This window comes from Lycium barbarum, chromosome 2 (assembly GCF_019175385.1).
Source record: "Lycium barbarum isolate Lr01 chromosome 2, ASM1917538v2, whole genome shotgun sequence".
Lineage (NCBI taxonomy): Eukaryota > Viridiplantae > Streptophyta > Magnoliopsida > Solanales > Solanaceae > Lycium > Lycium barbarum.
In genome coordinates this window covers 114,628,567-114,772,745 of record NC_083338.1, presented here as the reverse complement: position 1 = coordinate 114,772,745, position 144,179 = coordinate 114,628,567, and the positions used below count along the sequence as shown (strand labels likewise).

The window sequence follows — 144,179 nt, the reverse complement described above, 5'->3', positions numbered from 1 at the left end:
CATAACACCTTTCATCGGTGACACTTTCAGGAATACCCAATCGCCAATCTGAAACTCTAACATTCGACGTCGCTTATCGGCATAAGATTTCTGTCGGCTCTGGGCTGCCAACAATCTTTCTCGAATAAGTTTCACCTTATCCACGGCCTGCTGGACCACATCTGGGCCAATCAACTCAGTCTCCCCAACATCAAACCAACCGATCGGTGATCTACACTTCCTAACATACAAAGCCTCATATGGTGCCATCTGAATACTGGAGTGGTAGCTGTTATTATACGCAAACTCAACAAGCGGTAAATGGTCGTCCCAGCTACCCCTGAAATCAATAACACAGGCACGCAACATATCTTCCAATGTTTGAATAGTGCGCTCGGCCTGTCCGTCGGACTGGGGATGGAAGGCTGTACTCAGGCTCACCTGGGTCCCCAATCCCTCCTGAAACGATCTCCAGAACTTAGCTGTAAACTGGGCACCTCTATCGGAAATAACAGACACAGGAACTCCATGAAGTCGTACAATCTCCCTGACATAAAGCCTGGCATAATCCTCAGCTGAATAGGTGGTCCGAACCGGAAGAAAATGGGCTGATTTCGTCAACCGATCAACAATAACCCAAATAGAATCATACCTCCGTGGAGTGCGAGGTAGACCTGTAATAAAGTCCATATTAATGATCTCCCACTTCCACGTCGGTATCTCTATCTCCTGCAATAGCCCACCGGGCTTCTGGTGCTCAATCTTAACCTGCTGGCAATTTGGACACTGAGCAACGAACTCTGCTATATCTCTTTTCATACCGTCCCACCAATATAGGCATCTGATATCATGGTACATCTTCGTCGACCCTGGGTGAACAGAATATCGGGCGTAATGTGCCTCGCCCATAACCTGTCGCCGCAACCCTGCAACGTCAGGTACACACAATCTGCCTCTGTGAAACAACACTCCATCAGGTGAAATCTCAAACGGAGTCTTCTCCTGTGCCAGAGCTGCGTCTCTGTACTGTGCCAGAATAGGATCCTCATACTGATGCCGCTTAATATCTTCTGTAATAGAGGACTCAGCCATACCTCGAACAGAAACTCCAACATCTCCAGAATCAGCCAAGCGAACTCCAAGACTAGCCAACTGATGAATATCGCGAACCATTTCTTTACTCTCTGATGGCACATCTGCTAGGCTGCCCATAGACTTGCGGCTGAGTGCATCCGCCACAACATTAGCTTTCCCAGGATGGTAGAGAATGTCAACATCATAATCTTTCAGCAACTCTAACCACCTCCGCTGCCGCAAGTTCAGCTCCTTTTGCCTAAAGATGTACTGAAGGCTCTTATGATCTGTATAAATGTCAACGTGAACCCCATATAAATAATTTCTCCACATCTTCAAAGCATGAATGACCGCGGCCAGCTCCAAATCGTGAGTAGGATAATTCTTTTCATGTTTTCTGAGCTGCCGGGAAGCATAAGCTATCACCCTGCCGTGTTGCATCAACACACATCCCAAACCAATACCAGAGGCATCACAATAAATCACATACCCATCTGGACCCTCCGGAAGAGTCAGGACTGGAGTCGTAGTCAACTTCTCTTTCAGCAACTGGAAGCTACGCTCGCAAGCATCTGACCACTGAAACTTAGCTCCCTTCCGAGTCAGCCTTGTCAAAGGCACTGAAATGGAAGCAAACTTCTCCACGAATCTCTGATAATAACCAGCCAATCCCAGAAAGCTACGCACCTCTGTCGGCGTCGTAGGTCTAGGCCAATTCTTTACGGCCTCGATCTTCTGGGTATCTACCCGGACGCCATCAGCCCCAATAATATGTCCCAGAAATGCCACTGAAGATAACCAGAATTCACACTTAGAAAATTTAACATATAATTCCTGGTGCCGAAGTGTGCCAAGTACCGTCCTCAAATGGTCCGCATGCTCTGCCTCTGACCGAGAATAAACCAGAATATCATCGATAAATACGATCACAAACATATCCAAGAACGGTCTGAATACCCGATTCATCAGGTCCATAAATACTGCTGGGGCATTTGTCAGCCCAAAAGACATAACTCTGAACTTATAGTGCCCATATCGGGTCCTGAATGCTGTCTTGGGAATATCAGCCTCTCGTACCCGTACCTGATGGTAACCCGATCGCAGGTCTATCTTCGAGAAGTACCTGGCACCCTGCAGCTGATCAAACAAATCATCAATCCTGGGGAGGGGATATTTATTCTTGATGGTTACCTTATTCAACTGTCGATAATCAATGCACATCCGCAGCGAGCCGTCTTTCTTCCTCACAAATAATACCGGAGCTCCCCAGGGTGACGCACTAGGCCGAATGAAACCCTTCTCCAATAAATCTCTCAACTGCTCTTTCAATTCTTTCAATTCTGCAGGTGTCATTCTGTACGGAGGAATAGAGATAGGCTGAGTGTCTGGCAACAGATCAATAGCAAACTCTATCTCCCGTTCGGGAGGAAGACCCGGAAGCTCATCTGGGAATACATCTACAAATTCATTAACCACTGGGACTGACTGAAGAGTCGGTGCCTCTGCCTCTAAATCATGAACACGGACCAGATGATAAATATACCCCTTTCTGATCATTTTCTCAGCCTTGAGGTATGAAATAAACTTACCCCTCGACGATACTGTATTACCTGCCCACTCTATAACTGGCTCCCCTGGGAATTGGAATCGGACTATCTTCTTTTGACAATCAACATTAGCATAGCAAGAAGCTAGCCAATCCATACCCATAATCACGTCAAACTCGATCATATCTAACTCTACCAAATCCATCTTAGTGCAGTGGCCACAGATAATCACGGAACAATCTCTATAAATCTGACTGGCTATAACAGAATCCCCTACTGGTGTAGCTACCTCAAAAGGCTCTATCGGTTCGGATTATATCCCAATTTTATCAGCAACGAGTGGAGATATAAATGATAATGTAGAACCAGGATCAATCAATGCATACACATCACGAGAGAAAACCAGTAATATACTTGTGACGACATTAGGCGAAGCCTCCTGATCCTGTCTGCTGGCTAAGGCATAAATGCGGTTCGAAGGACCGCTAGAACCCGAAGCTCCGCCACGACCCCTGCCGCGGCCTGCTGGTGCTGGAGTACCTCGCCCCGCAGGGCGCATCGCCACCGAGGCTGAAGATGAACCACCGGCTGACCCAGTAGACTGAGCTGAACTGCCTGTACCACCTCTAGCCGGACAGTCACTCATCTGATGGCCCTGACGGCCGCAAACAAAGCATGCACCCGTAGCTCGTAAACACTCTCCCGGGTGCTGTCTCCCACAGTAGGAACACAACGGTCTGGGTGGCCTCATCTGACTGCTGGAACCTCTGTCCAACTGTGAACCTGAAGCCCTGGAGCTCGGGCCTGCCCCTGAATATCCGGCACCCTCAGATCTCCTACCGGTAAACTGTAGGGGTGTACCCCGTGATGACTGAGAAGGATATCTGCTCTGCTGCTGCTGCTGAGGCTGTCTGCCTCGGAAATCTCCAGAATATCCTGCGGATCTGGCCCTCTTGGGCGGCCTCCTGTCCCGATCTCTGCTGGAATAATCAGCTCTATGTCGGTCCTCCATACCCAGAGCATAAGCCTGGAGTCGGGCAATATCCATGTCTGTCTGCAATGCCACCGCCATACAGCCATCAATCAAGTAGCGGTCTAACCCCATCACGTATCTGTGCATCCGATCGGCCATATCTGCTACTATGGCAGGTGCGTACCGGGCCAGAGAATCAAACTCCATATTATACTCACGAACACTCCGACCCCTCTGCTGCAGATGTAAAAATCGGTCAACCCGCGCCTGCCGTAACTCTGGGGGCAAAAAGTGGCGGGTAAAAGCAGCCACGAACTCGTCCCAAGTAGCTGGGGAAGCACCCTCACCCCTAGATAGCTCCCAGGACTCATACCAGTGAGCAGCGACATCCCGTAGTCTATGCGAAGCCAACTCAACAGACTCAGTCTCTGAAGCCCTGACCAAATCTAGTGAGCGCCGCATCCCCCGAATAAAGTCATGGGGGTCCTCGTCGGGCTTAGACCCGTAAAATTCTGGAGGGCCACATAATAGAAACTCTCGAACCCTCAGGCTGTCACGCCTATCGTCATCATCATCATCATCTCTCCGCCCGCGTCTACGAGCCTGTCCCGCTACCAGAGTGGTCAATAACTACACAGCCTCTCCCAGTGTCCTGTCCTCCGCCCCTGGCTGAGGAGCTAGAGGCGCGGGAGCTGGAGCCCCTGGAGCTAATGATGAAGCTGCTCCAGACTCCTCTGACGATGAAGACGTAGCAGAGTCGGCTGGCCGGGACGTAATATCATGCATCATCTGAGCAAGGGTCCGAGTACCCTTCTGAGCCCGGCTGGTCTCTCCTACTACGCCCTTTTTCTTCTGGGCGGCCGCCGCCTTTTTCGGAGGCATCACTGAAAGAAAAACAACAACAGATCAAAACAGAATCATCCTAATAGCACAGTTCTATCGCACGATCTAAGATCAGAAGAAAAGACAACATCCTAAATGTCCCGTAGCCTCCTATTTATAGATGTGGTGCACAACACACCGATAAACAAGACTCTACTAGACACAATCTGTGGACACTCCGAGGACAAACCGCTCTGATACCACTTCTGTCACGACCCAACCCCGTAGGCCGTGACTAGTACCCGATCTGGGCACCCGAACCCATCTATCAAATATTATCTCAAATTCTATCAACTCATTCTAGTATATGGCGGAAGCCGACAAGGCTTTATTTCAAATTTAGGTAATTTCCAGAAAAATTTCGGCAGAGTTTCCTTTGTTTCACGGACTATCCAATATCCCCTGCACGCAGAAAATACCAACAAAAGCCACACAGGGCTAACCAAGCAATATATAAACCTATGCGGACCGGCCGCCTCGGCGTATAGGATCGCCCAAACAACATATGCGGACCGGCCGCCTCGGCGTATGGGATCGCCCAAACGACATGTACATACATCCATACAGAAAGACCCTAACCCACAAACATGTCCACAGACCTCTAAACAGACCGACAGAATCATATGACAGGACAGGGCCCCGCCGTACCCATGAACGAATATATACAAATGCACTAATAAAAATATATACACCAAAAGTATAAGCTCCGGAAAGAGAGGAGCACTCTGAATAGCAGAAAGGGTGTCCTAAACAGGTGGATCACCAGGCTGTGCGTCCGTACCTGCGGGCATGAAACGCAGCCCCCGGAGAAGGGGGTCAGTACGAAATATGTACTGAGTATGCAAAGCAGAAGGTACAGAAATAAATCTGAACAATAATCGAATCAGATATATAGAAAATAATACATATAAAAAAAATATCAAAATGTTTATTTCCAAAGTATAAATTATGCATAGGGCACAGGAAAATGTGGTCGCCCGCCTGTCGATGGCGCCAAAACACAACATAACACCAGAAAGTTTCAAATCTCTGAATCCCCGTCACATATCACAACGCAGCATAACGCCAAACATAAGTGGAACCCGGCCCTCGAGCGAGGAGCACGGTGAACCATAATCACAGCATAACACCGGAATGTATCACAAAGCGCACGACAACAGAACCGGCCCGGGAACCGGCGAACGATATCATAGGGCACGAGCGGAGTAGTGAGGAATCATATGCATAAAATCATCATCATAAATCCAAAAGATAAGTAAAATAGTCATATTTGAAATCGGAACAATAATTACAACATTTTTTTTCCCAAAGTTACCGAAATTACCAAAAGGGCGTCGCGGGACCCACGGACGAGTATAGGCCCGAACTGAGCCCGCCTATGAAAAACATACTCATTTTATATCATACAAACTCCTACGAAAATTTCAAAGCAATCCGAGCTTTTCTGAGGAAATTATGAGCGTTTGAAGTTTTGGAATCGCTAAAGAATGAACTTTAAAACAAAAATCAGCTTTCATGTAATCTTTACAAGTTATGGATTCCAAGAACATAAGGATCAATGTTTTGCCATGACAAGGCAAGGATGCCAAAGAACAAATGTGATTCATAAACATGCTCGGATTGTGAGAATAGAGTTTCCTCGAGGCTTATATCATAGCCTATTTTAACTAAGGCATGCCGAAGAAGGAAGATTACTTTACATACCTCAAACGCTCTCCAATACGATCCAAACTCAAGCTAAATCCAACCTATGATTCGGGCTGCCCACGATCTATAAACAAGCCATAAAATGCCAAACATTAGCTAAAGACTTTTTGGGCATTAAATTCCAATTTCGCCCTTAATTCTACAGAAATTTGGGCAGCATTTCCCCTGTAAATAGGCTACCCCGAGAATTTAACTCGGCCGTATGAATCAACAACAACAACAACCAACCAACCTAACAACATTAATAATCAATCCGAAAGGTAATACAACAATAATAGCTGTCTTTTCCATCATTCATCAACTTTCATAAATTCAATTCGAAGACTTACCTTCAAGCCAAAATCGACGCTTATACGCTCACATACTAACCCGAACCCATACCAAAAACATTTCAGGACATTCTAAGCAATTTATACAATTTTTCCAACAATCCATAAATTTTCCCAAGCTACCCGAAACAGCCCCTAACCGAGACAGCCCCCCTAACTTTTTCTTCATTTCCAAATCATGGTTCGTATCTACAATTTACATTCTAACAATGCTATTTTCATCAATACACAATTTACATTAAATGTACAACAACTTCCAAATCAGTCCGCAATATTTACAACATCAATTTGAGTCAATAAACTTTCATTTCCAACATAGAATTCATGGCGATGACGGCTAAACAATAAGCGATACTAATTCAATTCTTGGCACATAAGGTGACCCATTTTCGGCTAACACTACACATATACATATATGGATGATTCTCAATTGTTCTTCACCTTACAATGATCATAATCAACTAACGAGGCATTAATTCATAATTTCAATCACAACACAACAACACCCATTTACACGGCTCAAGCTCCACATACACAACTCACCTCCAACATTTCATATTTCATGATTTTCCTCCATTATAACATACTACAACATGGATATAACCTTCATAACACAAAAACAAAATCAAATCTTACCTTTTCTTCTTCAACCTTACAATAGCCTAGGGTTTGCAATTGGATACAATGAATGGTTAGATGACCCAAACAACTCTTCCACGCTACTTAGGGACTTCAATATAGTGGGTTAACACCAAGAAATTAATTTTTGAAGGCAAAGAAATGGGGGTTGGTTTTCTTGCTCCTAGCCGTGAGCTCCCTCTTGGTTCTTCCACTTTTGTTTTGTTTTTTTGTTTTTTTGCTAAGTATAGAATGGTGAGGAGATGACTTAAGGTCATCTTTTTAAGTCCCCATAATATCTCTTATTGTTTGTGGCCCACACAATGTGGTGGACCAATTAAAATTGAACACCATTTGTGTGGGCCAACCATGGAAATTGTGGATAATTTTTATCTTCCAATTTTTATCACTTTTGGTCCCAAATTTTCCTAATTGTTCCATACCAATAAATTCATGCACCACATATATCTCAAAATAAAATCGAAGGTCAAGAATCCCGACTTTGTATCCCGAAATAATTTTTTTGTCCTTAACTTATCATAATTAAATCCGGATTATTCCACTGTACAAAAATACGGGTTCTAACATGTTGTTGACAATCATGATCAATTTGAAAGGCATAGTTGAAAGTTATAAATTGAAAAAAAGGCTTTGTAATCGATTTTTACAATTCTTATTGAGATACATATGCTGAATACCTATTTTTATATCGATTAATGGCTCTGTAAACTGTTTAGCAAATGATATTAAGAATCACAAAGTGGAATGACTGTTTTTATACTATCCTTTCAGAACTGATTTCTTTATGTATTATTATATTTTATTTTTATAATAATTTTTGTCCCCGAGGCACTCACTGAGCACGAAAGTACTGAGGAATACCATTGTTGTTTTTGATGGTATGTTAGGTAACGAAGAAGAGCAGATTCGTGATACTTTCGACGCTTAAGAGAACTTGTTGCTGCTGCTGATTTGGTGAGCCCACATCCTTGTTCATGGGACACTTCCTGATTCATTTATTATTCTAGATGTCCGGGCTGCGTCCCGAAGTTTGACGATCGTTATGTCTCTTAGAAGCTCCATAGATAGTTGTCAGAATTGAGGGTAGATTGTCAAAGTCTCGTACGACTTAATGGGTGTTTGCAACATTTATGACTATTTACTTATAAAGACTTCCGCTGATTTAATTCATGTATTCATGAGGTATTACATTTAATTTATAAATTATTGGAGGCGAATGTTGAACCTGGCGGGTTCAAGTATTATTATTATGTTGTTTAGGTTCTTCCGATGTTGTTCATGACGTCGGATGCCGGTCACGTCTAGGGTGGGTTTTGGGGCGTGACAAGGAGCACTTTGACGAAACACTTTCGGCTATTTTGGTGAACTTCGAGGTGGATGACATGAAGGAGTATATTGAGACCGTTAATTCTCTCATTGGTCGGGGTTCGTACTCTTATGAGCCGAAGAAATTATCTCTTGATCTTGATAAAAGAACCACTCCTCCGGCTAAGCCTTCGATTATTGAGCCTCCAAAACTTGAGCTCAAGCTACTTCCCTCTCATTTGAAGTATGCTTTTCTCAGCCTAGATAATACTTTACCGGTTATTCTCTTATCTTTGTTAAGTGAGGAACAAACTCAAAAGGTGCTTGAAGTTTTGCGGGCGTATCGAAGATCTATTAGGTGGACTATTGCGGATATTAGGGGAATTCCCTTCGGTATTTGTGAACATAGAATCGAACTTGAGAAGGATAGTTCATCAAGTGTAGAGCATCAAAGGAGGCTAAACCCTCCTATGCAAGAAATGGTCAAGAAAGAGATAATCAAATTGTTGGATGCGGGTGTTGTATACCAAATTGCAAATAGTCCATGGGTTAGTCCGGTGCAATGTGTGCTAAAGAAGGGGGGCATCACTATTGTCCCTAACTCCAAGAATGAGTTGATTCCTACAAGGACAGTCACCGGATGGAGAGTGTGTATGGACTATCGAAAGCTAAACACCGCGACTTGTAAAGACCACTTCCCTATGCCTTTTATTGATCAAATGCTTGATCGGCTAGTCGGAAGAGCTTATTATTTCTTTTTGGATGGGTACTCGGGGTACAACCAAATTAACATTGCATTAGAGGACCAGGAGAAAACCACTTTCACTTGTCCTTATGGCACTTTTGCTTTCAGTCGCATGCCTTTTGGCTTGTGCAATTCCCCAGCTACTTTCCAACGGTGTATGATGTCTATTTTCTCGGATATGGTGGAAGATTTCTTGGAAGTCTTCATGGATGATTTTTCTGTTGTTGGTGACTCTTTTGACGAATGTCTTGCCAATCTCGGTAAGGTATTGAAGCGGTGTGAAGAAACCAACCTTGTACTTAATTGGGAAAAATGTCATTTGGCAGAAGGGATTGTCCTTGGCCATAGGATTTCCGAGAAGGGTATCGTGGTAGACCGAGAAAAAGTTGATGTTATAGCCAAGCTCCCTCCACCAATCTCTGTCAAAAGGGTTCGTAGCTTCTTGGGACATGTCGGTTTCTATCGGCGGTTCATCAAAGATTTCTCCAAGATCGCCAACCCGATGTGTAAGCTTCTTGAAAAAGAAGCTAAGTTTGCATTTGATGAGAAGTTCCTTAAGGCATTTAATGAGTTGAAGGAAATGCTCACCTCTACTCCAATTATTGTATCTCCGGATTGGTCAATGCCATTTGAGCTCATGTGTGATGCAAACGGATTTGCTATTGGTGCGGTGCTTGGGCAAAGGCACAACAAAATCATGTACCCAATTTATTATGCTAGCAAGACCCTCAATGGAGCTCAAATGAATTATACCGTCACCGAGCAAGAGCTTCTAGCCATTGTCTAAGCGTTTGAGAAGTTTCGGGCTATCTACTTGGATCCAAAATGGTTGTTCATACGGATCATGCGGCCTTGAGATATTTGATGACAAAGAAAGATGCAAAGCCACGGTTGATTCGTTGGGTATTTTTGTTGCAAGAGTCTGACTTTGAGGTCAAAGATCGAAAAGGTTGTGAAAACCAAGTTGCGGATCATCTATCTAGACTTGAAAAAGCTGGGAGACCAAGTGGAAATCTTGAGTTAAATGATGTTTTCCCCGATGAGAGGCTCTTGGATGTATCTTGTGAGGTTGCCCCTTGGTATGCAGATATCGCCAACTTCTTGGTAACGGGTCTTATCCCCGACGATATCAAGGCTTATCAAAAGAAGAAATTCTTGAGAGATAGTCGTCAATACTATTGGGATGAACCCTATTTATTCCGAACTTGTGCCGATAACATCATTCGGCGATGTGTGGCTGAATCCGATGCCATGGAAATCTTGAAAGCTTGCCACGACTCTCCTGTAGGGGTTCATCACAGTGGGAACCGCACTGCAGCTAAAGTGCTTGAATGTGGCTATTATTGGCCCACCCTTTATCATGATGCAAATTTGATGGTGAAATCTTGTGACCAATGTCAACGCCAAGGGTCAATTGGGAGGAAGCACGAAATGCCAATGAATTTTGTCATGGAGGTTGAGCTATTTGATGTGTGGGGCATCGACTTCATGGGCCCATTTGTGAGTTCTCGTGGTATGCGATACATCCTTGTTGCGGTTGACTATGTGTCCAAGTGGGTTGAAGTTGTAGCATTGCCCAACAATGATGGCAAGAGTGTCACCAAATTTCTCAAAAGAAACATATTCACAAGGTTTGGCACTCCAAGGGCAATCATTAGTGATGGTGGCACTCACTTTTGCAACAAGCAATTCGTTAATCTCTTGGAGAAATATGGAGTGCAGCACAGGGTGGCAACTCCTTACCACCCCCAAACTAGTGGGCAAGTCGAAGTCTCCAATCGGGAGATAAAGAGCATTTTAGCCAAGACGGTTAATGCAAACCGAGCTGATTGGTCATCTAAGCTTGATGATGATCTTTGGGCTTATAGAGCAGCGTTCAAGACACCCATTAGTACTTCTCCTTATCGGTTGTTTTTCGGTAAAGCTTGTCATCTACCTGTTGAACTTGAACACAAGGCTTTGTGGGCATTAAAAAAATTGAACATGAATTGGGACGAAGCAACCAAGCTGCGGTTGTTTCAAATGAATGAAATGGATGAGTTTCGGTATCATGCCTATGAGAGTGCGATTTTGTACAAAGAAATGATGAAGCACTATCATGATGTCAAACTTCTGAAGCGAGATTTTCAACCGGGTGATTCGGTGTTGCTGTTCAATTCAAGGTTGAAGCTCTTTCCGGGCAAGCTGAAATCCAAGTGGTCCGGCCCTTTTACTTTAGTGAGTGTGTCACCCAATGGGTCAATGGAGTTAAAGTCCGACGATGGGACGCGTACTTTCAGGGTAAATATCCATCGGGTAAAGCACTACCATTGGATAGTTGATGGAGACAAGATTGTTGATGCTCACCAGTTGAAACATGGCACCGGATCTTAGCATCAAAAGAGGTATTACGTCGTGCCGCGACGTTAAATTGTGCACTTCTTGGGAGGCAACCCATGTGCATTTTCGTAATTTTTTTTTATTCATTCCGTTGCTTTTTGTTGTTGTGCTGTTTTAATGTTTGTTGATCTGTTGATGTGTTGAGGAACCTAAGTGTTGAACCCAGAAATTGCCAGGACAGCAGTTACACGACACATTCGTCGGACCGTCGATCTGATCGACGAAACATCGAATGCACCGTCTAGTGGATCGCCTGAAATATTGGTCACTGGAAATAATGGCAATTCGCCAACAGGTTTGACGCTCCGTCAAACTGATCGACGGTCAGTTCGACGGGCGTTCTTCTCTCTTTTTCATTTATATAAAAAAAAAATCGACGGAGCTGGGTGTTCACACAACGGAACGTCGAATTAATCGACGCTCCGTCTTTTTACCGCGACGATTCAGAAACGTCCGTTCCACTGCTTCTCATATTTTTTTATATACAGTCTCTCTCTCTCTCTCTCTCCCTCTCCACCTCTCCCCCTTTTAAAAATCGTTACCCCACCCACTTCTCCCCTTCCTTCACCACCCCACAACCGCCACTTCCCCCCCCCCCCCCCCCCCCCCCCCCCGCCTTACTACTTTGTCCCTCTGTGTGTGTGCTTCTTCGGGTGTTTTTCCATTCTAGAAAGTTGAAATCATATTCATTCTATTTCAAGGTATGTGACTTACTGGATTGTGTGCTCCCTTGTGTTGTTCGTTTTTGCATTCCATGGCTTGTTTTGCTTATTTTTTATTGTTTTCCTTGTTTTTGCATCATTTTATTTTCGCCTGGTATGCTCATATTTTTTGCTGGGGGTGGTTTGTTGGTTTGTTTATGGTTGATTGGGTCATTGATCTTTAGCCGAGTCGAAGGGCATTACGACAAACACACCTCATTCATGAGGTTGTTGTTGTTTTGCCCACCAACTGTTCGATGAAATGCCAAAGTATGGCATTGTGTGTCACGATGGCTTGGAGGGAATTCCGACCTTCGTGTTGTTTTTCCCGCCAAGTGTTTTCCCTAGTCTAACCCAAGCCAACATGGGGTGAAGTCTTAGTAACCCCAAAATACGTGACGATTGGCACATCGGCCAAAGAAGTGTATGGGATCTGTAGTTTTAGCATGCGAAAACATTCGACGCTCAGTTGACAGCCAGTCAATTCAATCGACGGACCGTCCTACTCAACGTCGAATGAGCCTTATCAAAAGTTCTTAACCAAAACAACATCGACGGTGGATTCGACGACCCGTCGAATCGATTGACGGGGCGTCTTTCCCACCGTCTTTCAGTTGAAATTTCCAGTGGCTAACAAGAGATCGACGGCCCGTCGAATCGATCGACGGGGCGTCTTTCTCACCGTCGTTTAGTCGAAATTTCTAGTGGCTAACAAGAGATCGACGATGAAATCGATGGCTCGTCGATCAATTCGACGGGAACTTCGACGCTCCGTAGATCTGTTCGACGACTCTTGTAGCACATCGACGGACCACTGGCAACTTTAACATTTCGCATGTCTTGGACTTTTGTCTGATTCTGTTATGTTTATATGGTTGTCTTAACAATGAAGTGTGTTCTTTTCTCAGGTATGCCTCCAAAGAATCCAGTCAAGCGGGGTGGTGGTCCCAGAAAAGGCCGAGGTCGGGGTCAAACAACCCTTACTCTTAGGGATGAACCCTCTAACTCTGACCATCAAGCGGTAGTCCCAACGACTAGATCGAGGAAACAGACCACCACGCCCCAAGCAGAATCACCCACTTTACTTTCCTCTCAGTCTACAGAGGGGACTTCATTCTCCACATCCGCTGATTCTAGTGATGCAGCAACAGAACAAACAGCCGCTCCTGAGCGAAATTCGAATGAGAAGCAAGAGCGGTTGCGGTTGCAAAAGATGTAGATAGCTGCAATCCGCTTCCCCTATGAAGGGTGCCGCAAGTACTATATAAAAAGGGCCACTACAGTCAGCGGGGGAAATTCGAGGAGAAATATTCAAGAAGAAGAAGAACAAATCAGTATGAGCGGCTTAGAAAGCTACCCTCGGATAACCGATCTCATCCAGCACTATTATCTTGAGTCATTCACACAGCCTCCAGGGGATTATTGCCCGACCATGGTTCGGGAATTCTACGCTACTTACAGAGTAATTCTCGAGCAGCTTCACAAGAACAAGAGAGCTTTGAAAGCCGCCCCTCCATTAGACACAGTGTATGTTCGGGGTGTCCATGTTGACATCTCCGCCCGCATAATCAACTGATTTTATTTTGGTGATGACTTTGTGGCACCGACCACAGTGGAATATGATGATAAATTTGAAAGAAGGGCTGAGCAATCTGTACCGGAATGGTTTACGACGGTGATGGCTAGAGGGCCGGCGGACCAGGCCCCATGGGTGAGAAACTTTGCTGCCAAAATCCATAAGGCAGATATCAACTTGGAAGCTAAATTTTGGTGGAATTTCGTCATATATCTGGTTCTGCCCACGGGAGCAGATAACATAGTCACGCCGGATAGAGCAGTGGTTGTGGCTGCTATGCTATCCAGGTACCCAATGAACTTGGGTGATCTGATCAGTAGAGCCATTCGGGCACGCGTACCACAGGAGGCGACAGCCTTGATATTCCCGTGCCTTATCACGCAGTTATGTAGGTTGGCCCAGGTGAGGCACATTGATATATTTGCAGCTACTCTTCCCGCAACAAAGGTGTGCGACATCACACGGAGTAGGGATGAGACCCTCCGTACATCTCAGGCCACCAGTACTTCATTGCTAGATCTCATGGGTGAGCAGGCTGAGCATGTCATTGACTCAGTCCCTCGGGGCACAGTTGATATAGGCACGGAAGGACTGTCTACAACAGAGGCCTCCACACCATCTGTAGCTGACGCTACCCCTTCTTCTGAGGCACCACCTCGGCCTGCTGTTCTATCTGCATCTCCTATTCCTCTGTCAGCCGCAGCATCAGCTTCAGAGGATCTCTTTGTCCTCAACAGAGCCAACTTTAGAGAGTTTGCAATCAAGGCAGAGCGTGCTGATCAGCAGGTGACCCGGATATTACAGCAGTTGGTAGGTTTGTCTGAAAAGAGATTGCACCGGAGTTGAAGCCTCTTTAGGAGGCTATGGAGAGGCATCATGCTAGGGTCAATGCACGACTTGACAGCTTAGAGATGCAGATACTCACTATTGAGAAGAAGAGTGAGTCTGGTACTTCGGGAGATTTGAAGACCGAGCTTGATCAGCTCCGAGTTGAGATTGCGGCCCTTCGGACGAGAGAGCAGGTTATTGTGGATGACCCGACACCACCTGCACCAGTCGCCAGCATTTTCGATTTGATCCGAGTAGTTGACTTGGTGACTGAGGATGAGCCTAAGGAGAGTCACAAAAGAAAGAGGCCTGTCACTTTGGCTGATGATGAGGATGAGGAGGAGGACAATGAGGATGACGACCTCGAGCTTCAGGAGGGTATTCGGCGGTCGCGACTGGACATGAGGTTCACCGGCGCATCTTCCAGCACTAGTGCTATCCCAGCACCAGTCAGGCCGATCACGATAGCTCCTCAGGACCTGTAGCCACAGAGCCAGTCAGCTCCACCGTTTCAGTCCACTGAGCCAGCAGTAGAGAGGGCCCCCATTCGCACTGCTGCGGAGGAGACACCTCAGCAGCAACAGCAGGATTAGAGCATTTCAGGTCGGCCCCACCACCATAGGGTGATGGTGTGATTTTTTGATGCATTGGGGACAATGCATCCTCTTTCTGCTGGGGGTAGGGTAACCTGATGTACTTTGCAGTATACATTTGTTAAATTTTATTTAAAGTAATTGTGACTTTCATGGTTGTTGCATTGTGAACTTTTGGCATGAATTTTGAACGAAAAAGGATATTTGTGAACTTGAAAATGGAATGATTTGAAATTGACCCCTCCGTAAGTTTATTGAGTATCTCAGGTTGTAATGAATTGACATGTATGGTTCTTTTTGTGACATCATAGATATTAGAGTGTGGATGAATTGAGTGTTCAAATCCTTATGCCATTGTGAGTGTGAGAACTTCTTGTGTTCATTGTTAGCATATGTGGATCCAGAACTTGCCTGGTAGGTCGTGCTATATTGCTTAGGATAGTTGGTTGTGAAGTGATCATAGGCTTTCCTTCTAAATAGTCACGCCAGCCTTAAAAAGCCCAAAACTTGTTCTATATGAATATCACTAGTTCCCACGTTGAGCCTTTGACTTTTTCTCTTGATTAGCTGTAACAAACCTTTTCCCCACTTCATGAATTCATTCCATCTTTGCACCCATTCCCTCCTTGACACTATTAGAGAAAAGAGGCAAATCGCCTAAGCTGGGGGTGGTATATGTGTAAAGTAAAGGCCAAGAGCCTAAAGCTGGGGGTGTGTGAGTTGCATAGTCGAGAACTGGATGTGATAGCGGATTAAATTTGAGAAAATTTTATTTAAAAAAAATCATGTATATATATAGTTTTATAATAATAATAATAATATTGTCTCATAAAAAAATTGTAAATTCTAGTAAGAGTAAAATCACATCTTAGTCATGAGTTGAAGAATGAATAGATTGGGCATGAGAAGAACGGCCAAAATCTGTAGTGTCGAGGAGGATGAGTCACTAATTCTCAAATGGGTATCCTACCCGTCCCCGGGCCTACATTACAACCTAAGAACAAGTCCTATAGTGATCACAACTGAACCATCCGAAAGTGTTAGGCATTGAAATTAAAGGCAAGCATATGGTATCTGCACTTGTAAATCATGAACTTCTTTGTGAGCGCGAGTGCTTTCTATTCTCAACCATCCTTGTCCCAATTCTTATTGTAAAATTGTGTGTGGTACATTCTCTAATCTAAGTGAGGGAATAATGGTGAATACTCGCACGCATAAATGCTTCTAATAATGTGATGTCATCGATTGAAGCATCATGGTCAATTCTAATAAGTTTGTTTTGAAAGAACCCTGTTTGGGAATGAGGAAAGAGGGAGTTGATTTGAAAAATGTACATGCCGGTAGCGATGAGCAAGCACCATTGTAGTCACTTTTACTTTATTTTTAGCATAGTTGTAATTTTATTTTGTGGTTGTTTTGTCTGACTTGCTTGAGGACAAGCAAAGATCCTAAGTTGGGGGTATTGATGTGCCGCGGAATTGTGGCACATTCGACGCCTTTTTACTATGAATTTTGGTTGTTTTCAAGTAAGTCTGGTTCTCGTTAATATGTTTTGTTGTGTTTTAGGAAAACAATGGCCCAAAAGCAAAAAGCAAAGAACAAAAGAAAAATTGGCCAGAAATGAAGAATCGACGTTCTGTCGATCAGCCAACGAACCGTCCTTTGAAGCGTCGATAAGCTCGATTTTCCAGTGATGACAAAGTTGAAGACGACGAAGGATGGAGGCATCGACGAAGCGTCGAACTGATCGACGATTCGTCATTTGTGTCGTAAAGCAGGATCTCTCAACAAGAGGAGAGAAAGATGGAATACTCGACGGAGCGTCGAACTGGTTGACGGCACCGTCGAATGGAACACATGGCTGAAGGAACAAAGGACGGAGAAATCGACGGATCGTCGAACGATCGACGGTCCGTCGATCTTGCTATCGGGGGCAATTTTGTCAGTTGCTGTTGTGCGTTTTTTGGAGCCTATTTAAAGAACATTTTAGGTTATTTGTGGCAGCAGATTTTTATTATAACCACGTGAACAAAGTTCCATTGGTGGGTGAGCATTGAATACTCCCCTTTTGGAGCTTAGTGAAGACAACAAGATTCTATTATCCATCATCTTTATTACACTTTGTAAGCTTTATGTTTCATTTATTGCTTACTACTTTTGAGACCATAATGTGTGAGTAGTTTCTTTAATCAAAGTTGTGGACCCAAAATGATGGGTGCTATGTAATGGGTGTCTAACATTGTATATATATATATTGGGTTGTGATGTGTTTTATTATTTCTCATATTCATTGTTCATTAGTGGTTGCAAACACTTGTTCATGCACAAACCCTAGTTTATTTGGAAAGATGAACTAGGGTGTGATTCGAAATAATATAACAAGGACTCGAGGCGCTAACCCTCATTTAATGGACTCGCTTAGGGATAAGATGAGTTCTACTTGGCATATTTAATCAATCTTATTTACAACTTTTCTGCATTTGGGAAAATCATGAAAAGAAATACTTTCTAACTATTGGAAAATATTAGAAAGTGCATTAGAGATTAAGTGCATACATAACTCCGACCCATTAGAAATATATCATATTGACACCCATAACATAACATCTAATCATCGCGGGGACACAACTTTGGTTCTTCAAATTCCAAACACTTCAAAATAGCGAATACAAACCAAATCTCTTTTCAAAACATTCGGAATTGGATTAAAGCCTTTAAAGACTAGTGTCGCATACAATTAGTACCCTTTTCTCTCCATATTCCCTATGGGATTCGACCCCAACCTTGTTTGGGTTACTATATTTGTCAACGTCCGCTTTACGCCATTAATAGGTGTAATTTGAGCGTATCAATTGTCAACTTCTCAATTTCAGGTATTATGCTCTAATCTTCACATTATACCTCATGCTCAAATTGAGGCGGTGATAGAGAATAATGTTAGTAATGATAGATGGGATTTTATTCTACAGAAAATATTTGTATACTGGGAGGATTACATTTGATTCTACGGGATAATTTTTCACAGTGATAGAATTAATATTATTTATGATTTATCGTTGTATCTCTCGTAAATATGTACAGACAGATGTTAGAAATGCAAAATAACACAACTCACTCAAATCATCTCGCGTATAATAATATAGTCATGCTAATTTTGCTTTAAGTCCACGCCTTAATTAATTGGTTGAGCATTCTCTTCCTCTCTCGCCCCACCTACTTGGAGCTCACGTTCAACCTATTGAGTTTGATCTCTATACATATATCACGACCCAAAACCTCTTAAGCCGCGACGACACCTACATCCAATTCAGTAGGCGAATCATTACCATATTTCAATCCATTTTCATTATTAACATACATGAAATAGGCATAAACCAATGGCGGAGCCACAGCCCGGCAAGGGTGTTCAACCGAATACCCTTCGCCGAAAAATTATACCGTGTAGACATGTGAATTATTACGTATTACAAACATTTATTACATATTGAACACCCTTAATATATCGATTATATGTGTTATCCCCATTTTAATCGGGTCAAAGCGGAGTACAACATATTGGTGATTCCTAATTATTTAATTTAAGGAGTCGCCACCTAATTCTTTTTAAAGGTGAATTAGGACACCTCTTTTACCTAAGTAAACGCCTAAAAATAAACTCTAATTTTAAAGGTCTTACTAACCTAATAAATTCTAGGTAAGGGTTCTAAATATCCTAATGGGAAGGTATTAGGCATCCATTAGAATCCGTTAATTACGGTTACCGATCAAACTTAGGTTAATATTGGAAAATATAACAAATAAGATCTTATAAGTAATTTAAGAAAAAAGTATTTCATAAACGCATATACGTAATTAAAAGAGAGAACTTTGCAAATAAACAACATAATGCATTTCTAAACTTCAATAAAGAAATAACTATTTTCAAAAGGACCGAAAATCATTTTTATAAATCATACATCTTAGTGTCATTTATTTTTTAAATAAAAGTACTTCCACAACACCTTGTGTGAATTCAAATAAAGAGTTGCACATAAAATAATAGTTTTAAAGGACAATTTAACAGATTTGGGCTTTAAGTGAGAATTACGTTATATGAATCTGTTTATGTTGAGAAGCTGGATTTATTCTAAAAATATGATATACCAAAGGGGCGTAAGTTTTTTTTTTTTTTTATCTATGCTCAATTATAAAAACATGCATAATTGGATCAAACTTGAAGAATTGATTATGAAAAATATACTCGAATCCACATTTGCATATCAGTGACTCTTTAAACTTCTAAGATAATAAAGAACAAAAACTTGATCCTCTTAATTCAAAGATATATGCTCATGCCCCTGAAAATCAATTATTCTAGTAAAAATTATATCACATCCTCTTCTTTGCAAAGCTTATACTAACAAGAAGAGAAAGTCACAAGTATAGACTTGAAATGTTTCAAAGAAAACGTTATAGGTACTATAAGCAACTCTAAAATAAGAAGAAGAGAAAGAAACCAACGAAATTAACTACTAATTTCTCCCTTAGGTCAACTACCCCATCTACTCTAAATGTTCTAAGGTCAATGATCTTAAGGCAACCAAATAAACGTACATAAAGAGACAAGAATTAATTAATCCTGAGGCAAGCTAAAATTGACAATAGCCCCTCTCTTTGTTTTTGTTGGAAAGTTTTTCACGAGGAGGGAATTGAGTGCAAAGTAGACACGGATGCGAAATTGAGCTGCGTGTTGAGTCTCAAAACGAGACTTCTTGTGGCAATGAAAGTCTTTTACGAAGACCCCAATTTGCTCCCAAGAGGGTACATGTAACAAAAGGAAAGATAAAGAGGATTAGAAACATGCATAACTATTAAATAAGGCCAAAACACATATGATGTTAAATTTCCAAGTAGACACATCAACAGTAGGCAGAAAGTTGTAACAAATCTTAAAAAATCAGTCGGACACCTAACTACTATATTCTGCTATAACTTGTACGTCAACAACAGATTTTGATTTCATTTGGAATACAATTGTCATGACATAGCACCAACAGAAACAGAGTGAAGGCTACACCAACACACAGTTAATGTATATTTGGGCAGAGAACTCCTTAAACAGATTTGACTTTACCAAACAAGCTAACCTTTTCACATCCACATTTTGTCTATTCTCAAGGGTTCAAACAAACAATTGGAGGCAGCTTATGGGAAAAGATGTAAATTCAAAACAGATCAGTGACTTGTATATATATTATGTATATTTGAGTATACTTCATGTATACATATTCATAAGGATGCTTAAAGGGTTAATATTGGAAAGCTTTTGCCCCCGTCTTCCCGATGTTGCACAAGTTCCAAGGAATTTCCATGAATCCCAGGCATGCCTAACATCGGGGAGGGTTCAAGCTTAATCCATAATGACCAACTAATCTCCCCATAAATGTACTAACTAAAGCATACTCTAGATATACACACATAAACATAATCAAAACACGGTATACTTGCAATACACAAACATGTAGGAAACAGGCACAGAATCGCAACACAACATTCATGAAATTTCCTATGGTATGTTAATCGAGTGAAAATAGATTTCAGTTTATAAACTTTAAGCCATGTACGTCAACCAAACATAAAACAGTTTGAATTGTCTCGCAAATATATCTAGGCAGTCACTTACTTTTTAGCCAGAAGTTTTAGGATTAAAGATCAGTCACACAGAATAGAAACAATAAGAAAACACATCAAGACCTTTAACCTTTGGAATTCCATTTGACTCAGTCGAACAGAACCAAAGAGGAAGAGCAATATACAAGGGAAAACCAGACAGCATGCATGACATACACAGGTTTCTGCTTGTTTGTTAACACTTAAAGGGTTCTAGGCAATTCAGCACATAATTTAAGCTCAGCAAGACAAGCAGTAGGACCTAAATGTACTGGACACTCGATATCAGCACATTTCATATGTACAGAGCTTCAAACACAGTATTAAAGGAGCAGAACTGAGTTTAAATACTTTTACCCATTTAAAGAAACATATTCTAAGATCCTTAGATACTAAAACCAATAGCAAATTAACAACACAAGCCATGTGGTTTAGACAGAGTCATTAAAAAGGCATACAAAGGTTTTGGTCAGTTTGATAACTCAAGTTACGTGTCCTTTGGTCTTTATGAACATAGTTCTAGATCCAAGAAGACTTATACAAACTGGTATGCAACTTATCATAAGGGTTTAACATACAACAAAATTTAAACTTCCTAAGGCCAAACATCATCTTGAGATAATAACTCTATTGACTAACAACCAGACATATACATGCTTAAAGATGATTTTATGCTACCAAATACCAAACAGCCACTTACAAGTCACATAGGGATCTGGTAAACCATCAAACATGCTATATAAGCATTTTTTTAGCAATTCTGACTAAACAAGATATCCCAGCTAGCACAATATAGTCAAACTAATCATTTACACAAGTAAACAAATGTCTAATGGATAGTATGCTACTGAGAGAATAGAGATGACATGCTCTTTTGCACCTTCCATGAGCTTACACAAATCCAAAAAGGGCCATACACATGTTGATTTTAACTCATTATACTCACCAAATTAACTAAACATGTGGCCAGATTTAGGTGATTTAAGTAATTGGATCATGAATCATGCATAAGTGACTACCACAGACTGTACCTTAATACCATTAACTATACAGCAGGTCTTTTGAACTTAACAAGACTAAGCATGACATATAATGCTAAACTAAACATATAACATATACCAAAATTAAGACATGCTAATCACACGGTTGGCCAACTAAACCCATAATCAAGCCTTAAGAGTGGACTACTCAGCAAGACCATAAACCAAATTTGATCACCTTATGCACTCAACTTGAGGCTATTAGCATTAACACAACCACCTACCATCACATATCACAGACAAACATGGTATTGATCCTTGTTAGATTTAAAACAAATGAGATTCAGACCAAACACATAAAACACTATGACACAGAGGGGGTAAGCATTTGGACATGATCAAACCATCAAGACAAATGGCATGATTCAAGGCAGTTTAACACATTTAACTCTACTACATTTAAACCATTTATAACACCAATTTACAATACTATAACAAATATGCTACCAGGATCATAGTAGGAATACAGCAAATGTCTAAGAAAGCAATAGGCAGAAATATAACCAAACATGCACTTAAGAAAATTTAAGACTAATAACATCTAAATCATGACACCTAGTAACTAAACCAAACAACACATAAAACATGCTTAATCATAAAAAACATGCTAACCTAACACACAATCCACCACAGATAACTAAAGGAACAGAACAAAAATGCACAAAAATAAAAGAAATGGGAATTACTGACCTTCTTCAGGTGCAGCGAAGTGGGGCTTTAAGTCTCCGATATACACTAGAACACTACAAACTCTGAGCTTGCATGCGCTCAGATTCGAAATAGTAGCAGGGGCAAAAGAGAATAAAATGATTTAGTATTTCGAATGAATACCAAGAGGTATTGGGACTGAAGAAGATTAATATTTTCAAGGGGAATAGAGGCGGCTCAAAAAAAACTCTCCCTTTTAAGGTTCCAAATGTATTTATAGATCCAGATTAGGGTTTGCTAGGATTCGAAGTTTTTGGGCGGGATTTCCATCATCTAGGGTTTTTTAAAACGAGTCAAAAATGGAACCGTTTAAATCTGAGTATTGAAGGTGTTTTCGAACAGATTTTCACGTGGTTTGACTTGGATATTACCTGAAAATGTCTCGACCACTTATGGTCTTTGAAGATCATCGCGCGTCTTGAAGCAAGAATGGGAAAGTCTTCTCTTTAATCAACAGAGCGCATAAGTAGGCAGATGTAGAGACAAATTTTGTACAAAAATGGGATAGGCAGGCTCTGTTTATGGCTGAACCGCGGCTGACAACAGGCCGGAAATGGGAAGGTGACAAAACGGAGCAGGCGGCTGAATCGTTTTTGTATCAAGTATTAGGTTTGGGGAGGATGAATAGGAAGGACATGGGCCGGGTTGTTTGAAACGGGTAGTGGGTTGTTTTCAACGAATTAGGCCTTAGCCCAAGTAGTTATTAATTATGGGCTGAATTAACATAATCATGTGGGGAATGTGATATAATAATTTAGCCATTAGCATTAATAAGGTGTAATTTAATGAAATATAACTAACATGATAAGGAAGTAAGAATATTATTTAGGTTATAGCGTATTATGTAAATGAGTAAGTAGCAATATACGGTGTATTAATAAAGCGACAATTCTTAATAATAATGTATTTAGTTTATTAATTATTATTAGAAGCTCAAAAGAATAAATTGGAATAAAGGAGGGACAAAATCGGGTGTCAACAATATGAATTCGAACACCCTTGACAAAATTCCTAGCTCCGCCGCTGGCATAAACAGTGATAAGTCGTAAAACATATTTCGAAATAACATAAGTGCGGAAGACGATACAACTGAAATACCCAAAAACCTGGTGATACGAGTCAAGAGCACCTAAACTAAAAATAGATACAAGAGCTTGACACCACACTATATCTAGAAATAAAAAGACAATTAAATAAAGAAATAGAATCGGGGTCCGGTGCTACAGATCGGTCAGTAGCTCACCCCAAAACTCCAAATAGCAGAACTCGAATCGTCTTGTCATAACAGCTAGTACTCACGTATAGACTTGCATATAAAAATACAGCAAGCTGGAAGGACGTGTAATCAACAGTATCGTTGACCGACCCTAAACTGAAGTAGTTGGAAGGGTTTGGTCTGAAAACACTTGCTTAAACAAATATAATTATCAACAGATAAGAGATGAATTACCACCATAAACCAAATAAAGTCTCATATTTGATCAAGTAAAGCAAAATATTAAGTCCAAGACAAGAGTGGGTTGCTCAGATGGTAAGCACCCTCCACTTTCAGTCTGAAGGTGTTCGAGTCACCAAGGGAGTTAAAAAGGGAAAGCTCATGAGGGGGTGGGGTGAAAAAACAAATAAAGCCGATAATTTCCAACAATCCAGCAGAATCAACCCATAGAGCAGTACAACACGATTTTTCCCAAAAATCTAGTAATAAGTTCAAACATCACAATAAGATCAGATAGAGTAAAAATCCACGCAATATAACGCAACATGTTGTAGGCGTGCAACCTGATTTTGCGCCCCTTTAGCTATTGCTTAAGGTTTTGATTGAGTGCTCAAAATCTTTCAAGCAAAAACAAGAGACTAAAATGGAAAAGAGAGTGAATATGGCGGGTTTGAGTGGGAGAAAGATTTCATAACTTTAATTAGGAATTTATAAAAGATAGGATTTTGGCGGAGAGGTAAGGCTTATAGAATTTGAGGTTCGTGTTACTATGTATATGTGCGTGAATGTTCTTGAAACATTGTTCTTTTATTTTTTTCAAGCTGAGGAAACAGATCAAAGATTACATTTTATATATTCTCAGATATTATTGCTCAACATTTTGCTTCTCTTTTAATATTCGTAACTTTGATATTTTGTTACCTGCCGGTTCAGTAAATAAAATAGTAGGAAATCTACTCGTCAGTGAAAGTTTCTTTTATAATAAATCCATATCAATTTGTGGAACTAAAAGCCAAGATCTTAGAAAAAAGTTTCTTTCATTCAACTATGATCTTAAATACTAGAATTTAAGATACGGAGAGAACTTCAATTTAACTTATGTTGTAGTGATAAATCTAAAATTTAGACGTTATGAATTTTCAGTTGAAAGTTTAAGTTTTGAAATTGATATCTACCTCTATTTATACTTGTGTTTCACACACACATATATATATATACTAGATGGCCTATGCCCATGCTGCGCATGGGCCCAACACTTCGGATATGTTCTTTAATATCTTTACTAAACACTAGTATATCATCTACATATACTAATACAAACCTTTTGTATTCTCCAAATATACTATTCATTTTTCTTTGAAAAATTAGCGGAGCTGTCTTTAATCCAAATGGCATTACTAACCATTCGAAATGTCCTTCAGGACAGGTGAATGCAGTCCACTCTATACTTTCTTCATGCATTAGTACCTGCCAATATCCTGATTTACAATCAAATTTGCTAAATATTTTCTTTCCTTGGATTCTATTTATTAATTTTGTTTTGTCTGGGAACTTATATCCATCTGTTCTAGTATTATCATTAAGTCTTTTATAGTTTATTACCATTCTTGCTTTTCCTCTTACTATTTCGCTATGATTTCTTATCATAAATGCTAGAGGTCTATGTTTAGAAGTAGATTTTCGTATTACTCCTAAGTCCAATAATTCTTTTATTTGTACTTTAAAATCTTCTACATCTTGATTTGTTGCTTCAATCGAAGCTGTTTTAAATATATAGTCTGGATTTATTATATCTAATTTACATACAATCTTATTATTTTTCCAATGTTTTAATGGTTTTTCTCCTATAATTTTTATTTCATCTAGTATTTTTATTATATTATCTAGGTCTTTTTGATTTTTTATTATTCCTATTCTTTCTATTCCTGTTTTAAAATTATATAACTCTGTCTCTATGTCTATTAAAGTATAATATTTTTCTAACGAATCCTCCGCTCCTAGAATTTCTTCTTCTTCTAGAGTTAAATTTTTTATTTCTGGCGTATCTTTACAACATGTATTATTTTCTTGACACTCTTTACAACAACTATCTTCTTTCTTTTGCAGGTTGCGTTGATCTGGTGTAGGGATCTTCGTATGACGGATTCTAGTTTTAGTCTTAAGAACTTGTACCGGTGTATGAGTAATATTTTTTAGGAAAATTACTCCATCTCTTGTAATCATACAACTACCATTATTATGTAACATAAAGTCTAATCCTATGACAAAATCTACATTTATATTAAGGTCTCTTATCCATATCTTATCCATTTTATAGCTTGGTTTGTAAAATTCTGAACATGTATTTATAAAGCTAATGTAGGCTTTATGAACATAATGTCTATATATGTTATGTGTTCCATCCATTTGCATGGCTGCAACTGGTTTTTCTAGAATTTTTATTAAATTGAATGGAACTATTCTTTTGTTTATTATGCACTTTGTGCATCCTGAATCTACTAATGCTAACGTTTTTATCTCATAATCATCTATTTTAATTCTTGCAAGTATTTTTATTGTTCCTAATTTTTTATCTTCATTATATACTAATGCTTCATGGTCTTCTATACTCATTAATTCTGCTTGAGAACCTTCTGGTATTGTTCTTAATGGTTTCATTATTGGTTGTATATTTGATAATCTTATTTCTTCGTCTTCACTATCAACTTCTTTTTGTTTTCTTTTTTCTAGGTTACATAATCTAGTTTCTAATTCATTTATTCTTGTTTCTAATGTTATTATTCTTAGATTAATAGTAGGGTTTTCAATTTTCTTATGAGTTTCCTCTCTATTTATATTTGTCTTAAATTCTTTTTCTATACACATTGTACGTCCTTCTATATAACAATTTTTACATTTAGCTCTTTTGTCTCTACTAGGATACCATTTACAAAAGAAACATGCATTACTATTCAATCCTTTATTTCGTTCGAACTCATGGTTGCAGTCTTCCGCTATATTTGCTAAATTATCTATTGCTTCTAAGTCTAGATTTTCTAATCCTATTTCATTGATTAATTCTTCTGCTTCTGAGTCTGACGAGTCTGTTTTAATTTTTTCTTCAGTGTCTACACTTACTATAGAATATATACTTTCTGTATCTGACATATATTCGTCTACATTTATTAATGTTTCTTGAAAATCTTCAATTAGCTGAGAATTTCTTGTCTTATTATTTATTCTTTTTGGACATGTATTTGCTGAGTGTTCTACGCTTCCACAAGTAAAGCATTCTAGTTTATTTTTATAATTCCTTTCTGTTCGATATTTTCTTACATGTCTATTTCTGTCTAAATAAGGTTTTCTAGCTGCTGATTTTCTAAGATAATATTTCTTTCTATTATATTGAGGATAATTTCTATTATAATGTGTTCTATACTTTTTATGCTTTTTCCTTTTATAATTGTCTTTATCATAGCGTTGTGTAGTGTAAACCACGCTTTTACAAAAGTTCATTTCATTTTGTTTTAGCTGTTTTTGTATCTGTATGTGGGTTCATTTTTCTTGTAGTATATCCATTATATGTTGTATTCTATGTCCTATAGACCATTTTAGATTACGATTTTGCACTACTCCGTCTCTCTTATTCCATCTATCTTCTATTTCTCTTCCTAAGGCTCCTGGTAGTTTATTAAATAATTTTTTACCTAATTCTTGATCAAACGCATTTCCACTAATAGTACAGTAGTAAAAATAATCGTTTAAAAATTTCTTAATATGAAACCAACTACTTATACTTAGTTGTTCTTACTTTATTACCGCATTTCTTTGTAGTACCAATAATCCACTATTTGGGTCTTCCCCTGTAATTAAAATATGTATTTTATTAGTAAAGTTATATGGATTTGCTCCCATAGATACTAAGTGTTGAAATTCCATTGGAAAATTTTCCTTATAAGCTTCCCATAAAGCTTTGGCTGATTCTCCTAAAAGAGTTTCTAAATATTTATACATTGTTTCTGCGTCTGTATCACTATATGTTTTTATATAGTCTGCCACTACTATTCCTTTCCAAAGATCTATTACTGAATTCCATCTTTGTGGATCATGTGCTGCTATATTTAATATTTTACCTTTATTACCTCCTTCTTGAAGAATAATGGGTTCTTCTATAGGCATTCTTTTTCCTGATGGTTTAACATTGTCTATAGGTTCTCCTGCTGTTCTAAAAACTCTTCTTCTAGGTACATTTCCTGTACTAGTATCTACAGTGTATTGTTCTCCAACAGTTGTTCTTTGAAACGGACTAGAACTAGATGCACTGGATTCCATTAATTCTTTTTGACTTATTATCGAGTTTATTTCTATTTCGTCGTCACTATATGGCATATCTTCTAATATTTTATCGAATTCTTCTGATTTCTTTTGATATATATGTTCTACTCTATATCCCCAATTATCAGTTCGGGCTTCACATAATTTAAAATGACTTATGGTTTCTTCTATTGTTAGTTCTCCTAACTTACACCCTTTACATCTAAAAAGCATATTTGTGTTTTCTTTTTGGAGTCTTTTTGCTTCTTCTATAGCTATGTCTACTTCAAAATCTTTTTGTATTAATTCTATGTTCATAAAGGTTGACTCAGTAGTTTCATTTTCATCTAGAGTACTTTCTTCTTCTATGTCTTTTTGTGACGTATAATTATAATTAGTAAAACGTATAGATGTTTCTCCCTTAGGATTAGTGTACATTAGGTGAGATTCTGGCTGTAGAATCTTTTTTCTATTAAAATCTTCTAGATTTCATTCCATCCCTGCATATTCTTCAGGATTTATCTTTATGGGTTTTATTAGTTTTATTCCTCTATTTCCCATTACTTCTACTACATCTTCTACCTTAATTTTAAATTTTGTATTACTATTATTAGTCATTTTTCCTAGAAATCCTACGCATATTAATAAATTATTACCGTTACACATCTCTTCATAACCCTTGGTCTGTATTCATATTTTTATGTGCTTTCCAAATTCTACTAAATTCATTATAAAATCTGGGCTAATATAAAAGATTCCTCCATTATTTGTCATGTCTACCTCCGTTAGTCCTATTATTGACTTTTTCATGTCTGACCATCTATCGTCGTAAATCACTATTAGAACTTTAGTTCCCAAGTTCTTTCTAGTTAATCCTTTTAATCCTACTACTATTAATCTCATATGCATTAAACTTCTTCCAGTATTTTTTATTTGTCTTACAGCCGCTGGGTCTATTAAACTTATTGTAGTAACTTTAGTTCCTATGGCTGATAATTGTTCTTCTCTATAATGTCTATATAATTGTGTTGTGCTTGAGAACTGTCCTATGTTATATAAGGTTTTTGGATTTAATAATTTTAATTGGTTTTGTTGGAAAATTTGTATATCTCTATCTACGTCTATTACCTCACTTAGTTGTTGATTGTTTTCTTCTGGTGTTCTTCTACTTAAAATTCTTGATAAGAAATTATTACCTATTCTATTATCTGAAAAACTTACTCTTGGTCTTCTTGCCTTTCTGATCCTCCTTCGTTTCTTGGTCTAGTTGAAAGAAGGTCCATCTTTGTGGTTTTCTGATTACTTTAACTTTTTCTTTCTGAGGTGTTATCTCAACCTTCTTCAATTGTTCTATTAATTCTTCAACTTCTTTATTTTTAGGGGTCTCTTTATTTTTCTCTTTTTGTTGTTCACTTAACCACCGAAGGCGTTCACCTAATAATTCTAACCTTGGTACTATGATTTCTATTTTCTTTATTATTTCTAATATTAATGAAATTATTGTAATATTTTGTTGTAGTATTATTTGGTCCGATTTAGCGTTAGGTATATAATCTTTATAGTCTGCTGGTAAATGTATAGACTTTTCTATTAATTTTGAGGCTTCTTCTTGAGTTAATGTTGGTCTACTCATGAAAGAGTGATTTCTTTTAGTTCTGCTACTGTCTTTTTTAATTCTCTAATGTCACTGGTTAAAACTTCTACTTGTTGCGTTATTTTAGAGACTATGTGGGTTGTTTTTAGTTCTATTTCTTTTGGTTTTTCTGTAATAACTTTAACTAACTTTTCTATTTCTGTCTTTGTAGGTAATTTTTCTAGATTAAATTTATTAACTAGAATCTGAACTTTCTTTTCTAATTCTAATTCTTGTGTTTTTAAGTAATCTAGATTTTGTTCTAATTTTTCGAATGTTTTCTTTTGCTTAGTTTGAGATGCTGCTACCACCTCTAATATTCTAGTGATATCTTTATTATTTTCTTGTATTTTTTCACTAAAATTTATGAGTAAATCTACTAATGTATTCAACTGTTTGTGTTCACTATGTAGTATATGTTCTCCGTTACTGAAATTGCACTTTATAATACTATGGTCTTTTAATGCTCTATATTTCTTTTCTGGGTATATTCTTAAGTCTAAGTATTCTAGGTTTTTTAATGTATCTATTTTTCTAGGTTTATTTATTACCCTATCGGAATTTTTATTTTACAAACTTTCTTATGGTGCTCTATAATAGTTGTAAGTCTTGCTATATCTTCTCTTATACCGTGTAATTCCCACGTTATAGCAGAGATTGTCTCTTCGTTAATCCGACTTTGTAAGTGTCTATTTTGTATTAGTGATGATAATGTTTCTGAATTTATTATCTCCAAATATGCACTCAAAGCTTTTTCTACTTGTCTATATTCTCGTCTTTTCTTTATATCTCTATATAAATACCAATGATCTATAGCTATTTGTCTGACAAAGGGTAGTGTTCTCATACAATTAATATGGTGTAAATCGCTTTTGGTTCTTTGAGGTATTTCTAGATTTTATATATCCTAGTAACTTATATTCTAATCCTGATATTATATCTATTAATTCTTGTAGTCTTAACTGGTTTTCTTTGGTACTACTTAATTTAATATATTCTGGGTATAGGTTATTTAATTCTTGTTTGACTTTTAAATAATGATCTTGCATCGATTAACCTAAAGGCATACGTTGTACTTTTTGTTCTAGCCGTCTAATATAGTTTTCAGTTCTAAATATCTCGTCGTTGGTAAAATGAATTTCCCAAAGAAGATTATTGCGAAAACTTAATACTGTTGTATTATTATTCAGTTCTCCTCTATAAGCTATGTCTAAATAGTTAATATGTTCGGTAAGGGTCTTTCTTGAGCTTCTAAGGTTTACTAATCTTTTTTGAGTAATGTAGATCATGCGATAGTGAAAACTTATATCTTTAGCAAAACGGCGTTGTCTCATTAACTCTAGTCTAGCAGTAGGTACAGGTGTTTGCTTTCTTCTTCTAGCAGAAAAAGGTCTTCTCATATAGTCTTAGATGAGTCTTAGGTTCCAAAAAATTTCTCGCTCTGATACCAATATTAAAGGGGGTAGTAAATTTTTCAATAAGAAAAGTTCAAAGGACAAAGCAGGAAAAATAATATTGTGTTCAAATAAATTTTTTAACTCAAATAATTTTTTTAACAATCCTACTCGGTACTTCCTCACTCCTACATTTCTTCTTATCATGCAGTTATAAATGATTTTATGTCTATCTCCTAGATTATTATTATTATTATTATTATTATTATTATTATTATTATTATTATTATTATTATTATTATTATTATTATTATGAACAGTAAAAAGTGAACAGTACTTTGAACAGTTTTTAATGAACAGTAAAAGTGAACAGTACTTTTGAACAGTACTTTTTTTTTAATCTGTACTATGTTCAAAATATGATTAATATAACATTATAGTTTGTGCTCCGTATCTAAAACTTTATTATATTCATGTTTGCTACAAAAATTTATTAATACTTTTTAAAAGAGAAGACTTGTTTAAAAGAAAACTATTTTCCTTTCTTTGAGATAAAATAATAGCAATATTTAAGCATCAGTTGATACTTTCAACTTTAATTCGATTAATTTAAAGGTGTAAAATACTTATTATTTTTTATCAAATTTTGATTTGGATAATTCTAATTCAAATTATTAAATTAATTTTACATGCTTAAAACCAAACAAAGTAGAAATTGTTTTCTATTTAAACGAAAAAATGCTATTTTTTAATTTTTGGTAAATATTCTCGGTTTAGCTCATTTTACTTGTCATGTTGTCTTTTGCAAGGTTTTTTAAGGAAACGTGAATTAGAATTATAATTTGACTAATTTACCTTATTCATTATTTGAACTTCATTTGATATTAATCTCTTTTCACATTTATTAGAGTAAGAATAAAAATAAAAAGTAACTAAATTGTATCTTATTTTTTAAATATATATATTTTAAGTATATTTATTTTAGTAAACATAACAAATAAATGACATGGCGGAATACCAAATACAGCAATTAAATATTTTGAAGAAAAGTAATAATATGGAGTCCATGTTTTTTGTTGTGCAATAATTTCATTTGCTCCCACTAATGGGTTAATATGCATGTGGCAATGAATCCACTATTATTGACTTGATGGGGATACTTTGGGAATTACATGAATATTGTCTGATTTTTTAATATAAAGGGTGCGTGTTTTTTTTTTTTGGACGTTGCCTTTTTTTTTAATATGGGGTCCACTTTTTTTTCATGAGTTTGGAGAGGGTGGGGTCCACTTTTTTTTATGAGTTTGGAGAGGGTGGGGTCCACCTGTAACGACTAATCTTTCGTTCCTGAAAATAATAATCAAGACAAGAAAAATAGCGACAAGGAATAATATTTGATTTCAAGAATTTGTGCGGGGGTTACAATCTTTATGAAATCTTAAATAACAAGATGTAATCCTCTGATTCTTCTCCTCACGATACGGCCGTCAATCAAGGTCTTTGCTTGTTCTTGAATGGACAGGTCACTTGTTGTTGATATTTCACTACGAATGCGGAGCCGAGCTTTAATCACAAACGTAGAGGGATGGAAACTTGCGGCTCACCACTTAGAGCGAAGACTTCTTAGTATGCGGAAGACTTGCGGCTGAGAGCTTCTCTATGTATTTTTCTTCTCCTTATTTGGCTTTGTGAAGACCCTTATTTATAGTTGCAGGGGAGAGCTAGGGTTTGTGTATGATTAGTTGAACCATGTCATTTGAACACTTGGCGACATTTGATTGATTCTTCTATTGACTTGACATGCTGCGTCACTTATGCACGTGGCATGATTTTATTGGTCCTTGACTTGACTTGACTTGGCGCGCCACGTCATTTGACACGTGGCATGGACCTTGGGCTCATCATGTGAAGTCCGACAAGATAGACTAGCTAGCCCAATTGAATTGGTCTTTCAATTAAGTCCATACCAATTGGACTTAAGCAATTAATCTAATTATATTAGCCCATAATATTTGTTCGGACGAATATATCTTGGATTTAATATAATTTGAATTTCTTGTGAATTTACTTTTAATAAAATTTCGTCATCTACAAATGCCCCCTGCTTCAAGGCTTGTCGGAGTGTCCAAACTTTTATAGACTAGGCTTGAAGTATTAACTTGATGCTCTAATTGCGCAATGTTATGCCACACCAAGTAAGAATATGATGGACTTTGAATTAAATGTTCACTTGATGTCTCTTGTGAAAATTTTAGTTCATGCTATATTAAATCATACTTTTCAAATGGGGTTTGACTTTTCCTTGTATGCCAATGTGCTAACATCCCTTCTTGGTAATAATTTCCCGAATTGTACAGGTAGCCTACCCAATTTGTATATGATAAGGAGGATGTCATTACCTGCTACGTTCCTCTTCTCCTAAAGAATTAGGAATTCCAATTGGTTTCGGACAATAATAATACCGTCCCATAGCTGGCTTCGGGGCATTAGATATGCTTCTTTTCAATTGGCATCATCGATCAACAAGACACTTTGTCCGAGCAAATCATATTACCACCATGTATAACTCTCCTATACTTTCCATATTTGCATGGTATTTCTTTGTGATTTATTAGGAGAAAATATTAACTTTCCATAAGTTTAACCTTTCCATGTATAAACTTAAACTTTCCATAATTTGGTTCCAACTAGAACAAGGATTTCTTTTTGTTTGACATCTATAAATATCCTGCCTTCTCATGGTGGCTGGGCATCAATTTATAGCGTTGTCGAGTTGGTTCGAACTCGTTGCTCTATCAGGTAATTCTTCTTTCAGTATGAATTTTCGTCACTTTCTTCACAGCCCTACATGTCTGTGGTAGAAAATTCATATCTCGGCGTAGGAACGTCGAAATCATGATCCGCTTGATGTTTCGGAAACTAGACACGTAGAGCTACATCGTACGCGGAAATCGCGACCAAATTATTCCTATATTTTCTCAGACATTGATCGAGAATCAGACCTTGAATTCTGATTCGCTGGTTTTGTTAGTCTTGTGTGTCCTGACGAAAAAAATTTATATCTTGACTTAGGAACATCGCAATCACGAACGGTTTGCGGCATCAGAAAGAAGACTCATAGAGATACGTCATATACGAAAACCACAATCAAATTGCTTCTATATTGGCTCAGGTATATATATTTTGTTTTTAATCAGTCACAGAATCTGATTTTGCTTTCTTGGCTTTGGACATGCTCTACGAAACTTACTTGTCCCCTTTTTTTAATTTCTTTTGCAGGTCTTTGGGCGCATCTGTACAGCTTTATCTTTAAACATAGATGATGCACTTTCGTGACCGCGATACGCCACATCCTCATCTAGAGATAGTGAACGACAAACGAAATTCGAACGCCAAAGTCCTTGCCTTGGAGGTTCAACCTCCAGTGATCGATGCCTTCTCACTTGACGGAGAGCTTTCTACGCTTCATCTTGCTGAATGGTCTAAAAAGGAGACCAAAGACGTCATGAGTAACTTCTCAGGCAAGGCTACTGTTATGGACGTCCCTCTGTTGAAGTCCGCAATTCATCGAGAAGTCGCGCCCACCGAATCTTCTCATCCCAATGGATGTTTCAACAACTGGAGTGTCCCGCCTTCTAGTTTCGGCAAAGTTTGCTACACACCCGGCTATTGGGAGTGGGTGGAAGATGTGCTTCCTTGCTATAAGGAAGTCTTGGAGCGTGTCAAAGTTTACGATGCCATCTACGCTTCTTTGTTTACATATGATTATGATGACAACGTACTGCATGCTTTTTGTGAGCTTTGGCGTCCGTCTACCAATACGCTTTCCACTTTCGTCGGGGAGATGTCTATCTCACTTTGGGACTTATGAACAATTGCAGGACTTCCCATTCACGGATCTTTTTATGATGAAGTTGTTCCTTCGGCGAAAGAATTGACGCAAATGGCCAATCAGGGGAAACCATGGCTCCCCAAGAGCTGTCTATACTTGTTTTCAGCCTTTTACAAACTTGCCGAAGGTGGCCGTCATGAGGTGTCCATCCATGATTGGGTGAAATTTTGGTTTAGAGGATCAAGCAGGTACGCGGATCCTCCGCAAAGGGCGTCAAAGGGTCGTGCAACGAAGCCAAGACTGAATCACAATCCTTTCGGGCATATTGACATGAATTACTTACCACGAACCGATGAAGAGCATGCCCCCTTCGTCGAGCTAGGAGTGGAAGATTCACTTAGAGATGAGACAAATTTGTCGGCTTTCCTAACATGTTGGCTCTGCAAGTTTGTTCTCCCCCATAAGAAAATTGACTACGTGCGTGCTAGCGTTCTTAAAGTGGCGAGCTTGATGGCTCATGGAGAGAAATTCTCTTTGGCAGTCCCAGTCCTTGCGAGCATATATCGTGGCTTGAGAGAGATCTCTACTTCTCCAGACTTGAAGCAGGGGAATATAATTTTCCCCATACACTATGTATATGGATGGCTAGGAGAATATTTTAAGACCCATCATCGTGCCAATCACTCACATCGGAGTATACCTTTATGCAAGATTTCTGGCGAGAAGATGGCCAAATACTTCAATTTTTCTGACGCCCGAAAGTTATTTCAACAAGATGATGCCCGCCACCTCCATCATTTGGCGTTGCTACAAGGTAGGGAATTATACTTCACCGATACTGGCGATCTCTCAGATTCATGGAACGATACTATCATAAGCCTTCTTCGAGCTATATTACACTTAGGCATGATGCGGATCTCATCGTGGAGTCCTATAGTCCTTATAGGTTTAGCAGACAATTTGATTTTTGTCAAGACATCCCTGGAGACCTCATGGAGTGACCATACGATGGCACATTGCTAACACTAGAACAACTTTGGAATTCTTCAATTCGCCTTGGAACCTCTTCAAAAGTCATAATTCCGGTGCGCCCATCAGAAGGTAGTTCGACTTTAATGACTCGTGAGTACATGGAATGGTGGCTAGCCAATCGGACAAATCCATCAGAAATGAGTCCTCGAATTATTTCACAAAAATCAAAGCAAGATCATACACCTATGTTGTCCAAAAGAGGTCCGACTCGAATGAAAGAAAAATCGCACCCTTCTTCCATGTCCGAGGTGCAACTTAATGATACTCCGCAAGCTCATGAAACTTCTTCTAAGTCCAAAACCTTGAAGGATGTCTAAATCCCTATGGACAAAGGAGTTAAAGGCGTCCGACTAGTCTCCAAGACAAGTGTTACGGCTCCTAAGGTGACCAACAATACTTCCAAAGGAAAGGAGCCTTCGAGTTCATTGGAAAAGGGCGCCAAAGAAACATCAAGTCTCGCACCACCTTGCAACAAAAAGTCTCGCCCTTCCTCTCTTCCTATCGATGTTGGAAATACCATCACAGCCTCTAGTTCGACAGAGAGTAATACAAGTGGAGATTGACATTGGAATCGTTTAGAAAGGAAATCGAAAGAGTCCGACGATCACCATAACGAATTCCCTGATTTGGACGCTATTAGCATTGGATCTGATATCCATCTGGATGGGGATCCAAACTCAATGATGGGCTTGGAAGAAGAAACAGAACAAGTAATATTTCTTCTCACCATATTTTCTGCATTTACTCTTTCTTTCTTTTTCTTTAAATCTGATGGTTTTTTTTTTTGGTTTTGTAGTTGGGTTTCCAGAAACTAGACGCGATGAATGCGGCTGAAGTTGTCGTTGATCAGATTACACATCCGAAGATCTTCAGACCTTCCTCACAGCCATTGCAACCTAGCGCGTCGAGCTTTGATCCACAAGGGACTACCGCTTCAAATCAACCTTCGTCTCTGAGATATGGGGTGCATTTTGCGGATGGATTACACAATTTTCTTTAGGTTCCTTAGACAGATTTATGGTGTTGGAGGCAAGTATTGCTTCGACTCTTGAGGAACTTAGGAAAATCAATATTATCGATGTTTCTGCTTTTGAGGGTCTTATCGAGAACTTCTTCAAGGCGTATGCGGAGTATGACTCTTTGAAATCGTCGAAGATGACTAAAGAATTACACCAAGAATCACTTTCAGATGCACAACGACGCCTCGATGATGCTAAACAAGAACATGGAAAGCTAGATGGGTCCATGAAGGAGCTTCAAGCAAATCTTGCGAATGTGGAGAAAGATTTAGCAGCCTTGAACTCTAAGAAGGAGAAGATCATCGCATTCCTTGACAAATACCAAGAGGAGTTGTCCAAAATTCAAGAGAAAATCACCATTACGGAGGGCGAGATTTATACTATTGAAGCTAATCATGTGTTGTCTAATGAAGAAGTAGAGAGACTATCCAAACTTGAAGAGGCGGTTGAGAAGAGTCGTCAACAAATCCTATGCTTCAAGCCTTTTCCGTGACTTAGCTTCTTGCTTAGGATTTTTACTTTTTAATTGCTTATTATGATGTAGTGACATTTCTTTCTTAAAGCAATAAAAGTAGTCGCCTTTATTTCAACATGAATCATTTCGACTTGTGATTTGGATCAATTTTCTCTCCCCCTTTTTTTTTTTTTTGAAGATAACTGAAGAATCTTTTTTTCTCTCTCGAAATTTAGCTCGAATTATGCCTTGCTCAACCCTTCAGATTTGTGCTTTGGTAGTAGAAAATTCATAACTCGGAGCACGAGCGTTGGAATCACAAGATTCTAATTTCTATGGAAAGAGGACTCATTGATCTATAATATATATATATATATATATATATATATATATATATATATATATATAAATCACAGTAAAATTCCTTCTAAATTTGTACAGATAATTCTCCAAAGTAAGCTTAGATTCTGCCTTGTTCGACTTTTCAGCTTCGCGCTTCGATAGGAGAAAATTCATAACTCGGACTACAAGCGTTGGAATCACAAGATTACAATTTCTATGGAAAGAGGACTCATTTATCCACAATATATATAAAAATAACAGCCAAATTCCTTCTAGATTTGTACAGATAATTCTCCAAATTAGCTTAGATTCTGCCTTGATTGACTTTTCAGCTTCGCGCTTCAGTGGGAGAAAATTCATAACTCGGAGTACGAGCGTTGGAATCAAAAGATTCCAATTTCTATAGAAAGAGGACTCATTGATCTAAAATATATATAAATTTCAACTCCGATGCTGCCTTGTTCTATTTTTCAGCTTTGCGCTTCGGTGGGAGAAAATTCATAACTCGGGGTACGAGTGCCTAAATGACGAGATTCCAATTTTGTTGGAAATACGACTCATCTAACTACAATATTTTTAAAAATGACGGTCAAATGTCTTCTACATATGTACAGATAATTCTCCAAGTTCAGCTTAGAATCTACCTTGTTCGAATCTTCGGCTTTGCGCATTTGTGGTGAAAAAAAGTCTCAACTCGTCATAGGAGCGACATTCTAACTTTGGCGAGTGACTACTTGAAGCATCCATAAGATTTTTTAGTGTCATCATTCTTTGAAGAAGTAATGCTGACTTGATAGAAGCGTTTAAAACAAACTGCAATCATCTTCGGCTTCAATTGTTGTGTATTGTCTTCTTCTTTCCAGTCATGTTTGTCTCCTCGATGAAAGAGGTCAAGTGTCGATCCCATATCGCCGTGCTATATATGTGTATATATATTTTTTTTTTAATTTTTTTTTTTTACTCATGCGACTGAACTTAGATTATCATAGTTCAGAAAAGAAAAGAAAAAAGGAGTTTTTTATGCGACTGAACTTAGAATGAAACTCTAAGCGCCTACGTACCTCGGTGAAGAGTATCAAGTCATTTCGTAGTTCCAAACAAGAAAGAAGGTGTTATGTCCCGTATTTTTATACATTGAGACAACCCGGATTAACTATGACAAGTTAGGGCCAAGACCATTCCGGGACTTGAAGTCGGGACTTTTGACCTTCGATTTTATTTTGGGACATAAGTTGTGCATGAAATTGTTGGCATGGATCACTTAGGAAAATTTGGGACCAAAGTCACAAACTTGGAAGTTAAAAATCTTGCAATATTGGGCCCTTTGGCCGTGTGGTTCTTAGATGGTCCCACACATTGTTGTGGCCAATTTTAAATGGTCCAACACATGTGTGGGCCATGGACACATGGATAAATTATGTGGGAGCTTAAAAGATGACATCTAAGTCATCTTCCTTCATTTCAACACTTAGAGAAAAAAATCAAGAAAGTTGAAGAACAACAACACCCCTCACGGCCAAGACAAGGAAAAACCAAATCAAATTCTAGCCATACCAAAAATATTTCCTTAGTGCAAACCCACTAATTGGAGGTCCCTAAGTAGCGTGGAAGTGTTGTTGGAGCGATCAAGCCCTTCGTTTAGTAGATCGCAAACCCTAGGCAAAGTGTGGAGTTGAAGAAGAAAGGTAAGATTTGATCATATTTTATGTGTTATAAATGTTGTATTCATGTTGTAGTATGCTAAAATGGATGAAAATCATGAGATAAGGTATGTTGGAAGTGGGTCGTGTGCATGATGTGTTAGCTGTGTGAGGTGTGTGTATGTTGTGTGGTATTGAGGTGATGAACTTATGTAACATGTTTGATTGTTGTAGGGTGAAGAAATAAATGAGAACCATCTAAATGTGTATGTGGGTATGTGGCCGTGTGTAGCCTCCCATGTGTGGTGAAGGATGAATTAATATCGCTTAGTGTTTTAGTTGTCGTCGTTATGAATTCTAGTTTGGAAATGAGTGTTTAATGACTCAAGATTGATGTTGTAATTGTATGGGCTGGTTTGAGGGTTATTGTGCGTTTGATGTAATTTGTATATTTATGAGAATGCTATCGTTATAGTGTGGATTGTTGATACAAATCATGATTTGAAAATGAGGAGTGTGTTATAGTGAGGTTCTCGGGTTTGGGGGCAGTTTTCGGCAAAATTGGAGCAGTTGTTAGGTTGTTGGAAATATTGTGAAACTTGTTTGAAATGTCCTTGAACATTGTTGGTATGGGTTCAGGTTGGTAATTGAATGTATGAGCGATAATATGGCTTGAATGTAAGCCGTCGAATTGAATATTATGAATGTTGTTGAATGTAGTAAAAGAGAGTTGTTAATGTAATATTGCCTTTAGGGTTGGTCATTGATGTTGCTAGGTTGGTTATTGCTGTTGTTGTTGTTGTTGTTGTTGATTTGGCCGAGCTAGATTCTCGGGGTTGGCCTATTTACAGGGGAAATGCTGCCAAATTTCTGTAGAATTGAGTGTTAGCTTGGAATAAATCGCCTAAGTGCTTATGTCTAATGTTTGATATTCGTTGGCGTATTTGTAGACCTTGGGGAGCCCGAGGCATAGATTGTGATTAGCCTTAGTTGGGCTAGCTTGGAGTGCGTACAAGGTATGTAAGGCTAAAGCTTCTTTCTTTTGGCATGTCTTAGTTATAAATAGGCTATATCACGAGCCTCGAGGGAATTCTAAATTCGCAATCCGAGCATGTTATGATCCTTATATATATATTCCTTGGCATTCGTATGTTTGATTTGATGAAATATGAACCCTTATGTCTTCGAAATAATTGATTTCCAAATGTTGCACTAAAAGTTTTGTTTTAAAGAATTCCGTAACTATGAACGCCGTAACTTTCACAGAAAGGCTCGGATTGCTCCGATATCTTCGTAGGAGTTTGCATGGCGTATGATAAGTATGTTTTCTATAGGCGGGCTCGGCTCGGGTCAATACCCGTCCGTGGGTCCCACGACTTTCCTTTATGTAATTCGGACGACTTTTGAAAGAATTTGGTATGATTATCATTTCGAATTTCAAGTATGGTCATTTACTTATATTTGAGTCTATGATAATGATTTTATGCATATGGTTACTCATGACTCTGCTCGTGCGTTCTGTTATATCTTTCGCCGGTTCTGTTGTCGTGCGCACTTTGATATACTCCGGTGTTATGCTGTGTTTATGGTTCACCGAGCCACTCGCTAGAGGGCTGGGTTCCACTTATATTTGGTGTTATGTTGTGTATGGAGTTATGCTGTGTTGTGATATGTGACGGGGATACGGCGATTTGAAACCTTCTAGTGTTATGCTGTGTTATGACGCCATCGACGGGCGGGCGACCATATTCTTCTGTACCTTATGCATGACTTATATTTTGAAAGTAAACATTTTGATATGTTGGGCTTGTACTTATTTTCTGGACTTCTATTTCGTTTATGCCTCAGATTTGTTTTGTGTATCTTCTGCTTAGCATACTCAGTACATATTTCGTACTGACCCCCTTTCTTCGGGGGGCTGCGTTTCATGCCCGCAGGTACGGACGCACAGTTTGGTGATCCACCAGTTTAGGACACCCTCTTTTGCTGTTTGGAGTGCTCCTCTTATTCCGGAGCCTACATTTTGGTATATATACTCGTTCGTTGCATATGTATATATTTGTTCAGGGGTACGGCGGGGCCCTGTCCCGCCATATGATCTGTTTGGTCTATTTAGAGGTCTGTAGACGTATATGTGGGTTGTGCCTACTTTTGTATAGGTGTGTTTGTATGATCTCACTCGCTATGGCAGCCTTGTCGGCGTGTATTTGTATATGTTTTGGGCCGTTGCGTCATTTGATAGCCTTGGCGGCTTTTGATATATATATATATATGGTTGTGTCTGAAATGTGTTTGAGACAGTTTGATATAATTTGAGGCAGCGTGTGATATTTGTGCCCATATACGCTATCTGTATGTGATTCGAATTGGATGAGTATGTTCGGGTGCCCAGTTCGGGCACTAGTCACGGCCTACGGGGTTGGGTCGTGACAGAAGTGGTATCAGAGCAGTTTGTCCTCGGAATGTCTACAGACCGTGTCTAGTAGAGTCTTGTTTATCGGTGTGTTGTGCACCACATCTATAAACATGAGGCTACAGGACATTTAGGGTGTTTCCTTTCTTTGAATCTTAGATCGTGCGATAGAGCTGTGCTATTAGGATGATTCTGTTCTGATCAGTTGTTGTGTTTTTCAGAGATGCCTCCGAAGAAGGCGACAGCTGCCCAGAAGGGCAAGACGGTAGGGGGAGAGACTAGTCAGGTGCAGCGACTTACCCGGGCTCGTGCTCAGGATTTGCCCAATGTTTTGCCCCAGTCAGAGGGTTCTGCTACACCACCGGAGGAGCCTGGAGCAGGTCCATCATTAGCTTCAGACACTCCAGCGCCCGAGCCTCCAGCTCCTCAGCCAGGGGCGGAGGATAGGACGTTGAGGGAGGCCGTACAGTTGTTGATAACTTTGGTAGAGGGACAGACTCGTAGACGCGGGCTGAGAGGTGATGATGATGATGACTGGCGTGATAGCCTGAGGATACGTGATTTTCTGACATGCGGTCCCCCAGAGTTTTTCGGGTCTAAGCCCGAGGAGGACCCCCATGACTTCATTCGGGGGATGAGGCATTCATTGGGACTGGTCAGGGCTTCAGAGACCGAGTCCGTTGAGTTATCCTCGCACAGATTGCGAGATATTGCGGCTAATTGGTATGAGTCCTAGGAGTTGTCCAGAGGCGAGGATGCTCCCCCAGCTACTTGGGATGAGTTTGTGGCCGCTTTTCTCCGCCACGTTTTTCCCCCGGAGTTACGACGGGCGCGGGTTGATAGGTTTTTACAGCTGCAGCAGAGAGGTCGGAGTGTTCGTGAGTATAATTTGGAGTTTGATTCTTTGGCTCGATATGCACCTACTATAGTGGCTGACATGGCTGACCGGATGCACCGGTACGTGATAGGGCTGGATCGTTACTTAGTTGACATCTGCATGGCGATGGCATCGCAGACTGATATGGACATCGCCCGGTTACAAGCCTACGCGCAGGGGATGGAGGACCGGCACAGAGAGGATCAGTCGGGCAGAGATCGTGATAGGAGACCGCCCAAGCGGGCCAGGTCAGCTGGGTATTCTGGGGAGTCTCAAGGGGGGCAGCCTCAACAGTATGTTAGACAGTCTTCTCAGTCGGCGCAGAGTGCACTCCCGCAGTCTACCGGAGAGGGATTTGATAGTGTCAGATACTCAGGAGCAGGCCAGAGTTCCAGAGCATCAGGTTCGCAGATGACCAGGGGTCTTAGCCAGTCCAGACCACCCAGGCCCCGTTGTTCTTATTGTGGGAAATCGCACCCAGGGGAGTGCTACCGAGCCACAGGAGCCTGTTTTTCTTGTGGCTGTCAGGGCCATGTTATGCGTGATTGTGCGACGGCGAGTGTTTCTGGTGATACAGTTCAGCCGACGGGATCAGCCGCTGGCTCATCTTCTACTCCCTCAGCTATGTGCCCTGCGGGGCGAGGTATGCCGGCACAGGCGGGCCGCGATCGAGGCCGTGGCAGTGTTTCAGGTTCTAGCGGTCCTTCGAACCGCATATATGCATTGGCTAGCCGTCAGGATCAGGAGGCTTCGCCAAATGTTGTTACAGGTACATTACTGGTTTTTCTCCCGATCTGTATACGCACTGATTGATCCTGGTTCCACTTTATCATATATCGCTCCACTTGTTGCTAATAAATTTGGGATAGGATCTGAGCCGATAGAGCCATTTGAGTTAGCATTGAAATTGGTTGTATGTTATTATGGGGAATTGTGTGATTTTTATAAAATTGTGAGAGTGAGATCCTATTATGGTTGTTGTTAATGGGTTTGGAAGAAAACAATGCGATTTGGTATGTTTGTCCGTTTGAGTGCCCAAGTAGGGCACCAGTCGCGGCCCACGGGGCTGGGTCGTGACAAAAGTGGTATGACATTCGAAAAACAAAATTGGAACGATACAGAGAAGAAATGACCTGGGAAGCTGAGGAGCAGATGAAGAAAAAGTATCCTCACCTATTTCCGGTACCTACAGATAATTCAGATCCTTTGTTTGGCTATATTGATTTGTGAAAGACTTGTATGCGTGGCTATAAAAGAAACTCCCCCGAATTGTTAGTAAGACCCGTGGAATTAATCTAACATTCGAGGACGAATGTTCTAAAGGGGGGGAGGATGTTATGTCCCGTATTTTTATACAATGAGACAACCCAGATTAACTAGGACAAGTTAGGGCCAAGACCATTCCGGGACTTGAAGACGGGACTTTTGACCTTCGATTTTATTTTGGGACATAAGTTGTGCATGAAATTGTTGGCATGGATCACTTAGGAAAATTTGGGACCAAAGTCACAAACTTGGAAGTTAAAAATCTTGCAATATTGGGCCCTTTGGCCGTGTGGTTCTTAGATGGTCCCACACATTGTTGTGGCCAATTTTAAATGGTCCAACACATGTGTGGGCCATGGACACATGGATAAATTATGTGGGAGCTTAAAAGATGACATCTAAGTCATCTTCCTTCATTTCAACACTTAGAGAAAAAAATCAAGAAAGTTGAAGAACAACAACACCCCTCACGGCCAAGACAAGGAAAAACCAAATCAAATTCTAGCCATACCAAAAATATTTCCTTAGTGCAAACCCACTAATTGGAGGTCCCTAAGTAGCGTGGAAGTGTTGCTGGAGAGATCAAGCCCTTCGTTTAGTAGATCGCAAACCCTAGGCAAAGTGTGGAGTTGAAGAAGAAATGTAAGATTTGATCATGTTTTATGTGTTATAAATGTTGTATGCATGTTGTAGTATGCTAAAATGGATGAAAATCATGAGATAAGGTATATTGGAAGTGGGTCGTGTGCATGATGTGTTAGCCGTGTGAGGTGTGTGTATGTTGTGTGGTATTGAGGTGATGAATTGATCTTATGTAGCATGTTTGATTGTTGTAGGGTGAAGAAATAAATGAGAACCATCTAAATGTGTATGTGGGTATGTGGCCGTGTGTAGCCTCCCATGTGTGGCGAAGGATGAATTAATATCGCTTAGTGTTTTAGTTGTCGTCGTTATGAATTCTAGTTTGGAAATGAGCGTTTAATGACTCAAGATTGATGTTGTAATTGTATGGGCTGGTTTGAGGGTTATTGTGCGTTTGATGTAATTTGTATATTTATGAGAATGCTATCGTTATAGTGTGGATTGTTGATAAAAATCATGATTTGAAAATGAGGAGTATGTTATAATGAGGTTCTCGGGTTTGGGGGCTGTTTTCGGCAACATTGGAGCAGTTGTTGGGTTGTTGGAAATATTGTGAAACTTGTTTGAAATGTCCTTGAACATTGTTGGTATGGGTTCGGGTTGGTAATTGAATGTATGAGCGATAATATGGCTTGAATGTAAGCCGTCGAATTGAATATTATGAATGTTGTTGAATGTAGTAAAAGAGAGTTGTTAATGTAATATTGCCTTTCGGGTTGGTCATTGATGTTGCTAGGTTGGTTATTGTTGTTGTTGTTGTTGTTGTTGTTGTTGTTGTTGTTGTTGTTGTTGTTGATTTGGCCGAGCTAGATTCTCGGGGTTGGCCTATTTACAGGGAAAATGCTGCCCAAATTTCTGTAGAATTGAGTGTTAGCTTGGAATAAATCGCCTAAGTGCTTATGTCTAATGTTAGATATTCGTTGGCGTATTTGTAGACCTTGGGGAGCCCGAGGAATAGATTGTGATTAGCCTTAGTTGGGCTAGCTTGGAGTGCGTACGAGGTATGTAAGGCTAAACCTTCTTTCTTTTGGCATGTCTTAGTTATAAATAGGCTATATCACGAGCCTCGAGGGAATTCTAAATTCGCAATCCGAGCATGTTATGATCCTTATATATATATTCCTTGGCATTCGTATGTTTGATTTGATGAAATATGAACCCTTATGTCTTCGAAATAATTGATTTCCAAATGTTGCACTAAAAGTTTTGTTTTAAAGAATTCCGTAACTATGAACGTCGTAACTTTCACAGAAAGGCTCGGATTGCTCCGATATCTTCGTAGGAGTTTGCATGGCGTATGATAAGTATGTTTTCCATAGGCGGGCCCGGCTCGGGTCAATACCCGTCCGTGGGTCCCACGACTTTCCTTTATGTAATTCGGACGACTTTTGAAAGAATTTGGTATGATTATCATTTCGAATTTCAAGTATGGTCATTTACTTATATTTGAGTCTATGATAATGATTTTATGCATATGGTTACTCATGACGCTGCTCGAACGTTCTGTTATATCTTTCGCCGGTTCTGTTGTCGTGCGCACTTTGATATACTCCGGTGTTATGCTGTGCTTATGGTTCACCGAGCCACTCGCTAGAGGGCCGGGTTCCACTTATATTTGGTGTTATGCTGTGTATGGCGTTATGCTGTGTTGTGATATGTGACGGGGATACGGAGATTTGAAACCTTCTAGTGTTATGCTGTGTTATGGCGCCATCGACGGGCGGGCGACCATATTCTTCTGTACCTTATGCATGACTTATATTTTGAAAGTAAACATTTTGATATGTTGGGCTTGTACTTATTTTCTGGACTTCTATTTCGTTTATGCCTCAGATTTGTTTTGTGTATCTTCTGTTTTGCATACTCAGTACATATTTCGTACTGACCCCCTTTCTTCGGGGGGCTGCGTTTCATGCCCGCAGGTACGGACGCACAGTTTGGTGATCCACCAGTTTAGGACACCCTTTTTTGCTGTTTGGAGTGCTCCTCTTATTCCGGAGCCTACATTTTGGTATATATACTCGTTCGTTGCATATGTATATATTTGTTCAGGGGTACGGCGGGGCCCTGTCCCGCCATATGATCTCTTTGGTCTGTTTAGAGGTCTGTAGACGTATATGTGGGTTGTGCCTACTTTTGTATAGGTGTGTTTGTATGATCCCACTCGCTATGGAAGCCTTGTCGGCGTGCATTTGTATATGTTTTGGGCTATTGCACCATTTGATAGCCTTGGCGGCTTTTGATATATATATATATATATATATATGGTTGTGTTTGAAATGTGTCTGAGACAGTTTGATATAATTTGAGGCAGCGTGTGATATTTGTGCCCGTATACGCTATCTGTATGTGATTCGAATTGGATGAGTATGTTCGGGTGCCCAGTTCGGGCACTAGTCACGGCCTACGGGGTTGGGTCGTGACAGAAGGATTTATTTTTTATGCGACTGAACTTAGAATGAAACTCTAAGCGCCTACGTACCTCGGTGAAGAGGATCAAGTCATTCCGTAGTTTCGAACAAGAAAGAAGGATTTTTTTTATGCGCCTGAACTTAGAATGAAACTCTAACCGCCTACGTACCTCGGTGAAGAGGATCAAGTCATTTCGTAGTTCCAAACAAGAAAGAAGGATTTGTTTTTTTATGCGACTGAACTTAGAATGAAAATCTAAGCGCCTACGTACCTCGGTGAAGAGGATCAAGTCATTTCGTAGTTCCGAAAAAGAAGATTTTTTTTTCTTTGGTCCTAACATTTTCCTAGGCCGCCCCTTTCGAGGTTTTCAACCTAGAGGACTTTTTTTGTTTGTCCTAAATTTTTCCTAGGCCGCCTCTTTCGAGGTTTTCAACCTAGCGGACAGTTTTTTGTGGGGCCGTACACAGTTCAAACTCATGCAGGCCAGGAGTATCATCTTGCTTCAAGGATAGTACATCTTCAAGAATTTCCCGTTGATGGGACCGATCCGCAAGCCATCTGCATCTATAAGCTTGTAAGCACCACTTGTATAGGCTTCTTGGACAACATATGGCCCATCCCACTTTGAAGTGAACTTGCTTCCAGATTTATGAGATATGATAATAGGTCTTCTTACCGCCAGGACTTGATCACCAACTTGGAAGGACCTCAGGCGAACCTTTTTATTGAAAGCACGGGAAAAACGAGCTTGATAACATTCAAGGCTTTGCTGAGCTTCCAGCCTTTTCTTATCAAGGGCCTCTAACTCTTCAAGGCGTAGACGAGCATTTTCTTCTTCAGTGAGCCCTTCTTGGATAGCGAGCCGCAATGAAGGTATTTGGCGTTCAAGTGGAAGGACCGCTTCAGCTCCGTAAACAAGAGAATAAGGAATTGCTTGAGTCGGTGTGCGATGAATCGTTCGGTATGCCCAAAGAGCTTCTTCCATTCTATCATGCCAATCTCTTTTAGATTTGGAGACGACCTTCTTTAACAAGTTGCACAAGGTCTTGTTAAATGCTTCAGCTAGTCCATTTGCAGCAGCATAATACATACACAAGTTTCGTTGCTTGAAGCCAAAAAGCTCGCAAATCTTAGTCATCAATTTGTTGGAGAACGGCTTGCCATTATCTGTTATGATATAACTAGGAATGCCAAAACGATAGATGATGTTTACTCGAATGAAGTTTGCCACATTCTCCTTTTTTACTCCTTTGACGGCGACAGCCTCAGCCCATTTTGAGAAGTAATCCGTTGCAGCTAAGATGTACAAGTGGCCACCAGAAGATTTCGGTAGCGGTCCAACCACGTCTAGCCCCCAAGCGTCAAATGGCCAAGACGCAACAGTTGGATGTAACACCTCAGGAGGTAGGTGTATCAAATTTGCATGAAATTGGCATGCTTTGCAACTTCTCGCATAGTCCAAACAATCTTTCACCATTGTTGGCCAATAATACCCCATCCTTTTTATATGAAAGTGTAGTTTTTGCCCAGATTGATGTGATCCACAAACTCCAGAGTGTGCTTCTTGCATAGCTTGAGTTTCTTCTTCTTCCCCCAGACAACGCAAGAGAACTCCCTCGAACGATCTACGATACAAAGTATCTTTGTAGTAAAGGAAGCGAGGGGCACGACGACGAATTTCGGTCTTTCTTTTTGGATCTTCTGGAAGAATGCTATAACACAAGTAATCAATCATGGTTTGTCGCCAATCGACTTTCTCAGCTTCAGTAACGGCCACAAAAAGCTCGAGTTTGCTTTCTTCATCCTCATCGTCCTCCGGCGGTACTATCCATTTCTGGCAGATAGTGATTTGCGCTTGGTCAGGCAAAGTCAATGTTGAAGCCAAAGCAGCCAAAGCGTCAGCCTTCTTATTTTCCTTTCTTGGCACGTGCTGGAGAGTTACGTTGCCGAGCCACCCAATTAATTTTTGTGCATAGTGATGATAAGGACGCAATTCTGGCTTTTTAACCTCGTAGGTACCCAACAATTGATTGATTACCAATTCAGAATCTCCAAAGACTTGTAGTTGTAACTGCTTCATATCAACAACCATTTCAAGCCCAAGTATGAGTGCTTGATATTCCGCAACATTGTTGGAGCAACATTGTGTTAAGGTGAAGGAATACGGCAAGACCTCCTCTTGAGAAGTGAAAAATATCACACCAGCGCCAGCTCCTTCGCGATGGGCAGCGCCATCAAAATACATCTTCCAAGGCTATTGAATTTCAATGACCATTGTTTCCTCATCGGGTAGTTCATCAGTCAGTTCCCAGTCATCGGGTATCGGATGGTCTGCTAAAAAGTCCGCCAATGCTTGCCCTTTCACAGCTTTTTGAGGAACGTACACAATCTCAAATTGTTGAAATTGGAGATACCACCTTGCTAGTCGGTCACTAAGGACAGGTTTCGACATCACAAATTTGATGGGGTTCGCTTTGGAAATAAGACGAACTACATGAGCTTGAAAGTAGTGTTTCATCTTCTGAATCGAGAAGACTAAAGCCAGACACAACTTTTCAATCGGCGAATACTTCAACTCATTTGGCGTCATCATCCTACTCAAGTAGTAAAGAGCATTTTCTTTCCCTTCGCTATTCTCTTGGGCTAAGAGTGCTCCAACTGACATTTCTTGTGCCGATATGTATAATATCAATGGCTTTCCAGGAACAGGAGCCGCCAAAACTGGAGGTTTCATCAAGTAAGATTTGATGCTCTCAAAGGCGTTGGCACAAGCTTGATCCCATTCGAAAGGAGCACCTTTCTTCATGAGACGACTGAACGGCTGACACTTCCCTGCTAGATTTGAGATGAATCTCCTAAGCTACGCCAGCTTCCCTTGTAGACTTTTCAACTCATGGATGTCTCTTGGCTAGGCCATCTTCACGATTGAATCTACTTTGGCTTGATCAATTTCTATCCCCCGATGTCGAACGACAAAGCCAAGGAATTTTCCATAGGTAACCCCAAATGCACACTTCAAAGGATTCATTTTGAGTTGGTACCTTCGTAGCATGTCAAACACCATTCTCAGGTCCTGCAAGTGATCACTCTTTTTTCTTGATTTTACCACTAGATCGTCAACATAACATTCGACGTTTTTGTGAAGGATGTTGTCAAAGATATTTTGCATAGCTCTTTGGTATGTTGCTCCAGCATTCTTCAAGCCAAAAGGCATTACTTTGTAGCAATAAATACCTTTAGGAGTGCGGAATGCGGTAAGCTCTTCATCCTTAGGTGACATGCGGATCTGGTTATAGCCGGATGAGCCGTCCATGAAGGACATCGCCTCATATCCAGTAGTGGCATCAATCATAAGCTCAGCAATGGGAAGTGGAAATTCATCTTTAGGGCATGCATTGTTGAGATCCCTAAAGTCAACACATACTCGAATTTGTCCATTCTTCTTTCTCACAGGGACAATGCTCGAAATCCATGTGGGGAACTTAACTTCGCGAATGAAACCAGCCTCAACAAGCTTGTTAACTTCATTTTCGATCAAGGGAACCAATTCTGGCCTGAAACGTCGTTGTGCTTGTTTGATAGGACGTGTGCCATTCTTGACAGCGAGATGATGGACCGCAACTTTAGGGTCTAAGCCAGGCATCTCTTTGTAACTCCAGGCAAATACATCCTTATACTCTTTAAGTAATTCAACATAAGCACTCTCTTCGTCGGTTGCAAGTAAAGATAAGTGGGCCTTGGATCTTTATCAGTGCCAAGGTTGACTTCTTTCAATGCGTCGACTGTAGTTTTTACCCCTTCTTCAAATTCGGGCGGAGCATCCTTAGCATCTGCATCTTCTTGAGGTTCTCCATCGTTGACAAATATATGGTAACACCAAGAAAAATCCTCCAACTCTTCATCAACCTTTATTGGAGATAAAGTATCCCTTTCATCTTGTACAGTAACGTGATATGAAGAGCCAACACTTTCTTCGTCTTCATCCCGCTCCTTGGTGTAGACCACAACATGCGAATTTGCTTTTAGCACTTCTCCACATGAGACCACAAGATCCGTTTGCCGCCTCATCCTAGAAGGGATCAGACTTCGGAAGTCTTTGGAGATATTTTGAGATTTGGGAAAAATGGATGATTTCATACGCTTGTGGTTTCTCCGAATCTTGCTTCCATTCTTCATTGGTCCTAACCTCTCAAATATAGAAACTCTCGCGGTCGACTTTCCCAGTCGGTCAAAGACAGACGGCCTTTTGTTAGAAGCGAGAGGTTCCTCTTCTGCAGTGATGTAGTTGTTACTTACCCTTCTTATGGAGATGCGAACTGGTGGGGGTTGTTTATACCCCAAACCTTCACGCTTTTGCCTCGCCGCAGGTTACATCAGAAGCTTCCCCAATTTTGATGGTTCGCTAGGATTGTATCCAACCTTTGCAAGTAGTTTGTAGGCATTTGGATCGAAACCTTCACCTGTACGCTTCGTAGGGAGTGCTTCATTTTGTGGCGAGCTGCTAGCCACAAATCTTCCAAGTAATTTCATGGATGACATTATTGTGTCAATCTGCTTGATAGGAAGGGTTAGTCCTCCCAACATGTTTCCCTCGTACTTTTTGGCCTTTGGAACATAACGAAGAACAGAAGTCACTTTCTTACTCGAAGAAGTGCCATTTGTGTTGGGCAACGTACTGACATCAAAGGACCTTTGATCTTCCTTAACTGCTGCCTTCTCCTTACAAGCAACCACCTTTGAATTTTTGTTCACAAACTCAGCATTATCGATTATCGCAACTTCATCAACTCTTGCAGCACATTTCTTTAAGTAGAACTTGGCATCGGCGAAGTGCGCTTCAGCTTCAGTGAAGGGATTATCATCGGCCATAATCTTTTTTTCAACTCCGTCTTCATGATACTTCAAACACTGGTGGTAGGTAGAGGGGATCACCTTGTTCTCATGTACCCAAGGCCTACCGAGAAAGATGTTTTACGAAGTCCTTGCATCTATCACATGCAACCATGCGCTAGATTGCAACTCGCCGATGGTGAGGTCTATTTTGACAGCTCCTATGGCTCTTTGTCCCCCTTGGTTGAATCCTTGGATCATCAAAATACTTGCAGAAAGATCCTCCATGCAATTCCAAGCTCCTTCATTATGTGAATAGGAAGGATGTTAACTCCAGATCCACCATCGATTAGGATTCTGTTCACCTTTTGCTCACGTGCAAAACCAATCATTAATAAAGGGCGATTATGAGGTATGTCGCCGAGTAGAAGGTCATCATCGGTGAATGTGATTTTAGCCATGCACGCATTTATGACTTCAGGAGATGACTTTGCAGAGTATTCTTATGATGGACATGACGAGGTCACGTTTTTCGCTTCCTTCTCATCAACTGTACAACATGAAGCTTTTACATCATCAATGACGAATTTGGTGTGAAACCAACTCGGCAAGTATTCTCCTAATGTTATTGGCCGACGTGGTTCTTGGTTGTAGCGCCCTTCTATTTTCTCCTTCTTTGGGTGCTCAACTGGATTTTTTGTTTCGGGTTTACTCACCTTCTTTCCCTTAGTTTGTCGTTTCACTGAATCCTTTCGCGAACCTGTTTTGCGAAGCTTGCGACGAGTTACGAGAGTCCAACCCCCATCATCAAGATGACCAATTTGATCTTCGTCTTCTTCAGATGGTCCTCCTTCTACTGACACAACATCACTTGGTGTAAGAAGAGAAAACATTTCATTCACATTAACTAGTTCGAAGTCTCCAAACTTAATCATTCCTGCCAGACATATGTTCGGGATGTCTTTCTCTCCATATCCTTAAACAAAGTTGCAGGTCATGACTGGATCGAGCGAGCTAATTGTGACACCAACTTGGTTCGCACTTTCTTTCTCATCTTCAAGTGAAATCTTTCCTTCGCGGGCTAGCTCCATAACTTTATCCTTGAAGGCAAAGCATTTCTCGATAGGGTGGCCGATCAACCGGTGGTACTTGCAATAATTCGGTTCATCAGTTCTCCCTGCTTCATTTGGCCGCTTCATCTCGGGTAACTGAAAAGGTTTCAGCCCAAGAAGTTCATCAAAGATTGCAGAAACGTCTGAATAAAGGAATGGATAATCCTTCTCTTGCATCTCCTTCAAAGTTGGTTTTCTGTTCGCTCTATCCTCCGAAGAAGTTGTCTTCACGCTCTGCTTCTTGCTTACTTTAGTGGTGAACTTCATAGGCGCAACATTAACGTTCATGGATTCTTTGTTTTCAGTCTTGGAAAATTATCTCCCCACTTTCTTTACTTCTTGCTTGTCTTTACCTTTGCGGGATTCATAGACCGGCGGCGCTTCACTTCCGACTGACGCCATGCTTAATTCCATATCATGAGCACGAGTGGCCAATTCTTCAAAAGTCTTAGGCTTTATGCCTTGCAAGATATAGGTGAGACCCCAGTGCATACCTTGAATGCACATCTCTATTCCCGAAGCTTCGCTAAGTCTATCTTTGCAGTTTAGATTTGCATACCTCCATCGGTTGATAAAGTCAATAACTGGTTCTTCCTTTCGCTGGCGAGTGTTTGTAAGTTCCACCATACTTACGGTGCGTCTTGTGCTATAGAAGCGGTTGAGAAACTCCTGCTCCATTTGCTCTCAACTATCAATGGAACCAGACTCAAGGTCTGTGTACTAATCAAAAGCATAACCTTTAAGGGAACGAACAAACTTTTTGGCAAGGTAATCACCATATGTTCCAGCGTTGTTGCATGTTTCAATGAAGTGTGCCACATGTTGCTTCGGATTTCCCTTGTCATCAAACTGCTGAAATTTTGGGGGTTGATAACTGGCAGGCATCTTCAAGCTATCAATCCTTGCAGTGTACGGTTTCGCATATGTAAGGGATGATTTTGCGGAAACATCATATTTATCCTTGATGGTCCCCATGATGAACTCCTTTATTTGATTGATTGGAATCATCCCTTCAAAGGAAACTTGGATTTCTGAAGCATGTTCCACCTGTTTTGCGGGAGATTCAATCCTTTCTTATGCTTGCGGGCGTTTTCCAGGGGCATGACTCAAATCCCCCTCCATCACACTATCAAACCTGTCTGTCAACTTGACAATTCGATTATCTTGATCTTACATATATTTGGCCAAGTCTCCAATTGCCTTTGTCAAGCTCGCGAGTTGTTCTTCAACAGTTGAAGCATTGGTCATCATCGCATGCATCACCATCATAGATGAAGAAGAATAACACAGATTTTCGCGAACATAGGATGCGAACATGTTATGCGGAGTAGATCCAGTGCTCAAGACATCATCGTCAGCTTGCCTGAAGGATTTCTTGGGCTTAGATAAACTAAGTTGGGCAAGAACCCTCTCCACCAATTTGGCGACATTCTCCCCTTCCTCTGTGGTGTTTGCGGAAGACGAACCAAAGACGACAGCAGATTCAGGCTGTGCTTGCGGAACTCGTTGCCCTAGCAATTTGGCTTGGTTCCTTGTGACAGGTCCGATGCTCCCCTCAGTAACATCTAGGATGTTTTCAACAGCAAAGGAGAATTTGGATCCGGTAGATTTTGCGGATGCGGATTTCGAGTTAACCTTCTTGGAAGCCATCTTAGTGTTTTTGAAGTTCGACTATTGGAGAGAAGAGATGAGAGGTAAAGATTGTCCCACTGGGCGTGCCAAATTTGTAACGACTAATCTTTCGTTCCTGAAAATAATAATCAAGACAAGAAAAATAGCGACAAAGAATAATATTTGAATTCAAGAATTTGTGCGGGGGTTACAATCTTTATGAAATCTTAAATAACAAGATGTAATCCTCTGATTCTTCTCCTCACGATACGGCCGTCAATCAAGGGCTTTGCTTGTTCTTGAATGGACAGGTCACTTGTTATTGATATTTCACTACGAATGCGGAGCCGAGCTTTAATCACAAACGTAGAGGTATGGAAACTTGCGGCTCACCACTTGGAGCGAAGACTTCTTAGTATGCGGAAGACTTGCGGCTGAGAGCTTCTCTATGTATTTTTCTTCTCCTTTTTTGGCTTTGTGAAGACCCCTATTTATAGTTGCAGAGGAGAACTAGGGTTTGTGTATGATTGGTTGAACCATGTCATTTTAACACTTGGCGACATTTGATTGGTTCTTCTATTGACTTGACATGCTGCGTCACTTATGCACGTGGCATGATTTTATTGGTCCTTGACTTGACTTGGCGCGCCAAGTCATTTGACACGTGGCATGGACCTTGGGCTCATCATGTGAAGTCCGACAAGATAGACTAGCTAGCCCAATTGAATTGGTCTTTCAATTAAATCCATACCAATTGGACTTATGCAATTAATCCAATTATATTAGCCCATAATATTTGTTCGGACAAATATATCTTGGATTTTATATAATTTGAATTTCTTGTGAATTTACTTTTAATAAAATTTCGTCATCTACACCACCTTTTGTTCTTTTCTTTTTTTAATATTGCTTGGCGTTTTTAGTGTGGGGTCCACTTTTTTTTTAAGAGTGACTGACGACGAAGCATGGGTAAACCGATGCTTCTATATAGTAGAAAAATAGAAATATAATAAAGTATTTCTATCTACTTTTTAGAAGAGTTGGTAATATAAAGTATAAAATGTCATTTTTTTGCCCTTAAATAAAAAAGTGGGTGGGACCACAAAGGATTTTTTTGCCCTTAAATAAAAAAGTGGGACCGAACACGGACGACGATCTTGCCTCTATAAACCGGCTCTTTTATATAGTAGTAAGTAATAATAAAGTAATACATATAATTTTTTTATCAAATTTTGATTTGGATAATTCTAATTCAAATTATTATATTAATTTTACATGTTTAAAATAAAACAAAGTAGAAATTTGATTTTCTATTTAAATGAAGAACTTCTATTTTTTAATTTTTAGTAAATATTTTTTGTTTAGCTCATTTTACTTGTCATGTTGTTTTTTACACGGTTTTTTAAGGAAACGTCAATTAGAATTATAATTTCACTAATTTACCTTATTAATTATTTGATCTCCATTTAATATTTTTTTTCTTTTATGACATTAATCTCTTTTCACATTTATTAGAGTAAGGAAAAAATGAAAAAGTAATTAAATTCTATCTTATTTTAATATATAAGTATTTTAAGTATGTTACTGTACAATAATTTCGTTTGCTCCCACTAATGGGTTGATACGCATGTGGTAATGAATCCATCATTATTGATTTAATTGTTTAATTTTTTAATATAGATGCACTCTTTTTTTTTTACATTGTTTGTTTTTTTAAATATGGGATTCACTTTTTTTTTTTAATATTGCTTGATTTTGTTAATATGGGGTCCACTTTTTTTCCCCGTGAGTTTAGAGGTGGTGGGTTCCACTTTTTTTCTTCTTTTTTTTTTTTAATATTGGTTGGTATTTAATATGGGGCCCACAAATTTATTTTTTTTAATATTGGTTGGTGTTTAATATGGGGCCCACAATTTTTTTTTTTAATATTAGTTGGTGTTTAATATGGGGCCCATAATTTTTTAAATAAAAAAATTAAAATTGGAACAGACGACCAAAAAGTTGAGCCAACCGGCTCTTCTATATAGTACCAAAATTTATGAATTCTGCCGAAATCACAAACTTATTATTGGATCTGCCGAATTCTACCATACTGATCATATGATTATCCTTACCTCCTCAAACTGCATAACGACTTGAAGTCCTTTTTATTTTCTGCTTTAAGAAAATTAATTTCATTCTAGGTCTATTGATGAGTTATGACATTTCATAGTTTTGATGATCGACATTTACACCAAGGACCGGGTCCTTGATCAGTTCCCCTGGGCACTATACGAACATGACAGCTGTAAAGCTGTGGCACTGTTCCAACTCTCAGATCCACAGCGGAACAGTAGCTGCATGTCGGCTAAAAGACAAGGATCATTGCAACGTCTCTATCTATATTATAAGCAACTCACATGATCCTCACATGCTCTCATTGGTTCCCTATATAAACAACATATTGGCATTTGTTTAACCTAGCACTTCAAATATATTATTCTCATTGTTGAAAAGAGCAGCCGCCGCTCTTTTCTCGGAGCTTTCAAGATCAAGACTAAATAACTCTAAGGACCAAATCCCGAGATTGAAGATGTCTTAAGTGCTAGGTTGTTTAGTCATTGTCTTCCTGGCCTTAATATTGTAAACCTACACTTCTTTCAAGAAGGGTTCGGTAGGTATTTGGTTTATTAAGCTTTTTGTGTAAACGCCTGACTATAGTTAGTTATGGTGAGTTGAGGTTCAGTTAGAGTTAGTTGAATTAGTTGGTTCTTGCCTAGAGTTAGTCAAGAGAGTGCTTGTAATAAAGTTATTGTAAGGGAAGGGATTAGTGGGCTAATTCCTTGGTTGCAAAAGGCTTGTAATCTGAAAACGTTGCTCAGTTAGTGAAGTTGGAAATCCTACTGGTGTAGGTCGTGATTTTTAATCCCTTGAGCAAGGAGTTTTCCACGAAAATATTATGTCTCATTTACTTTCTGTTTTTGCTTGAGGGAACAGATAAGGAACATGGTCCCTTATCTATTTTTTGGTGGACTCTTAGTTTTCATCAATTGATATTAGAGCGTGTTCTTTCTAAAAGGGTAACACCTAGAAAGGATCTCTCATTAAGGCTGCTCCACCAAACTTCGAGGAAGGACAGTCAACTACGAGACATCCAAGGTTTAACGGACAATATTATGGATGGTGGAAAACAAAGATGCATGACTATTTTATGGCTAAAGACTCTGAACTCTGGGACATCATTCTTGATGGCCCTTTTGTCCCTACAAGGACTGATACTGAAACTGGAAAGCTAGAATTAAAGCCCAGTAAAGAATACACTGAAACTGATAGAAAAGCCATTGAAAAGGGGTTCAAGGCAAAGCAAATTTTAATGTGCGGTATTGGACCATATGAATACAATCGTGTTTCATCTAGTGAAACTGCCAAGGAAATATGGGAAGCCCTTCTACCGACGCATGAAGGAACCTCTTAAGTCAAGAAGTCCAAAATAGACATGCTCGCCACTGAGTATGAACTATTTAGGATGAAAAATGATGAGTCAATCCAGGATATGCACACTCATTTCACCTCCATTATCAATGAGCTTCATTCTCTTGGTAAGATTATTCCAATCAACAAGCGAGTTCGAAAAATACTCGGCGTTCTACCAGGATCTTGGGAAAGTAAAGTTAATGCTATCTGAAGCCAAAGACCTGGAGAAAATGACTATTGATGATTTGATTGGAAATCTCAAAACCAATAAGGTGAAGAAAACGAAGGAGCTTGAAAGACGGGAGCCAAGGTAAGAGAAGAACCTAGTCCTTAAAGCAACTAAAAGTGACTCAAGTGGTGATGAATCTGATATGACCTACCTTACAAAAAGGCTCCATAAGATGATTCGTAAAAATGGTGGTTTTTCCAAAATGGGAAGCTCCAGCAAGAACTTCAAACAAAATGACTTATGTCACAAATGTAGGAAGCCTAGACACTACATTAAGGAATGTCCTCTTCACAAGCAAGATCACTACAAGAACGCTGACAATGGAGCGAAGAGGGACCAGGTCCCTGATAGGAAGTTCAATAGAAGAGATGTGGCTGATAACTTGATAAAACAGGCTCTAGCTGATTAGGGACTTTTCAAGTGAGTCTGAAAATGAAGAAACAGGGGATACCTCCATGATGGCCATTGAAGATGAACCTGCGAAGTATAAGTCCATTTTTACACTCATGGCTAAGTCGGAAGATGAAGATGACGATGAGAATCAAGAGGTAAATTTCTTTGACGTTCAGAAAAATCTGAAAAGCTATTCTCAAAAGAAATTAATAGCTCTTGCAAATGTGCTAATTGATACCTATCATAGCCTTATTAATGAGAAAAATATTTTAAATGAAGAGATTGAAGCGTTAGAACAAGTAAGGGATGATATGGTAGTTAATACTGCGGATTTGAAGGAACAAGTTGAAGAGTTAACTAGGGATAATGCTCTGTTGATTAGTCAGATGAACAAATGGGTGAACACCCCTTCTAAAGGAAAACAAGTGGGTAGTGAGATTCAGTTTAAGCTTGAAAGTGAACTCAAAAAGGCTAAAATGAATCTCTCTGCTGAGCTAGAGAAAAATAACCAAATTCAAGAGGACTTAAGACGTGTGAAAACTGAGACATGTCCCTTCATTGGACCTGTTCCTCTGATAAAGTTACTACCATGTGCAAGGGTATTGATGATAGACAGGGTATTGGCTATAAAAAGGGCAAGACCCCGTTCAATCCTCATAGCAAGTATGTTTCTGTGACTGATAATTGGCTTTGCACCCACTTTGGCAATACTGATCATTACAAAGACTCTTGCAAAGCAAGATTTCAGTCTGTACACAGAAACAGAGCTTGTGTTGAAAACAAACCCAAGAATACGGGACCTGGTCCCCGTAAGATGAAATTTGTGTTACCTGCATGGGAAAATAGATATCTTATTCACCCATTTTATAATTACAAGGGACCCAAGTTGGCTTGGGTTCCTAAGTCTAACAAATGACTTTGTTTGCAAGCTAGAGTGAGAGGGAGCAGGCAAAAATGGTTCGTGGATAGTGGCTACTCAAAGCACATGACTGGTAGGATGGAAAATTTTCTCTCACTCAAGGCCTTGAAAGGTAGGAGTGTGTCTTTTGGTAATGGAAAGAAAGGATATATTCTTGGTATTGGAAAAATTGTCAAGACACTCCCCCATGCTATTAAGAATGTTTACTATGTGAAAGGTTTAAGTTACAGTCTGCTAAGTATGTCCCAAATCTGCGACAAAGGGAACAGAGTGGAGTTCTTGTCTCATGTGTGCACTATCACCAATCTTAAGACTGGTGAAGTGGTACTAACTGCAAAAGGATTCAAGAACATCTATGCAGCATACTTTGGCTCATCTAATGATGGTGAATTGACATGTCTCAGTGTTGTGGATGATAATGCTGAGTTGTGGCACAGGAGACTGGGACATGCAAGTTTCACTCTGTTGAACAAACTTATGGAAAAAGACCTGGTCTGTGGGCTACCAAATGTCAAGTTCAAAGATCACAAGGTGTGTGATGTATGCATAAAAGGGAAGCAGGTCAGGACCTCCTTCAAACCAAAAAAGAAAGTAAGCACCTCTAGGCCTCTTGAGGTTCTTCATGTGGATCTTTGTAGGCCTATGAGGATTCAAAGCATAGGAGGCAAGAAGTATATATTTGTGATTGTTGATGACCTTTCAAGATTCACTTGGACTCTGTTTCTAAAAACCAACAATGAAACATTCCCTGTGTTTGTAGCCTTTGTGAAACAGATTAAAGTGAAGCTGGGACATCAAGTTATAAGTATAAGATCTGATCATGGCACTAAATTTGACATGCAAACTTTAATGAATTTTGTTCTGAAAATGGTATTAATCACAACTTCTCTGCACCTAGAACACCTCAGCAAAATGGTATTGTGGAAAGGAAAAACATAACACTTGAAGACATGGCAAGACGATGTTTATTCCAAGTGATGTGCCCAAAAGCTTCTGGGCAAAGGCTACTAACACTGCTTGTCATTTGATCAACAGGTGTATGATCAGTTCCTTGCTTGAGAAAACACCCTATGAGCTGTTGAATGGAAAGAAACCCAAACTAACTTACCTTAAGGCTTTTGGATGCAAATGCTTTATTCTCAACAATGGTAAGAAGGCCTTAGGAAAGTTTGATGCTAAAAGTGATGAAGGAATCTTTCTCGGGTACTCCTCTCACAGGAAGGCATATAAAGTCTTCAACAAGAGAACTCAAATTGTGGAAGAAAGTGTGCATGTGATCTTTGATGAAACAGATGAGCTAGGAAGTAAAGGAATGCAAAGTGGTGAAGCAGATGTTGGAGACCTCTCAATTCTTAATGAGGTCCTGGAAATCACAAATAGAAAAGCTGAAATGATGAATCAAGTTGAGGCAAGCAATGAAGAAGATGTAGCAGAATATCCAGATGATGCCAAGGTATCTAGTCCCTCTATCACTTCACTTGAAGCTGAAGATAGAGTAGTTGATGTTGTGTCAGGTACTCCTGGTGCTGATCAAAGAAGTGGAGATCATGGATTTGTAGATGCGAATGATGGACCAAACGTGGAGGTGCCTGGTCCGTCAAGCACTGAAATTCAAGTATCCAACTGGAAGCACAAGATATCTCACCCTCTTGAAAATGTAATCACTCCCTTAGACTCTGGCATCCAAACCAGATCTAAGGTAAGAAACATGTTTTCCTACTCTGATTTCATTTCTCAAATTGAGCCCAAGAATATCAAGGAGGCATTGAAAGATGCTGACTGGATTAGTGCTATGCAAGAAGAGCTTCATCAATTTGAAAGGAACAAAGTGTGGCACCTGGTCCCTAGACCAGCAGACAAAACAGTGATTAGGACTAGGTGGGTATTTCGCAACAAGCTTGATGAGTTTGGAAACACTAAAAGAAACAAAGCAATACTGGTGGTTCAAAGGTATAATCAAGAAGAGGGTATTGACTATGATGAGAATTTTACACCAGTGGCAAGGATGGAGGCAATCAGGATTCTAATTGTTTTTGCATCTCATATGGAATCCAAATTGTTCCAAGTGGATGTCAAAAGTGTATTTCTCAATGGATACTTGAAAGAAAAGGTCTTTGTCAAGCAACCCCCTGGCTTTGAAAGTCATGATCATCCTGAGCGTGTTTTCAAGCTTGACAAAGCTCTCTATGGCTTAAAGCAGGCTCCTCGAGCATCGTATGAAAGATTGTCAAACTTTCTTCTGGAAAATGGGTTTACAAGAGGTAGAATTGACAACACTCCATTTCTAAAGAAAAGAGGGAAGAATCTACTAATTGTGCAAGTATATGTTGATGACATCATCTTTGGTCCTACTCTTAATTCTCTATGTTAAGAGTTTGCTAAGCTCATGAGAAGTGAATTTGAAATGAGCATGATGGGTGAGCTAAACCTCTTCTTGGGATTACGAGTCAAGTAATCTCAAAAGGGCACCATGATTAGTCAACAAAAGTACATCAAGGAGCTGCTTAAAAGATTTGGAATGGAAAATGCAAATCCTATTGATACCCCTATAGGAACTGCTACTAAGCTAGGCATGCATGAACCTGGTCCTTCTGTGAATGAAACCATGTATAGAGGTATCATTGGGTCACTGCTATACCTAACTACTAGCAGGCCTAATATTGTGTTCAGTGTAGGGTTATGTGCTAGGTTCCAATCAAGTCCTAAAGAGTCTCATTTGAAAGCTACTAAAAGAATATTGAGTTATCTTAACGGTTCACAGGACCTAGTCCTCTTCTATCCCTCTGGAGACAATTTTCACTTGGTTGGTTATGTTGATGCTGGTTATGCTAGTTACTTGGTGGATAGAAAGAGTACCTCTGGAATGGCACATTTTCTGGGGTCATGCTTGATCTCATGGGGTACAAGGAAACAGAACTCTGTGGCTCTCTCTATTGCTGAGGCTGAGTATGTGGTTGTTGCCTCTTGCTGTGCACAATTACTGTGGATATGTGTGATAATACCAGTGCACTTAATATGATAAAAAATCTAGTGCACCATAAAAGAACCAAGCACAATGATGCGAGACATCATTTCCTTAAGGATAATGTGGAGAAGGGTTTGATTTGCATGAAGTTCTGCAACACAGAAGATCATATTGCAGATATCTTCACCAAGGCACTGAGCAGAGAGCACTTTGAAAGGAATCATCAGGAGTTGGGCTTGATCAAGCTCAACTAATTTCCTTTCAATGATTTGCTATGTCAAGAGGAAAGGTACAATGCTTAAAGTGTTTTTTGGAGACATCTAACTCACTCTTATACTGTTACAGGTATGCGCACATGGCATTCTCAGGACAACATAAGCACTGGAGACATTGCATATTTCAGAGTTACTGCCTAAGCTTTATCAAAATAGTCAAGGGACCTGGTCCCTCTGACTCAGGTTAGTAGTCTATTCAGTACTTACATACTTGTAAATTGTCTATTGCCATGTCATCTCATTTGTTAGCGCCCCTCTTTCAAAATCCCAAAGTCGAATAATTACAATTCTTCAGAACCGACCCGACTTAATTGAAACGTTTTGTTTTACCAATGGGAACTGGTTCCTTCGCCCACCTTTAAAACCCAAATCATAAAATTCTCTCTCTCACTTTACTCTCAACATTCAAGCCTTCATCGTTCATATCTTCTCACATTTCTTTGCTCCAAAATCGATCATGTCAAACAAGGAAATGTCATCCCCTAGTGCCTCAGAAGCCAACCCCTATCATTTTTCTTCCAAAAAGCCTACTTCAACCAACCTACAAACAAGTTCATTGTCTCCAATAGTCCCCATTCCAAAATACCAAAACCCTAAAATTCCCTCTCCAAAACCTGTTGTTGGCTCCTCTAGAACTCCTAAAAGCCAAATCCCAAAGAAATTCGTGCCTACTTCCACTTCCTCTAGGAAACCCAATTCAGAAGAAAGCACTTATACTATGATGACTTCTCAATATGAGGAAATTGCTGAGAAGGATGACAGATGTAAGTGACAAGTCAAAGAGTGGAAACAGAGGTTGTACGTGCAACTGAAAGGGGGAACTTAAAGGAAGTCCCTCAAAGCTCAGGTAACCCAACTCCTGTTGAAAATATGGATGTCCTTAGTGATTTGGGTAAAGGTGTGGCAACTGGTGATGAAACTGTGAAGGATAGGGTAGATGATGTTGTAGATATTGTACTTGGTAATAGTGGTGAGATGGAGACTGAGAAAGTAAGTGCTCAAACTCAGGGGGAACGGGGTAGTTTAGGACATACTGTGGTGATAGCGGGACCTGGTCCCTCTGAGGTAGCGTCTGCCTCCAAACCAGTGTCTATAATCACAGTCCCTTGGAAAGAACCTTCATCTGAAAGTAAAGCCTCTTCAGAGTATGAACCTGGCTCTTCTAGCCACTCTGAGAAGATTAACTCTGAAGGTAATGAGATAAACTTCGATGATGATTTTATATTGAGAACTATATATAGGCAGGGGTCTAGGGATGCTAAGCAGATGAAAATGGGGGAAAGCAGGAGAAAATATCTTACAGATAGGAAGCCTGCTCCTAAATAAAGAAAGAGACCTCCTACCACTAGGAAAAAAGTATCTGGCAAGACTAAACTCTGCTTTACAGGTTAATAAAGAATTGGTAAGAAGCGGAGGCAAGTAAATTTGGCAAACTTGAGTAAGTTGAGAGATGAAGAGAAAGAGGTGATTATTGTGTCGGATAAATAATATGAGGAGGATCAAGCCACCTTGGTCAGGAAAAATTCCAAAAGAAAAGAAAAATTTGTGGATGTTGAGGAAAGACTTGTGGATAAAGGAAGTGATAGTGAAAATAATGAAGAGGGTGAAAATGATGAAGCAGTGGTAAAGGGGAAGAAAGTGTCAAAATCCCCTAAGAAGAGAAAAAGTGTTGTTAGTGAGGAGGCAAGTTCTTCCAAAAGAAGAAGATTTAGTACAGAGGGACTTGGTTCTTCAAAGAAAGGAAAGCAAGAACTAGAGGAGGAAAGACAAAACAATCTAAAAGGGAAGAAAGTGTTGCTAGGTAGTGTGTTTGACCCAGAGATTATTGGGCACAAAGCATTAGAGGAATTAATAGAAGTTCTCAAATCTCAAAAATCAAAGCACTTGATGGAAGGTCCTGCAATGGCTTATGAAAAAGAAGTAGCCGACTTCTTTGTAAACCTTAGGTATACTGATGATCACTCATTGGTTTGCAAAGTTGGTACAAGGGAGTTCAACCTCGATGAGGAACGATTGGGAACAATTCTTGGAGTCCCAACTGATGGAGTAAATAGATTAGAAGAAGGAGACAAGGCTACTGCTGACTTCAAGCTCACGTAGTCAAAAGGGTAGAGCAAGTGACCACTGAGACTATCTGTAAGAAACAAATGAAGTATCAATATCAGTTGCTCTTTAAGTTTGTGAACAAGGTCATGCTCCTTCAAACTGAAAAAAGGTGTATTGCGTCTAAGACGGACCTGGTCCTTATGGAAATTCTGGATGGTGGCCACTTGATCAGTCTGCCTGGTATAATGTTACAACACATGATAAAGGTGGTGAATGTCAAGGATGGTAAGCATGGTCTTCCCTATGGCTTCTCCTTACCAAAGTGTTTGAGCATTTCAAAGTACCTACTAGAAAAGCCTCCAAAGGGACCAAGAAGCAAATGTTCTCTATGTCCACACTGGAGGAGTGTGAATTTGTTCCAAAGAAGGGAGGAACAGGAACCACATCCATTATCTCGAGTCTGATTGAGGCAAATAAGAAAATCTTGTCTGATGTTGAGAGGTTGCAGGTTGAGAACACCTTGCTAAAGGATGAAATTGCCAGACTGAAAGTAGAGAAACCTGGTCCCAGTGACGATACAGCAAAAGAAATTGCAGAGTTGAGAGAGCAGAACTTCAGTCTCACGCAGAAAGTTGCAGAGCTCCAGGAACAAATCTTGGCTAACCACAAAGCTGCAGATGCTAGACTGGACATGATGTTCAAAGCTTTCAACCTTGTAAACCTTGTCAAACCCTGACCTTCCTTTCAGCCCAATTCTTGAAACTTGTCCTTAGTTATCTTCTTTGTTGTTCTTTGTATTGGTGATATTGGCATTTTGATAATTAACTTAGTATGTTTGTGTTGAAGTGATTACTATGTTTTTGTCCTAAAATACTGCTCTGCATGGCAATCTCTCATATTTTTGCATATGTTTTCCTTAATGTTGCTTTGTTGTTTCAGTTGGTACTCATGCTCCGTTGCCCAAGTGGCTTGAGTTAATGTTTCTGGTTCTCAAGGGGAATATTACTTATGAGTTTGTCATCATCAAAAAGGGGAAAATTTATGAGTTATGACATTTCATAGTTTTGATGGTCGACATTTATACCAAGGACCAGGTCCTTGATCAGTTCCCTTGGGCATTGTACGAACGTGACAGCTATAAAGCTATGGCACTGTTCCGACTCTTAGAGCCACGGCAGAACAGTAGCTGCATGTCGGCTAAAAGACAAGGATCATTACAACGTCTCTATCTATATCACATGCCACTCACATGATCCTCACATGCTCTCATTGGTTCCCTATATAAACAACATGTTGGCATTTGTTTAACCTAGCACTTCAAATATATTATTCTCATTGTTGAAAAGAGCAGCTGGCACTCTTTTCTCGGAGCTTTTAACATCAAGACTAAATAACTCCAAGGACCAGATCCCAAGACTGAAGATGTCTTAAGTCCTAGGTTGTTTAGTCATTGTCTTTTTGGTCTTAATATTGTAAACCTACACTTCTTTCAAAAAGGGTTCGGTAGGTATTTGGTTTATTAAGCTTTTTTGTGTAAACGCTTGATTATAGTTAGTTATGGTGAGTTGAGGTTCAGCTAGAGTTAGTTGAATTAGTTGGTTCTTGGCTAGAGTTAGTCAAGAGAGTGCTTGCATAGAGTTATTGTAAGGGATGGGATTAGTGGGCAAATTCCTTGGTTGCAAAAGCTTGTAATCTGAAAAAGTTGCTCAGTTAGTGAAGTTGGAAATTCTACTAGTGTAAGTCGTGGTTTTTAATCCCTTAAGCAAAGAGTTTTCCACGCAAATATCGTGTCTCAGTTACTTTCTGTTTTTGCTTGAGGGAACAAATAAGGAACCTGGTCCCTTATCTGTTTTTTGGTGGACTCTTAATTTTCATCATCTATAAATTTCATTACTGTTTATTTGAAGTTTCTTAAGGTGAATGCAAAACATTCAATGATTGTAACTACAGGTTTTGAAGATCATAGTATTAAGTAATTAGAGTGTAGTCAATCTAATAGCTTAAGCTTTTAGATGAAATAGTCATACAATTCAACAACTAATTAAAAAGATTATCGGGACTGTGGTATTACAATAGTGTTGGCTACGTATTGTCAGAATATTAGCATGTTGTAAAATTTTATTTCTGAACTACAGTTTTGAAAGAACAAAAAGAGAAGTGATGATATAACACTTATCCCGAAGGACATACACATGACCAAACTCAATTTCAACAAGAAACACCTTCCTTTGATCCTAATCATCGTAAGATTTTGTGGTTTGTCAAACACTTGTATTGCAAAGCATCTTTATTAGCTTTTCAACAGTGAATTTTTGGTTTATTCCTCTAATCATAATCGCCAGACAATGATAAAAAGAACTAGAACACTACAAAAAGTTATTACATGTACTTTTTGTGTGTGTGTAGACACAACTGCAAACTTGTAATATCAACTAGACATATCTATGAAAGAGATGGAGAGAGAATGTGTGTGTTACAGTATACAAAATATTCTTTTTGAGTATTTTCGCCGCGTGCAACTCTAACAGTGACACAAATTTGATATTTGAGCATAGTGTAGAGGTCCTAATATTTGTCAAATTCTCGTGCTTTTCTTAATCACCTTTCTTGAAAGTTGACGTGCCCTAATACCTCCTATTTTCAGTACTTTATACTCATATATATTCACGATATTTCTAGTGCGGTACTTTTAATTAAATAAAGTCAATGAATTTCATACATCTAATATCTTATTAATTATTTTATTTATTTGTCTAAATATGTCCTTGAAGTATTCAAAATTTAGCAGATATATGCCCTTCTTCAATAGTTTAGGTCAAATATGTCTTTACCGTTCAATAGTTAGTCCAAATATTCTCTTAATCTAACGGAAGCCCTAGTTAATCTAATTAGATGATTAATAAGAGAAAAGGGCCAAATACGCCATTCATTAATAATACTCATGGATGAAACTCAATCAAATTCAATTTTCTCGACTAATTAAAAGAGTTGTTTTTTGGCTAACAACCTCCTTTCAATCCCACTGATTTTTTATGACAATGTTTCTCCGCTGAGAAATCGACTCTTGAGGATTATTTTTTTTTTCTGGAAAATTATTGATTTAGACACTATAATTAAACATTTAACGCAAGCTCTGCTCAATTTCAAATACAGTAAGGGCATGTTTGGATATTTTCCGTAGCAATAAAAAACATATTTGCTTTTCTTCTGCATCCCTCTCTTTCTGGTTAAAGTAACGGTTTCGGACATGGCTAGCTCCCATATATGACTCGGAATCAAATTTATCATCTTATGGTTGACCGGTGATTACTAGTGATTCCAGCTCCATTAATACAATATGTATAGTGCAACCTGTTTATTCATTTAATTATTTTAATAATGCTAGTCATGTTGAAATTGTTTGGAATAGGGGTGTAGTTGCTTGACCTATGATATTTTAATAACTCTGGCTCTCTTCTCTTTTCCTCCCTTATACTTTGTAAATTAAGTTGACCTTGTTCATTTTCTTATCTTATTTTATGTTTTTCTCTTGCTTTTCGTCCCATATACTTGGTAAATTAGTCAATGTAATCTTGTACAATTTTTCCTTCTGTAACTAAGTTTGTACCACTGCTAATTAAATAAGGGAAGTTGGCTAAACTCAAACACTTGGAGAATTATTTATGTCTCTTACCAATAAATGTAACTTTTTTAACGGAAAATTAAGTCAAGTTAAAGTTGATTCTAAATCAACTGTGAAAATTGATAAAGGAAGAATTCATCGTTACTATGAATTAGCAGCGCTGACTTTAATTAATACTTTTCCAATATTTTCTTTTCTTACTTAATTTCTTAAATTTGGGCGTAGCAAGAGATACCATTGGTGAGAGCTTGTGGTGCGATTGGAACCTTCGTCGTTGTTGTATAGGATGAAGTTATAACAAATAGACTGCAATTCCATTGTCGGTTCTCTTACAATTGAAACCAGAAAATATGTAAAATAGAATATTTCTTTTTTTTTCTCGAACAAAATAAATAGAAAGAGATATAATGATCTAATTAAATCCTAGGATATTTCCAACATGTTAATTTAGGGAATATATACACTACATATCAGCCAATAAAACACACAACAAAAAATAACCCTAGACTTTATTTTATACAAATTTTAGCCAGTATAATCACAGTATAATTTGCATATAATCAATGTGTATACAAATATTGTATACACTTGTTAGCCAGTATATATGATTATTGTATACCTTTTAGCTGTTATACATTGGATATACACGGAGAAGGCTACAACCCGTTACACCTAGGCGGGTGAAATTATTTGAGCCGCCTGACTAAGGATGTTAAGATCTTTTAATTTAGTTGGGCTTTTTATACATTTGACCATTCGACCAAAAATAATTATAGCTGCTAGCCAATATACAAATATATACATTATTATGTATAAAATATGTATACTTTTTATATACTACAATTAATATATAAAAATTATACATTTGCTGACTATTATTTTGGTTGGCGGCTATAGAGCGTTAAAATCACAATTTTGTTCTGTGTAAGCCCATTCTTGTTGTGGTTAGGCCTCTATAATTATGATACATATAAGCCCATCCTTATTTTTGGTTAGGTCTCATTGACGGCCTTATCTTGGTCCATTCCATGTGTTCCACACTTCGGCAATTTGCACGATTGTAGTTATTCGGGGTGGGGGGGGGGGGGGGGGGGGCTTTTAATTTTTTTTCCCTTAAATTGTTGGTCTTTAATTTTTGTCCTTCGCCTAAAATTCATGAGTTTCGGGTTCAAATTTTTGCTCAGTCAAAATTTAAAAAAAAAAAATCACAAGGCAGAGTTTGCCTTCAGACATAAGGCAAAATCTTTCTTAAGGTAGAGTTTGAATACAAACTTTGCTTTGCGAATCCAAAACTTTGCCTTACGATTTTTTTTTTTTTTAATTTTGACTGAGCAGAGATTTGAACCCGAAACTCATGGACTTTTAGGCGAAGGACAAAAATTAAAGACCAACAATTTGAGGGGGAAAAATTAAGACCAGTGCCTTTGAAGGACAATCCGCGCAAAAAATGTCCACACTTTCTTGTAAACCTTTTTTTTGCGCGGATTGACCTTCATTTGGGATGGTCTTTAATTTTTGTCCTTCGCCTAATACTCTGATGTTCTGGGTTCGAACCCTAGCTCAGTTAAAAAAAAAAAAAAAAAAATCGCAAGGCTGAGTTTTGCCGGATTTTGCCTCAAAAATCTGCCTTAAGGCAGGATTTTGGCCTACCAAAAGTGGTTGATTTAATTAAGATTATTGACAAAAGTCCTAAATACCGGAAGCAGATGCAATAATAGTGGAACTTGCATATGGCCTTCAATAAGCTCTCTTTTAATCATTCACTTCCAACTTTCTTTTCTTTTAACATCCATCAAATTTGTAGTGTTAGGAAATGTTACAAGTAAATAACTATTACAAAGTTTCAGGTTTCCCTACAATATGAAAAAACCAGTGGTCAACTACAGACCTGTAACAACTGTAAAAGCATTGTTTTGCAGAGAAGGATCTTGCACAATTAAGTTGTTGCATTGTGGTCTTGAGTAGGGCACTTCACCTTTCAATTGATTTTACTATATCCAATGACAAGGATCTTTAGTGCTGAACATTATGCTCAAGCATCTGAGAGCTATATGTGATAGTATATGATTTTGCTAGAGTCTGCAATATAGGTCAATTAAAATGAGAATTAGTGAATCTGCCGTCACAATAGAAGTTTGATTATCATGTATCTTGCCAATGGAATTTTGCAAAATTCTGCCCATGCAAAACTCTGCCTTAAGGCAAATTTTTACCTTGAGGCCAAAATTCTGCCTTAAGGTAGAGTTTTGAAGGCAAAATTTTATCTTGTCAATTCAAACTCTACCTTACGAATTTTTTTAAAATTTTTAACTGAGCGGGAGTTCAAATCCGAAACCAAGGAATTTTTAGTGAAGGACAAAAATTAAAGACCACCAATTTGAGGGACAAAAAATAAAGACCAGCCAGCGAAGGGCAATCCTGCAAAATATGTGGGCTATGTATCCAATCTCCATGTGCTATGAAACAACTGTTCAGCTATAAAAAATAAAAATAAAAAATACTTACATGAACTGTATCCTATACCTCAAGGATTATACAGCAATTGCGTTACTATAATTTAACTTATATCATCAATCTTTTTTAACCAAACTGACGATTAAAAAGGAACAATATTTAAGGTACCAAACTATATTAATGAAATGCTTCTCATTAGTGATAAGTCTTCTTCTCCTTTGGGAGATCTTAATTCCTTATTGAAATTTCTGAGACAAAAAAGCTCCTACTTTCCCTAGTAATTGGCCAGCATTTTTTAGGTTAGATGGGGGCGGTTTTTGTATAGTCACGATGTATCAGATCATCGACGATAAATAATTGTAAAGGAAAATTACACGATTAGATAATGTAAATGGCAATTGCAAATTATATTCATAATATTTGGATTTAGTAAACGTGATAAATAAGGCGGAACATATGTTAAACTAACAATAGTTTAATTTTTTATGTTATTAGTGTGCAAAGATGAATCCAATGTTAGAGAGTTTAGCTTCTTATAAATGTTGTCACCGTTTAAATTTCCGACGAGAATCTTTATCTACTCTTCATACTAGATAGTTAGGTCTCGATTAACTTAGATATTCTAATATCAGTGATGTCATGACCACTACTATTGATAATTTAGGTATATATTTGCTACTCCCTACTAACGATAGTATACAAATATTTAATGAATGGTTGCATTCCAAACATTTGATAATCCCAAAGATTCTTATGCCTCCAATGTTAAAAAAAAAAAAGAGAGAACAAAAGATCCGTCTTAAAAAGAGAACAAAAGATCCATCTTAAATATTATGTAGAATGGAATTCGACTACTGCTAAGAATAATCATGTGCTACAATAAATTAATTTAATTTTAATGAAATCATTTTTTTGTGAAAACAATTTATATAAATATTATTGATCAAAAATATAATGTTCATTTTTTGGGTGAAAACAATCTATTGTAAAATTATTTATGTTCTTACAAAGGGTGTACAAAGACTAACTCTATATTAATGATTCATAACGGCCCCTTTACATCTTAAAGTTATAATTATCAGATTTGGAGCGTTATTCTTATTTTTCAGATTGTTACACGTTTTATTGTACTGCCTCAAAGGTGGGATCAAAATATCCCAAACATGAGTAACTTGTAATATTTAAAACATGTCTAGCAGGACAGCCTTTAATTAATAGGTCGACATCCCTCTTTTATGACTCTCATTCGACAATTGAGTACAATAATTGTTTATTTTACTTTTGTAAATATGTGCAATTTTACATTAGAATCTTTTACCTATGTGATGCATGGTGGACTTATATAACCACAGCTCCTGTAACATCATTCCTCGATTAGAGGTTATATTACAGAACATGCATAGTTTAAACAAGTAAAATGCATATATGGTGGAGTAAGAACGTTTAAATGAGATTTAAGAATTCGAACCAAAAATAGTTTTTGAACTAATTTAATTACTACTACAATAAAAACTTTTATTATGTTAAGAGGATTTTAAAATTTATATATAACGAAGAAAAATATTTTTGCTCTATATATATATATATATATATATATATATATATATGTATATCACAATTATGTATACTTTATTCGGGTCAATTGTCAAAAAGAAGCAATGAGTTTAATCAAACATCCTAATAATATTCCTTCTCTAATTAAAAGAAAGAGACAAAAGGATATATGTATATTTAGCTAGCTCACCGGATTTCATCTAATTTAATAAGAAAGATATTAGTACTAATACATTTGTGAAAGTAACCACATAGCACTTGCATCGTGCGTGCGTGCGTGCGTGCTAGCTATGTCATGGCAAGACCCACCTGCCCTTCATCCGACATGACATATCAACACTTATAGTGGCATATCTCAAGGAAGTAATGCATAAACCTTCTTTCAGAAAAGATAGAAATTGAATGGATTGGAGGGGGAGGGACGAATCAGATATATATTCATCTATAACAAATTTAATTTGTATTTTTCATGGTTTGGGTATTTATGCCTTTAAATTCCTTAATTTCAGTGCAATGCTTATAGGGAATTTGCGTTTCACATTTGCTTTCCTGTATATCACACAGTTGTTATTGTGATTATGTTGTTACTTAGTGGTCTGTATCATGACAATTGCATTTGCTAAAATGTAAATCATGTAATACTAGTTAATTCTCTCAAAGAAAAGTCTAAATGTTTTTCTATTTTACTTGGTCGATTGCAAAAAGGAAAAGAAAAATGTCAAAAGAAAAAATTTAGAATTAACTTCTCAAAAGGTTATCAAATTACTATTCTTTAATAAAAATCATTAAATTAACTTTTGTCCCTTTAGAATTACTGAATTTATCGGATGAAATAAGTTTGATACAAATATCTATTGAATTTGATTGAAAATTCCTATGTGTTTGGCCTATGAAAAAAGAATCAAGCCTGCACGTGAGGGGGAGTGTCGAACATATAATTAAATAAATAAAAATATGTTCTTTCTAACTGCTTAAACTGTTAGATGAGATGGTCACTCACTTCAACATGATATTAAAGCCGGCAGAGGTCATGACATTGAATTTCACTGTCACCCATTATCAAAAAAGAATTTCTATGTGTGTGACCCACGAAAATGACCCATGAAAAAGGAATCAGGCTCATAAGGAGGCATGTTGAGGATACAATTAGATAGATAAAATTAGAGTCTGTTGCGTTGCACCCCAAACGTATGTTCTCTTTTGCGGTTTGCACCCTGTCCTATTTTTTTTTTATGATTCACACCCTAACCTCTTTACTTTCTTGCAAAATAAAGAAACTAGTCTTTTTTTTAAAAAATTCATGAGGGCAAAAATGGAATACAAGTAATAATAATAAACGAAAAAGAAATGCACAAAAATAGAAGACAACTCAATAAAACAATTTTCATGGCCTCATCATCCTCCTCCTCAGCTCCTTCAGCTCCCCTGCAGATTATGAGTAACCCAGGAAGCTTTAAGTCAAAACTATATACAAATTCAGCCTCAGATGGCAATTCCAAACAACAACACCTTATCCAGTCCATCTTTTTTGGCAGCTTAGCATTCCAAAACAACCAAGATGAATAATGTTGAGGGCATATAAAAGAGCATTGATGATTTTTTTCTTTTTGGATAAGTAAAAAAAAGCTTTGATGATTTACCTTTTAATGTACTCTTGGTTTTCATAACGTTACATCAAACATGAGAACTACCTTACTATCCAGTCCATCTCTTTTTTTTCAATAGGGAATATCAAAGGAAAAATACATTAAACCCCCCCCCCCCCCCCCAACGTATAGCCAGATTAATTATGACGCACCCAACCTTTGCGGGCGACCTATTACTCCCCCCCCCCCCAATCTTAATTTTTCAGTATTTTAGTGACCTTTTAGCGCTGATTTTTAGTGACCCCCAATTTTTTATCTTACGTGTTGTACACGCGCCTTTTAATTTTCCAATTCAGCATTATTTTTTTAACTCCCTTTTCATTTCACCCTTAAACGTAAACAAAATTAAAAGGCGCTCCCCTCTCTCTCTCTCATCGAGTTTCACAGATTTTGCACTGTTTACCTTGATAATTTTCAACCGATCTTCCACCACATACATTAATTCGCGTAATACTTAGTGATTTCTAGGGTCGTTTTTGCATTTTCAAGTTTTGTGAAGTTTGTTTTGCTGAAGAAGGCTATCATTCGTGAGGTAAATGTAGGGTTTTGACACATTTAATTATTTGCTTGCATTCTAGGGTTTTGAATCGGGTGTTTGTTAATGTAGGGTCATTTGTTAGGGTTTTGACACATTTAATTATTTGCTTGCATTCTAGGGTTTTGAATCGGGTGTTTGTTAATGTAGGGTTTTTTTAGTAGAATGAGGTAAATGAACGAGTAACTTTTGCTGCAGATTTTGTTAAAAAAACATATGTTTCCCTTTGATGTTGCTTGTTGGTGAGAAGTTTTGTTGATTTGTAATTTAAGGTTTTTGTTAAGTATTGTTGCTTTGTAACTTTCAGGTATGGCTGATTTTATTTATGTTACGTTGAGATGGTTTTATGGTGGGGTATTTGATTTAAGTAGTGGTGTGCCAAGATATGAGGGTGGTAATTGTACAGAATTCTTAGATGTTGATGTTGATACGTTGTCATATTTTGAGCTTAGGGACTACATAAAGGAATTAAGATATAGTCCAAGTTGTGGTTTTAAGGTGAAGCCCCCTAATAGTGACATTCTTGTAGATGTACTTACTGACAAGGATATTTTGGACCTTTCCCTAAGTTTGAAAGATGGGAACATTGTGGAGATTTATGTCTGCCACATGGTAGATGAACCAGATGTGCCCTCATTGCCTTTGGAATATATTGTTCCCAACAACCAAACAAAAAGTGATGCTTTTAATAAAGTTGGTAAGGGTATCCAATGTGAACCAAATATTTGTCAAAGCAACCCTAATGAGAACCCAGCCACTGAAAATACACCACTTGAAACTGCAGCAACTACTACTTCACCCTCTCAATTTCCCACTAATTCTTCAACCCCACAAACAGAAGCTGCTGAAAATTCACCCAAACAAACTGAACCTGAAGATGGTGAAAATGCAAAGCAAGTAAGTAGTGACCATGTTGACTCTCAATCAACAGATTCTGATGTTGAATCAGATGTTGAATGTGATGTAGAATCAGACCATGTGGCAGTATTTGATGGTCCAGATGGTGATGATGGATCTGATGTACATGAGGAAGTTAGAACATTTAGGGCTGAAAGAAGGGCTTATAAGAGAGGGACTAGAAGAGAGAAAAAGGGGCAACCTAACATTGATGATGTACCTTTAGGTGAAGTTGAACAAGACATAGGATTTGATGAAACAGAACCTAATGAATGAGGTTTGGAAGGAAGGGTAGGTGGTGATGAACCCTTTTACTTTAGTTCTGATGCATATAGTTGTACATCTGATAAGGATGATGCTGAGGAGGGAGTAACCTTGAAACCTAGAAGGGAAAGTAAATACATAAGGTTTGACCCTACATGTAAGAAGGTAGTATGGCAGCTTGGTATGATTTTTTAGAGTGTTAATGAGTTTAGAGATGCTGTGACTAGATATTCACTTCAGAAGCATATTCAGTTAGATAAGTTTGTCAATGAGCCTTCAAGGGTGAGGGTCACATGTAGGGATGGTTGTCCTTGGTTAATTTATGCTAAACTGGACAATTCAACCAAGAATTTTCAAATCAAAACATACTATCCTAAACATAGATGTGTTCAGACCACAAGAAACTATATGTGCAAGTATAAGTACCTAGCCACCCACTACAAAGATAGAATTACTGAACAACCAAACATCAGAATTTGCAAACTCCAAGAGGAAATTAGGAAGGAACTTGGTGTACATGTCGGCAGGTCCACTGTTAGGAGAGCTAGATCTAAGGTTTTACTAGAGATCATGGGTGATCAAGAAAAAGAGTTTGGAAGAATACTTGATTACAGAGATGAAGTGTTGAAAACAAATCCAGGAAGTACTTGTGTGGTGAAAGTATCTACTACAGAATTTGCTGAAAATGGTAGGCCTTGCTTCTTAGGTTTCTACATCTGTTTTGATGCCTTGAAAAGGTCATTTTTGAGTGGTTGTAGAAGATGTATTGGGTTAGATGGTTGTAAGGTTGTAGCAAGGGTCAACTGCTAGTTGCTGTGGCTAAGGATGGCAACAACCAGATGTTGCCAATTGCTTGGGCTGTTGTGGAGTGTGAGAACAAAACCACATGGACTTGGTTTTTGAAAATATTAATTGAAGACTTGAACTTAGGCGATGGGACTGGTTACACAGTCATTTCAGATATGCAGAAGGTACTAAACTGTTGATTTTATATTGTTTATGTTGTTACACTTTGCTGATTTTATACTGTTCCTTTTCAGGGGCTTCTTGCCACTATAAAAGAGCTCCTACCAGAAGTGGAGCAAAGGCAATGTGCTAGACACATCCTTGCAAACTGGTCAAAAGATTGGGGAGGCCTTGAAAGGAGGCTGATTTTTTGGAAATGTGCTAGAAGCACATTTGAGGCAGATTTGAGGAGAAATTTGGACAAATTAGAGCTGCTTGGTGGTGAGAAGATTGTTGAGGATTTACTTTACTACAAGGAACACACTTTTTGTAAGGTATACTTTAATACTGAAACTAAGTGTGACATCATTGACAATAATATGGCTGAGAGCTTTAATGCTTGGATCTTGCCTGCAAGACACAAGACCATCATAACCATGCTAGAAGAGATTAGGATGAAGGTAATGAATAGGATAAGCGTGATGAGGTCTTTTGCAAACACTTGGGTCACAAGAATATCTCCAATGGCATTAAGGACATTAGAAGAAAACATGGGGAAGTCAATGAACTGTAATATTGTGTTTAATGGTGAGCATGGGTTTGAGATTCTTGATGGTCCATATCAGCACACTGTTTATATTGTCAATGAGAAATGTAGTTTTAGGTCATGGCAGCTCAAAGGAATACCATGTCCACATGCCATTTGTGCCATGTTGTACAAGAAGTATGAACCTATTGAATATGTCCATGAATACTATAGCAAGAAGAACTGGTTCAAAACCTATTGTCACTACATTCAACCAATGACAAATATGGCAATGTGGCCTAGGTCTGCTAATCCTGCTATTGCACCACCAATCATCAGAAAAATGCCCAGCAGGCCCTCAAAAGCAAGAAGGAAAGAGGCCAGTGAAGCAAAGAAATGTGGAAAAATGCCAATAACAGGCATGCTGATGACTTGCAGCCAATGTGGAGGTAAAAACCACAATAAAAGAGGCTGTCAGAAGGTATGTCCTTCCTACAATTTTCTTGACTTTGCACTGCACTATTGAATTTCTATGACTTTGCATTTTACTTGTAGAGGGGAACATGACTTCTCAAACATTTGATGCTTCTCAAACATTTGATGCTTCTCAAACATTTGCTGCTTCTCAAGCCAGTAGGCAATTTAAGCAGATTAGGAATTATCACTAACAATAGCTAGACCGAACGCATCAATGGTAGTTTTTGATAATGTTTTGATAAAATACAGAAATATAAATTCTAATCTAGAAAGCAACTAAATTGATCAATGGCAACAAGAATGGAATAAAGGAAACTACTTCTCAAGTAACGATCCAATATATTTCACGAATTATAAATAATAGCAAGTTTATGTTATTTAGCCTCGGATAATGACTCTAAATTAACTTCTCCCCAAGATTAACTAGACTACCCAATTGAAGATCCCTCAAGCAATTAGGAGCATTAAGAACACCCGAATATGGCTATAAGTGGTATTGTCTATTCCTAGGTCAATATCCATTAGATGAGGGTTAACGCCCCAAATTCATGTTAATTATTCTATCTCAATCCCGTTTTTCCTCTTCCGAGTTTCAAACAAAATAAATGGGTGAGTCCAAGGGTTAGCTACTTCCTTGAGAAACGTTGAAGAACAAGAATAATTAAAATAACAAGAACTTACTTGAATATAAATAATGTCGATGAATAAATAAGCACAACAAGAGTATCAATCTTAATTGTCACCAATAAATTCCCATAAACAAGGATTAAATAAAAGAAAGAATATTTAGGTAGGAACCCTAGCCTCCAAACTTGAGTATAATGCCAAAGATAATTTTACAATGCTCTCAGTTGGCTTTTTAAAAGAACTGGAATAGCAAAAATCGTCAAAGTCCAAGTTCTGCTCGAACTGGGCCGAAAATCCTTCAACGCGAACGCGCCACGTGTCTGCGTGAACGCGTGGCTGAACTTCTCTTACTTCAGCGCGAACGCGTGACCTACTAGCGCGAACGCGCAGAGTCACTGACGCGCCTGGGCGCGAACGCGTGGATTACCTGCGCGAACGCGCAGAGTAATTTTCCACAAAAATTTCCAGAATCTCCAGTTGTTTCCAGTGATCAACTTTTTTCCTCTTTTTTCGCTTGTTTTCCACACTTAGGCTCTAAGGACCTCGTATTACCTGAAACATAATAAAAACCACGTAAAATCACATAGACTTGCTTAAAAACAAGTAAAACTTATAGCCGAAAAGCATCAATTGTGGCGTAAAATCACATAGACTTGCTTAAAAACAAGTAAAACTTATAGCCGAAAAGCATCAATTGTGGCGTAAAATCATGCCACATCAGTTAGCTGTGGTACTGTGATTTGGCAGTGTGTACATTAAGCACTAAAGTTAAATGTGCAGTCTGTGCACTGTGCCGTGTGTGTACATATAAATGTGGGCAGATTTCTGTGGCGGCTTGAATTCAGGTACATTTGACTGAAATGATTTCAGTCAGTCTGCATTGGACGATTCAATTCAATCTAATTGAATTCATGCACATTGACTGGTAGTTGGGAAGGCTAATGAGAATTGTAACCATTCAATATCATCAGCCTATTAAGCTGTCCATTTCAACTCATCCCTACACCATTCCTTCTTATTCAAACAACGAATTTCATAGCAAAATGCCTCTAGGTGAAGATGAACTGATTTACTTCGAGAAGAAACTAACCAAATCATACGTTGACAACGATGACTTTGTAAGTGTTATTTTGCAAACTTATTTCAATTGATGTGTTTACTTATTCATAATGCCTCATGCATTTTGTGCAGATCTTACCTTCTAACATACAAGATTTTCTTCCAAATACAACTACACAAGCTGTTGTTTTCTACGAGCAGCGTGAATACAATATGATGTATAAGGTTGGCGTGCATACCCGCCTCTGCCAAGGGTGGAAGGATTTCATTGATGCAAACCTTCTAAGAGAGGGATACGTCTTATGCTTTAATGGTTGTGAACATAATGAGAAAGTAACCTTCTTTGTTAATATCAAGAGGGAAGTTATCGAAATAGATTAGGTTTCTCCCTATTATGCAAAGTTTATGAATTATCATCAATGAAATATATATCTATGAACTTTATCTTTATTTATGGTTTTTCTTCTCAAGTTGAATGAAGACAACTTTTTAATTGAACATCCATGACAAGAAACTTCTTCAATTTACATACATAAAGTGAATAACAATCACTTAAACATCCTTCAACATACAAACATGTAATCCTACTATGGCAATCGACATTGGTAATGCTTGTTCAAAAACACCCAATAAATCAAATAACAACACCAAAGAAACACAAAAACAAAAACTTGTTAATAGTAATGCATCTACCCCTTTTCTCTTGTTCAAGCTTCATCACTTTCATCTCTTCTTCAAGCTTTGACACTTTCATCTCTTCTTCAACCTTGAACACTTTCATCTCTTCATTTGTAGTGATATTCTCATTACCGATGGCCATTTCACTATTGTCATTACCAATATCTCCATCAATGCAAGAAGACTCTCCTTCTTCCATTTCATTTGTCAAACCAACTTCTTCCGCCATTTTCTTCTTCAATTCCACTGTTTGCTCTTCCATTTTCTTCTTCAATTCCACTGCTTGCTCTTCCATTTTCTTAATCAATTTGTGAATAACAAACTTAGACCTTTCATCAATAGGATCATCCCTCCATTCAAAGAACTTACATTTCTTAGCCTATAAAATAAATTCAACTCATGTTAGGCACACTGTAATGTGTGGCAGAAATAAGGCACGCAACATAAAAAAATATATTTATAATCGTACCCCATAGAATGGGCATGTCCAAAATCTTCTTCTGGGATTATTGGGAGACTAAGAAATCTGCATTTTTAATAATACTCCGTGCTGGCATCGCACTTGACGCTTCATCTTTGGATCGTCATTTTGACTACAAAGATTGTTCAACTCCGATTTGAATTCTTTCATTAAGAACCCTAGAAAAAAAAATTAAGTGAAAGATTTCTTGGTCTATAAATAAAAGATGAGAATAATAATGAGTTTGGAGAAAATATTACTTACCACTAGAATGCATGGCACAAATTTCATTTTTTTTTTCTTCAAGCTTTGGCAAAAATGGAGTCAAGAAAATGAAGAAGAAGGAAGAGAAAATAAAGGGGGAGAGGGGTGGGGCGGGTTTTTCCCGTTATTTTTATCCACGTGGCAAAAAATAACAGGTCAAATGCCCCCCTCACGCGCTACTTGATCGTGTAGTCACGCACACTGCCAGATCAGCGCTAAAAGGTCACTAAAATACTGAAAAATTAAGACTGGGGGGTAATAGATCGCCCGCAAAGGTTGGGTGCGTCATAATTAATCTGGCTATACGTTGGGGGGTTTTAATGTATTTTCCCTTTTCTACCTACTTTAAACTTTATTGACGAACCTGAATGTGTTATGTTTTATCTCTGTTGGGTTTTGCTATGTTCCCTTTTATGTTTCACTTGAAGACAATGATCCACTCCATGGACCCCCAAAATATAACGTTTGCAGGGTGAGAAGGATCTTAAAATTCGAGAAATGTCAAAACAGCTGCATCGAGAGAAAAAGATATCTGCAGCTTATGAAGAAAAATTGCAGACGATATTGAAATATACAAGCATTTTTTTATTGAGTTTTTTTTTTATTTTGTGTCATTTCTTTTTGTATTAATATTCCATTTTTGCCCTCATGAATTTTTTTTAAAAGAGTAGCTTCCTTATTTTGCAAGAAAGTAAAGAGGTTATGGTGCGAATCATAAAAAAAATAAAAATAGAACAGGGTGCAAATTGTAAAAGAGGACATACATTAAGGGTGCAAAACGCAACAGACTCGATAAAATTATGCTTTCTGTAACATCTTAAACTTTTAAATGAGATGATAACTCATTTCAACAAAAGTCATGTGAACCTACAATGCATCTTCATATCATAAGAGGTTCCAAACACATTTTATATGTAATGGAATTAAGAGCACGTTTGGATTGGCTTATAAGTTGCCTATAAGCTGTTTTCAGCTTTTTTGAGTGTTTGGCTGGCCAGCTTAAAGCCATTTTGTGCATAAAATAAGCCCAAAAAAATAATTGGACCCTTTTGGCTTAGCTTATCTAAAGCAGCTTATAAGCTGAAAACAGCTTATAAGCTGCTTATTTTAAGCCCATCCAAACAGGCTCTAAGAGGTTGTTTGGGAAGCCACCTAGTAATTGAAATTAATGTAATTACAATGTAGTAATTATGGTGACCTGTTATTTGTCATAACTTAATTACAGTGTCATCTAATGGGTCATTACATTTGGATCTTAGGTTTCCAATCCATTATCCCCTTTTATTTGCATGTGTCACGATTTCATTAGCCGTGAAAGCACTTACCCTCACCCGATAGAAAATCCATCAACAACCTATTAACTCACTCACTAAATCTCCGAATTATCAATGCCTTGGACTCAGACAGCTCCACAAGCCTCACTCATGTTCAGAATTGAATCTGCACCACAAAAAGTACAGCAAGTATAGTATGAGTACAGGAAGCACGTACACTCAGTAAATCTCATAAACCAACACTGATGAAGTAGTGACAAAGTTATTAAGGAAAAGTCTTATTTAGCCTTATCGGTTTACCTTAACTCAAGACCCCTCAATTACCAGGACAGAGAAATATATCAAGTACTAAGTAAAGTCAGATAATCAAATGTATACTGCAGTGCAATGTGCTCCCGATATACACATGGAGCTCCACGGGACTACACGAGAGATATCACTCATGGAGGACTCACGAGGTTCATATACCTACTCGGAAATCAGATCTCCCAGGTCACATCGGGCAACCAACCATATAAGGCTGAAATAACCACCACTCTAACAGAACCAGGTCCATCCGGACCACATCGGGCTAAATCATACATATTAGAGCATGAATATCTTAAGTAACCAGTTATTAACATTAACTAATTCGAAAATGTTCAACGACTTAATTATCGCAATTGTACGAGATTTAATGGAGTGATCAAAACACACAGACAGGAAAATCAAGGAATATCACCTATAAGCTAAGGACCACATACTTTGGTATTCTTGGATTACGATCCACAATTACATAATTACACTACTACCCATAACATGACACTGGAATTCGTATCAATGCTCGTTCACATCCCAAATAAGAGACCCCCGCTTTCGCCCCTACCCCTTATTATTATCATTACTATCAATATTAATTAGTTATCGAAACATCCACCAAACGGAGTCTAAGAAAATTTTAACTTACCTCAAAGTCAAGAAAACAAATCACAAAGTAGCATTTCCCTTCTGAAGTGTCTCAGAACGCTCTAAATCTATCACATACGCGACGTACATAAGTAAACGAATCTGTAGATATCATCTAGTTCTCTTATTCATGGTTCTGTTTTTTCTGGTTATTAACCTTATTATTATAACTATAATTACTTATTTGCTATTCCCTACAGTCTGCCTTCTTTTATCTCGGTTCCTTGTCTACGTATATGAACAAAGATAATAATTTTCTCTCCAATCACAGTCCAATCGATAATTTATTTCCTCGGTCGAGGTTTGGCTCCGAAATTTTTTTTGGAAGCCGTTGACCATTTCCTCTCCTTCACTCCCAAACTAAATCTATTTTTAAACAGGGATTGAAATTCATGGCAAATGGGATGGTGATGGTGGAAATGAAGGTGGTGGAATTGGTGGAGAAAATGATAGAATTGGAAAAGAAGAACATGATAAGAAAAGGAAAATAAAAAAAGTAAACAAAAATATTGTTAATGAACGAAATAAAGTTGTAAATATTGTTCACGCCACATGAACATTCAGGGCCAATTTGGAAAGCCACCCAGGTAATTGGAATTGGGTATAATAATACAATTTGGTCTGTTTGTTTGATCAAATAATTACACAGTTAGGTGAGAATTAAGTGTAATTGAGAGGGTGTAATTACACTCTCCAATTCTCGGGGGGACTTTGGGTGTAATTACACCCTGTAATTCCAGAGTTAATTTTTTTTTTTTTTTTAATTTCTTTTATTTTTTAGTTTCTTTTTTATTTCTATTGTTTTAATTTCTTTTTTATTTTTACTTTTAATTTTTTTTTTTAAATATATTTTTCTCTTATATTATTTATCTTTCATTTCCTTTCTTCTCAATCCCAACCTTTACTTCTTGTGGTTCCATGTAATTGCTCGTATTTTTTTTTTATTAATTTAGCATAACCGTGCTATTATTCTAATTTTTGAAATTACACCTCTTAATATTAGAAAAAATGAGTCATTAACAAACTTGGCATATAATGAGTGACGTTATTAAAGTAGAATTTCGTTATGAATGAGGTTATAGACTTTATTTTTACTTTCTTTTGAATTATATTTACTTAAGTCACGTTGGAACTTACTTATGTAATGTTGGAATTTGACATAAGAGTATTATGTTAAACCTTTTCTTTTGAATTTTGAATTTAGGTTATATTTTTTATTTTTATTTATTTGCTTTAGTATTATTGACTTGTTATTTCACATTGCATGTTGTTTATTTTTCACTTACAGTTGATAGATTTTTTTGTCAAACATTTGAATAATGTTATGGCATTATATTTATAAATATTTTTTTTTGTCAAACATCCCATCCATGATATTCTCACAAAAAAAGTCTGCTTTTAAGTTTTATAATTAATTAAAATTAAAATATTATTAATTTGAAAAATATATATCAATTATTTTTTACAACATTAATTACAAATATATGATTATTAATTAATATATTTTCAAGAAATAACGTGTTATTAAATAACTAATTTAATATCATTTATAAAGGCACATATTTTTTGATAATTAAATTTTATTTTTAAATTAAAATTACTGTTAATTACATTTGTGGAACCAAATAACACGCTTGTAATTACACAGTAATTACATTATGACAAATAAACATGTCATTGTAGTTACAATATTGTGTAATTACTAGGCTGTGTAATTACTACCCTAGTAATTACACCAATTCCAATATCCAAGTGGCTTTCCAAATACAGTCTAAAGTGATGTGAATATCAATTTGAACAAGTTTAGGAGGGTAATAAGATCCTGCAAACTTAAGTTGTCTTTTAAAAATTAGGGACTAACTTAGGTCTTTATGTATTTTATCTTTATTTTTCAATATCTTTAAAAGAACATGGTAGTGTTTTTTTTTTTTTTTTTTTTTGTATATAAAAGAGTAAAGAAAGTATAGTAAATACAACAATAATAAAGACAAAAAAGATCAATATTAAATAAAGTATTTCCAAAAGTTACGTCAACTTTTCTTACCTAACAAAAGCAATTAACCCTCTACATAAATATATAAAATACGTAATTTATATGTCACTTTTACCCCTAAATTTCATCCATTATCCTATTTTTGCCCCTTGGGTGAATAGGATTACAATTCAAGAATATCATGTTAAACAAGATAAAAAGATTCATCTAATCAACTCTTCAGTATATTTCCTAATCCCAATTTTGTTTATTTTTACCAAAACCCCTCACTTAAATTATTTTTATTTCCTTATATATTCACACACACAATATATATAACCAATAAAATCCAATATATATATTTATAATAAAAACCAAAGAAAAATTGTCTTTCTTTAACCATCAGTTTCTTCAATTTGTTGATCTACTTTGTCTGAAATGTGTAGCTGTTGATCTTTGTTCTTGAAAAGCTTATTTGGGTCACTGATGAGTGGCTCATGGCTTAAGAATATCTTTAGGAAAATTCCAGAAAGGTAAAGTTGGAATTTTTCTAAAATGGGGTTTTCTTGAAAAGGTGAAATCTTGATTCTATAAATAGAATTTTGTGAAGTGGGGTTGTTTTTGATTTGTGTGGATTTGATTATGGATGGGTGTTTTCCTTGTTTTGGATCATCAAACAAGGAAAGTGGAAATGGTGTTAAAGAAGTGGTAAAAAAAGAGTCTTTTAAGGATGGTTCTGCTGCTCAATCTATCCATTTGAGCAAAGTTAATTCAGGTGTGTACTTACTGTTCTTTCTCAATTTTATATTTTTTTTTTTTGTTTCTGTTTCTTTTGGTTATGTTGAATTTTAGTTTTTTAAGTCCTATTTTGAGTGTTATAGACTTGATCTGAGTTTTTCTGATGTTGTGTGTGGTATTTTAGCAAGGGTTGTTACAGATTTGACTGGCTCTTCATGAAAAGAATTTGCTTCTTTTTATATGGTTTTTTCTTGTTTATTCTTTGGTAATGCTGATGTGCATTTGAGAGATCTGTCACTTGTTCTAATTGTTTAAAAATTCGTTTGTTCTATTAAATTGTTTGAATTAGTCCGAAGTATCGGTGTACTACGAGAAAATAGATTCTAATAAACACATTCTACTGGAAAAGGAGTCATTTTTCTCCCTTTTTTGCTGTTGGGAAGAGGGAGGGTGGTGGGGTTGAAAGGGCTTTCAAGTAGATGAAAATGAAGCATATATTAACTTGACAAGGAATTTTAACTTGGAGAATTTTGGAAATACTAATTGGGAGGAGAAGCAGTTCAGTCTTAAACCCCTATCAACAATAAGGAATATGTCTGTGGGAATTTGGATTCTCGTAACAAAGCTCGGTGGCACTCTTATGATTAATGCAGTATAACACTCATACTGCTGTAACTTATAAAAGAAATGCTCTTATTGCAGTTAAAAATGTTAATGGATCTTTTTGCAACTTGACTTGTTTCTTTTTCTTCTTTATTGGCGTTGGCGTGATGTTTATTTCTTATATACAGATAAATCAAAGTCTCGTGGAAGTCATGATCCTAAGAAAGATCCGGCCATTCCAAAAGATGGGCCAACAGCACATATTGCTGCGCAGACATTCACATTTCGTGAGCTTGCTGCTGCAACGAAGAATTTTAGGCCAGAGTGTTTGCTTGGTGAAGGTGGGTTTGGACGTGTTTACAAAGGTCGGCTGGAAAGCACCGGACAGGTACGTGTAATTCTGTAATGCAGAAGCAAATCATTAGCCATCTCTATGTTAGGTTACCAAATGTTAGCATATGAAACAAAAATCAAATGTCAGTAGCTTCAATTCATCAATTGTGCGCTGACTTGCAATTTTGCTCTTGGTTGTGTCGGAATGGTCTCTTTGCAGGTGGTTGCTGTTAAACAGCTTGACCGCAATGGTCTTCAAGGGAATAGGGAATTTTTGGTGGAGGTTCTGATGCTTAGCCTACTACATCATTCAAATCTCGTCAACCTGATTGGTTATTGTGCAGATGGGGACCAACGCCTCCTTGTTTACGAGTTTATGCCATTGGGTTCTTTAGAAGATCATTTACATGGTTAGACGATTTACTGCTATTTATATAGTGATTTGCACAATGCAATTATAATTTGGTTTATCATGAATAGTTATTCACCGACTAGAACCCTGCCCCTTCTGCCTATAAGAAAAGAGCAGCCACAAATGTACTAAGCTCCAGCCTCCCACTATTCATGGGGTCCAGGAAAGGGTCAGACCACATTTCGTCTATTATATGTAGCCTTACCTTGCATTTCTGCAAGAGGTTGTTTCTACGGCTTGAACCTGTGAGACAACTCTTACTCTTCCACCAAGGCTCCTCTTCTCCCTATATAATTGGTTAAAGAGAGAGGGGGTTTCAAATGAATACATGATGCCTATGTACAGAGCGCTTATGAAAGCCTTATATCTGAATATAGGTTTGGGTAACTCTAATATAACTTAGGTAAATGATGAATGCACTATGCATGATCTGAACATGGTAATGGAGCTTTTGAAGATTAACTGACCAAATCAAAGCAGTTGGAACATTCTAAACAAAAGAAATTAGATGAGACACTGCTTGCGTATTTGTGTTACATTGATGCTTTTTTAAACCGTTTCTTTTGATATCCTTGGTTTTGTGGCACCCCATTCTTTCCTTTTGGGTTTATTCATGGGCATTCCAATGACGGAGTTGTAATATGGATAAAGCTGGTGACAGTGGTACAATTTACCTAGAAATATGGTTGATGTTGCAATCTTATCCGAGCAAACATTAGAGTATTATAGGAATTACCGATGCAGTTCCAACAAGAGTTCGCTATTCCACCGATGTTCGATTATGGTTGGTTACAGGGATGGTTATCTCTGTTAAGATGTTGCTTAGGTGATTATCAATAATAGTATGGCGTTTAAACAGCTACGAGCATGATTAGTCTTTACTGTGGGAAGGGAATATTGCCTTTGGTTGAAGAGGTTGTTCTTACTGTGGTGGAAATTATAATGCAAGTTAATGAAATAAACTTAGAGGTTCTATTTGGCATCTGCCTGGTATAGTAACAGGCATTAGCATGGCAATGGCTGGCGCCAGCATAGTATTCAGAAATTATCTGTTACATATAGTTATTCCTGTCGGTGTTGCCCTCTCATTGAAGGGTATTGCATTTCTGAAGTTTTTTTAACTGAATCATCCTATACACAGTGAACTCCATGACCTTTTCACTGTTGTTGCGGTTAGTAGGTGATTTTTTTGGAACGATGGATAAACTATACTCCCTCCGGTTCAAAATAAGTGTCCACTTGGCCTTTTTATTTTGGTTCAAAATAAGTGTCCACTTACAAAATCCAAAAGGAATTAACTTTATTTTTCCAGATTTGCCCCTATTTGCTCGAGGCAATAAATAAGCAAGAGTCTATGTAGTTAGTCAAAATACCTATTTTTTTCTAGGAGTTGGTGTTTTCTTAAGGGTGTGAAAACTGGTAAGTGGTCACTTATTTTGAATCGGAGGGAGTATATTATTTTCTATAGAAGTTAATTATTTTTTTTTTTTTTTTTTTTACAGTAAGGATATAGAAGTTTTCTGAGCCGAGGGTTTATCGGAAACAACCTCTCTACCTCCCAAGGTAGGGGTAAGGTCTGCGTACATTCTACCCTCCCCAAACTTGTGGGATTTCACTGGGATGTTGTTGTTGTTGTTGTAGTAAAGGATATAGAAGTTAAATTTTGATAACTGATATCCTGTTAACCATTTGAAAAACTGAATTTACATAAGTATAAGCAGATACATATAAGATCTGACTCTGCCTTCTAATACCTATAAAAGGACCTTAACGACCTTTGGCCCCCATCTTCCCCAGCTCTAGTGCGCGATCGTTCAAGCGAATGCTATTACAATTTGTGCTGAAACATTTTGGGTACTCATCCTTGATAAAGTCTCTTGCAGAAATGCAAGGTAAGGCTGCGTACAATAGACCTTTGAGGTCCGGCCCTTCCCCGGACCCCGCGCATAGCGGGAGCTTAGTGCACCGGGCTGCCCTTTATCCTTAATAAAGCATCTGCTACCAGTGCTGGAAATTCACTTAGGAACCCAAAGAAAGCATGCAAAGTTATCTCCACGATGTTGTGGGTTTAGGAGACAATGAGAGAGCGAAGGAATTTTAAAGCTAAATGATGGCAGCCTACTTCCACTGGCAAGTCTTTAACACCACTTCTATTTATATGCAATAGATGAAGAAACAAGGTAATAAACATGGGCTGGCTGGAGTTGATCATTGTATAACTGAGAGAGAAAAGGAGTAATTGATTAAGAAACCTCTTCTCTCCCCCTCCCATTCAGAAAGAAGCATTAGATGCCAAAATCTATAGGAAAAAAGGGTAAATTTTTGTGATTTAACTTTTATATGTAGCAACTTTCTGACGTCAGATTTTTTGGTGAATCAGCAATGTTGAATCAGCAAAGGTAACTGTGTCTGATGTAAACTGTTCTCTATGTAAAAATATTAATTGAGAATTTTCCAAATATATTTTTAATAGACCTCCTAACATGTCATGGTAGTGAAGGTTTGGGTGGGGGTTCCCAGACTTATGTTCTTTGCATACGTTACATGAATGTGTGCATTTAGCAACGTCTAGGGTACAAGACTTGCCTACCCTTTGCTCATTTCTTCTCTCCGTTTGTCCATCTTAGCAAACAGGATTAGGAAATATCTCTTTTACTAGTGGGAGGCTGTGTATAGCTTTTTCAAACATTTGGTGCTTAAATCTGATATAGCCACATAATAGAATTGGGCTTTTGAAGATTGATGTCTTCCCAGTGCACTTATCAAGAGAGTTGAGCAGAAAATGTCATGGATTGAGTTCTCCTAAACCAGGGGAGGAAGCACTGTGGTTAAAGACTAAATTCTTTTCCAAATTTGCACATTTATGACTTATGTACGAACCAATGTATAGTGTATCAAACGGTTTTTGTTTGAACATTTAGTGCATGTATCTGAACATTCAATGTCTTTTTAGTTCATAACGTCACAATATGCCATACGTAGTCCTAACTTAAGGTATGTAAACAGGAAAGTCTTGGTCACCTTCCTGAATAAATCAAATAAGAGTGTTATGCTGCAACAACAACATACCCAATATAATCCCACTACGTTGGGTCTAGGAGGGTAGAGTGTACTCAGCCCTTAACCCTACCTTCGGCTCAAGCTGAGATGAAAAGACAGCATTAATAATAGGCAGTAACAGCAACAAAATAATAAGACAACGAAGTGAAAGAAACAATCAGATAGTACTAGGCAACTAAGAATAAGCAAACGTAAAAAGATACTAATACTCCTGGTACGAAAAAGAAAATTGTGCGGCAACCTACTAACCCTCTACCCTGATACTCGATCTCCACACCCTCCTATCGAGGGTCATGTCCTCGGTAAGGTAAAGTTGCGTCATATCTGGCCTAATCACCTCTCCCTGAGACTTCTTGGCCTATGGCCTACCTTTCACTCTCCTCAGGCCCGCCACGGCCAACCTCTCACACCTCATCACTGGAGTATCTGCGCATCTCCACTGCACGTGTCCGAACCATCGCAACCTCCCTCCCCGCATCTTGTCTACCACGGAGGCCACACCCACCTTGTCCTGAATCATTTCATTCCTAATCTTATCTCTCCTGGTATGCCCACACATCCATCTCAGCATTCTCATTTCTGCTACCTTCATCTTCTGGACCTGAGCTTTCTTAACTAGCCAACATTCCACCCCATATAGCATAGCCGGTCTAACCACTTTGTAGAACTGGCCTTTGAGTCTTGACGGCACATTCTTATGATAGAAAACGCCGGATGCGAGCCTCTATTTCATCCATCCCGCTCCAATACGATGTGTGACATCTCGTCAATCTCTATTGCCTTGAATAATTGACCCAGGTACTTGAAACTTCCTCTCTTGGGGATGACTTGTGTATCAAGCCCCTGCGTTTCATGAATCACGTCATTAAACTTGCACTCCAAGTATTCTGTCTTAGTCTTGCTTAACTTGAAACCTTTAGACTCTAGAGTCTGTCTTCAAACCTCCAGCCTCGTGTTAACACTGCTTCTCGTCTCGTCAAGCAGTACTATGTCATCTGCAAATAACATGTACCATGGCAGCTCCCCTTGAATGTAACGCGTCAGTGCGTCCATTGCCAAGGCAAATAGAAACAGGCTAAGAGCGGATCCCTGGTGCAGACCTATCACGACTGGAAAGTGTTCCGAGTCACGTTCTACTGTCCTTACACAGATTTTGGCTTCATAATACATGTCCTTAACCACTCTAATGTATGCTACAAGAACATCTCTAGCTTCCGGGCATCTTCATAGAACCTCATTCGGAACTTTGTCGTATGCCTTTTCTAAGTTAACAAACACCATATTCAAGTCCCTTTTCCTCTCCTATACCACCAACCTCCTCGCAAGGTGAATGACTTATGTGGTCGATCGCCTTGAGATATATCCGAACTGGTCCTCGATAATAGACACATTCCTCCTCATCTCACTTCCACCACTCTCTTCCAAACTCTCGTTGTATGGCTCAACACTTATACCCCTGTAGTTATTGCAATTTTGGATAATCCCTTGCTCTTGTACAACGGAATCATCGAACTCCACCTCGGGCATCTTTGATGTTCTAAAATGACATTAAGCAACCGAGTAAGCCAGTGCAAGCCTGCCCCGCCTGCGTTCTTCCAAAATTTCATCGGGATTTCTCCCGGTCGCTCTTCCCCGGTTCATCTTGTGCATAACCCCCTCCACCTCCTTAACCTTAACACGCCTACAATACCCAAAATTACAGCGCTTCTTGGGTGCTCCAAATCACCCAACACGATGCTTTTGTCCCCCTCTTCGTTCAAGAGTTTATGGATGTACGTCTGCCATCTTCAAAGAGTAATGTGCTGCATTAAAATTAATTCAACCATTTCAATAATGGGGAATACAAAAATACTCCATGCACTAGATACTTGTAAGAGTGTGTGGATAGTATGCTTTATTACTTATAAAAAAAAAAAAGAGTAAACAAATTCATTATTATTAATAATGGAGAATCTCGTGTACACAAGCAATTTACCTAAGGGTATAGAATCTACAACATAATTTGATTATCTATGAACGACACTCAATCTTCTAAACAAACTAGTACCTCAGGGGTGCACCGAAAAGAAACTAGGAATGAGAGGTTATTCCTTTTTATCAATGACAGTGGTTTCTGGGCCGAGTTGAGCGCTGTCGTATTTCTTTCCTTCCACAAAACCCACATGAGTAGTAGTGGTGCAACAACCCAAGCTTTCGACCTTTCATCCTTCTAAGTTATTGGTTGGAGAATGCTTCCTTCACTGTGAAGGGCATCGCCAAATTGCATTCCGAAACATCTCAATATCTCACACCACAAGCAACTCAAGTTACCAACGGACAATGTAAAATGAGGTGGTAGACATCTGTTCATGAAGCACCAGCTGGCATATATAATCTACCTTTTCCTCAAATTTTCAATTGTCAATATCGTTTCCTTCTCTACCTCTCTTCCAGCCCTCCATCGCTAGCCTCTCACACCTCCTCACCTGAGCGCCTGTGCCACTCCTTTGGACATGTCCGAACCATCTGTCTCGCCTCCACGCATCTTGTCTGCCACGGAGGCCACTCCTACCTTGGCCCGAATTTCTTCATTTCTGACCATATCTCTCCTAGTAAGCCCACACATCCATCTCAACATGCTCATTTCCGTGACTTTCATCTTCTGGACATGAGAATTCTTGACTGGCCAACACTCCGCCCCATACAACAATGTCGGTCTAACCACTACTCTGTAAAACTTACCTTTAAGTCTTGGTGGCACCGTCCTATCACACAGGACATCAGATGCGAGCCTCCATCTCAACCACCCTGATCCAATACGATGTGTGACATCGTCGTCAGTCTCCCTATTACCTTGGATTATAACTCCTAGGTACTTGAAACTCTCTCTCTTTGGGATGACTTGTGAGTCCCGCCTCATTTCCACATCAGCATCACTCGTCACCGTACTGAACTGCACTCCATGTACTCTGTCTTAATCCTACTTAACCTAAAACCTTTCGACTCCAGGGTATGTCTCCTAACCTCCAACTTGACGTTCACCACACACCGCGTCTCATAGATCAATACAATATCATCTGCAAATAACATGCACCGTGGCACCTTTCCTTGAATGTGACTCGTCAGTGCATCCAACGCCAAGGCGAATGAAAAACGGGCTAAAAGTTGATCCCTGATGCAATATCCTTTTGACCTTTTAGTTCCAATGAATTCCCCCTTATTGTAACCTCCGAATCTATTGTATTATCATCTCCTATTGTGAATATTCAGGAATGCAAGTCTCAATGTCTCTCCACACTACTTGTAACTTCAAAACTTATTCACTTCTATTCCCTTCCCTAAAGATTTTGTTGCCAATGAAGTTTTCCCATCCTTCCTTAATATACCTTATCAACTTTGGCAGTTATGCTTAAACATGGTGGCTCAAATGGACGTCCAAGGAATGTTAGTTAACTCTTTGGATGTGGCGCTTGAAAGGAAACCTAAGGAGGTAAAACAAATGGTGGAGAAACTTTAGGGTGTGGCCTAGCAGTCAATGAAATTGGTTGAAAAACCATGAGGTCTCGGGTTCCTCCTAGAGGCAAAAGCAAAAGCACTAAGTGATTTCTTTCCATCTATCCAAGCCTTGGTGGATAGAGTTACCCGGTACCTGCGATGGTGGGAGGTATCCCGTGGAATTAGTTGAAGTGTGGCGCAAGCTGACCCGAACACCACAGTTGAAAAAGATGGTGGAATATCATCCATGCTTGCATATGGTGGACAGTGTGGGGAGAGGAATGAAAGATGTTTAGAAGACAAAGTCCGTTCCCCTCAGAAGATCAAGTTCAATTGCATACATGCTTGTAAAAAAGATATGTTAGATGGAGCTGAATTGGATCTTTAATTGATCTAGTCCCATTAAGTACATAAATGGGATAACTTTTTTGCCTGTTGCTTGTAATACCTGTAAAGAACAAAAAACTCTTAGTGTTGTAGTAATAAACTCTTACATTATTCAAGAAAAATTTCTTCAGAATCCGCAGCCAAAAGGAAGTGTGATATTTTTTAGACCTCCACTCCCTTCTATAATTTTGCTTTTTCGCTACCACTTCCCTCTATCTTTCTCCTTAATTCTGAATCAACATAATCATTTCCTAGTAGGGCCTTGTAGAAAATTTGGAGATCTTTCACCCGAAGAACACTCCCCCCCCCCCCCCCCCCCACCCCCCCAACAAAAACCCCAAAACCCCCAAAACACACACACACACACATCCCCATTTCACTAGATGGTGCGTGAAGCAATGACATAAAGCATGTAGAGATCCTCGACAGAATGCTCTTAATTAATACTCTCGTCCCTCCATTTGATAAGTTTCTGTTTGCGTTATTTCTGTTAAAATTAAATGAAAGTTTCCATTGTCTAAAGTTGAAGCAATCTGTAATGTTTGTTGTTTTGTGTTGTGTTGCTATGCTCTCCTGTAATAGAAACAATGCAAATTATGCAGTAGCACCTAATCCTTCTCTTTGGAGTATGTATGCAGATCTCCCACCTGATAAAGAACCATTGGACTGGAATACAAGGATGAAGATTGCAGCTGGTGCAGCGAAGGGTTTAGAATATCTGCATGACAAAGCCAACCCTCCTGTAATATATCGAGACCTAAAATCTTCCAATATACTTCTTGATGAAGGATATCACCCTAAATTATCAGATTTTGGGCTTGCTAAACTGGGCCCTGTTGGCGACAAGACTCATGTGTCTACACGTGTGATGGGCACATATGGTTACTGTGCTCCTGAATACGCAATGACAGGTCAACTCACATTGAAATCTGATGTGTACAGTTTTGGGGTTGTCTTCCTTGAGCTGATTACAGGCCGCAAGGCAATTGATAACACACGGTCCCATGGGGAGCATAATCTTGTTGCCTGGGTATGTCCTCTCTGCCATTTTATTTGGTCATTATGATGTGCTTCCTCTGTTTCTTATATTTCTTTCACATTGATGTGTGGAAGATCTGTTTTTCCTTCAGTTCAATTTTACACCTTCAAAAGGCAGAACATTTTTTTGCCTTTTTCTTATACACTGAGAAATGTTTTTGCAGGCTCGACCACTTTTCAAGGATCGGAGGAAGTTCCCAAAAATGGCAGATCCACTACTGCAAGGGCGTTACCCAATGCGAGGACTTTACCAAGCTTTGGCTGTGGCAGCAATGTGCTTGCAAGAACAAGCATCTACTAGACCTTTAATAGGGGATGTTGTGACAGCTTTAACATATTTAGCCTCCCAAACGTATGACCCTAATGCACAAAGTAACCGTGTTGGTTCATCCACTCCAAGGAGCAGGGAGGATAGACTGCAGTCAGTTGATGGAGTAGATAGTCCTGATGAACATTGCAGTGTTCACCATGGTTCTCCTTCCATCCAGAGGAATTCTCCTGATTCCAGGAAAAGAGATTCCGCCAGGGATTTCAATACTGGGATAGAGTTGAGGAAAATTGCAACTAGTGGTGGATCTGGTCGTAAGTGGGGTTTGGATGAATCAGAACGTCCTGATTCTCAAAAAAACAGCCCAGTCAGTGCAGGTAGAAATCGAGAAACCCCAAGGAACCGGGATCTAGACAGGGAACGTGCAGTTGCTGAAGCAAAGGTATGGGGCGAAAACTGGAGGGACAAAAAGAAGACAAATGCAAGAGGTAGTAGTTTTGATGGGATAAATGATTGATTTGCCCCAAAATATATGTTGCAAGGATTTCTAGGAATATAGATTTTGGTCGTCATGATGCAAACAGGAGGTACTGCAGTTGCATAATCATTGGGTTCTTGGTTTTCCATACTCAGTTTGGAAGTAAGAGTCTTATCCTACTTTCTGTGGTTGCTCATTGAAGGTAATTCATTCATGTTCAATGTAAACTTAGATGTTTCAGCTGTTGTGGTTGAAGGAAATACTGTTAAAATGAGAGGGAAAGCAGCTCAATGGTTCAATGTGGGGCTAGAGTTGGGGGATAAATGGTAGCTGCATTGTGATAACGTGTTAATCCTATGTGTTATGGGGTTTCTAGAGTTTATGGTACAGGAGTCGTGGGGAACATATCTAACTTTCGCTTCTTTATGTGTTCTTTGTATGGAGGAACTTGGTGGATATGGTTTCGGATGTCCCTTGTAATTCCATTGTTTCACCTTGTATTCTGTTGTAGTTCCCATCTGTAAGGATTTCCGAGTCTCGCGTTTTGGCTTTTATAGAAAAGGGGTTTGAGTACCATGCCATGTCTCATGAAATGAACTACTGTATATTTTGGGTCAGCAGCTTTGAGGCTCAAACTGAAATCTCGCTTTTAGAAGGATTTGTTTAATGAGGTTCAACATCTCTTATGGGGACCATCCTCATTATTTATTGCATTACGAAATCGATTTGCTGAGGTGACTTATGCAAGTTGAAACTGCTGTGAACTCATATTTTGCACCTTCATTTTTTCTTGTCACTAACCAAAAAAATCTTGGTGAAAATATTTAGAAAGAAATTCGTTAAATCGATTCTCACAGTTTGCTGAATGTGAGAATTGGTGGGACACAATGTGGTTGGGGTGTGAAGAGAATGGAAAACATTATTAAGATTAGGAGCGGCATAGTTGGGTGTTGTGCTGTTCACGGTTTTGGTTAAAACCAAAATCAAACTGAAAATTTAATCAAATCGACATTTGGTTTGGTTGGTTTGATTTGATTTTAAATTTTAAAAACCGATAGTATTTGGTTTGGTTATAGTTCTATTAAAAAATAACCAAATAAATAACAGAATTAAACCGATAAATTATATATATAAATTTTATAATTATTTATATGTATAAATAATTATAAATATTTCATACCTTTTAATCATTAACTTGATTTTTGGTCTATTTATTTCACATGATTGTTTAAGACCCATGTTTTTAAGAATATGTCCAAGCCCGTGTATTTTAAGTCTTTTAACTCTTTAAGTGTAAACCTACGAACAGAAACTCACGTTAGAGTCTAATGTCTTTAACTTAAATGTTTAGCCTTTCTTTGTCAGCCATTTGATTTTAGTTTTTTTTTTTTTCGAATTTATACCTTTCTTTTTTCTTGTCTGATTGAGTTCTAAACTTTTAATATTTTTCATATGAAAAGGACAGAGATTGTAGATTTAGAGGTTCCTATAGAAGATACTTCAGTAACATTAGCATTTGTTACAACTCAAGCACATGGTAATGCCCTAATACTTCTTCCGTGGGTAATCCTCCTAAAAAGCATAAAAGAACAACTCCTTGTAGTCGAGACCCTAGCCTTGGGAATAATGATAGAAAAACATTTGAAGTTTGGGATCATTACACAAAGTTTTTTTTAATAAAATGGGAGAATTGAGGGCAAAATGCGAGTGCTGCCCAAAAGTTTAGGATCATTACACGAAGTTTTTTTATTTCATATATTTTCATTTTCATTTTAAGTAGTCTTTATGTTTAATTAATATGTATATTTATAACCACAACTAAAAGCTCCTATGCTCTACTTTATTTCCAGGTATGTGTATTAAGATGACAAAAATGGTGTAGCCACTACTAAGTTAGTTTTTAGCTCTATATGTAATAGTTAAGCAACTTTGGATAACTTGAGTACTACACTATTACTAGTAGTGAAAATGTTTCTATGATTTATGTTTCACCTTAAACTATAAATAAAAGTAATCGTTTGAACCAAACAAAAGACATGTCGTTTTCAACTTTTTAATGTTTTACTGATAAGTCTCATGGCTGCTAGTCACAAACCGAGAATTCGAATCAAACCGAATCAAACCGACAATAACCAAATCGGTGGTTATTATTTTATTTGGTTTGGTTATGGTTTTAGAAATTTAAAAACCGACTAAATTGAGTTGATTATGGTTTTAATCAATTACTGACCCAAATCGAACCATGAACACCCTAGTTGGGTGTGTATCAATTCCATAGGTGAAATTTGAAGGGAAACAAAAAAAGAAGTCTTGACACAAATGACACATGAAGTTAAATATATCCGAAACCAGTTTCGCTGGAACAAAGATGGAAAAGACGCCTCTCTGGCATATGAAAAATCCTATCTACTTAGGTGAAATGCAAGCAAAGAAAATCTAATTCGCCACCCACATCTATGAAGCTTGTCGTCATAACTATTAACTCCATCCTAAATGTTATAGCTTGGTTAATTAATCAAGCTTGGTTTTTGCAGGCCATCTTTTAAACGCTATCGGTTGTTCTACGCGTTCATTTGGCATTTGGTTGTACGTATTGCATACCTAATGTTTAAATGGATAACGTTCTTTTTCTTTTCAAACGAAAAATGCGTAAAAATGTATGCAAAACAAGAGCAGAGTAGCGAGTAGGCAAAAACAATAAATTGATAAGTTGATCTTAGTTACGTATTAATGTCACATTACAGTAATACAACTAAGCCTAAATGGAGTTCTATTTTGATTTTGTACAATGGACTAACACATTAAATCTGAATACTTTAGTTTTCCTCTGCACCCGACGGAATTGCAATGCCCTTGACATTGCGGCTAGAGCATCAGATGACCAACCTAGTAAAACAAAATACCAGAGGATCTAACCACAAAAAGAAAAGGCTGTCTAAGTTAAACCATCATTTCTTTCTCTTACCCTGTAAAAAGAGGAAACAACCATGAACAATAAAGTCACAAGTGGGAACTCAAACCAAAACAAACACAAAATCATAGCACATATATTTACCGAGCTCATAAAATCATCCATTGATGACTGCTTCTGCTTCTTTAAGGTGGGAGGGCTTTCGGCTGTCTGTCTTGCCAAAGTGCGCTTTGATGGTGTTGTGTTCTGTTAATACAAAATACTTTTAGCATCAAATGTACTTTTACGATGCAAAAGCACAAAGAGGTCCTGGGTATATACCTTTGCAAGTTTCTTTTCTTTGCGTGCCTGCCTCTCCCTCTCATCAAATTCTTGGTTTTCTCTCTCCACCAACCGAACAAGTGTATCACATCTTCTAGCCAGTTCTTGAGTGGTTCGAGACTTCACAAACCAATCAAACCGAAACAAAGGTGACGTGCGGAATGCAGCCTTCAGCTCGTCCCAGTTCCCGTAGCCAAGTTTGTGAACCATACACATCTACAAAAAGACCATCATATACATAAATTTGAAAGATTAACAGTATAAGATTAAAGCCCCAAGAGTGTAGTCCGCTTACCATGAAACGATCACACTCCTCATTATACAATTTTCCTTTGTTCTGACCATACTGTATCTTCAACTCCAACCATGGATTCTTGTAGCGGTCCAACTTCTTCCCAATTGCTTTCATTATCTCATCTTTTCGCGAAATTCTAGCCTCTCCTCTTTCAATGTTCTTTATAATCCTATCATAATCTGCAAGCACTCCATCCATTAGAATAAAGTGCTCAAATGCCAAAAAGAGCACACCCAAATGCTATCTAGTGCAAGAACATTAGCCACAAGAGGGAACTTCATTTCTGCCCGAACCTCAAGAACGAATTTGTCAACTTATCTTTTTCAAGTTCTGCAATGTCAACTAGTATGACATTGTGTGAAAGACCTGGTAACTCAAATGGTCCCAGGGCTTTGGTGTAGTGCTAAAGGCACAACACATGATGTTCATGTCACAAGTTCAAACCCTATCATAGACAAAAACCTAGTATTTAAGTGGAGACCGGTAGAGGCGCGAGCCTATTATCCACCGAGTTTCAAGCAGTGTGCCAATTGCCCTCAGGAATTCCTTGATTATCAAAAGAAAAAGATCTAGCAACACAATGTATACTTCCACCATCTCAATTTATATAATACCATTTGGCTGAGCACATCGATTATGATGCCAATTTGACTTCTATATCACACTAGTAATAGAAGAAAATAGTTGAAAGTATGTTTAATCCCAAAAACATCATCGGGTTTAACTGTGAACAGTTACATATCAAAAAAATAACTTTGAATAGTTCAATAAATTCTTTAACCTTGTGAAAGCTGTTAAAATAGCATTATTAGCTGACGAACAAAATATTTTTAATATGGATGAAGTGTGATATAAATCTCTTAGGAAGTTAGGAAACTTTGAGTAGAACATGAGCATTACAAGAACAATCACACAAATAACCAAATGGTAGTGTATACTGAAGAAGAGAACCATAACTAGTTCAGCAAGAACCTTTTGATTACCAGATTTTGCAGCACTAGCATAGTTCAAATTCACCAATTATGAAATTTTAAACTACTTACCAAAGAAAGGGAACCTTGTGCCGTAGAGTGGTTTTTACAACAAAGAAATGACAGGGAAATTAAACATTTTATTTTTGCTATTTGACAGGTCCACTCCCTTAGCCTCACAAACAAAACAAGCATATACACTAGACAGTGGAAGAATGTCATGCACAAAATCGCTTCCCCAATTAAAAGTTATATCTTCTAAACAATAGTTGTACTGCTACTCCTAAAAGGGAATTCCCACCCAATGGAATAGTGTTTACAGTTGCATAGGATCTAATTTGCTTTTTCCAGCACCCTTCTTTTCCATTTCCATTATCTAATTGACAAGTAATAGTCAGTTTTGAAAGAAGGGCATCATCTCTCCTTTGCAGTTCTAAGACCCAAAAAGGGAAACATGTGCACCATGTGTTTACCCACTTGACACTTAATGTTACTTACCACTCTCGTATTAACAATTATATCATATAAAAATTGGATTGGAGAGTAGACAGTAGTTCTCGCTTGTTTAGCAAATAAACTACAACTTACCATTTAGCTCTTTGTATCTTTCTTTGAAAACTTTTGCATATCTTTCAACCTCCTCCTCTGGCTTTCCTTCCATTTCAGCAGCGATACTGTTTATGTCATTCCGACCATACTTCTCACATGCCCTGATAAAAGTATTGAAGTCTCTCCTACTCCACGTCGAAAATCCCTACACGTACAAATTGTCAAATTCTGATACATATAAAATCTATATATAAACCCCATGACGAGTTATTAAACCACTTACCTCCTCCAATAGTTTCTCCTTTTCTTCCTGCTCCTCAGCAGTTAGAGGCTCTCCCACATCTATGATGCACCAATTGTTAGCACATATTCACAAAGCAAAAGAAGAGAGAACTACTTTAAAAGGAAAAAGAGATTATACCTTCGGGCTCTTCCACTTCTATACTGTCTTTTAATTGATTTTTCTGGTGAGTTTGCTGAAATGATTAAGAAAATTAAGACACAAAACCAAAAAAAAAAAAAAAAAAAAAGGCACATAAGGGCCCAATAAAAGAAATTTGGAACATCCCAAGGCATAACCCACCATGAGGAAACGCACTTCCTTCTCGTACAGCTCACTTAGCCTCTGGGTATTAAAGAACTGAAAGTCGTGCCTATGAATGGTAAGACATGTCAATAAACAGAATTTTGGCAAACGAAAGAGACCAACTTGCGAAAGGTTGAGCTCAGAGAAGTCAGTTTTGCTTATGGCACAACAAAAACTGGGAGGGGAAAAATTTAGAATGGTTTGCAGTGCTGACTTACAGCTGAGGCATCCTAGGAATCCTAGGCTCTTTAGGTCTTGCAGGACCACTTTGTCGCATGGTTTGCTTGAAATATTCAGACTCCGAGTAACTGACACAAAGAAGAGTCATTTGAAATGATCACAATTTAAACTCTCAACACATGAAGGTTGAACTTAGCAACTTAAAATCATACTTGCGCTTTCGCTCCCTTCTTGGAGGTTCTATCCAATTGTCACCGGCAATTTTCTTGAAATCTGCCTTGTTTTCATCCTTCATCAACAAATAAAGCATAAAAAGGAAGATAAGCACAAAGTCCCTGGAACAAAGAATTGTTAGACAACTAAACAAAAAAATCACACTTACCTTTTCGTCATCAAAGTCATACAAATCAGCAGCTGTAAAAAGTAGTCAATCTGAAGTTAAACCATATCTTTTTACAACAGCAAAAAAGCAACACAAAGTATATAGCGCCAAAAGATACAATCCACAAGCCAAAAGGAAGAGGAGCAGAGGGCATACTATCATCCATCTTAAACTTGATAGCATCTTCTGTAAACTTCTTCATCTTGGCATCAAGTTCCGCTGTTGCCTCTTCTCCTTTGGCAATGATTCTATCTATATCTTCATCTGTAATAGTGCTATCTTTGGAACTGAAAACCATTTCAGCACCAAACCGCACCATCTGCAGCAGCTCATCCTTATTAACAGCTGCATGATCAACCAACCAACGACCAATTCAGTACACCCTAGTATCTAAAATATAATCAAGACAAAGAAATAGAACAAAAATGAGAACTCGCCTTTTTGCTCAGCCAGCCGTCCCTGCTGGATAACCAATGCATCAAGTGCCAGCTTCTTATAAGCCCTTTCAATCACTTTCTCCTCAATTGTATACTGTTGGAATCAAATTGAATCAGAAACTTACACAACAACAAAGGAAATTAACTGAAATAAGAAACTTTCTCAACAATAAAAAAATAATTGAGTTAAAGAATGTGTCAACTGTCAATTCAAGAGACCAGAGTGACATGTTTTAAGTACAGTAACACATCTAGAAAGAAAACAGACCTCAGTGCAGAAACGGAATACTTGGACTTCCTTCTTCTGTCCAATCCTATGGGCACGGTCCTGAGCCTGCAAGTCAACCTGTGGATTCCTGTAATATGATGACAGGAAACCCAAGAGACTCAGATATCATCTTATTCTCTAGATTCTGAAAACCAGACTTACAAGATCCTCACCAGTCACTGTCATAAAGAATTACAATATCTGCTGTAGCAAGATTGATACCAAGACCACCGGCTCTGGTTGACAATAAGAAGGCAAATTTTTCACTCTCTGGTCTGTTAAATGCTTCAATAGAAGCATCACGATCTTCTCCACCAGTGTTTCCATCAATCCGACAATACTGGTGACCTCGGTACAACAGGTAGTCCTCAAGGATGTCCAGTAGCCGTGTCATCTAAATAATAATATTGAAATAAAGCGTTCAGCCCAAAAAGCTGTACATTAGCTAATCAGAAAAGGTATAGTAGGACATAAGGTCTAAAACAAAAAAAGAGGAAAAAACCTGTGAAAATATTAAAACCCTCGAGCCACGTTCCTTCAGCTTAGGAAGCAATTTATCTAGAAGAACCATTTTGCCTGCATTAAGAACATACATTATATAAAAATAAAAAAAAAATAAAAAAAACTAACCACGATTGATTAGATATTCCTATTCATTCATAGAAATCAAAACATTACCAGCATTCTCTATGAGATGCTCTCCGGTTGTATATGGAGGTCCTGGCTCAGCTCCTTGGAAAAGATATGGATGATTACAACATTTTCGGAGTTGCATTGCTATATTAAGCAGACGCTTGCGCTCTCCTCCAGAATTAACAACATCAAAATCTTTTTGCAACAGAGCCCTATAGTAGTTTTTCTGCATCTGGGACATACCAACCTTAAGAATTGTTTCCTTCTTTGGAGGCAGGCCTTTCTCAACATCAGACTTCAGTCTCCTAAGAAGGAATGGACGAAGGACCTGATTAGGCAGCAAAACTAGAAAGTTAGTGGATATTTTCTCCCAGTGCCGGATGTCAAAGTTCAATAAATAAGGAAATCACGTCTGCTGCAAGCTCTCGCACATGTAGTTGATCTTATCTTTGTCCCTTCAACCTGAACATTGTATCTTATGACATAGCCAAATTGCTAGTATTAATTATACAACTATTACTGACAAATTTACCTTATGAAGCTGCTGGACCACCTCCTGCTGGTCATTCTCGCCAGATATTTGAAACCACTCATCAAAAGTCTCAGAAGAGCTAAAGATCTCTGGTAGCAAAAAGTTCAGAAGCGCCCAGAGTTCATGAAGATTATTCTGTGCAATTTGCATAAAACCCAGCACATCAATTGACGAAAATCATGAGACTAGAGAGATCCATAACCAGAGAATAGTAGAAGATGTCAAAACATAACAAAGGTAAGACATAAAAAAATAGCATCACTCTGTTACAAAATAGAAGATAAGGTTTAACTAGTAAGGAAATTAATAGAAAAGGTTCAAGAAGCTATGATATGGGAGAGTTCAATAGAATAAAGCATATGAAATGTCAAAAGGAAAAATAGAATAATTTGCTAAAGAGATGCCCCAACAAATTATTAGAAGGTAACATCATTCGATATCAATTATAGAATTTAGGGACGGGTAAATATCCATTTCAAGAAAGGGTCGGGGAAATTGGGACATAGGTTATATGAGAAGGTCAAGTATACTTTCAGATAAAAGTACTTGCTAAACAAAAAGGAAATTGTAGAAGACAAATATTCACCTGAAGTGGCGTCCCTGTGATCAATAGCCTATAATTAGTGTTATAGAGTCTCATGGTTTTGGAAAGAAGAGAATTTTCATTCTTGATTCTATGGGCCTCATCAATGATGATGTAACGCCAACTAAAGCGTCGTAAAGCAGACTTCTCTTTGATAGCCATCTCAAAACTTGTAACACACACATCAAACTTCCCAGCAACTAGTAAATCCTCCCGGATGTGTCTCTATAAAAGGAAAATGAAAGCATAGTCAGGAGAAGCAATGAGATATATACATATGGGAAAGAAAGAGAATCCCTTATCTGCTTACCCTTTCTTCAGGATTCCCAAGGAACTTTACAGCGCGTATAATAGGACAAAAACGTTTGATTTCATTCATCCAATTGCCAAGTGTGGATTTCGGAGCAACAACCATGTGAGGACCTGTAATCCCTCTAAATTCATGCAGGTACCCCAGCAAAGAGATGGTTTGCAAAGTCTTACCAAGACCCTATGCAAATACAGGAATGATTAAATAAAATGCTTCTCTCAAAAGCCCAAAGCTCAGAATGAAAAGGAATATCTTTAAAAAATCAACTGATAACACTGACCATTTCATCAGCAAGTATCCCATTTATGCCATTCTCGTATAGCCGTATCATCCAGTTCAAACCAGCAAGTTGATAATCTCTCATCTTTCCCTGAATACCTGCCAAACACACACGTGTAACTGTTACATCCTCAAAGAGAATGAGAACAGCAATAGAGACATTTTGTCTAACATAGAAGCATTATTAATCACAATAGAATTCAAACTTCCACTTCTCAATTTGATTTTTCCTCCAGAATGCCCACCCACAAGGTCAAGGCTATCAGTTTTTAGCACTTCTATGTAAAATATTAATAGTGGAAGACTTCAGTAAAGAATATACTGTATTTTGTGAACAACATAATCTAAAAGTTTAAAACGTTGCAGAGCGGAGACATTTATTTAATTATTTTAGATCTATTACACACCCTTCCTGCGCAGGCCAAATTCTTTTTTCGAGGTAAGAACACATAAAAAAATTGATAGATAGCAGCAGACTCAAATGCAGGATGAACCCCTGCATGCTCCAATACTATTTTCAGTTGTGTGAACCACCTCAGCTAAAAGCTTGAGCTATTCAAGAGGAGACAAACTTGTTTATTTATGTAAGGTTTTCTGTAACGTGCTTTTGCATTGAGAATTTTTCTAATACTTAATGTTCCTGAAGACTCATTGACCCTAAGCTTCATCTATTTCAGAAACGACTTCATAAACGTAAAGACTCCACAGTTTAATAAGTATTTCTGAGATACAACCATAGAGAAGGGACTTAAGTTCTTTGCCACTATGCACACATATCGTATAACCTAACAGTATCACCTTCAAACAAACATAGTCCCTTCAATGGGCAAACTAAACTATGGATGCAGCTATAGGACCGTGCAAAGTTCTAAGTCAATGTTAACTAATATCTAGGTTGCTTTAGTTGGTTGTATAGGAATGGACTTGCAATTTTGTTAACTAGCCTATAACGCGGTTGGCAGGAGCAAGGCTTATTAAAAAAAAACCAGTAAGACGTAATTATTTCTCAACTAGTAGAGGATTCAGAATTGAAAATTTACCTTAAAAAGGTGAGTAAATTTGAAGAAAATATCTAACCTTATAAAGATTATTGAAATCACTTATCTTAAAATATTTATTATTTATAAGCAATATTAAAATAGCACTCAGGTTAAGTTGGATTTAGATATATAAATGGTTAAATTGTAAAAGAGAAGGATGATAAAGCGGATCACTCAACAAAGCATTTTAATTCTCTAGAAAAGGAGCGTAATATTTGATCAGCTAGGAGATAAATAACTCAGGGTAAGTCAGATCTAAAAGCCTTTCTGATACAGTTCCCACAGTTGGCAGCGGCTTCATACAACAAATATACTTGCACTAAAACGTGCAGTGTAAAGCAAGAAGCTAAAATACAGGGGGAATCTTACAAGACGGTTGTGCCAGTAGTCGTGTACTCCCAGATAGCCCACCCTCTTCTTCTTTGAGATACTCTTCATCTTCTTCCTCTTCAGTTATCTTTGACGAATGACGACCCCTGGAAAAAAAGTTTAATCAGTTGGCTCATACAAAAAAAAAAAACAATCCCTAGTCACCATTTCAAAGTCACCATTTCAAGAAGAAGACGGTATTCAAAAACCAACCAAAATGAATAGTCCCTATCAAGCCACCCAAATAACAATACTAGTATTTAGGATGTGTTGATTTCAATTTGCCAGCTACACCTAACAAACAAGAACGGATGCCTACACATAGTCCCCCTTGAAAAAGGTTAAGGAAATAACCCTTTAGGTTAAAGGAGGAATATAAACATAAACCTCAAAGAGGTTAATGTTATCATTCTTCCTTTTCACCCATTCTACTTCCTCACCAGTCACCACTAACACCCAAAAAGTACATGGTTCAAAACTAGCAAAAGAGCTTTCAAACAGAAAGCTCTGCATATTGGGGGAAAACAACGAAGTCAACATTACAAGCACCTTCCTTTTGTCTTCTTTTCTGAAGTAGACTGATCACCTTTTGCAAAATGTGCAAACAACTCTGTCTGCTCCAATAGATACTTCAGACGCCCCTTTCCCTTGTTATTCTATCAAGGATAAAATTACCATAAGGCACAGCTTCACAAGGAACTAACTGAAAAGATGAGAACGCAAAATCTATCAGCAATTAGTCTAAGTAAAATACCATGTCAGCTTCTATAGCAGCATTCTGTGCATCCAACATTTCCTGTATCTTTTGCTTCTTACGCCTCTGCATATCTTTTAACCGAGCCTTTTCACGCTTGGAGATCTCATTAGCGGCAGCATCTTCCTACAGGTAGCATAGCAAAACAAACTTAAAACAACTGCAGTAAAGCTCGTTAATTCATTGAATCAGCTAAGTCGTCATCATTTTGGCTTCACATATACTACACATTGAATAATTCACTAATGGGCTATCAAAAATATGTGTTTTATCAGGGATGTGAACTTCGATGTCAGTGGCAAAATAAGCTTTCCTTTTCCTTTATGCCATCAGAAATTCACTTGAAATACTAACTCTAAACTAAAACCCTTGAGTGTCCACTAATTAGGTGAAAAGCTGGGCTTTAATTCGTAATAATGAGCCAGAAACTATACTTTTTGACCAGCAAAATCATATTCACTTTACTTTCTGCCATTTCAACACTTCCTGGAACTCCACGTATCCACACATTAGCACATTTTTACTGGGCACCAACTCCTAATAATGAGTAGAAAAATGCTCTCACCGGTAACTACAGCTCAATTATTCACATTCCTTTCTAGTATCGTTTTGAAACTTGACGTAAAATACCACAGTAAACTAAAACACTGGGATATCCACACATTAACACATCATTATTCCGCATTTATGCAGCAAAATGACCCAACAAAATATATTCAAATATAAACTCAGATCTTCCGATAGCAGTTAAAAAACAATCTTTACGTTTCAATTTATTTGTCTTACTTTCCTTTTTAGTCCGTTCCAAAAAGATTGTCTCTTTCTTTTTCTAGCAACTCCTTTTATCCAAATTTCCAGATGGCATATTTAAGATCACAAGATTAAATGACATTTTCGTACATTCTAAGCATCTATTTAGTTTAAAACCACAAAACTCAAAAGTAGTTCTTTATTTTCTTAAACTACATGCCAGGTCAAAACCAGACAAACAAATTGAAACAGAGTGAAACAGAGGGAGCAGGGACTGATTTCGGAGGACAGGAGGGTCGCAAAATTACACTGTATGTATAGGGTAGATTATCTGTGTTCATGTACATACATAAAAACAAATGGTTAGCTCAAGCAATCCAGGGTGTTCATAGTGCACTCCAGCATCCCAGGTTCGATTCTCAGAGCCAACAATACTTTTTATGTTTAGATTTTGTGGTCCAGGGTGTTCAAAATTACAGTGGAATTATGTGGTTTTGGCTTAATTTACATTTTTATTTTTCGAACACTGAGTGAAAATCCTGGATCCGCCAGTGTGAGAGTGAGTAAACAAAAATCAGCAGAAGTAAACAGAAGCGGCAAATAAAGAGACCTCATTATCGTCGTCTTCAGCATCGGCTCTGTCAGCCGTAGCGTCGTCGTCATCTTCTTCGGAGTCTTGGGCAGACCTAGCGACGGCTTCAAGTTCCTCCTCGTCTTCCTCATCGTTGACTTGCTCGTTGACTCTCTCCTCCTCAGAACCCTCTGATAATGGCGACGATTTCGCTCTCGAGCTTCTCGCCATCGCTCTGATTCAAAAAACGCTAAGTTTGAGGGTTTGTATTGTGAAAGAGGGAAAAAAGAAACTGCGGGGAAAGTAATAGAATGTAGTAGTAAGTAGTATAGTGTAATATGGACCGACTTGGAAACGGTTTATTATGTTTAGGTATTTATAGGGAACCCGTTTACACCAACAAAATGGGAACCTTTTACTGGTTACTACAGTATTCATTTTCTTCTTTTTTTGGGTGAAGTGTCATTCCCGCCACTTATTGGTGAAAATGTGATTTCCCGCCTTTTGGACTGGGGTTCGGTTTTTGTTTGGGCCCAACCTCCTCATTTGGGTTGATGACGACCGCCTCTCTTGGGCCTATCTCGTGCTAAAGCCCACTTGGTATTTACCCTTCATTTTTTGGGTAATTCGTACGAATGTCCTTATTTTGGGGTGGTTTTTAATTTTTTTCCCCTCAAATTTGAAATATTTAATTTTTGCCCTTCGCTAAAATTTCCTTGATTTCGGGTTTGAACCCCCGCTCAATCAAAAATCGCAAGATAGAGTTTTGATTCGCAAGGCAGATTTTACCTTCAAAGCCAAAATTCTACATTGCAAAACTTTGCCTTAGGGGAAGGGGGGGAGAAGATGTGTCGTTTTTAAGTCTTAATATGTCCACAGAACATGGGTGGGATGAAAAGCAACTACCATGGTATCCCTGTGCATGACAGTGTGGGTGTGTGTTGATTTTTTTGGAGCTGAATTAAGTGCCTACTTCCGCTTGGAGAAGATATTACTTCCTTCAAAATTCTGCCTTAAGAGAATTTTACCTTCCGGCCATAATTCTGCCTTAAAGCAAAATTCTTCCTTGCGAAATTCCTTCTTTTTTTTTAACTGAGCTGGGATTCGAACCCAGAACCCCGGGTATTAGGCGAAGGGCAAAATTAAAGACCACCAATTTGAAGGGCAAAAATTAAATACCACCCCAAAAGAAGGGAAATCCAGGCAAAAAAAAAAGGTCATATTTTGGCGCAGATTGTTCTTCAAAGGCACTGGTCTTTCATTTTTGCCCCTCAAATTGGTGGTTTTTAATTTTTTTTTTCCTTCGCCTAAAAATCTATGGGTTCCAGATTCGAACTCCCGCTCAGTAAAAAAATCGTAAGGCAGCGTTTCATAGCAAAATAGGCCTATTCGGGCAAAAGTCTGTCTCAAGGCGTTTTTTTTTTTTTTTTTAACTTTGCAAGTATAGGACTACTTTGCTATGAAACTCTGTCTTGCGAAATTATTTTTTTATTTTACTGAGCCGGGGTTCAAACCCAGTACCTCGGGTATTTTAGACGAAGGGCAAAAATTAAGGACCGACAATTTGAGGGGCAAAGATTAAAGACCACCCCCGATTAAGGACAATCGTGCAAATTGCCGTTTACCCTTTACTTATGGAGGAAATTATAGAGAACACAAAATTTTAAGGAAATTTTACTTATATATGCAAAATTATAAAGGTAAGTTACACATTTGGCCGTTCAGAAGAAAATAATTATATTCACTAGCTAATATATTTAAAAAAATTATGAAATATGTATATATTATGTGTATTACATTAATATTCAAAACACATACATTTGTCGGCTATTTTTTTAGTGGGCGAGTATACAGTGCAAAAACTAACTACCACTATTAAGAAAGTTCCATTTAATAACCAAACATTATTGTATTGGTAAAAGGAGTTTTTTGCCTTGAAATAAGCGAGATGGCTGATAAATCCCCCTCGACCGAGCAGTCCGTGCTAAAACGAGTCCTCCATAAGTCATGGTGGCACCGGATATGTTGTTGCTTAGAATAGTTGCCCTATACATAGTGCAAAACAAGAAAGCAATACATATTTCTGATAACATTACAGTTTCGAAATTTAAGGGATCGCGTTCTGTCCTATCAAGAGTTCACGATCTCCACGTCAATAACGCCTAAGACTTGTGTAGGGTTAGGAAAGTTAATTAGTGAGGTCAATTCTATAGTTATCACATTATCCCCTAATTGTACCCCCATTTAATTTTTCGTCCAAATACAATATTAAATCCTCTATTATGCTCTACATGTAGAAGGCAATTGTTCAACATTCATTCATCAAGCACTTATCATTTCTGTTCAAGAAAATTGAATAAGAAATTTCTTCTTTTTTCTCATTCATTTCTTTAATTATTGTCGATTATTTTGCTTATTATTTCCATTACTATTTACTATTCCGATCACTTAGTCAAAGGCTTAATGATGTTAGAATTAATTGGGTTGCTAAAGAACCCTTTCAAATAAATTAAACTAGTTTTAAAAAAATGAATTTTAGGCTAAACAAAATTATCCCAATGTATTCCAATTCTTCGATGATTGTGTGTTTGCAAGCAAAAAAATGATTATCGAACAATGTTTGGCTACTCTTTCTAGCTGTTGCTAGGTCACGTGACACTACTGAACTCTCAAACCCTGATGAAACCCTAAACGAAAAGGATCACATTGGTGTGAAATGAGACTCTGGTGACGACGAGGAACAAAAAATAGGCGTATACCAGAGCTAATCTGAGTCTTTTGTAATCGCACACCCCTGACGTAGCAACACGTCAGAGATCCTACGTGATCAAGCCTGACTAACAAGAGTAAAGGTATAACACAACCCACAATGGAGGAACTTATGGCGTGACAACATACCGTGAACATAAAAATCGACAGTGTGTCATCTTTAAATTTCATGTGTCCTGTACTCTGTAATTAATTTATTATCACATATTAAGATAGACAGTATAAATTTTTTATGTAACTTATAATCTTTTTACCACTAGTTGAAAAAGGGGTTGGCATGGTACAGCACTGAAAACTTCGTTCAATAATTTGATTTTCAGTTTTTAAAAATACTATATCATTATCATAGCAGATTAATATGGTATGTTTCAGTATTTTTAAGTTCGTATGGTACGGAAATTGGCAATTATAATCTGTTCGACTTAGACTACAATTCTCATATAATAGAGAATTATGACGTCGGGTTTTCAAGAAACATCTCAAATTATATCGTACTAACATCTTACGCACATAGAAATATTCAAAAAGAAGTACAACAATTCCTCTTGTTAATCAATTACACAAAAAAACACATTTCAATCAAGATAGGGCAGTCAAAGTTTCAACGTCTAAACAACAAGTATTATACGAACACTAATTTGTATATTTGTTAGTTTTATAATAATATACATGAATTATATGCGTAACTATATACTTCGATACGATTCGGTATTTCGATTTTTTATTTTATATAAAAATTGAATACCATACTGAATACCAAATAAAATGCATACCAAATACCATATTGAATACCATAATATCGAAACCGCAATAAAAAAAATATATTTCGATATGGTAATTCGGTATATACTGTACGATACCCACCCCTAGTTGAAAGGGGCAGTAATATGAGATTACCTTATATATATATATATATATATATATATATATATATATCCATAATCTATATCCTTGGCCCACCCCCCACATTAAGAGGGAAAGAAAATGATCACCGTCACCCTTAAAAAAAAATTAATTAACTGATCCATATCATCAAAGTTTAATCACACTCCTCTCAAGCAAATCAGTACTCATCTATTCCTTAAAAGAAATTATCTATCAATAATGGCTAACATGATCTGAGCCAATCAAGTTGCTCGGGATAATAGGCCTACAAGTCCAACCATTTGTGGTGAGTGAAAGTGCTATGACCTATGCTATCGATGGCTGTCGGAATTTTGCTCCCGGTGGTACTTCCGATAGCATAAAAGTCTTGTGTTGTCATCAGAAATTTCACTCTAGGTTGGATGCCAACAACCATCGGCCTCCACCTGCACTACAACCATCGTCAGCGCAACAACATGTATTGTTAGAATTTTATTTAATTAAAATTATAACAATATTTATTGTTGCGCTGACGATGGTTGTGGTGTAGGTGGAGGCTGATGGTTGGTGGCATCCAATCAAGGCTGAAAATTCCAATGAAAGCGGCAAATTTGAAAGCGCAAGGCTTCTATGTTATCCGATGGACCACCAGGAGTAAAATCCTGGCAGCTGTCTATAGCACAGGTCATACCATTTTCTACGCGATTGCGCATACACTCACCATAAATGGCTGAATTTGTAGACCTATTATCCCTAACATCTTAATTAGCTCGGAGCATGTTAGTCACGAGTATTTGATAGTTTTTTTTAGGGAAGAAGTTGAGTACTAATTTAATTGAGAGAAGAATTTGTTAAGGGTGAAAGTGTAAATTGCTTTTTCCTTTAATTGTGGGGTTAGAGGCAGAGGTAGAGATTATGGATATGAAATTATATAAATGAATATGGTAATCTCATTCACTACCGCTTTTCAACTACTGGTAAAAGATTGTAACTTTTATACATAACTACATTTTTTTATACTGTTTAATTTAATATGTGATTACAAATTAATTATGGAGTATCATTTAATAGTTTATAGAAATTTATGTGATGAGCCCTAGGTCAGACACGTTCAACTTTCCCACGTGATCGTGAAAGTATTGTCGGGTGGGGACTCGCGGCCGCGAAGGTGGATCTCGCTATCGCGAAAGAGGCATTGTAATATATAAATACCATAATAATAATTTCAGATAAGAATTAAGTGTTATTTTTTAATTTTTGAGCCGATTAGCTATCAGATTTGAGCAATGAAAATGTATAATTCTGTTATAATATTCTAGGTATGGATTCCTAACACAAATTTAATGATTATACTTCAATTTTCATGATCGGGTCAGACGGACAACCTATGGCCCATAACATCTTATTACAGTTTTCATGTTGTGTTTACACTTGTTAATTGTACCATTAGTTACAATTCAGTCTCTATACTTGTATGTTATTGTTATATATGTATTGCCTTGATTACGCCTTTATGCATTACCAACAATTTCTAAAGACTTGCCCCGAGGAAAGTTGAGAGGGCGAGTCAATGATCTTACTAGGTCTTCAGACTCACGCTTGTTGTTGTTTGAGTGTATGTAGGGGGCCAAATAGTAACCACGTAGCCGACCAGTGACTCCAGCTTTCACCAAACATTCCAATTGAGGCGAGATTCCATTAGATCATGATGGTCACTTCCTCTTAGCAGACTTGGTATTTCTATATTACTGAGTTGCGTCTACCTCGTATCTTGTATCCCCAGATATTAATAGCTCCATGACTTGCATGCTTAGGGGTTGTATGAGCAAGCTTAATCCATACTTATCTATATCTATATTGTCCCTCTTTGCTTAATTATCACATGATTTAGCTTAGAGGATTCACCTTATAAGTTGTAGCTCGTTAGGTGCCCTATCGCGACCTAGGTGTCAGATTTGAGTGACATGTCCGGTGGCAACGAAAGCTATTTAGTTTCCTACAGAGATAGTAGATACCCTGATATCATGAAGAAATTAAAAAAAAAAACAATCGTAGAAGAAAAGTCTTCTTTCATATTTTAGTATGTTTTTACATTCCACGAGAAGAAATATTTATGCAAGTAAATCCTAACTGATTAAGGAGAGACAATCAATTACAATAAAAAGAAATATTCTATTTCTATTATGGGTAAGAAATTCTACACCTCCTAAATAATGTAAATTTCTAAATAAAGTAAAAATTCACAAAATCTCAACAAATTGATAACAAAAATACCAAAGAAAAATGTGGCTTTTCAATGCCCACATTTGAAATTTATAAAGTTTACACACAATGCGAATCCTCAAATTTAGTCTAACTACTAAGAACCCAACATCCACATTCTAAGAGCTATATTAAAAAAGCCAAAACATTATAACTGGTATGAGCAAAAAAAGTTGAATCATGAAAATTGACAGATACAAAAGGGACTAAAATAACTAAAAGGCGCTTAAGGAGAAATTTTTGGTAAAAAAGCAGCAATGATCATGAATTGGTCATTAGGCTATCTCCTCCGACTTTGACTTTTTTAATATATAGTGGTTCTTTGAACTCAACCACAATCATTTCCTTTGCTATATCACAAGAAAACATGTAAAAATCACTATCAAACTCATGACAACTCTTTTTTTGCCTCTTATGAGGCATTGTTGATTGAGGCCCGAGTTTAACATAAACTAGAAATAAGCTCTAGGAAAGTTAAAAGTTACTATTTCTGAACTATGATAAATAGAAAGGTGAAAAAGGAAACTTCAATGCTATATCTATTCGTCTACAACTAATGTGACTATTATTTTCCTTTACAGCTTTTCATCACCCTTGCACATTTTCATTGTCTTTCTTTATTACAAAAATAAATATACAATTATAGAAATGGAAAAAAGAACCCACGAATAAAGGCAATAATCACATTAGTTGTAATGTTAATAATATAACCATCATGACTAACAATTATAGGAACGATCAGAATTATTCAATGTCGTTTGTTCCTTTTCTCCACAGCCAAACAATTGGATTAGAGTGTTGAACTGTTATGAAAATATATATTGAACAAAAATATTCAGTTGAAAATAGATTAGAGTGTTGGATTTTTTTTTTTAAATATTGTACAAATTCAGTAGTTGGACTTAAAGGGTCTAAAAATCGCCAATCTGCATATGTTGAGCAGTTTGGAGCCATATATGAAGACATTGCAATGTCTCTCTATAAGGCATTTTTAGTACATTTTTATTAAAGTATTAAAAAAAAATAAAAAAATATATATGATAAGAAGGATGAGAAGCTAGCGGTCACGACGGCTAAAACAACAACTTTTGAGCACTTGTATGAAGAGCTCGAATGCAAATGAGGGGAAAGGAAGTTGTATAGGCTCACCAAGACGAGAGAGCAGAAGTCTCACGACCTGGATCAAGTGAAGTGCATCAAGGACGATAATGGCGAATTGTTGGTAGATGATGTAACGGTCCGCTTTTTCACGCGGGTTTAGGGCGTAAAAAGGCTACTTCAACTCGTTGGTGCTCTTTCGGACTTATTTTGAAAAGAGTCGCCACCTAATTTTTAGGAAATTAGGAAACCCGGTTTTGAAGGTTTTATTCAAATACCGTGAAAAAACCTTCATAATCCAGAGTTCTAGGTAAGGGTTCTGATGATCTCCTGGGGAAGGTGTTAGGCACCCCAGTATTAAGGATCCGTACTATACAGTTGACCTTCGAATTCCAGTGTATGAGTATTTGTTTAAACTGCTTATTTTGTGTTTATTTTCCCGTAAAAAAAGAAGGCTGTCACGCATATCATTTATTTTTGAAGAATATATCCCCTTTATTTATAGGGGTATCGTAGTTTTGGATTTATATCATCCGAGTATAAATAGTTTCCTTTTATATATAAGGAATAAGTATAAATTGTAAAGGAAAACATTGTTTATAAGCTATTTATTTTATACTCATACACCGGGGCTCGGGTTGACTCGTATTGGTACGTTTCAGTCTTATCCGGAACTTTATATTACGCGTAAGTTCTTTAATCGTTTATAAAGGTATTTATATTTGAACGAGCATATCCCGTCTTAAAAATGTAAGTTAATTTGGGCCACTTTGGGTCAAAACAATGCTTCATGCTAAAAGAGACTTCATTTATCTCTATTTTTCCAGAAATGAGATTCATAACTTGGCAAAATCTGATTTTTTTTGTTTAAGTCTCTGAAAATCGGCCCAATATTGTGCCAAATTGGTCATTTATGAATTTGTAAGATTAAACCTGATGTGTCGGGAAATTATGGCACATCTAATGCTTTTTAACTATAGGTTTTACTTGTTTTCGAGCAAGTTTGTGTTAGTTTGATGTGTTTTGTGTGTTGTGTAGGTATTGTGAAGTTAGAATGCTCGGAAAGCGAAAAAACGAGGAAAATAAGCAATCTGTTCTGATAAGCATAAGGACGGACCGTCAACATGCTCGACGGTCCGTCAAGCTGCCTCGTCGATGAGTTCCTGCAAAGTAGCAAATTCTCAGATCATCATTAGACCGTCGTCTTGCACCGTCAACATGATCGACGGTCCGTTGAAGTGCTTCAACGGCGGAGTTCCTGCAGATTGAAAAAGAATACTCAGATCGTCATTATGGTCGTCGAACATGTCGACGACCGTCGAAGTGCAAGCCGAGCTGGAACAGGACTGGGATTGATTATTCCGAGTTTGACTTGTATAAATACCTGTTTAGGTTTTATTTTTCAGACATCTGGAGTTTTAGACTTGTAGTAATTAATTTTGAGTTGTTATTGCTTTTGAAGACTTTCCAGACAATTACATTCATTACTTTCAAGTTTTATTCGTAAGTTCAATAAAAAATTCAATTATGCAATCTTCAATCTTTTATTATTTTCTTGTTGCCATGAGAAGCTAAACACCTTTACTAAGGTTGTGAACCCAAGGATGGGTGTGTTGTGATTGGGGATCGTGAAAGATATACGCATAGTGGATCGTTAGGGTTTATTTGTTCTTCATTTTCATCATATAGTTAGTGGTTGCAAACATTATCTAACGCCATAAACTTTAGTTTATTTGGGAAAATAGCTAGGGTTAGGTAAGAACAAATAACAAGAACTCAGGGCTTTAAACCTTGTTTAATAAATTCACTTAGGAATAAGAGAAAATTACTTGGATAATTAACCGTTCTTCATGCATACTTTCTTATCTTTGGAAAAAGTATAGAAAGAAATAATCTTTTCTTATTGGGAAATAGTTCAGATTCACATAGAGGTTAAGTGCAACCATACAAACAGTCCATTAGAAGTATATCAAGATCGATACCCATGATCATACACTTTATCTGACGGGGACACAACCTTGGTTCTTTTTACCCATATATTTACAACTTTAAATTTCCAGTCACTTTAAATTAGTCCACAAATCGAAACAACTATAAAACCCTTTTTTGGAATACACCAGGACCGCAAGATTAGTATAATACTTGTTTAGTAAACTTTTCACACCATATTCTTTGTGGGATTCGACCCCAACCTCGTTGGGTTACTATATTTGACAACGTCCGCGTTATACCATTAATAGGTGTAATTTGAGCGTATCAAATTTTGGCGCCGTTGCCGGGGAATACGATTTTGAAATTACTAAATAGTGTTTACTCTTCTTAAAGTTTTTGTCATATTCCAACACACCTCGTTTGATACCTTGTAAACCAGGTGATCATGGCCAACAACGAACTTCCAGTCGAGAATGTTTTTGCTGATGAACCAGAAGCAGATGAAGACTTTGCATCTGCAATCATTCATCCAAGGGTGACTGCTACTACTATCAAGTTTGATAATTCCCTCTATCACATGCTCAAACAAGAGGGATACTTTCGGAATGCAGTCGATGATGACCCTCACCAACATATAACAAACTTTCTGGATGTGTGCTCTCAGCATATCCAGCGGGGTGTGACTCAAGAAGCGGTTCGGCTGAAACTCTTTAAATATTCGTTAGCCGGAGAAGCGATAAAATTGTTCATAAAGTTGCCCCGAAACTCTATTGCTACATGGGACGAGATGGTTAAAGTGTTTCTTAGGAAGTGGTATCCCCCGAGTAAAAGAGCTGAAATTTGTGATCAGATTTACGAGTTCAAACAACGTAATGGGGAACAACGATTTGAAGCTTGGGAGAGGTACAAAGAATATTTGGATAGGAGTCCAAACCATGGTTTTCCAGAACAGATTTTGAAGGAGAAGTTTTACAGAGGTTTGGATCCTATGACCCAAGCAATAGCCAATAATGCTGCCAACGGGTGTTCCATGAATAAGTCCTATGCTACTATTACTGATATACTTAATCGATTGACTACACACAGCCAAGCATGGCATTCAAGTAATTCTGATGGGCTATCACTTGGAACACCGTTGATTCAAAATATTGTGAAAGATAGCCAGGAAACGCAGCAGACATTGGCACAATTTGCCACTAGTCTCTCTTTACTGACAATGAGGCTTGATAAGAGAGAAGCGAAGAAAGTGAACGTTTGTGAAGATATTTCAGGCATGCCGCCTGGAATGTACCAAGTCCCGGAGGGTCCATATCAAGAGGGGCCCCCTCCGCCAATTGAGAATGTTCAGTATGCAGATTACATAGCGAAAGGGGATATTCCTGGGCCAATTCAGAGATACTGGAGACCCCAACAAGGGCAGGGGTCATACAATCAAGGGAACTACAATAACAACTATGGTGGACCGAACCAAGGGAGATACGACAACAACAACAATGGTAATTTTGGGAACAGAAGTTCCAACCCTTACATTCCACCAAAAGGGCAGTCTAATGATCAAGGTAGTTCGAGGTTGGAGTCAATGCTTGAGAAAGTGTTGGCAAGTCAGACAAACACTGAAAAGACGTTATCTGGGCTATCAGAGACGATGGTTTCTCATTCAGCAGCTATTCAGAATCTTGAACAGCAGATGCGTGATCTTTCTAGAGAACAGCATCCTGCTAGAAAAGGAGGGTTTCCTAGTGATACTATTCCAAACCCGAAGAATGGTGGGGGCGTGGTAAAATCCTTCAAGGTGTTGACAAGAAGGTGGTTAATCTAGATCCGATTATTGAGGAAGAAGAGGTGCATTATGATGTGCCTATTATTGATGAGGAAGTCCGTAGTGAAGAAATTTTTTTTGATGTTCCAAAAGTTGCTGCTGATACAGGGAAACACACGATAAAAGGGGCTCTTCGCCCTTTGACTCAGATGTACAAAGCAAAGCCTCCCTTTCCTCAGAGGTTGGCAGAGAAGAATGATGATGCTAAATGTCAGAAGTTCTATAATCAGTTGAAGTAGTTAACAGTGAATTTTCCATTCTTAGATGTTGTCAAAGAGATGCCCGGATTTGCTAAGTTTGTGAAAGACATGCTTACGAAGAAAAGGTTTGTTCAACATGAGATAGTGAATTTAAATCATCGTGTGAGTTCAATTATTGCTTCCACCACAGTTCAGAAAAAGGGAAATCCAGGGGCGTTTACCATTCCATGCAATATTGGGCTTCATGCATTCGCCCGTGCTCTGTGTGATAATGGGGCGAGTATCAACTTGATGCCCTTTGCTATTTTCAAACAATCCGGATTGGGGACTCGCAGACCGACTTCTATGCGATTACAGATGGCAGACAGATCTATCAAGAAGCCAGTTGGGGTTATAGATGATGTGTTGGTGCAAGTGGGTAAGTTCATATTGCCTACTAATTTCGTGCTTCTGGATTGTGCGGTGGATAAAGATATTCCAATCATCTTGGGAAGACCGTTCCTTGCTACGGGAAGAGCGCTTATGGACTCTGAAAAGAATGAAATTAAATTATGAGTGAATGATGAAGAAGTGACTTTCCAAGCAAGCAAGGGGATGAAATTGTGAACCGCTTATGAGAGTATCTCGGTTATTGACTCGTTTGATGGGATTGATGATGCTGTCGAACATAAAATGGAAGAAGAAAGTCTGAAAGAAGCTCTCGCTGCGGTTCTGATGAACTTTGATGCTTGTGATATGGAGGGCTATGTGGAAACTATAAACGCGCTTGAGGGTCTAGGTTCCTACACTTACTACACAAGAAAGCTTGATCTTGATCTTGATCTTGCAAATAGAACTACTCCACCAGCTAAGCCTTCTATTGTTGAGCCTCCAAAGCTTGAACTTAAGCAGTTCCCATCACACTTGAGGTATGAGTTCCTTGGTTCGAACAGGACATTGCTAGTGATCATTTCAGCATTATTGACTGAGGAACAAATTGAACGTTTAGTGGAGATTTTGCGCGAGTACAGACGTGCTATTGGTTGGACTATAGTAGACATTCGGGGTATTTCTTCTGGTATTTGTGAGCGTATCAAATTTTGGCGCCGTTGTCGGGGAGGACAAAATTCAGTTAGAGGAGGTCAGCAAGCCTAGTGTCGAGCATCAGCAGAGATTGAACCAGAACATGCAAGAGGTCGTGAAAAAGGAGATCATAAAGTGGTTAGATGTGGGGGTAGTGTATTCGATTGCAGACAACAAGTGGGTAAGTCTTGTTGAATGTGTACCAAAGAAAGGAGGTATCACTATGGTACCTAATGTAAAGAATGTGCTGATTCCCACTCGTACAGTTATTGGATGGCGTGTTTGCATGGACTATAGGAAGCTGAATACTGTCACTTGTAAAGACCATTTTCCCACGCCTTTCATTGATCAGATGCTGGATATGCTGGCTGGGAGGTCTTACTATTGCTTCCTAGATGGATACTCGGGCTATAATAAGATCAACATTGCCTTAGAAGATCAAGAGAAGACGACTTTTACTTGTCCCTATGGGACATTTGCGTTCAGTCGAATGCCCTTTGGGCTGTGCAATGCACCAACCACTTTTCATAGGTGCATGATATCGATCTTTTTAATATGGTAGAGGACTTGGAGGTATTTATGGATGATTTCTCTGTTGTGGGCAATTCGTTTGATGATTGTCATGACCATCTGGGTCAAGTGCTGAAAAGATGTGAGGAGACAAATCTAGTACTAAATTGGGAGAAGTACCACTTTATGGTGAATGAAGGGATTGTCCTCGGTCACAAAATCTCTGAAAAAGGGAATTGAGGTCGATCAAGCAAAGATAGATGTGATTGCAAAACTTCCTCCACCCATCTCAGTCAAAGGTGTCCGAAGTTTCTTGGGACATGCTCGGTTCTACAAGCGCTTCATCAAAGATTTCTCCAAGATTTCTAACCCGATGTAAAAGCTTCTTGAAAAAGAGGCTAAGTTTGTGTTTGATGACAAGTGCCGAAAGGCATTTGATGAATTAAAGGAGCGCATCACTACTGCTCATGTGATTGTTACTCCAGATTGGTCCTTGCCTTTTGAGTTGATGTGTGATGCTAGTGGTTTTGCGATAGGTGTTGTACCTGGCCAGAGGCACAATAAAATTATGCACCCAATCTACTATGCTAGTAGGACACTTAATGCGGCACAGATGAACGACACAGTGACCGAACAAGAATTGCTTGCAATAGTATATGCTTTTGAGAAGTTTCAGTCCTATTTGCTGGGGTCCAAGGTAGTGGTGTACATTGACCATGCTGCGTTGAGGTATTTGATGGCAAAGAAGGAAGATAAGCCGCGACTGATTCGTTGGGTCCTTTTGTTACAAGAGTTTGATTTCGAGGTAAAAGATCGAAATGGATCCGAAAATTAGGTTGCTGACCATCTCTCTAGGCTTGAGGAAACTGGGGTACCAATAGAAGAACTTGATATTGAAGATGCGTTTCCGGATGAGCAAGTTTTGGTGATGTCTATGCAGGTGGCACCTTGGTTTGCCGATTTTGCTAACTACTTGGTGACTGGTATCATTCCCATAGAGATAAAATCGTATCAGAAAAAGAAGTTTTTGCGGGATGTTCGTCAATACTATTGGGATGAACCGTACTTATTCAGAACTTGCGCTGATAACATTATTCGGCGTTGTGTCCCAGAGAGTGAAGTATTAGAAATTTTGAAGGCTTGTCACGACTCTCCAGTTGGGGGACATCATAGTGGTACTAGGACGACAACAAAGGTTCTTGAATGTGGTTATTATTGGCCCACTCTCTTTCATGATGCTAACTTGATGGTTCGCTCTTGTGATCAGTGCCAACGGCAGGGGAATATTGGTAGAAGGCAAGAGATGCCTATGAACTTTGTAATGGAAGTTGAAGTGTTCGATGTTTGGGGAATTGATTTTATGGGTCCCTTTGTAAGCTCTTGTGGGATGAAATACATCTTGGTGGCTATTGATTATGTCTCTAAATGTGTAGAAGCGGTGGTTTACCTAATAATGAAGCCAAGAGTGTCATGGGATTCTTGAAAAAGAACATATTTACCCATTTAGTACCCCAAGGGCAATAATCAGTGATGGTGGTTCTCACTTTTGCAATAAAGCCTTTGCGGGATTGATGGAGAAGTATGGAGTCAAGCATAGGATGACAACCCCGTATCATCCCCAGACAAGCGGGCAAGTTGAAGTCTCTAATCGGGAGATGAAGAGTATTTTAGCAAAGACGGTGAATGCAAACAGAACTGATTGGGCCCGCAAGCTCGATGATGCTCTATGGCCTTACCGGACTGCCTTCAAGACTCCGATTGGGACTTCGCCTTTCAAGCTAGTCTTTGGCAAAGCATGTCACCTGCCAGTTGAACTCGAACGTAAAGCCTTGTGGGCCTTGAAGAAATTGAATATGAATTGGGAAGAAGCGACCAAGCTCAGGTTGTTTCAACTCAATGAGATGGATGAGTTCCGCTATCAAGCCTATGAAAGTGCAGCGTTATACAAAGAGAGGATGAAGCAGTACCATGACAAGAAGATCCTAAAGCGGAAATTCTACAAGGATGATCTTGTCCTGCTGTTTAATTCTAGATTGAAACTACTACCGGGCAAATTGAAATCACGGTGGTCAGGCCCCTTTGAAGTGGTAAGTGTTTCACCCCATGGAGCTTCTGAATTAAAGTTCGAAGATGGAACTCGGACATTTAAGGTGAACGGGCAGAGGGTGAAGCACTACCATGGTATGATTGCGGGAGATAGAATTGTTGACCGATATCGGTTGAAGCGCCTTGGAACGAATGCTGACCCGGCGAGTCCCAACCTAGAGTAAATTGGTAACACCGTCGTGCTGCGACGTTCAATCAAGCGATTATTGGGAGGCAACCCAAGTTTAAAATTCTGTAATTTTGTTTCTGTAGGTTTTAGTTTTTTTTTATTGTTTAACGGGTGTTGAGTGCGCAGGAACTGAAACTCGAAAAACTAGCAAAATTACACCAGAGCACAAAGACGGGCCGTCAACATGTCGACGGACCGTCAATGTACAAGGACGGTATGCAGAGCTGGACTTCTGAGAGTTAGCAACTTCTACTCTGCAGGTAAGTAACTCGACGAGCATTTCGACGGACCGTCGACATGTTCGACGATGCCTTCGAAATACTCGCCAATAGGTCAGCACTAGTTAAGTTTTTGGGTCGTATTTACGCTTTGACGAGTCGTCGACTTGTCGACGACTCGTCCAAAAAAATCAAAAGAATAATAATAAAGAGGTACAACAGTCGCGTTTTATAAGAAGAAGTAACAGGCAGAGGCAAGTCTTTTAAACTTCCCACCATCTGTATATCACTCCCACTCCCTTCCCTATAACTCTCTCCGTAAACTCCCATAAACTTCTCCATAAATCACCACTCATTACAATCCCCCACCCTTCACTCTCACCATCAATGAAAACCATAACCCTCTGCCCTAGGTTTATGAAAATTGGCTCAGTTTTTTCCTCAAATTGTAGTCAAGTTTTAAGCAAGCTTCTCTCATAATCAAGTATGGTACAAGAATTTCGACCCTTTCTTGGTTTATGTTGGTGTTTCTGTGCGAAAATCTCTAGAAAACACTACCTAGGGCTCATAATTTAATGAGTATTTAGAATGAGAACTTGGTGTGTGTTTATATCATGAAGTATTTAGTTGGGGCTGTGTTAAATGGGTTGGGGTAGTGATATATGGGATGTTTAATTCAAAGATTAGAGATCATGACCTAGGGTTTGTATTTGTTGAATGAAATCTATGCTTGAATTTGCAAAATTATGAAATTGTGGTTGGGGGAAGGAAATTTGGTATGGTTGTTGTTAGTAGGACTCATGGGGATGAGAAATCGTGCCCCCATTGAGTCGGCGGGCATTTTGATCAACTTGTTAGTTCATTATGCCCGCCAATGGTTCGAAAAAGAGGAATTTTGTTGAAACATGATATTTGAGGGGTGAAGTCTGAGTAACTCCAGCGGGTTGGAGGGTATTTCGATTAAAAATCTCGGTTTGATATCGTTATACCCACCAAACAAAACCTAGATAATTACCAAGAGTTGAAACAGTAAAAAATAAGGGTGAAGTCTGAGTAACCTGAATCCCCAAAACAACAAATGTGCAAAATAGTTTAATATGGGTTCTCTGATTGATTGGAGTGGAAAACGCAAAGCCGAAACAAATTTGATGTCTGTTAACTGTTGGTTGCTGCTGCAAGGCCGTAAACGTGTCGACGGCACCGTCGACAGGTTGACAGACCATCTTTTCACAAAGAGGGTCCCGTTGAGCTGATCGACGGTCCGTCGACAGGTTTGACAGTCTGTCAAAGGGCATCGACGGTATGCAGATAGAAAACATCAGAGAACTGCACTGAGATTTTTTTTATTCTTTTGAAACTCACTGTGCTTTGATTTCACTCGTACGGATTAACTAGATTGTGGTTTTTGATGATTACAGGTATGGCGCCACCCAAGTTAACAACCAAAGGGTGGCTCGAAGCAAACTCGAACAACAGGTCGAAGAAGGCCTAGTGGCCAACCCACACTTAGAGACGAGGATGATGAGCCTGAGGTTATGCCCGTAAGAAAGAATAGGGTTGCGCTTCTCCGCCCCCGTGGAACAGGCAGGTCACAATACCGGCTCCTACACCTCCCAGTTCTCCAGTCTGACGAGGAGGAATCATTTACATCTGGGTCCGGTGATGGATCCGGGGAGGAGGGATCAGAGGCTGCATTTGGAGATGCCTCACCTACTACACGAGCACAGTCTACTGAGGATGCTGCTCAGTCCTCTCAGGCACCTTCTAGATCCCATACCCGTCAGAGCTCACAGCCTGGTGATCATGAGGTTGATACTGATACTGATGCTGAGGCAGCTAGGGCTCGGGAACTTAGAAGCAAGAGGCTTGAGGATCGCTTTATTGTTGAGGGTGCCAGAGATCTGTATGAGTACAACATTGAGTTAAAAGGTGACAACACCCAGCATGAGAACCACACAATAAATGAAGAAAGACGGATCAGTTTTGAGGGGCTCGAGATCTTACCCAGGGCTAGAGAGCTCATTCGCCACTATCAGCTAGATTTTATGTAGGAGCCGCATGGGGATTATTGCCCGATTTTGGTTCGTGAGATATATGCCGCATATAGGGCCTTGATCAGGAAAGTTAGAAAGAGGCGCCAGAAATTAAGGGAGATACCGCCACGGAGCGAGGTTAAGATCAGAGGGGTGAGTGTTGATATATCTGCCCAGGCCATCACCAGAGTATATTTCGGTGATAACTACACGGCTCCGAGGCAGACAATTGAGCTATAAGACAAGTTGGTAAGACGCAAGGAACAGTCTGTTAGGGACTGGGTAGCTACAGTGTTGGGTCGCCCGACCAAGAGAGCCGAGTGTACTAACTTGAAGAATCGAGTAAAGTAGAGATGGTTGAATTTAGAGGGAAAATTTTCGTAGAGCGTGGTGCAGTTTCGGCTTCTCCCCACTCAGGCCGATAATGCTCTCACGGTTAACAGGCAGGTTGTTGTAGCCGCATTGATGTCCAGAAACCCGATTGATTTCGGGGAATTGGCTAGTACTGAGATACAGTTGAGGGCTTCACAGCCCAACACCTCACTGGTATTTCCATGCTTGATTACAGAGCTTGTTCGGAGGTCACATGTGCAGTTTCTCTATGATATCGACCACTGGATTACAGCTTCGTCGATTTATTCGGTAGAAAAGAGCAAGAAAGAGGCCGTTGATGAGAGCCAAGGGGAGGCAGATGGTTTCCTAGTGGCACTTGGAGGGGTACCCCTACCTCAGGAGCTGATTCATCCCGGGGCCGCGAGTGACTCTACACAGGAGTTACCCACCACTGCTGCCCCTATTACTGAGACTGTCCAGGCTGCAGAATCTAAGATTCCAGCTACTGATATTGGTGATGCTTCCGTTGAGATTTAGACTGCTATTCCTGAGCCAGAGACTTCGGCTCCACAGCCTCCGTGTCCAGCTGCACAACCCCAAGGTACTGCTAAAGTTGATCCATATGCCTTCTCAATGGACAACTTTAGGAAATTTTCAAAACAGACAGCTACAGTGGACCAACAGTCACAGATCATAGTGGCCCAACTCGATGATTATGTGAGATCGAGAGTGGACGAGGCATTAGATCCTGTGAGGACAACATTGTCCGCTCGGCTGGATTGATTTGAGATGAGATTGACCGCATTGGAGATGGCCCGCCCGACCACTTCTACCGATGCTTTGAGGGCAGAGTTGGAGCAACTTAAGGCTGATATTTCATCGTTGAAGGCTCGTGATTCGAGCCTAGTAGTGGCACCACCATCTGTTGCGGAGGAGATTGAGGAGGATCTTCCAGTGGTGCAGTTAGTTGCGCCTACCGCAGCGGGTGGTCGGGAAAAGAGAAAGAGAGGGGCCTGAGATGAGGAGGAGGTGCGAGAGAGCACTCGCCCTAGGGGCCCGAGTTTAGAGGAGTAGCAGATGGCAGAGGCCATGCAGAGATCGCTCGTGGAGAATGTCCAGTTTGGGACTAGGGGAGCCACATCGAGCAATGCTCCCATTGGTGAGACATTGCCGCCACCCCTTCCTACTCCATTTCCAGTGCCTACGGGCATTACTACTAATGTTGTTGCTGACGCTGCGACAGAGACTGCTGTTGGTGCGGTTGCACCACTTGATGCCTCGCAGACCGATGAGTCGCGAGATGAGCAGCGCGCCTAGTGCGCCAGAGGTATTCCTATTCCCTGGTTTTACTTTTACTGCATTGGGGACATTGTAGACTTTTTCAGTTGGGGTGGGAGTATTTGATTTGTATATATGTGTTTAGGACCCCCTCAGCTTTTCTTTGCTATGGTTCTTTTCCTGAGGGGTTTATTTCTTGTTGAACCTGGAATGTTTAGGTCGTGTTTAGATAGAGTAGAGTAATGTTGACTTATGTGGTAGTGGTTTGATTGACATAGGGCTGTCTTGTTTTGATTTGAGAAAAATTACTCCCCTCCGAAAATTTTGAAAAAAATGGACTTGGTTGTTTAAGTGACATGCATGCTTCTTTGTGTGACATTTAAATTATTGGGTTTCGTTGTGTGCGAAATTATAGCGGGGAGACTAGTGTGTTCACAATTCTGATGCCATGTGTTGTAAGGTTTTGTAGATATGTTCTCTAGTTGTGTATGTAATCTAGAACTTTCCTGGTTACTTGTGCCTACATTCTGAGGATAAGTGAAGCTGTGAAATGATCTTAGGCCTTGTTTGTGTTAGGAACTCCTGTTTAGCCTAAATATAAGCCTGCCCATAGATTAATATCTCTTGTTAGCCATTTTGAGCCTGAAAACCTATTCTTTAACTAGCCGTGATAAGCTGATACTCATTCTGAATATCCATATCTTTGCACCCGGTCCCTCCTTGGCACTAAAATAATAAGATTGAGGCTAAAAGCCTAAGTTAGGGGCGATAGGTGGACTAAGGGGATCATGAGGCGTAAGCCTAAAGTGGGGTTAAAGTAAAGTGCCTAGTTAAAAGACAGCGATGTGGTAACTATAAAAAAAATGAAAAAAAAATGAAAACAGCAAACAAAGAAAAAAATAGATTAGTAGAATCGCAATAAAACCACACCGAGGCAACAAAACGAAAGAAGGGAAGAAAACAAAAGGCGAAAGGGTAAAAAAAAAGAATAAGATGTAGTGTTCAAGGAGGGTGAGTCACAGTTATCCAAATATCTATCCTACCCGTCCCCAAGCCACTATTACAACCCTGAAAAGTCCTAGTGTGATCACAGCCGAACTGTCCAAAGTCGAGGGCACTGAAAATAAGGGCAAGCTTATGGTATTTACATGATAGCTAGAGAATTTCTTTGTCAGTGTGAGTGTTTCTCTTCTCCTTTGTCTTTTGTCCCATTCTATGTGTACATATATGTTGGGACATTCTTTGGTCTTTGTGAGGGCACTAGAATTTGTTAAGTGACTGATTTCCCGTGAGTCTTGATTCGTGTGCGCTATGGTTTCTTTGATAAATAGATGCCATAAATTGAAGCCTCATTGTTAGTTGCAACGAGTCCTTGATTGGTTTTGTCTTTATTGGGGGGAGAGTCATTATTGTTATATCCCGTAATTTTGCACATTCGGATAAATTGAAATAAGTGTGACTTGTATGAGATAGAACAATATTTTGCTCTTATTTAATATTTATGTTATTCATGAAAAATATTGATGCGAAAATATTGAGGAAGGCTAAGGGCAAAAAAATTGAAATTTCGGAAATTAGTTTCGTGAATTACAAAATATGAACCAAAAGAAGTGGGCTTGGAAAAAATCAAAAAAAAGAAAAGAAAAAGAGAGGCCCAATATAGGGTGGCCGGCCATGTGGAGAAAAAGGGCCCAAGCCCATGAAATTAACTCCAAGACAATTAAAAAGGAAAGGGGCTACTTAGTCATCATAATTAGAACCTTCAAGAAAACAAGTTGAGAGTACAAAACCAAGAAGACAAAAAAAAGGCCATTCGGCCGAACAAGGAAAGGAAAAATAAAATAAAAATTGGAAGCCTTCCAACCTTGATCCAAAAATCATAATTTTCTAGTATTCTTACTAAGCTCAAGACCCTATTCAACGTAGTATAATTTTTGAAGCGAGAAAACTACTTTAGTGGCAAGTGAAGAATTTGAAGAAAAGGTTAAAATTCTACTTTCTTTATGTTATGAAGGGTTTGTATATATGTTGTAGTATGTGGAAATGAATGAAAAGTATGAAATTTGTGTGTTGTGGGTGTAGCCGTGTGGGTGTGTGTGAGTGTGTGTGTGGCCGTGTGGTAGTGGGTAGTGAAGGGAGGTGAATTAAATTTATTTAGTATGTTAATTGTGTTGTTGTAACCTTTGTGATGTAAAGGGAAGATTAATGGTTCAAGTTGGCATGAAAATTTAGTTGTAAGTTGTTGTAGGAAATTATGTGATTTTAATATGGTTTTTATGTAATTATGGGAGTGGAGTATTTAATTGCTTGAGATGAAGTTGTAATCGTTGTGGTATTGTTATGGGAGATAATGCGACACTAGCATGAATTCTTATATTCGTATGAATGAAGTTGTTAATGTAGATTGTTGATGGAATTCATGAATTTGGAAGAAAAGGATGTGGTGTTGTTGGTTATGTTGTGTTGCGAAGTTTCGGGTAGTGTATGTGTTGGTTGGGCCGTTTGAAATGTTGTGCGGGTTGTTGAAGTGTTCTTGAATATTGTTGAATGGTTTCAGACTAGTATTTGAATATGTGAACAAGTATGAATTGAATATAAAGGAAATGTGATTGAACTATGTAAAGGAGCTACTAATGTTGGAATGTATTTGAATTAATTGTTGAAGTTGGAAGATATGATTGTTGGTATTGTTATTGATAGTTTGGCCGAGTTGAATTCTCGGATTTGTTGTTGTTAAATTGGCCGAGTTAGATTCTCGGGGATGGTGTAATTACAGGGGAAATGCTGCCGAAATTTTGGTAGAATATAAGTGAATTCATTTGAAAGTCTAAGGCAAGTGAATGATAATGAATCTAATGATTATGTGAATTCTTTTGTATGTAGACAAGCAAGTTGGGACAAATAAGCATAGCTAATAAGGCGTGGCACAGGTATGTAAGGCTTACCCTTTCTTTCTTTGGCATGTCCTAGAACCAAATAAGGCATGATATGTATCTTGGGGTTAATTCTGTTCTGTAATTCTGAGTTTGCTTATGATTCGTATCCATCTTTTTGGTATGTATCTCTGATTTCCGAAGCTCCATTTGATATGTTTCCGAGGTTATCTACGATTCTGATTCACTTCTGATATAAGTCAGTCTGATATGTCCGAGTTTATATTATATGATTGAATAACGAGATAAGCATAAAGAATGATGTTTCTAAAAGAGATCTGTAAGTTTTAATGTCCCTAACTTTCGTAAAAGATCTCGGGTTTGCTTTGAAACGTTCATAAAAGTTCTGTGGTAAAAATGTCCGTAGCTTTCACGTACATATGGTCCCAAGAGTTATATTTAATTTGGTCCATAGCGATATTTGAAAAGATACCAGACATGGTTATTGCTTTGAATTCCAAAAAAAAAAATAACAATAAATAATAATCTCTGAAACGTTTTTAGAAGGTTCTGTACTTCCAAAGCTTATAACTTTCGTTCACTAGTTCTGATTGACCCGAAACCTCTGTCTGGACTTTCAGATGTTGGTAAATATATTTGTCCATCGAGTTTTGAAAGTTATTTATTTATGTGCATATGGTTTCTCACAACTCTGCTCGTGCATCTGTTGTGATCTCTTTCGCCGAGTCCCGGGCCGGTATATATCGTGCGCATGGTAAGTCGGGTCCCTTGCTTGAGGGCCGGGTGCCATATATGTATTCCGAAGTATGATGTGTTATGGTGTTATGATGTGTTCATGGTTCGCCGAACCATATATGTGTATATGTATGTTCTGATCTTATGATGTGATATTATGATGTGTGACGGAGATTACGGAGCAAACCTTCTGGAGTATGATGTGTGTGGCGATAAAGGCAGGGTGGCGCCACGTTTCCCCGGGTCCCGCAAAGGGCCGGATACCGTTCTTGGTATGCATGATTCGTATTCCCAGTAAGTGTTTTATTATTCTGCATATCGTGCTTAAATGTCTGTACTAACCTTCTGCACATGCCACAACAATATAATATGTGTATATGGATCGGGCTGCACGTTCCGCAGCAATTACATTTGTGGATCGGGCCGAACGTTCCTCGCCACTAATATGTTATATATGTGGATCGGGCCGTACGTTCCTCGGCACTACTATGTTACGTATGAATCAGTTATGTGTAAACGTATATGATGACCTACGCTCTGGATGACTTACTTACTTTCTGTACCTCTTCTGACATATGGCATCAGTATATATACGATTTTCATTCTGAAGAATAAGTATTTTGGTATTCTGAAAGTGTACTTACTTTGGCATCGTTTTTTTCGATTATAATTCTGTTTGCTGTATTCCATGCTTTACATACTCAGTACATATTTCGTACTGACCCCCTCTTCTTCGGGGGCTGCGTTTCATGCCACGCAGGTACACCCAGACGAGCACGGGACATGGTTAGAAGAGGCTTCAGCTGGATTGGCAACTCCATTTGCTCCTGGAGTGCTGCCGAATCAGAGTGTATGTACTGTGATTGTTTGTTCGAAGTGAGAGACTTTGCAGACAGAGTTGTGGGTCTTGGCTGTCAGTTCTGTAAGCGGCTACATCAACCGATGTGTCTTTATGTATTATACTATGTATTCCATAAAATTACAAATCTAGTTTGATTCAAGAACGATAAAAGAAAGATTTTGAAAGCTTAATATGTATTTTACTTTTATTTGACTTCAGAGTCCGAAAAAAAAAATTATGTGTGTAATAAGAATCTGTGGGTTCGCTCAGCTCCGGATATGGGGTCGGGTGCCCATCACACCCTAGGGATATTAGGGTGTGACAATTATGATGCACATGATATGCCGGAAATTAATTGCTACAACCACTGTAGACAGCTTTACTTTGTGATATCGAGAAATATGTAGATTGAGTCCGTTAGTTGACTTGCTTGAGGACAAGCAAAGACTTTAAGTTGGGGGTGTTGATGTGCCAGGAAATTATGGCACATCTAATGCTTTTTAACTATAAGTTGTACTTGTTTTCGAGCAAGTTTGTGTTAGTTTGATGTGTTTTGTGTGTTGTGGAGGTATTGTGAAGTTAGAATGCTAGGAAAGCGAAAAAATGAGGAAAATAAGCAATCTGTTCGGATAAGAATGAGGACGGACCGTCAAGCTGCCTCGTCGATGAGTTCCTGCAAAGTAGCAAATTCTCAGATCATCATCAGACCGTCGTCTTACACCGTCAACATGATCGACGGTCCGTCGAAGTGCTTCGACGGTGGAGTTCCTGCAGATTGAAAAAGAATACTCAGATCGTCATTATGGTCGTCGAACATGTTGACGACCGTCGAAGTGCAAAGACGACCCGTCGAAATGCAAGCCAAGCTGGAACAGGACTGGGATTGATTATTCCGACCTTGACTTATATAAATACCTGTTTAGGTTTTATTTTTCAGACATCTAGAGTTTTAGACTTGTAGTAATTAATTTGAGTTGTTATTGCTTTTGAAGACTTTCCAGACAATTACATTCATTACTTTCAAGTTTTATTCGTAAGTTCAATAAAAAATTCAATTATGCAATCTTCAATCTTTTATTGTTTTCTTGTTGGCATGAGAAGCTAAACACCTTTACTAAGGTTGTGAACCCAATGATGGGTGTGTTGTGACTGGGGATCGTGAAAGATATACGCATAATTGATCGTTAGGGTTTATTTGTTCTTTGTTTTCGTCATATAGTTAGTGGTTGTAAACATTATCTAACGCCATAAACTTTAGTTTATTTGGGAAAATAGCTAGGGTTAGGTAAGAACAAATAACAAGAACTCAGGGCTTTAAACCTTGTTTAATAAATTCACTTAGGAATAAGAGAAAATTACTTGGATAATTAACCGTTCTTCATGCATACTTTCTTATCTTTGGAAAAAGTATAGAAAGAAATAATCTTTTCTTATTGGGAAACAGTTCAGATTCACATAGAGGTTAAGTGCATCCATACAAACCGTCCATTAGAATTATATCAAGATCAATACCCATGATCATACACTTTATCTGACGGGGACACAACCTTGGTTCTTTTTACCCATATATTTACAACTTTAAATTTCCAGTCACTTTAAATTAGTCCACAAATCGAAACAACTATAAAACCGTTTTCTGGAATACACCAGGACCGCAAGATTAGTATAATACTTGTTTAGTAAACTTTTCACACCATATTCTTTGTGGGATTCGACCCCAACCTCGTTGGGTTACTATATTTGACAACGTCCGCGTTATACCATTAATAGCTGTAATTTGAACGTATCAAAACCCAATTTTTAAATCTTTCCATTTAAAGCTGATTTTGGAAATTTCAGTTTGGAGTAGGAATTCAGTTAGTTAAGTCATTTTTCATTAAATAGCTTTATTATATAAAACGTGATTTGCTTATTTAAACTTGGAAAATCAATAATGATCTGTTTTGAAAGTAGTTTTTGCAATGGTCTCACTTTGATACTTAGTTGTAAGAAAAGAAAAGGAAAGAAGAAATTATGTTTGAGTCCGTCTTGAAAAAATCGCGTACGGGGACCTAAAGTCGACTAAACGGCATAAGAACCGTTGTCCTAAGACGTCTAATTCCAATCATAAGGATTTCCACTATAATATGAGTTTGAATACACTTTTTACAAGTACATCAAGATGGGAATAAGTCTACGAATGTATATAAAGAGGCTAAGTTAGACTAGGGGCGTACCAAGCCCCTAGTTGGCCATTTTCACCCATGGCTGGGCCTTCTGCGCGCCTCGCTATGTTCTTTGTCTCCCCGGACTCTATTTTGAAGTAGTATTCCTACTTGGGCTTTGGGCCCAAGGGATGGTTTTATGCATTTGTGACCTGAGTGGCGGCGTGGTAGGAGGAGGAGGGGAGAAAAAAAAAAACACCGGTTAGTTTATAATCGTTGAACTTATCACTAAGGTAAATGACTAAATTTTAAATGCACACACATGTATATAAGATAAAGTATACACATATACACACATATATACACTAGCAAACTATGCCCGTGCAATGAACGGGGCCCAACATGATTAATTTAGTTACTCAATTTAGTTATTCTTTGTGGTTTGTATATTTTGCAAAGGATACTGTGATTCTCCTTACTGAGTCTCTATATTTTTTTTCTTTTCCTTTTATTTTTCCCCTTAATTTCCCAATTGTTGTTAAAATTTGTCTTATTTTGGTTATGTCCGCCTCTTTTTATATTTAGTAAGTTGACAATTCAAATATCCTACATGTCATGTTTATAATCACAATATTCAAAGGGTATTTTATTATATTATACACATTTTTAATTTAGAACCACAAGATTTGAAAGTCTATCTTTATTTCTTAAACTCCGTATCTAGTCAAACCCAGACACTTAAATTGAGACAGAGGGAGTATATGCCAAATGAAGCAAATGAAAGGACAATTGAGACACTGCAAACCCGTGGGGACTTAAAAAGTAAACACACAAGAGGTAGAATTAATGTTCAACTTCTGAAATGTACACATGTTAGTCCCTGCTTAGAGTACAATTTCAATTGCTTTTTGTACAATTTATTGTTGTTGTGTTCGTCCACCTTAGGTGTTTATATCTAATAGAAATATAAAAAAATATAAGAAAAATATAGAATAGAAAAATAGACATATATTTTTAGTAATGTGGCCAAGTAGTATGGGACGAAGGGAGTATTTCATTTATTAATTTTTAAAGAACATGAAAAGTCAAGTATAGTAATGTGGACAAGTAATATGGGATGAAGGTCTTTATTTCTTAAACTCCGTGTCTAGTCAAACGCAGACACTTAAATTGGGACAGAGAGAGTATATGTCAAATGAAGGAAATGAAAGGACAATTAAGACAACGCAGACCTGTGGGGACTTAATAAGTAATATGGCACGAAGGGAATACTTCATTTATTAAGTCTTAAAGAATGTGAAAAGTCAAGTAATGTGGCCAAGTAATATGGGACAGAGGGAGTACTTAATTTATTAATTCTTAAACAACGTGAAAAGTCAAAAGTGAATAAGTAAAAGTGCAACAGATGAAATAAATATGTCGGAGAATTAAAATTGAAGTGCATACATGTATACATGAGAAGAGAATAAATATTCAGCAAGAACGTGAAAAGTCAAAAGTGAACAAGTAAAAGTGCACGAAGAAAATAAATATGTGTCGGAGAATTAAAATTGAAGTGCGTACGTGCATACATGAGAAGAGAATAAATATTCAGTACTATGACCTATGTCCACGTGGGAATTATTAATTCTTAATTAAAGAACGTGAAAAGTCAAAAGTGAACGAGTTAAAGTGCACAGAGTAAATAAATTTGTGTAGGAGAATTAAAATTGAATTGCATACGTATATACATGAGAAGAGAATAAATATTTAGCAAGAACGTGAAAAGTCAAAAGTGAACAAGTAAAAGTGCACGGAGGAAATAAATGTGTCGGAGAATTAAAATTGAAGTGCATACGTCTATACATGAGAAGGGAATAAATATTAAGTACTATGACATATGTCCACGTGGGATAAAAAAGTAGTTGGTTAAAGTGTACAAGTTATATAGCTTTTGGTACAAGCATTCGTTGCGTGTACAATTTATAAAGCTTTTGGTACAATAAAGTATTGCGGTGTTGGTTAATTTTTAAAGAACGTGAAAAGTCAAAAGTGAACAAGTAAAAATGCACGGAGGAAATAAATTTGTATAGGAGAATTAAAATTGAACTGCATATGTCTATACATGAGAAGAGAATAAATATTCAGCAAGAGCGTGAAAAGTCAAAAGTGAACGAGTAAAAGTGCACGGAGGAAATAAATGTGTCGGAGAATTAAAATTGAAGTGCATACGTCTATACATGAGAAGGGAATAAATTTTAAGTACTATGACATATGTTCACGTGGGATAAAAAATTAGTTGGGTAAAATGTACAAGTTGTATACCTTTTGGTACAAACATTCATTGCCTGTACAATTTGTAAAGTTGTTGGTACAAGAATTTGATGCAGTGTTCGTACCCCCTTAGCCGCTTATATATATTAGAAATAAGGCGGTCCACACTTGATCCATGTTTACCCCTTCGCCTACTCCAATAAAACTCAAATTATCCAAATTTTTTAGAAATGGCATGGGGACTAGGTCTTGATCCCGTATTTCTGATGTCGCACAAGTTCCAAGGGGTTTCGAAGAACCCTAGGCATGGCTAACACCGGGAGATTAAGACAACCCAGAATTATCACACTTGACCTTATATTCATTTGGGCCTTATTGAGAGAGGACAGAGAGAGCACATAACCAAAAGTGTTGTGGACATACTAGTAGCATGCCAGTAGTTAGTGCAATTTCAATGAGTAGCCATGGAGCAATATACAAATATATACACTGAAACAAGCATTATAGAGAACCTTGATGTCATAAAATGGCACTTGACCAATCAAAATGCAACTTCTTTTGAAGGGGCAGAGGCAAACAACACTAGCAGTTGCAAACAAAGGCAAAAGGGAAGGAAACAAGCATTTGCCAATGACAAATACAACAAACCAAAATGCTTGTATAGGCTCAAACAATTAAGCCGGATGACAGCCGACCTCAAAAATACTTGTATAAGCATCTCATGTCCAGTAGATGATCAATTAAACCAAACATGACTAGACTTAGGCAGGCATGTCTAGTATGCACACTAAAATGGAGAGAGGTATACATGACCAAATGTAGGCAACAATGCTTAAGCAAAATGAAATGCCTTGGAGGTCATGTGATCACACACAAGCAAGCATACAGGGTGTCTCAACTAGAAGGAGAAGCAGGAAAGGAGAGAAGCACACAAGAAAACAAGTCAAAAGGAACAGGAGTGTCCTGCAAAAAAAAAAACCACCAGGAAAACAGTAACACATAGTGGTATGGGCATGCAACTCATGACCCTAGAGGTAAAAGAAGACAAAAGCAAGATTACAAGGGAAGCTAACAGGCAAAAAACAGAGATAGGTCCTGGAGGAAGAGTCTGGAGGCCATGAATCACACACACAGATGCAAGAGCCAAGACAAGGCCAAAGCATGATCATAAAAAAAAAAGGTTTCACTCCACAGGTGTAAATAAGGAAAGAGTCAATGGAAATGTCACATAGGCATGGGGTAAGTAAAACACAAGGGGGGACTTCAAATAACTCACAACAGTTTGGTCCTAGCTCTATGCCATGAGAGGGGGACAAGACAAAGTATCAGCAAAGAAATCAACACACACAGTCTCAGACACATGGGGTTCAGACAATATTTCAGACAACAAAACAAGACAAAACAAGTTTGTGCTACCTAGTCCTAATGTGATCTAGGAAAATGCAGGAGTAATACTAAGTCAAGGTCCCAAGAATCGTCCAAGGTGGGAACTACATTAGGTCACAGACTGGGCTATACACTTCAACATTGTACTTTAGCTAGAATTTGCAGTTTTAGGAAGCAACTTACAGTAAAAAGAATTCAAATAAACTTGCCACCCAGTCAAAAATAAGCATAAAACAAAAATCTGTAGCAAGCCAAGGATGGATTTAGGACAAATAAGAAGGATCACAAGAGAAAAGAAGAATCTTGAAAAAAGAAGAAAGAAACAGACAACATTAAGTAGAACAACAACTAAAGTTCAAAATGATTCCTTTAAGGAAAGAAACCAGGTTCAGACAAGCAAAAGAAGCTTAAACATGTGCTACTTAGTCTACAACATGGCCTGGGGATAGGGAAATGATGCACTAAGTCAACACATAATAAGAGACCAATACATACACATCACAGAGGTTACATAATAAGAAGTAGGAAATCATCATTGTGTGTTTTTTTTTATCAAATTATACAAGTTTTTGTGAAGCAAGGGTGAACTCAAATAACATAAAGCTTTTGTAATTCAACTTGAGATGAAAAGTGGACAAGATAGTGCCACCAGATGTAAAACAGACCTAGCACAAACAAGGGATGTCACAAATAATTCTGAGCATAGTAGAGGTGAAAAGGAAAAAGAAGGAAAGTAAGCACTTCACAGAATGGTTGGAAAGGGAAACAAAACATCCCTCACACTGGTTTTGAAAGGAAAAACAAACACTTCATAGAATGGTTTTTGAAAAAAGAAACAAATACTTCACATAAATGCCTTTGAAAAGAAACAAACACTCCACACGCTTTCAAACTGAATAACTCTAAGCTAGGATACACATCACTCTTCACCATTACACAATAGCCTCAGGAAGGGATCTTGAAGATTAAAACTTAGAACTTTAACACCCAAGACCATAAGTGTCACAGTCATCACACAAGGACATTAAAACAGAATTTTGGATTTGCAAAGAGGAACCAGGTGCAAAGCATCCCAGTGGTAGATTACACAGAAGTGGACAAAATAAGAGATCAACCATTTTAACCATGGAATTAAGCAGAAAAGATCTTTTGTTCTCACTTTTATCAATAAGAAAGAGGAAGAAGCTGATCCTATGTTATGGACCTAGAATCAAAATGAATTTTTACAATAATAAGTGTTACGCCCTATTTTGAACGGGTCCAAGATAGTTTGCAACTTCCCGGTTCTTCTAACTGGTATAAAAGAGTTAGAGTTGCCACCTAATTTTTAAGGGAAATCAGGAAACCTATATGTATTTGTGTGTCTACTCCATTTTAGTCCACGAAACATATAAGATTCTAGATAAGGGTTTTATTTATTCCGAGGGGAAGGTATTAAGCATCCCTCAGAGCCTGCCCGAAGACAGTCCTTAAACTTAGTTTAACTGAACACTAGAGGGTGATTATCTATCTATTTATCATTATCATTACATGTTTTCAAAATGTTATGACTTCATGAAAAGCTACACTAGGTGATAATATGCTAAGTATATACAGTGTATGAAAAATGTATGCATATCATGTATCAAGAATTTATAAAGAGTGTATATCGATATGAATCTACAAAAGAGTGTAAAGAAAACATACCTCGTTCGTATGGTAGTGTATTTGTTAGTAAAAATAAGTGTATATCTATTAGCACAAAAGGTATATCAGTTGGTGTAAAGAATGTATACAACTATATAAAAGATGTATAAAATATATGAGAGTATGTAAAATAGGTATATCAAGTATATAAAGAATGTGTGTCTATGTATATTAAAAGAACGTATGTATATTAAACATATAAAAAATGTATAAAACTGTATATAAGAAATGTGTATTAGTGTATGGAGAATATAGAAAGAGTTTGAAAAAGACAGAGTCAATTGACTCGTATCTTCCTTTATGTAAAAAATGGTTTTGTTCCAAAGAATAGAGAGTCTTTAACATAAAATTAGTGAAAAATATTTATGAAAGAATTATTCGTAAAAGGCTAAATATTAAATGCTAATGATAAATGTACAAAAGAATATTAGTAAAGAAAGGGGGAAAATGTGTTTTTGAAATAAAGGATGGACTAATGTTTTTGTCTAAATGCCAAAAGTGTACCAAGTCAATTTAATCCATTTATGAAAGTATTTACGACCTAAGTCTAGCCTAAAATGAACGAGAAAATTTAAATTAAACATGTAAGGCGACAAGTACATAAATATCCATGTCCGACAAATAAAGTTTTCACTATACTGCGAGTTTATACATTATACAATTTTAAAGAAGTCCGAAAGTATATACAAACAACGATTCAATGAAGGCCCTCGGGTTCCTCTTGAGTGTCGTATTTGGGATGTATCTCCCGGTACCTGTATAAACACTTCGTACAAATATTAGTCGGAATAAATAACTATCGAATGAATTAAAGAAATAATGAATAAACTTAAAATAAAAACCCGTCTTTTGTACATGGGAGGCCTTGGAAATCGACGAAAATTTCTTCATCGGCCATTTGGGTTTAGTATTCGCCTAAATGAATTTAAATAAATGTGACAGTACCGTTGACCGCCAAAAGTATTTTTCGAGTACAAAACCAACATTATATTATTAGCAAAAGAGGTCAAGTAGGCCAAAAATGCAATAAGAAAAATGTCAAAGAAAACAGTCAAGAAATCCAACGAGCAGTAACACATATCGAGGCAGTGATGGACGGAATCAACCAAGCCGGAAAAGTTTTAACAATGGCGTAAAATCAACCCAACAGGTCATGAGTGAACTTAAAAGCAGCACAACAAAGTCAAAATAAATAAAAGAGCATAAAAAATCTGTCTCGAAAATAATACGTAGTAGAAATAATCAAAACATTGACAATAAAACAAGAATTAAAATGATAGAAAAACAGAGCTCAATATATTGGTGTTAATGGCATTTTCCGGTCAGATCTGAAGCAAGAAGCAGAGGGAGTTGAGTGTTTCGTGGTGGTTGCTCGCGGTGGAGCTGTTTGCTTGCTGGCTGCTCCGGTTCACTGGAGCGGCAAAGAAGATGAAGGGGCTGCTGGTTGGTTTACAAACAGAAAATAGAGGGGAAAGGAAGAGAAAGGGAGAGGGTCAATTGCGTCGTGGGTGGAGGCCGGCGTTGGTGGTGGTGTTGGTTGGTAGTGTTGGTGGTGACGTGATGGGGCAGTGATGGTTGATGGAGGTGTCGTGGTTGGGCTGGACGGAGGGGTGTGGTGAGGAATGAAGGGCGGTGGTGTGGTTGGCTGTTTCGTGGTGGTTGCTGGCGGAGTTGTTCGCTGCTCCGGTCCACTGGAGCTTGAAGCTCTTCGCCGGAGCAGTTGATTGGAGCAACGAAAGGAGAAACGAGGGGCGTGAGGGCAGTGGGAAGAAAAGGGGAAAGGGAGTGGGGCTGTGTTGTCGTTGTGGTTGTGGTTTTGAGCGTCACCGGAGCTCCGAGCTCGGGCGTGGAGGCGGTGGTTTTGTGGGGGAGGATGAAGTGGAGAGGATATTTTTTATTAGGTTTAGAAGAGGAGGGCAAAATCTGAAAAATGTTTGTGTTGTGAGTGTAAATGAAGACAAAGGAAGAAAACTAAAATTAAACCCCCCAACTTCTTTTATAAAATAAAGTGACCCATTTTATTGTCCAAAAAATATAAAGCCATACCCCCTTGTCCCCTCAATGCTCATTTTAATCTTTGTGTTATTGTCCAATGGGGATTTCACCCTTTTAACCAATGTATAAAAATCTATTAATCGATGGATGAAAAACCCAACCCATCACTTCAAATGTTAACTTTTTAAAAGGTGACGAGACCTTGACTTGATCGAATTTTTGCTCTGCGTTTAAAAATTAATTGCTCCGATTTTCTCTGCACTGACGGACTGTACTAAAATATAGTATATTAATACATGTATAAATAATAATGTAAGTATAAAATATAAATATTAATGTATAAGATATAAAAATGTACTGCTATGAAATAAAGAGACAATCATTAATCACACAAAATGGTAGTATTACGCTGTACATGTGCAAAAATAATGATTCTTAAAAATGACAATAAATTGATAAAATTCCTAAAATAAGGATAATCATCAATAAATTGTCGAAAAATGTGTAAAAAGCTATTTTGTTCTCTTTAACGAATCAGGACCACCAGAAACATTAATTTTAAGCACGTCGAACCAAAATTAGGTGTCAATAATAAGTGCCTCTACATGAAATGAATAGTGCCACTAGTTAACCATCTATAAGTTCTGTTTTAAAGCATGACGGAGTTCTACTAGGCTGAGGCTCAACATGATGAGTCTTTATCATATTTTGACACATAACCACATTAAACAAACAGTAATCTTGTTGGGTTCACACAGAGGTAAGCTTAACTTTCTAATGACACTTGTGATCAAGCAGGACAGACCATGATCCATTGGTTTAAGTCATCAAACTCCTAACTAACATATACCATACATGTCAAACAATGACCAGACTGGGTAGCCTACTTCAGAAAAACCTCTTGGCCCTTCCCCTTTATCAATCCCCAGCCCAGGACAAACCCTTACTGAGAAATAACAGGACATAAGGCAAATCAGGTTGCTCAATGAGCTTGTGACTTCAAACTAGCCTCATGAATCTAATTTACTATATGAGATACATAGGACTAGACCATTCATAACTTCAACAAACCTATCTTGGCCTTAATTCACAACACAAAACCTATACTAAGAAATACACTAGCATGAACCACAAACTAGACCCCTGCATGAAACACTTAAAAGTATTTAGATAGTCATGATAAGATGAAGAAAATCCAGAAGGAAATCCACATTAGATAAAACCTCTCCCACTCAGACTATGGTCCCAAAACTACCTTCAAAGGTCTTTAATCACAACTAAACAGCCAAGAGCAAAAGCAGGGAAGCTAACTGAAAATATAAGTGAGGCAGGTTCATTAACTCAATATTATAGCCTATGTTAGGTGCTAGGAAAAAGAACAAACTAGTTGTGCAAAGTATGAACAAAGATCCAGACTAAGAAGTTCAATCAAAACAATCTAATCAGTTTGGAAATTATTCCACGACTCACATGAAACTCCCTAATTGAGTAAAAATGCAGACAAGATCAAAGGGGAATCATAACAAGTGCATCCGGTTTGAGCTTTGTTTTTAAACCACAAGTAATTACATGGACTAAGTACAATGTGGACACCAGATCTAAAAGAAAAAGAGACTGAGTCAAACATATCGACTTAGCCATCTTGTCCTAAACCATACACACCTTAACTAGATATAATGCAAGCAGAACCAGAATATAAAGGATGACCAGCTACTACATTAGCTCACACCCCATTATAGACCACACAATTATGTTACCTAACACCGCATCAAACTGGAACTGAGCACAAAGAACCAGGACTACTTAATCTTCATGACAAGATCTCACATATTCCTATCAACTAGGCACAACATAAGCAGATTTCAAGTAATGAAAACATGGAACTAAAATGCTACTTTAAAACAGAATTTTCATCAACCAAAACTAAACTAAACTAAACTAAGGCAAACACAACATAACAATAAACTAAAGCACCACCCTAACTAGCATCTAATGAATTAAACAAGACATAAAATAAGAAAAGGCATTAAATTAAAAGGCATTTACCTTTTGTGGGTGCAACCGGGGCACAAGCGATAGATTAGTAAGCCTTTGTGCTCCAACTCCACACTCAAGCCACCACGAACACCAACAACAAATAAGATATACGAATTTTAGGACTGGAAACTTAAGCTTTAAAACAAAATTTTTGACTTTGGAACTTTCAAGACTAAAAATGGCAAATTTTCAGTCTCTATGTGGTTTCCAACTCTCTCATTTACTCGAATGGCTTTGAAAACTACCACTATCGATGTGGGACTTGCAAATTTATGCAAGTCCTACTCACAAACTCGAACCTACAGCCAGATCTATGGTACAACAATGAAATCAACGGCTTACAACCTTTCATACCAACATTAATGGTAGAAAATAAAAGGGAAGGGGAGTCATACCTTTAAGGGTTCGTTTGGCCCGATTTTGGGGACAGAAGGACAAAACATTGAATATTTTGCCTTCTCTCTTCACGCCACCAGCTGTTGAGATGGGACGGAACCGCAAAAGGGGCGGGGGGTGGGTGGTGAACAGGAGGCGGCGCTAGGGTTTTGCTCCCTAGCCGCCTCCCTTCTCTTTTCTTTACAAAAGACCCCTAGGGTCTTTAATTTTGTGGAAGGGGTGGGGGTGGGGTTGGGGGGGAGGTGTAATACACCCCCATTTTAACTCTTATTGGACCGGGTCTCGGTCCTTTGGGCTGGGCTTGGTCCATTATTTTTTCTGAAAAAGGAGCTGGGCCTAACCCTCTTCATATATATATATATTGTATATGCACCATGTATATTGGTATATACATATATATGCATAAAAAGGTCGCGGAGGGGGGGGGGGGGGGGGGGGAGGAAATAAACTAGTAAATAAATATGTAAAGAAAAAACTAATTATTAGTCCATTGGGA

At 38.3% G+C, this 144,179-nt stretch overlaps 3 protein-coding genes across 4 annotated transcripts; 2 read left to right on the top strand and 1 right to left on the bottom strand.

Annotated features, from left to right (window-relative positions):
• The first annotated feature begins 75,932 nt into the window (after positions 1–75,932).
• Positions 75,933–85,657, top strand: LOC132628767 (uncharacterized). Its single transcript, XM_060344532.1, has 8 exons — positions 75,933–75,937; positions 75,996–76,067; positions 76,152–76,661; positions 76,718–76,895; positions 76,965–77,844; positions 77,951–78,028; positions 83,560–83,675; positions 85,598–85,657. The coding sequence occupies exons 1-8, from the start codon at positions 75,933–75,935 to the stop codon at positions 85,655–85,657; spliced, it is 1,899 nt and encodes a 632-aa protein (XP_060200515.1).
• On the top strand, positions 85,414–96,613 carry LOC132626830 (serine/threonine-protein kinase PBL27). Of its 2 annotated transcripts, XR_009577650.1 has the most exons (6): positions 85,414–85,926; positions 86,681–86,880; positions 87,046–87,235; positions 94,797–95,188; positions 95,361–96,104; positions 96,199–96,613. XR_009577650.1 is itself a non-coding variant. In XM_060341837.1 (5 exons), the coding sequence occupies exons 1-5, from the start codon at positions 85,794–85,796 to the stop codon at positions 95,979–95,981; spliced, it is 1,536 nt and encodes a 511-aa protein (XP_060197820.1). In that variant the 5' UTR covers positions 85,414–85,793; the 3' UTR covers positions 95,982–96,613. The 2 variants fall into 2 exon arrangements, 1 of the variants encoding a protein (XP_060197820.1); XM_060341837.1 differs by having other exon boundaries at positions 95,361–96,613.
• Positions 96,614–98,627: 2,014 nt separating this feature from the next.
• Positions 98,628–109,025, bottom strand: LOC132626829 (ISWI chromatin-remodeling complex ATPase CHR11-like). The gene is made up of 25 exons (XM_060341836.1): positions 108,703–109,025; positions 107,343–107,468; positions 107,138–107,244; positions 106,589–106,695; positions 105,181–105,278; positions 104,901–105,080; positions 104,594–104,815; positions 104,008–104,142; positions 103,521–103,803; positions 103,345–103,418; positions 103,016–103,236; positions 102,843–102,930; positions 102,575–102,668; positions 102,294–102,482; positions 102,138–102,169; positions 101,968–102,044; positions 101,794–101,883; positions 101,573–101,642; positions 101,411–101,465; positions 101,273–101,331; positions 101,029–101,194; positions 99,470–99,648; positions 99,175–99,390; positions 98,998–99,099; positions 98,628–98,908 (listed from the first exon to the last, which is right to left on the bottom strand). The coding sequence occupies exons 1-25, from the start codon at positions 108,892–108,894 to the stop codon at positions 98,891–98,893; spliced, it is 3,180 nt and encodes a 1,059-aa protein (XP_060197819.1). The 5' UTR covers positions 108,895–109,025; the 3' UTR covers positions 98,628–98,890.
• Between the last annotated feature and the right edge of the window lie 35,154 nt (positions 109,026–144,179).

What these genes read in the sequence shown, in the direction of transcription:
- LOC132626830 (XM_060341837.1), top strand. Translation starts at nt 85,794, where the DNA reads ATGGATGGGTGTTTTCCTTGTTTTGGATCATCAAACAAGGAAAGTGGA. An exon ending in GGCTGGAAAGCACCGGACAG is followed by an intron (nt 86,881 to 87,045) that starts GTACGTGTAATT and finishes GTCTCTTTGCAG; the next exon opens with GTGGTTGCTGTTAAACAGCT. An exon ending in TTTAGAAGATCATTTACATG is followed by an intron (nt 87,236 to 94,796) that starts GTTAGACGATTT and finishes GTATGTATGCAG; the next exon opens with ATCTCCCACCTGATAAAGAA.
- LOC132626829 (XM_060341836.1), bottom strand. Translation starts at nt 108,894, where the DNA reads ATGGCGAGAAGCTCGAGAGCGAAATCGTCGCCATTATCAGAGGGTTCT. An exon ending in GCATCTCATAGAGAATGCTG is followed by an intron (nt 103,419 to 103,520) that starts GTAATGTTTTGA and finishes TTCTTAATGCAG; the next exon opens with GCAAAATGGTTCTTCTAGAT. An exon ending in ATTCCTAGGATGCCTCAGCT is followed by an intron (nt 101,643 to 101,793) that starts GTAAGTCAGCAC and finishes TACCATTCATAG; the next exon opens with GCACGACTTTCAGTTCTTTA.
- LOC132628767 (XM_060344532.1), top strand. An exon ending in AGGGAAAGTAAATACATAAG is followed by an intron (nt 76,068 to 76,151) that starts GTTTGACCCTAC and finishes TGCTGTGACTAG; the next exon opens with ATATTCACTTCAGAAGCATA. An exon ending in ATTTGCTGCTTCTCAAGCCA is followed by an intron (nt 78,029 to 83,559) that starts GTAGGCAATTTA and finishes ATTTTTAAACAG; the next exon opens with GGATTGAAATTCATGGCAAA.